General features: G+C 35.4%; 1 protein-coding gene across 4 annotated transcripts; it reads right to left on the bottom strand.

The window, feature by feature from the left end:
• Positions 1-2,109: 2,109 nt before the first annotated feature.
• LOC134531655 (organic cation transporter protein-like) lies at positions 2,110-114,080 on the bottom strand. Of its 4 annotated transcripts, none has more exons than XM_063367425.1 (11): positions 114,001-114,080; positions 78,800-78,945; positions 62,217-62,349; positions 58,440-58,543; positions 56,771-56,925; positions 52,415-52,583; positions 48,817-49,050; positions 25,906-26,120; positions 22,950-23,131; positions 7,025-7,161; positions 2,110-2,838 (listed from the first exon to the last, which is right to left on the bottom strand). In XM_063367425.1, the coding sequence occupies exons 1-11, from the start codon at positions 114,016-114,018 to the stop codon at positions 2,748-2,750; spliced, it is 1,584 nt and encodes a 527-aa protein (XP_063223495.1). In that variant the 5' UTR covers positions 114,019-114,080; the 3' UTR covers positions 2,110-2,747. The 4 variants fall into 4 exon arrangements, with proteins under 4 accessions (XP_063223495.1, XP_063223496.1, XP_063223492.1 ...); XM_063367426.1 differs by having other exon boundaries at positions 78,800-78,942; positions 114,001-114,045; XM_063367422.1 differs by lacking the exon at positions 114,001-114,080 and adding an exon at positions 108,296-113,971.
• Between the last annotated feature and the right edge of the window lie 7,816 nt (positions 114,081-121,896).

Raw genomic sequence — 121,896 nt, 5'->3', positions numbered from 1 at the left:
GAGCTAGGCTCAACAATGCTTCGCCCTTTACCTCGCGCCTGTCCACACACACACAGTCTCACGCCACTCAGTCGCACACTCTTGATCCCATTGCTCCGCGTCGCGCCACTCTCGAGGGGTCTCTCACCCTCTCAGCCGATGCCGCACTTCCCTTCACTCGCGGGACTCTCCGAACTCTCGGAACTCTCCAAACTCGCTTGAAGCTCCCGCAGAGGCCGGCGTCGTTGCTTAAATAACTGTGGTCCCCTTCTCGATCTGACGAGAGTGACTGTGACGAGTCGTGTTTTCCTGTGCCAACCTGACGACCGAAATATCGAGAATGGCGATGGTTATTCACGCCACTCCACGCGGCGGGCTTTGTAAGCCCGGAATTCCCACGGCGGTTATGATGATAATGTCCTAAGGCAGGAAGATGCGCGGAGAGCGGGTGTTAGAGTGATTACGAAAACAATTCAGTGTTTTTTTACAGTGTTCATTACAATGCCAAGGAGAGGACGATCTGACATAGGTCGTCGAAGTCATTTAAATGCGCAGACCCACAATTCCTCCCGGACATTGACATCTCGACCGGATTCATCACATTGCCCACTGATTTCTGTCAGTTGACCGAATCGAAGTAGGAGCTCATTTGGCATTTTTTTTTTTTTTTCGAACGTAGCGCAGAACTTGAAAAACCATAATTGGCTGAGCGAACGAGCCAAATTGGTGGCGAAAAACAAAGATGTCAATGATCTTAATGCTTCCATTCAAAATTTCATTCCGAGACAGTCGTTTTCTTTCAAATCGGTTGACACAGTGAGGTAGTCAACTATCCCACACAATTTTTGAATTCGCTGGAATTGCCTGGATTACCATGTCACAATTTGGAATTCAATGTTGGTTCAGTCATCATCAGGTTGCGTAACATCAGTCAACCTCGACTATGCAATGGAATGAGATGCGGTGAAAAGCTTATGAACAACGTCATCGAGGCGACGATTATCAAGCGAAAGTACAAAGGAGAGGATGTTTTGATTCCGCGCATCCCAATGATTCCAACGGACTTGACATTCGATCTTAAACGGCTGTAATTTTCCGTGCGTCTGGCCTTCGCGATGACCATCAACAAATCACAAAGGCCAGTCGTTGGAATTTCGTGGATTTAACTTGGAGTTTCCGTGTTTCGCGCATGGACAACTGTATGTCGCGTGTTCACGTGTCGGAAAGCCATCATTTTTGTTTACTTATGGGCCAAAAAACAAAAGAAAAAATGTAGTTTACCAGAAAGCTTTGCATTGAATGTTAACTGCATTTATCTTTCATGTAAATAAAAAACATCTAATTCATTTAAATTACAAATAGTTTCATTTAATAACCAAACAAAACCCAAACCGTACACGATGCGGCTAAAATTCTTGATCTCAAAAAATTAGAGTTGGAAGGTTTATAAGGATTGATATTCGCTTATTTAGAGTAATAATAAATTTTAATTTAAGGTGGTATGATGTTCACCGGCTCATCTAGTATGAATAAAATTATTTTTAAGAATTATTGTCAAGTAATCTTGCAATTTTGTATATAATAATTAATGTTAGAAATATTTTGATAAGTGTTTTGTTTAAAGTATAGCTTTGATATGTTATTTCAGAGGTCTAAATATAATATTGAGTATTTATAATATTATTTAATATTAAATTTCTACAATTCGTCTCAGGTTAGCAAGAATGGTAACAATTATTTTACTTATTATTAATAACTCTATTATTTTGCGTGTTGAAGGAATTCAGACGCTTATGATGTAAACTGTACCTTACCTAATGACTGTATTCATTGAATAAGGGGATCATTTGCTTTTGTTTATGTTTTGTGAAAAACCAATTTAAAAATAACTCAAAATTTACCCTTAGCACTGTTCTCGCTCGTGATTAAAAAACTACGTCTGGTGTTGCACCTCCCCCGGTACAGCAATGGGTAAGAAAATGTATCCCTGACAACATTTATGTGTCAATCGTAAGAACACATTCTACAGAATTTCCTTCTTTAAATACCCACTAATTATAAAAAAAAATTCTGCTCTACTTAAAAGGCCTATTATTTATATTGCCAGAAATAATATAATACAGCAGACACTTTCCAAGTTTAAAAGATTTTCTTTAATAGTTTTTTTAATAAAACACTGTTTTACTTTTACATGCACAAAATAACAAGTCAGGTTACAGAATATATATATATATATATATATATATATATATATTTATATTTAAAGCTCTCGAACTAAATGTTTATATTACGTGAATTTATTGAGACTTTTGGTTGAAGGACATTGAAATATTTATTCTTATAATTTAATCTTTTTATCTTTGTACTTACTTTCATATGCTACATTTGATCATTCAGCAATGGGTAATGTTAAAAAAACATTTAAAAGTCTTTTTATACATTAAAAATAAAATATAACCATTTTAAAGGTTGATAGTTAAATAAATAAGAGTTCACGATCGTTTTATGTTGTAGTAATATCCGTTCACTACACTTTTGGAAACAATAGAATACATTATAGAGCCGTAAGTGACATTAAGAGTGAAAAAAATACTCTTACAATATAACAAGAATGTACAATAAAATTCAATGGAACCGCACGCGACTGTTAGCAATGCGCTTGAAGCACGCTCCAACAAGCTAGCAGCGCTTCACTGGCTCAGTTCACAGAAAGCAGGAGGTCGTCGCTATGAAGGAAGGCGCTAGCACAGCGCCACAGCAGCGGCCGGCTATCGCTGCTTGGAGGGCGCGCACTCTTTGTCGGCGCCGCACAGCTCCCCGCTACTGCTGCAGGACGTCAACTGCTGCTGGGAGCAGCTCCTGCGACACACACACCAGCTGTGCCGTGGTCCGGGCTGACGCTGTGATCAGAGCCGCACAACACCTGCATGTCTGTGCTGGCTTCGTCACTCTGCGTCACGGTGAAACATTGAGAGGCCACTCCAGTGTTTCAGGGGCACTACGCAACCCGCGTTAACTCATAAGATTCAATGCTATTTTCATTATGCTTATAACTAATTAACTAATATAGATTTAGAAATGATGCTTGGTTGTTATGTAAGACAAAGATGCTCTTATCAAAGCCCCTTTCTTCAAAAACGTGCATAAATTATGGTTTTATACTAATCTTTACTAATATGCATAAGTGTATTGTCTAGGTTTGAACATAATTTATGCACGTTTTTGAAGAAAGGGGCTTTGATAAGAGCATCTTTGTCTTACATATCAAGCGAGCATCATTTCTAAATATATATTAGTTAATTAGTTATAAGCAAAATGAAAATAGCATTGAATCTTATAACGTTAACGCGGGTTGCGTAGTGCCCCTGAAACACTGGAGTGGCCTCTTTGCACATTGGAGAAACTGGTAGAAACCTTTCCGCACGCCTTTAAGAGCACAATAGCGACATGAAAAAGGGCGAACATCTAGACTTTCTGAACACGCCTGGGACACCGGTCACAAAATTATCTCGGACAATATTACTGCATTCGTAAAAAAAAAATAAAATTAAAGGAAACTATATGAATCAGCATTTGTTGTCAGCAATAACAACGTAAGCAGTCAACATGTATTAAATTTAAACATATATATATGGATACTTTCAATTAAAACTGAAACTTATTTAGTGCAAAACCAACAGCAACCCAGCGGCCCTCGTAGCAAGACACCAGCACTGCGTCCCTCGCAGACATGCTAGCCGCGCCTCTGAGTCCGCGCCGCCAGGCGGCCAGGCGGGTCCGTGGGTCCAGACCCTCACTTATAGGATTTCAAAGAAAAAAAAAATCACAAGCGAAGAATGAATAAGGAAATTAATGCAATTTAGCTACTCAGTTTGGAGACAGATCATTTTGGAAGGATTTTTGAAATCCTTAGTGAGCTACGTTAGTGTACTTCCTCCCAATTACATCCCAAATGACTCATACACAGAAGCGGTAGGAATTGTGTTTATTAGTAGTCTGTGTTAATGCCCGCTTGCACACTGGTTTTTGTAAGCTTGTCTCTCATAAAAAAATTTACATGTGAGTATTGAATGTATTTAATAATATTTATATGTGCGTTTATGATTTTTTTCCCAACGAAATCTAATTACTGACTTAATACTGAAACAAAAAAAAATATGACAAAAGTTAAGTTTTCTTTTCTCAAAAGTAAACGTTGGAGTTCTAAAATTCTATTAAATATGCCCAGAGATTTAAGTGTGACAATATATTTTATTTTATATTTCAATTATAATTAAATCTACTGATCAAAATAATGATATATTGTATGATATATGGTTATACTCGAGCCCCTCCTTTAAAAAATTCTGGCTACGGCCCTGGAGGAATGCCGCCCACAACCTCCAAGTCTGAAGCTCGATAGGTTAAGGTTTTGACGGGGATTGTTTTAAAAGGACACAAGGTAGCATTTTACTTGGTTTAAGTTCTTGTCTATGTTATGCCATAATTAAAAAGTTACTGCTAAAATTATTGACTAAAATTAGAATTTTATAATTTAAAATTGTGGGAACTTATTTTTAGTAAGTTGGTGTAACATCAGCTCTTGCATGCGCGAGTGCTCGCCTGGCATTAGCCACTCCGACAGACGGGGTCAATATGTGCTTTTTCCTCATAGCTGAGTTCGCTTGTGCATTACTGTGTGGTCTTTGTGTTGTCCAGATTATCGGTTAAGTGCTGTCGTTGAGCCTGTATGTCTCTGTGTTGCCCAAGTTTGTTGTAGGATTGTTTGTTGAAACTCTTCCGTTGTTTTTAGCCCACTGTGTTCGTCTGTGTTGTTAAATTTTTCTGACTGATAAATATTTGTTGTCCGATCTGAACGTTTCTCTATAACATACAATGTAAACCAGCAATAACCTGTATTTGGAAAAAAAAAAAAGTTTCAAATTAAAATTCTCCTTTGCAAGAATCATTTGAAGACCGCAATGAAGTGTATTTTAAACAGTTATGGACTGACATTCAAAAGAATAGCACCCGACGATCAGGCAACCACGGCGGTTGAACTGTTTGATAACTCGCCTCCCACGTAGGCGATACTGGATTAATTCCCAGAGGAGTCAATTTCTGACATTTCCGCAAGTGGGAACGTGGCGGTACGTACTAATCGTATTTGTGTTCCAATTTTAACTTTATTATAATTAAACTACCCCGGAATATATTTGGCAAACTAAAACAGTTACCTTAAAATGTAATCTCAAGTTTATAAATACATAAAAACTGACTTTAAATGTTATAAAACATATCTCCTTGAAATATACAAACGGACTCAGTAGCACTGCTTTAAAGCGCGCTTGTTAACCTCAAGGAAATGCGGTTCCAGTCTCGTCGGTGGAAATTTTTTGTTAACGTTTAATAACGTTATATTATAATAATATTATTTAATAATGTTTAAATCAGCTCAAAAAGTTTAAGGTTTGTTTGCGGAAAGTATTTAAAGACTTATTTCAGTCGTTTAAGCAAAAAAAAAAAAAATACAAATGTATACGTAGTGGTATAATATGTGTTTAAAAATATTTAAAGTTAATATTTGAATAATTAAATATAAACGTTACTTCTATCGTATGGGTAAACTTTAATGTATTCATTGTTTAGTAAATTTTAACAAGATGGACAGTATTTTAAAACAATTTCTGGTAAAAAATCAGGTCCAAAACCGGGGGTTCAAGATTTTTTCAAGTATTTTTCGTTTTTATTGGAGCCGTTTCTAATAGTTTAAAATTTCTGTTTGTTTCGTGCTGCGATCAATGGACGATGGTGGCACGCAACGTTTACGATTCAGGCAGCGAATTCTAACGGCGGGAGTAGTAAGTAAGTTTCTGTTTCGCATCTCGTAGTATTGGTATGAATTTTGAAAGTAAATATTTTAATGAAGTGTATATTTATCGAACTCGGCATTAATTAAAAGATTTATACTTTATACTTTTTGTCCAAATTTCGTATTATACGATCTCTTGCAACATGAAAAACATGAGAACACAATGAATTAGCTCATCACCGAGGTTAGATGTGTACATATAACTGGCGATTACTGAACGACTAGCTCACAGTTTTTGTTTCGTGTTTCGTCTCAAACAGAATGTGTTTGAACATGAAAATGGCTTGGAAAAGAAAATAATAGGTCTGGAGGACTAAGTTTGTTATACATAATTGTTTTAATTTAAGTGGACAGTAGAGGCACATGCATACATCTTGTATCGCTATTGCAGTTTATCAAACAATAGTCTTATTTCTTAAAGTCTCAAAATAGAACCGAGCCCTCAGCGGAAAGGCTTTAGGTAAGTACGTTGTGAGAAAGGACGGCAAGGCATCTGCTATAATGGTCATTTTAGCCCTAGAAGCTCTGGTGTTTGAAATTGATGTATATTAATATGATTTACTGTTGTTTTATTTATATACAAAAATACTTTACATTTTCTTTTATATTTTTGTAACCTGTTAAAAAAATTTTGGACACATACTCCAAATACGTTATTTTTCAGTATTGTACTATCAAACACATAGACTTTTAGCTTTCTATGATTGTAAGGCAGCCTTTATTGTAAATTTTGGTAAGGCTTTGTCAGTTGGATGTTTAGATATAAACAGTATTATATGTTTGTTGCATATATTCTAGAAAAAATTTAAAAATAATTTTTCCGGAAACTTCACTCTGCTTCACTACAGGAGTTGAAACACTACAGATGAACCACATTCAAATCCAGCTAAATCCTTACTTAGGGAACATAGGAATGAGTTGTGTAATAATTTAAATGAAGAAAAAATTATAATTTCATAAAAAGGAATTTCAATTAAAAAAAGGAACAAATAACTTTTAAGTGAGTTGCGTAATTGATTAAATGAAAAACATATGTGATTTTTAGTTAAAGATATTAGTTTATTGTTATATTTCAATATTTATTGTTTAAACAGTTTTAAATATGCACAAGATATTTTGTAATAAATGGTAATAATGTATTGCAACTTATGGAGATATAGGTATTGGAGAATGTAGTGTGGAAGTGGCACTCACTTGCCGAACTGCTCGCCCTCCTCGATGGTGTCTGGCAGCTTCCTGTTGAGTGTCTCCGGCAGCAGCAGAGTCAGCAGGCCAGAGGACACTGCTAGCGACCCGAATATCAGCAGCGGCAGAGGCTGCCAGTAGTCAGCCTGCAACAGCGCTCGTTCTGTCAGCCTGAAGCTGCCATTGTGCCAGTTATATTATATAAACATTACAAGAAAAAAATATATATTTTAAAATGTTTTTATTAATTCTCCGCCGCTGAAATAAATATAAAAAGTAAAAGGTGAGTGAGTGTGTGTGTGCTTATGTAAGTACGTTAGAGGTTACACTTCTTTTTGATGTGAGCCACTGAACCAGTTTGAATTTTATTGTAACAAAAAATAATTAAATACGTACCAAGTTATCATTGTTAACGTAAACTTGTGCATAAAATTAATTATTAAATTTAGTAAAATAATTGACATGTATTTTAATTTATAATGAAAATCAATAACTTAGCTAAATGTTTATTCAAATGTATTAATTTACATTATTATTTTAATGTAATGGAAAACTTTATAATTCAAATAAATTATACATACAGTAACATAACCTCACTAATATAAATAGACTTGAAAATACAATTAAAAAATTTCAAACATAATTTTTATCGCTATTATTCAACACTTAATAAAGGTTTTTAATTATATGAACCAGAATTCAATAACAATCAATAAATTTCTGAACGCGACTCACACGTATTTCCAAACCCGCCACTAGAATTCGCTACCGGAGCAACTACGTTGACTATGGAATAATTCGATTTGCAGAGCAAAATTTGAACTATGTAACGAAACGTCTCTGATAAAAGAGAAAAATACTTGAAAAAATACTAAACTCCGGATTGTACTCTATTTTTAGCAAGTAATTTAATAAAATACTGCCCACCGTATTAAAATTATTAAAAAATTAATAATTTACTGTTTTTGCAAACGTTAAATGAATATAAATTATTAATTTTTAAAGGATATTTGTACTACCGGTATAATAAAGTTTTATTTTCACTACCTATTCGAATTCATGGATATTCATTTTCTAAGAAACGTAATTAATGTAATATTAATTTAAGTTAATTTAAGTAAAAATAGAGGATTTAGGATTACATAGAATAAATAATCAATCGAATGAACTGAGGTATGTATTAAATATTAATATATCAATACGATGAACAATAAATATTTATTCATATATATTTTCTTGGAGCACATTTTGTATAACCTTTTATTCTGTAATTTAAAAAGGAAACGAAATCAACACAGCTGACTTATAGAACTTGTTCGTTTAGCTTATTTGTCGTGCAATATAACCACGGCTCTATGAAAACTGCAAGTTATGTATTATATTTTTTTATAATACCTTTACCATTACGTTCTTAAAAATTTGAAATTACATTTTATTGTGAATATTTTAATTTAATAAATATATTCCAGGGTAGTTTCACTATCATGAAGTTTCATTTGGCACACCAATACTTTTTTAATTTCCCCTATTTTTTATGAAAGTAACTATATCTGTGTTTATGTCCATAACCGTGGGTCCGCCATCTTCACGTGAAAATTTCGTTGCATGGTGCGCGCGAATCATTTAAATTCACTCTTATCATTATTACATAACGTGCCTGAAAAGGATAACTTTAAAAAGGTGTGTATACTAAAGTAGGCGCGTTTTAAGTTATATTTCATTTGATTTAAACAATGAACTATGTTAAAACTTATTGTAACAAGTATTAATTAAATACTCCGTTTTCAATATTATTTAAAAATTAGTACAACATTAGTAGTATACGAATGTATTTCCGGGCGCAGGCTTCAGGCTGTGGTGTCTGTGGTGTTTTCCGCCATCTTGGATTGTGACGTCACGGCGGCCATCTTGGATGGTTGTGACCTTGACCTTTGACCTTGACCTTGAATTTGATCCTCAAAAATCGCCAAAATCCGCCAAAATTGGGCAAAATTTGCCCAAAATTCCTCAAAATTTACATTTCTGTGGAAAAAAATTCCGCCAAAAATTCTCAAAAAATTCCACAATCCAAAAATCAGGATTTCGAAAATCCTCAAAAGTCATTTTGCCCTAGAAAGAACCCAAATTCCTAAAAGCGGCTTAAAACTCCTAAGAGCTAGCCGCTCTAAACCGCCGAGGTCATGACCTTGAAAACTAGGATGCCATGACAGCCATCTTGGATGATGACGTCACCGTTGCAATTTCCGTTACGGCCGCCATCTTTAACTTCTTTATTTATTATCCGATTTTAATAAATATTTTTTTAAAAATTATAAAAAAAATTAAATAATAAAATTTTAATAAAAGATTTATAAAAAAATATATTTTTACGACACGGAGTTCGGAGTCCTCGGTTCGAACCCGGTGAGGGCCAAAAAAAAATTAAAAATGGCGACAGGCTCCTTCCTTAATGGTGGCTGCAGGCAGACTGACTCCCACCACTTTTCTTAAAGCATATATATCCTCACCTAGTATGACGTCAGGTCCGCCATCTTGTCTTCGTTGCTGGAGACCACCATCTTGTTTTCGGCCGCTAGAGTGCGCTGACACCATGTTAGTTTAGTTCTTATCCGCTAGAGTGCAGTAATCATTTATTACTGTGACACCCGCCATCTTGAAATTTGTCCGCCATCTTGTCTTCGTTGCTGGAGACCACCATCTTGTTTTCGGCCGCTAGAGTGCGCTGACACCATGTTAGTTTAGTTCTTATCCGCTAGAGTGCAGTAATCATTTATTACTGTGACACCCGCCATCTTGAAATTTGTCCGCTATCTTGAAAATCCGTAATTATTTAGCTAGAAATTCGGGAAAAGTTCCAAAATTAATTAAATAAATCGCTCATTAATTTACATATTGATTCGATCCGCTCCTGTCCTCGGTTCGATACCCGATCGATGCAATAATGTTTAATTTCATGTAAAAAATAATAATTTCAATAAACCATGTTCAACCTTCGTAAAGAGACTTTAAATCCTCTACTACCATCATCCTATCAGACATCAAGACCACCATATTGTAAATTCGTAATTTTAATGCTAGAGATTCGGGAAAAAGTTCAAAATTCATAAAATAAATAAGTAATCCATATAATGATTGATTGGATCGACTAAGGTCCTTGGTTCGATCCCTGGCCGATACAAAACAACTTCAATTTAAAAAAATACTAAAAAAGTGTTAGGTTTGAGAAAATATAAACACCGCAAGTTCTTTTAAAAAAAATTTATTACATAAATTCAATACACTACTACAAGTACAAAAGAACACTGACAAATTACCAAAGCCTTTTGGATTCCTCGATTCAAACAGTCTTCTTATTGTACGGACTAAGCCTTTTACATGACTTTAAATGTCTATCCGATCCGTCCATCACCAGAGCCAGAGACGGACTGAAGTTCATAGCACTTATATATGGTCTCATTAGCCGGTACAACACATGAGTCAAATCAATAACCATGTTCATTATACGTCTCGGAGCATTTTTTATAATGATGATGTAAGCTATCGAGACGTGAAATTAGTTTATTGCACTTATTGCACTGAAATTGTATTCTTTGAACATTATTAGAACAACCGCTTCTTTCATGTCTGCGAGCATTTGAGGTGATAGTAAATGATGCACCACAGTATTTGCACTGATGCGAAGTACGCTCTTCATTAATTGAAGTATTCAATGCTGACGAAACTTCAGATGATGGTGGATCAGCACATATCGAAGTCTCCTCCAGTGTTGTCAGAGGCGTTGTCAACGGGATCTGCTCCAAAATCGTCGGCGCTGACGTCATGGTTCCCGTAGTCGATGGTGCATCCTCCATCGAGTTCGACGTTAAAGTCGGTAAAGATGCCATCGAAGTCTCAAGAACAGGCAATTACACGACTTATTCACCAGAAGAAACAAACTAGGTGATCCGTACACCGTCGACGGCAGTAACAAACTGAGCGTCCTGCTGTCTAGGACCCGCTTATATACATGCGCCGGCTGGAATAATACGCTAGTCAAATCAAGAACAATTTATTATAATACTAGAGTCAAAACAACATTAAAAAAATAGAAGCACCATCAACAAAAAAAAGGAAGCACATTTAAAAGCACCATCATCAAAAAGGAAGCACATTTGGAAGCACCATCATCAAAAAGGCAGCACATTTGGAAGCACCAACAACGAAAAGGCTGCACCATCATCAAAAAGGAAGCACATTTGGTAGCACCGACAACGAAAAGGCAGCACATTTGGAAGTACCGTCAACGAAAAGACAGCCCATTTGGAAGCACCGACAACGATAAGACAGCACATTTGGAAACACCGACAACGAAAAGGCAGCACCATCATCGAAAAGGCAGCACATTTGTCATTAGCACCAATATTCATTGGCTCCAATATTCATTGGCTCCATTATTCATTGGTTCCATCAGTCTATTGATTCCATCAGTCTAGTGACTCCATCAGTCATTGGCTCCTACAGTCATAGGCTCCAACTGTCTTTTGTATCATCAAATCCAAATATATTCGGCTAGAATTCTACGTGTCTAAGAGACTATGAGGCCACAAGGCTACGAGTCTTAAAAAATCTAGCTGGTTAAGAGTTATTCATGACCGCGAGACTGCATGACTAAACGAGCGCATGGCTACGAAACTACAGTTCTATGAAGCTACATGGATACAAGTCTACTCGGCTCCAACACGCAATGTACACACAGTACACACAGGAAACGGAACGTACACACAGTACACACAGGAAACGGAACGTACACACAGTACACACAGGAAACTGAACGTACACACAGTACACACACAGGAAACGGAACGTACACACAGTACACACAGGAAACGGAACGTACACACAGTACACACAGGAAACAAAACGTACACACAGTACACACAGGAAACAGAACGTACACACAGTACACACAGGAAACGGAATGTACACACAGTACACACAGGAAACTGAACGTACACACAGTACACACACAGGAAACTGAACGTACACACAGTACACACACAGGAAACGGAACGTACACACAGTACACACACAGGAAACTGAACGTACACACAGTACACACACAGGAAACTGAACGTACACACAGTACACACACAGGAAACGGAACGTACACACAGTACACACACAGGAAACGGAACGTACACACAGTACACACACAGGAAACGGAACGTTCACACAGTACACATAGGAAACGGAACGTACACACAGTACACACAGGAAACGGAACGTACACACAGTACACACAGGAAACAAAACGTACACACAGTACACACAGGAAACGAAACGTATACACACAGTACACACAGAAAACGGAACGTACACACAGTACACACAGGAAACAGAACGTACACACAGGAAACGAAACGTACACACAGTACACACAGGAAACGGAACGTACACACAGTACACACAGGAAACGGAATGATCACACATACATTAGCGGAAACACACAGGCTTAGTTGGAAATCAGAATACAAGAAATAAAAACATTAAATTTTTACTTTCAATATTTAATTACTTCTCAACATTACACAAATACAAGTAAAGGAAGCCATTATTGTATGTAGCCAGCTTTCCTCAGTTCCTTGAGTATGAAGGATATTTCTTTGATGAACGAATAGTTTCCTGCACAAAGCGAGCCATGTAGAAGTCTTAGCCGGTCAACCAAATATGTTTGGATCTTTCCATGATGTGTAATCAATCTCTTCTACCACCATCTTACTTGCTTGTTTATTATAAATACTGTTAATATCACAATCGTCCCAGTGATCATAATAAGCATTATCAGATTTATTTATTATAACACGACGTTTCCATCGTTTCGGTCTCAGGACATCGCCACATTCTTCGATCTTGTCAGCTCTAGGTGCTTCATCACAGTCTATGCCTGTGTCAACAGCCTCAGAGTCACTGTAACAATCACTGTAGAAGACATCCTCTTCACCCAGATTACGGTATGAATTCGCTATCGATGATGTCGAAGTGTCTTCATCGTCTTCATGCTTCCTTTTTAGGAGTCCATCATTTTTACAAAGAATGGAGGATCTACTGAATATAGGCTTGAATGTATTCTCACTTTTCACGGTGTTGATACTTCCATTAGTTTCAGTCTTCCCGAAGCCATTAGCATCCTTCAATTTATGTTCTTCCTCACGATCGGGTGAGCTAATACCATCACGCTCAGGACAAGGAAAATTATTGTCGTAATGCAGATCACTCTTCTTTAGTCTAGTGGATCCATCGGTGTCCTCTATGCCGTAAGTAGTCTTGACTTTACATGTTCTACCATGTCTTTTTAAGCTGTCAATTCGTGTTAACAACCTGCTACAACGATTACAGCTTAACATGTTGCGTAGTGGGTTTCTAGCACAATCATTCTTCTCATGACGTCTAGCATTCCTTCTCATGGCAAAATCCTTGCCACAGTATCTACAGCGGCTTCCTTCCGATTCAGCTGCAGATAACAAACCACGATCCATGGTAGCTTCTGTGACTAATGTTAGATACAAACTGTCAGTTTTCTCCAATTGGAACCATTTCTTAAATAGAGTTTTTGAAATATTTCATCAGCGAGAGTTAAGTTATCTAATGCAAAGCAAATTGATGCAAGTAGTTCTGGCTGTCGTCAACAGATGTCGCCACGTGTTGCTTGCAGGTAAATAATATCTATTTCATTAATGTGGGATGTGGAACGCTCACTATCGATCGCAAAGGGAGGTTGGCTTCGATAGTATCCAAGGAGAAAAAAGTTCGTCCTTCCTGCTAGTGCTTCTCAGATTTCTCACGGTCCGCCATCTTGGATTGCGACGTCATGGCGGCCATCTTGGATGGGTGTGACCTTGACCTTTGACCGAAACCGCAGGAGTGATCGCAAGAACACGGAGAAAACCATCATAATATTGGCAAGAATAATCAGGAGCACACGGAGAAAACCGCCACAAGTTTTCTTTAATATCATGAAATACAAAAAAAAAATAATAAAAAATTAAAAATAAAAACGAAAAAAAAAATTCAAACATTCTGCTAGCTTGTGAACTTCTCATTGTTGAGCAAAGATAGAGTTCTAGTACAAGAAGCTACCATGGATCGTGGTTTGTTATCTGCAGCTGAATCGGAAGGAAGCCGCTGTAGATACTGTGGCAAGGATTTTGCCATGAGAAGGAATGCTAGACGTCATGAGAAGAATGATTGTGCTAGAAACCCACTACGCAACATGTTAAGCTGTAATCGTTGTAGCAGGTTGTTAACACGAATTGACAGCTTAAAAAGACATGGTAGAACATGTAAAGTCAAGACTACTTACGGCATAGAGGACACCGATGGATCCACTAGACTAAAGAAGATTGATCTGCATTACGACAATAATTTTCCTTGTCCTGAGCGTGATGGTATTAGCTCACCCGATCGTGAGGAAGAACATAAATTGAAGGATGCTAATGGCTTCGGGAAGACTGAAACTAATGGAAGTATCAACACCGTGAAAAGTGAGAATACATTCAAGCCTATATTCAGTAGATCCTCCATTCTTTGTAAAAATGATGGACTCCTAAAAAGGAAGCATGAAGACGATGAAGACACTTCGACATCATCGATAGCGAATTCATACGGTAATCTGGGTGAAGAGGATGTCTTATACAGTGATTGTTACAGTGACTCTGAGGCTGTTGACAAAGGCATAGACTGTCATGAAGCACCCTGAGCTGACAAGATCGAAGAATGTGGCGATGTCCTGAGACCGAAACGATGGAAACGTCGTGTTATAATAAATAAATCTGATAATGCTTATTATGATCACTGGGACGATTGTGATATTAACAGTATTTATAATAAACAAGCAAGTAAGATGGTGGTAGAAGAGATTGATTACACATCATGGAAAGATCCAAACATATTTGGTTGACCGGCTAAGACTTCTACATGGCTCGCTTTGTGCAGGAAACTATTCGTGCATCAAAGAAATATCCTTCATACTCAAGGAACTGAGGAAAGCTGGCTACATACAATAATGGCTTCCTTTACTTGTATTTGTGTAATGTTGAGAAGTAATTAAATATTGAAAGTAAAAATTTAATGTTTTTATTTCTTGTATTCTGATTTCCAACTAAGCCTGTGTGTTTCCGCTAATGTATGTGTGATCATTCCGTTTCCTGTGTGTACTGTGTGTACGTTCCGTTTCCTGTGTGTGCTGTGTGTACGTTTCGTTTCCTGTGTGTACGTTCTGTTTCCTGTGTGTACTGTGTGTACGTTCCGTTTTATGTGTGTACTGTGTGTATACGTTTCGTTTCCTGTGTGTACTGTGTGTACGTTTTGTTTCCTGTGTGTACTGTGTGTACGTTCCGTTTCCTGTGTGTACTGTGTGTACGTTCCGTTTCCTGTGTGTACTGTGTGAACGTTCCGTTTCCTGTGTGTGTACTGTGTGTACGTTCCGTTTCCTGTGTGTGTACTGTGTGTACGTTCCGTTTCCTGTGTGTGTACTGTGTGTACGTTCAGTTTCCTGTGTGTGTACTGTGTGTACGTTCAGTTTCCTGTGTGTGTACTGTGTGTACGTTCCGTTTCCTGTGTGTGTACTGTGTGTACGTTCAGTTTCCTGTGTGTGTACTGTGTGTACGTTCAGTTTCCTGTGTGTACTGTGTGTACATTCCGTTTCCTGTGTGTACTGTGTGTACGTTCTGTTTCCTGTGTGTACTGTGTGTACGTTTTGTTTCCTGTGTGTACTGTGTGTACGTTCCGTTTCCTGTGTGTACTGTGTGTACGTTCCGTTTCCTGTGTGTGTACTGTGTGTACGTTCAGTTTCCTGTGTGTACTGTGTGTACGTTCCGTTTCCTGTGTGTACTGTGTGTACGTTCCGTTTCCTGTGTGTACTGTGTGTACATTGCGTGTTGGAGCCGAGTAGACTTGTATCCATGTAGCTTCATAGAACTGTAGTTTCGTAGCCATGCGCTCGTTTAGTCATGCAGTCTCGCGGTCATGAATAACTCCTAACCAGCTAGATTTTTTAAGACTCGTAGCCTTGTGGCCTCATAGTCTCTTAGACACGTAGAATTCTAGCCGAATATATTTGGATTTGATGATACAAAAGACAGTTGGAGCCTATGACTGTAGGAGCCAATGACTGATGGAGTCACTAGACTGATGGAATCAATAGACTGATGGAACCAATGAATAATGGAGCCAATGAATATTGGAGCCAATGAATATTGGTGCTAATGACAAATGTGCTGCCTTTTCGATGATGGTGCTGCCTTTTCGTTGTCGGTGTTTCCAAATGTGCTGTCTTATCGTTGTCGGTGCTTCCAAATGGGCTGTCTTTTCGTTGACGGTACTTCCAAATGTGCTGCCTTTTCGTTGTCGGTGCTACCAAATGTGCTTCCTTTTTGATGATGGTGCAGCCTTTTCGTTGTTGGTGCTTCCAAATGTGCTGCCTTTTTGATGATGGTGCTTCCAAATGTGCTTCCTTTTTGATGATGGTGCTTTTAAATGTGCTTCCTTTTTTTTGTTGATGGTGCTTCTATTTTTTTAATGTTGTTTTGACTCTAGTATTATAATAAATTGTTCTTGATTTGACTAGCGTATTATTCCAGCCGGCGCATGTATATAAGCGGGTCCTAGACAGCAGGACGCTCAGTTTGTTACTGCCGTCGACGGTGTACGGATCACCTAGTTTGTTTCTTCTGGTGAATAAGTCGTGTAATTGCCTGTTCTTGAGACTTCGATGGCATCTTTACCGACTTTAACGTCGAACTCGATGGAGGATGCACCATCGACTACGGGAACCATGACGTCAGCGCCGACGATTTTGGAGCAGATCCCGTTGAAACGCCTCTGACAACACTGGAGGAGACTTCGATATGTGCTGATCCACCATCATCTGAAGTTTCGTCAGCATTGAATACTTCAATTAATGAAGAGCGTACTTCGCATCAGTGCAAATACTGTGGTGCATCATTTACTATCACCTCAAATGCTCGCAGACATGAAAGAAGCGGTTGTTCTAATAATGTTCAAAGAATACAATTTCAGTGCAATAAGTGCAATAAACTAATTTCACGTCTCGATAGCTTACATCATCATTATAAAAAATGCTCCGAGACGTATAATGAACATGGTTATTGATTTGACTCATGTGTTGTACCGGCTAATGAGACCATATATAAGTGCTATGAACTTCAGTCCGTCTCTGGCTCTGGTGATGGACGGATCGGATAGACATTTAAAGTCATGTAAAAGGCTTAGTCCGTACAATAAGAAGACTGTTTGAATCGAGGAATCCAAAAGGCTTTGGTAATTTGTCAGTGTTCTTTTGTACTTGTAGTAGTGTATTGAATTTATGTAATAAATTTTTTTTAAAAGAACTTGCGGTGTTTATATTTTCTCAAACCTAACACTTTTTTAGTATTTTTTTAAATTGAAGTTGTTTTGTATCGGCCAGGGATCGAACCAAGGACCTTAGTCGATCCAATCAATCATTATATGGATTACTTATTTATTTTATGAATTTTGAACTTTTTCCCGAATCTCTAGCATTAAAATTACGAATTTACAATATGGTGGTCTTGATGTCTGATAGGATGATGGTAGTAGAGGATTTAAAGTCTCTTTACGAAGGTTGAACATGGTTTATTGAAATTATTATTTTTTACATGAAATTAAACATTATTGCATCGATCGGGTATCGAACCGAGGACAGGAGCGGATCGAATCAATATGTAAATTAATGAGCGATTTATTTAATTAATTTTGGAACTTTTCCCGAATTTCTAGCTAAATAATTACGGATTTTCAAGATAGCGGACAAATTTCAAGATGGCGGGTGTCACAGTAATAAATGATTACTGCACTCTAGCGGATAAGAACTAAACTAACATGGTGTCAGCGCACTCTAGCGGCCGAAAACAAGATGGTGGTCTCCAGCAACGAAGACAAGATGGCGGACAAATTTCAAGATGGCGGGTGTCACAGTAATAAATGATTACTGCACTCTAGCGGATAAGAACTAAACTAACATGGTGTCAGCGCACTCTAGCGGCCGAAAACAAGATGGTGGTCTCCAGCAACGAAGACAAGATGGCGGACCTGACGTCATACTAGGTGAGGATATATATGCTTTAAGAAAAGTGGTGGGAGTCAGTCTGCCTGCAGCCACCATTAAGGAAGGAGCCTGTCGCCATTTTTAATTTTTTTTGGCCCTCACCGGGTTCGAACCGAGGACTCCGAACTCCGTGTCGTAAAAATATATTTTTTTATAAATCTTTTATTAAAATTTTATTATTTAATTTTTTTTATAATTTTTAAAAAAATATTTATTAAAATCGGATAATAAATAAAGAAGTTAAAGATGGCGGCCGTAACGGAAATTGCAACGGTGACGTCATCATCCAAGATGGCTGTCATGGCATCCTAGTTTTCAAGGTCATGACCTCGGCGGTTTAGAGCGGCTAGCTCTTAGGAGTTTTAAGCCGCTTTTAGGAATTTGGGTTCTTTCTAGGGCAAAATGACTTTTGAGGATTTTCGAAATCCTGATTTTTGGATTGTGGAATTTTTTGAGAATTTTTGGCGGAATTTTTTTCCACAGAAATGTAAATTTTGAGGAATTTTGGGCAAATTTTGCCCAATTTTGGCGGATTTTGGCGATTTTTGAGGATCAAATTCAAGGTCAAGGTCAAAGGTCAAGGTCACAACCATCCAAGATGGCCGCCGTGACGTCACAATCCAAGATGGCGGAAAACACCACAGACACCACAGCCTGAAGCCTGCGCCCGGAAATACATTCGTATACTACTAACATTAATTATTTAATATATAAAATCATCGAAATATTTGTTAATAATAAAAACAATAAAGACGATCAATAAATATCAATATTTATTCTAATTAATTTAAATTATTTATTTAATTTTATATTAATGACAATAAATTTTACATCCGGGGACATAACCAAACTTACATAAATACACACGAAAAAGTTTTCAAACGCAATTAAATCACTAACATTAAAAATAATTATTTTTTTTAACTATATGAACCATTATTCAAATCAAATACAAAATTTTTTAAACGCGACTTACACGTTGTTCCGCACCTGCCTCTATAATTCGCTAACAGCGCAGCTACGTGGACGATCATAACCATTCGATTGGCAGAGCGAAAGGTTAATCTATATATTGAAACGTCTCCGATAAAAACGAAAAAAAAAAAGACTTCAATAAATACTAAAACTTGCCTTGGACATGATTTATGACTAGGAATTTAATACATTACTGCCAGCTTAATAAAAACTTAATACTATATAGTTCCCACTCACGTTAGATGACAATAAATTAATAAGTATTAAAGGATAGTTGGACTGTTACAAAGTTTTAGTTTGAATAGCAATACCAATTCATGGAAATTAATTTAATGTAATCCCAGAAATTTTTATTGGTAAAATAGACCTAAGCAATGAATTTTATTTAAAAAAATCTGTAATGAAATTAAAAAAGTTTTGTAATTTACATTAGGAAACATCAGCGCAGCATGTGGACATACGAAGTTCTCGTGTAAACAAAGACAGAAATTACTTAATTAAACTGCGGGAGTGTCTTTCACAACAGTAACACTATAATGTCATTAAGCAGTGGTATTATTGCAGTAACAGATTGTTACTTTTGTTTGGCTCAATATACTGGCATGGAGAGAGTTACGCAAATGGTCGCTCAAGGTAATTTTAATGATGTTACTTTCATGAGAAAGACAAGGTTTTACTCTAGCATCTGTTGTCAGTCATATTAAAGAATAGTCCTTCAAAGTAGATTCTGCTGATCTTATACCTTTCCAAAGATTGTCTCTTTCGTTCCGATTAAGTTTGAAAATGGTTTGCACATACGAACATGCACCTTATCCGATGTCACTTATTTTTTGAAGAAGGAACGCGAAAAGGTAATAAATATTCGTGTGCCCGGCCTTAACCCCGGCCGACTGCAAATAAATGACAGGGAAGTAACCGTTTGCTGTTACAAATGGAAGATACCAACCTACATACAATTATTTGGCCTTGCTTTTTTTTTTGCTACCATAGCTGAGTTATTTTTCTATTCTTAAGAAACTTTATGGATACCAGGCTGTGTTTGATGGATATCATTCATGTTCTGGCACCAAAATATCTGAGCGAATGCGGAGCATAAAGATGCATTGCTCCTCTGAAGTAATCTTTGAGGCGAATATGATCAAACCAAGTCGCCAAGGAAAGAGCCGTCTGATCGATTTTCTAAAAACTGATATTAAAGAGTGTGGCATTGAGGCTAAGTAGGCTGAAGAGGATGCTGACTTACTAATTGTTAACACTGACATTTTAAATGCCAAGGAACTTGAAAATGTGCTCACAGTTGGAAAGGATATCGATATGCTAGATCTGATGTCACGGTAAAGATAAGATTTCATTAACTAGTTCTTTCTTAAGCCTAAAGGAGAGAGCTGGTGTTTTTCTCAACTAGATTGTAACCAGGCAGTATAATGTTCATCCATGCATTTAGCTGATATGATACCACATCGGCAATATTTGCTCACGACAAGTTTAAATTGTGTAATATTGTTAAGATATCTCTGTATATTGTACGTTATTATATATTTTAATTGATTTCTGATCAATAACTGTCTAGAGTGTGTCAATAAAATATTTTTATTCATAGGAACAGCTCTAAAAATGGTTGCTGCAAGCCTAAAATTCATTAATCAAATGATTCTGTGTATCATGTAATTATAAATTGAATTTTGTTCTTGAACATTATTTAATCTACAAAATTATATTTTTCTGATGACAGAACATTGAGACTTACGTCAGCGTTTGGATGAAGGACTGACACAAGATGCGTGACGAGTAGACAATGCTTTAAAGCTTAACTCGTGGCACAAGGTATCACTTGAACTTCGACCCTTCCTGTGGTCCAAGGACAAAAAGTGGTTAATGCACAGTTTACAGTACTGATTAATAGCTGCAATCAACCTGATCTCGTAACATTTAAGCCATTGTACCCATCCACATTATTGTACGAGTTTTCTGAAACTGCCTTCATCCTGTCACACCATCACACGTAACGAACAATAGCTACGAGATGCGGTAACCATGCATGAATGTCCGCTTTCAAACCTTGACACTAAATCTATGGTGAGAAATTTTCTTAAAGTCAGTACCTAACCAAAGTTAATTTTCAAACAGCAAAAAATAAATATCGTTCAAAAAGTTTAGATGTAAAAAAGGTTTTCTACTTTTATGTATTGCATTTACGTTAAGTTTAAGTTGATACTTTTCCGAGCGTTAATCAACCAAGGCGCAAAATAATTTAGAACACACTAATACTATTTAACCTTTATTTTAAGTAGTGCATTCTAAAATGTTTTGTGAGTATACTATCCTGTTTCTCAAACTTTGTTAATTAAATTTAAATTATCTGTACTTTATAGTTAATTTATGAAATATAGTCTTTAAAAATAATAATTTCACCTCATTTTATATGATTTAAAATTGCAGTGATGGTGATATCCTGCTGTTTAAAGAACTTCATCGCGTTATTTGTGTTTTGCGTTTCGTCTGTAATCTTTGGGATCGTTTATAGTGCTGTATTTCAGCTAAGAATGACCATTATATTATATTTTTAGTAAAATAGAAGAACGACTTTATCCTTATCATGCAAGTTGTGTTTTAGATGGCACTGAAAAATTCAAACACAAGATCACATCCTCAATCAAAAAGCTGCATTTTCAGGTTTCTACGTCCGTGCGGCTTCTGTGTCAGCTCTCATTTGGTCTGCTTTTCACCGAGAAATATATATCTTATTAAAATTCTCTAGAAAATTGGGTTTTGAATATTGTGTTCCAAAAATAAAAGCTTAATAAATGAAAATAAAATTCTATGAAAACCTTTCTATTGGAGTGGGAAAAATACTGATAATAGCCCAAAAAATAAAAGTCAAATGAAAGATAGCGTAAACGCAAAACACAAGGAGAAAAACCACCTGTTAACGAAGAGGTCTCTCATTTTTTCGATCAGTGCATAATCTTATTCATATCACCTTAATTAGAGGCAAAGAACTGTGGCTACCCCACCAGCGTCGTCACGATGACGCTGTGAACTCGTGGGTCTCTGTGACGATAGAGCCTTCCTTCTATCTTTGCAACATGGTTTTAAGTTAGCCATTCTACCAACACATGGCATACGGTTGGAGGTTCCAGTATGCAATACGTATTCATATAAGGGGTTTCGTTTATAATAGCGGTTTTTGAGGGTGGCAATGATCACAGAGTCTATGGCTCCCATAGTAAGTTGCATATATTTTTATAGTATTAGCTGGCATGACTCAAATTGTGTGCACCGAGTTTGTAGTCTTCTGTAATATTGGAGATGACATAGTTATAAGTCCCAGTTCATGACCTTGTAATTTTAAAAAACTGCTTTTACTTAGCCTTATATTATTTCAAACGTAAATTTTGACTACATTTTAAGACTTCTACTGATTACCCATTATCCATTAATTTGAAAGGCGGGAAGAATTAAATCATAAGCCATAAAGTTTGCACCATTCATAAGAATATATAATTATTTTTGTAGATATAATTGTAATACTAAACATACATCTTCAAATAATTGTATAGCATAAGTATACTTTGGCTCTGAACAAATACTTTGGGTTCATGTTTATAGTTAATGCTTTCCCGAAAAAAGTGGATGTGTTAACTGAACTGAATTCTATATACGAAGGTACACTGCACGCCCCGTATCTTTGTTAATGTTGCGGGCACTCTGAAGGTGTCTACTTGTTCACGAGACTTCCTTCGGGCCAGCTCTGGGCAGACATAGCAGAGTACCTGGCTTAGACATGCTTCTACCCCAGACTGCTCGACGCTTGGAACTGGCCCCGGCCCTCACCAGGAGGTTGGCGCATGGTGCCAGGATCCCTCCAATCCGGGCGCTGGTGGAACTGGCGCCCAAGGCCACGTTCCTGACGACGGTGGGGAACTGCTCTATGGAGAAGATGTACACGGTGGTGTACGATGCCGTGATGCCCATCTTCCCCGCCATCGCAAGCGTCACTACCAACCAGTTCATGCCTGCAGCGAGCAACCACAACACGTCTTGTGAGCTAATCGTTTCCTTTTTCCGACGACCACAAGCTCCTTATGTGACCGAATGTATGAGCATGTGATTCAGTTCCAATACATACATACGAGTGAACAAGTTATTATCACACTCTAACCCTACCGTTTTCAGCCACGAAGCCCTTATGAAGCAAAGGTTTCTCGTGGACCCCATGAAATATTAAGTATTTAATTATATCTGTCTATTTTATACGAGGCATTATAAAGACAATACATTTACTGAAGTATAATAACGAGGTTTATAAACTTATAAATAAAACAGGAGTTAAAGTTCAGACAAATTATTTATATCTACAAAATAGTTTAAATAACTATGTAAGATATTTGAAAGAAAACAGTTATAATGTTACTTTTTCCTATACCCAAAGTTAATCTAATCATCGTGCCTCCTTCTTGCAGCAGAGTTGTCTATTGACTGGTGTCTCAGAAATCAGTCGAAGACTCGTATTGGAATCTGCGTCCATAGGTACTCGATATTTTATTTTTGTAGTCGTGTACATTGAAAAGGCTGTTTCACTGAGTTACTTTGTACTATAAGGCAGTAAGAATATGGTGTTTCAACTTAAAATAAAAAAAGACCTTCCCATAACTGAGAGCAAACTACGGGAAGTTGTTCACGTTTAAATGATGCCTTACACTGGCGGTCCAAAACCATGTCCTTGAAGATCTCTTTCCTGCCGCAGTGAGAACTGCTATTTTCACGTCACAGAAAATGGATCTAAAATCTACTCAGTATTCTTTCAAATCGATTCCCGGGTGTTTCATTAGAATAATTAATTTAAAAATATTAGCAAACATTTGAATTGTTTATTTAGGTTGGCTGGCAATTTAAATACTAAACAGCTCAGAGAAATCTGTGGAAGGTATTTAACCGGAAAATTATTACACCACAAACGTACACAGTGGGCTTGCAATGACAAGAAAGTTGCAACTATGCTTACAATGACATGGTAGTTGCAACTAAAACAGTTTATACAAACAACTACCTTAAACCATACAGCGACAAACAAACCAAACGATAACATAAACAGATAATCTGGATAACACAACGACAACAAAGCGAAGCATAGACGAAACCACTGATGAAATAAAACATGCATAACGGACAGTACAAAGAAGACAGCAAGACGATAACAGTATGCTTATACGTGATGAAACAGCTTTATCCACGTTCTCGCTAATTGGGTCCGGAGAGCGTTTAAGGTTGGTGCTACGAACAGCGTGTTAAAAGAAGGAAAAAGGAAGTTCCTTGGCGGATTATATTTGAATATAATAACGTTTTTGTCAGTATTATGTAATCTAAAGTTTCTAGCTTCGAAATTGTGATTAGCACAGCACAATTAATTGGAAAATAATATTCGTTGACCTTGGAGACCATTTAAACAATAGACATTTATACAATTTGTGCTGCAGAAATGTAACATCATTAATTGACAAACGTGTCAGGTTTTAAATATGATTTTATGTTAAAGAAGACATACAATTTAGTTCCAGTTGCCTTTAGCATTGCTGATGGTGAATACAGCTGTAAACAAAAGACATTTACAAATGCTCTCAATGAAACAGTATCATTGAATATACACATAATATTATCTCTGCTTTCGCTCTTTGATGGTATATATTTAAACACGATTATTTTAATTTAAATTACAACAATGTGCTGATGGTTTTGTATTTTTCACTAATGAAAACACAGAGTCCACAGCATTTCAATAGTTATTGTTTACTTAATATTCAAAATACTTTTATACAAAAAATATGATATACGCTATTTTTAAGCGATTACTGTTTCAGGCCATGCACCTTTATGTTTGAAGAAACATTATTCCAAATCGTGACGATTAAAAGCACTACATATGGATTCAAGAATAAACAGCAGTGTAAATGTCACCTCAAATTTCATAATGGTATTTATTAAATTAATTCTAATAATCATTCTTGAAACAAAAAAGTCTGCAGTGGTGATATTATTTCCATGGCATCTAATGCACGAACGTTTCTAATAAACTGTTTGATTATGCACCACAATAAAATAGAAACTTCCGTGGTTTCTCAAGTTGGAGATGTGAAGCCATTGACAAGACTAGGACAGAATGCGAATGACTAGCAGCAGCGCATTAACTCACCGGAAGGCACCAGTAGGGTCAGCATCAAGGCCACACTTCCAGCATACAGCATTACAGGATGGACTTGCGGCCGCAAATGTTCAGTGTAAGCAGCAGGAAGAAGAAGGCCAGAAAGCCAAGGAAACTAGCAGCAGCGCAGGGACTTACCGGAAGGCACCAGCAGGGTCAGCATCAGAACCACGCCACCCGTCAACATGCAGCCACACAGGATGGACGTGCGGCCCCATATGTTCAGTGTAAGCAGCAGCAAGAAGAAGGCCAGAAAGCCAAGGAAACTAGCAGCAGCGCAGGGACTTACCGGAAGGCACCAGCAGGGTCAGCATCAGAACCACGCCACCCGTCAACATGCAGCCACACAGGATGGACGTGCGGCCCCATATGTTCAGTGTAAGCAGCAGCAAGAAGAAGGCCAGAAAGCCAAAGAAACTAGCAGCAGCGCAGGGACTTACCGGAAGGCACCAGCAGGGTCAGCATCAGAACCACGCCACCCGTCAACATGCAGCCACACAGGATGGACGTGCGGCCCCATATGTTCAGTGTAAGCAGCAGCAAGAAGAAGGCCAGAAAGCCAAGGAAACTAGCAGCAGCGCAGGGACTTACCGGAAGGCACCAGCAGGGTCAGCATCAGAACCACGCCGCCCGTCAACATGCAGCCACACAGGATGGACTTGCGGCCCCATCTGTTCAGTGTAAGCAGCAGGAAGAAGAAGGCGGGGAATTCGACCGCCGCCGAGATTATGAAGTTGATGTACTCGTTACCGCCCAGGTTTGAAGTGTTCCATGACAGGCCGTAGTAGGTGCCGCTGTTTACAAACCTTGCACACGAATTGTTATCAGTGTCAGTTTCTCAGCGATCATTACATACAGACATCAAGTACAACAAATATGAAGTCTGTGTCAAGAATTGTATCAATGGTTGTTACTACAATTCTTATCTCTTCTTGTAAATGTATGTACATGAACGAGTAGGTGTAAAGTATTTATTTTAGCACTTACACCTACATTGAACAAAATAATAGCTAAGAAATTAAAGTTACACTTGTAGATTACTTATTGTTTTAATTTGTTTACCTGAAATAAAATGAAAACACTTTCGGCAAGTTTTCAAATTATATTAAAACGTTGTTATTTGATGGTAATTATAATACTACTATGAAGTAAATGATATTTATGTTTACAATTAAATGAAATTTCAAAATAGTCAATGTTTTTTAGTTAAATAAAGACTGTGTTTTGCTTGTAAAAATAATAATATATTTCTAAAGTTCCAATTTGGGCAAGGTACTTATTTTAAGACCATCTTATTCAATGTATGTTAATGTATGCTTATTATTTACAATAGGTTTTAAAATAGGTCATTAAATATCGCCTTACTACAGAATCGCTGCGCTTAAGATTGAAAGTTTTATTTTTATAGGTATTTAGGTCACATGACTGTGCTCACATCAAAGGCTTAAGAGTATTTGTTGAAGTCGAGGGAGGGCACACGGTCATACAGAAATGCCACTCATTCGGAGATTGGTATGGCCTGTGGAGGGCGTAGATAGATTGCCCTTTCCTCCCCCCTCTCTTCAAGAACCCTCGTTCCACGCGCGCTGTCTTTATCCGGGAAAAATTTATCACCATGCATTCAAACTATTCACACGCTTTCGAAACGTCAGGACGACACGAATGCCGGAGCTATCTTTTTGCGTTGGAGTTCAGTATATCTGATGCCAGTATGTGCATTTTAAGGAACTTGTTGCTTTTAAAGGCATTATAACCCTGTCCGTACATCACTCGTTTTAAGTTTTTAACCAAAATAATGAAAAGTTTAAAATTTTGTTAAATTTCAAGTAGATGGAAAATACCGGTTCTGGGACAGGCGCAGGATCAAGGATCCGGCGGCCAACTCAAAAATTCCCTAAAATTCTTTAAAAATGACTCAAAATGACTCAAAAATTCCCGTTTTGAGGAAAAATTTCCCGTTTTATTCCTTAAAGATCCCTAAATCCTAAAAGCGGCTTAATAAACCTTAGAGCTAGCCACTCAATTAATAAAATTTTAATAAAAATATGAGTCCTTGGTTCGAACCCGACGAGTGCAAAAATAAAAATGGCGTCCGATCCTTCCCTCCTGGTGGCTGCTGGCAGACTGACTCCCACCACTTTGTTCATAGTATATTTATCGTCAGGTAGTATGATGTCATGTCCACCATCTTGAAAATCAATAATTTTTATGTTAGAAAAACGGGAAAAAATTAAAAATCATTAAAAAAAATAACTAATCGAATTAAATAATAAAAATTAAATAAATTATTACTTAAAACCACTGTTGAACATATCGTTATGGTCGCCATCTTGGATTATATTTAATTGTTGCATGTTTCGTTATGCCCACCATCTCGGTTGAGTACGATGTTATCGTTACACTTTACATTATGACAGCCATATTGGATCCTATTAATGTTGCATGTTTCGTTATGGCAGCCATCTTGGAATCGTGTAATTATTTAGCTAGAAATTCGGGAAAAAATCCATAATACATTAAATAAATCACTCATTAATTTACATATTGATTCGATCAGTTCCTGTCCTTGGTTCGATACCCGATCGATGTAATAATGTTTAATTTTAGGTAAAAAAAAAATAATTTCAATAAACCATGTTCAAAATTCTAAAAGAGGCTTAAAATCCTCTACTACCATCATCTTATAAGCCATCATGTCCGCCATCTTGGAAATTCGTAATTTCAATGCTAGAAATTCAGGAAAAAGTTCAAAACTCATTAAATAAATTTTGCAACCAATAAAATGATTAATTAGATCGACTTAGGTCATTGGTACGATTCTGTATGCTGAAGAAAAAATAAATATAACAACAATTTAAAATAATAGTGACAGGTTCGTAAAAAAAACATCGCAAATTCTTTCACAAAATAAATTTTATTACAAAATCTATATTTTACTACAGGATCACTTGAGAAAGCCCTGCATAGGCGTGAAATGACTAATTCTTAGCTCCAATCGGTTTATACTAGACAGAGACCAACCAGAACCTTTACAGACATAGTCCTCCTCTTCTTGACAGAGTTTCTGGATACCGTTTTTAACAGTTTGCTTCACATCGTCAGAACTGTAAATTACTGCAGCCGATGTCTTGAATGCACACTTCCTCACTTCGTCTTCGAATGGATACGGCTTTCCATATATACAGTCCAACCACAAGTTATATTTTGATGGACCGTTTGTTGCTACATCATCAGTAAGCTGATTGATTATGTCCTCTCTGATATCATCAAGAAAATTACAAATATCTTTTGACTCACCTAACGTATTTAGATAATAGTAATCTTTCAATTTTCCACGAAATGCAGACTGCGCCAAGTAGAACCCATTATCATTCACTTGTAATGCACCGAATACAGTATTAGGTTTATTTTCATGTCCAGAGGTTATAGCAATCGGTTGCTGCACATTGGTTTTCTTGCTTGTACGCTTACGAGTCTCCAATCTAAAGCGAGGAGTCGAAATTTCTACAGGTAGTTCTTCAGTAGATACACGGACTTTACCGTTGCATTTTTTTGCATGCCGTCGCAAACTATCAATTTGTGTAAACCATTCATGACACTCATCACAGCGGAACTTCATGCGAGATGGATTCTTCTTGCATTTACTCCTCTCATGTCTTCGTGCTACATGAGAAAAAGTGAACGACATATCGCAGTAGCTGCAGGGATACCTTGCTGATGAAGACGAGCCTTTCAGACCCGATCCAGATACTGACGTTGCCGCAGTTGCGGCATCTCCAGGCATACTCTTATGAACATCAATGCATCGTTGTTGAATAGAAACCTTTACTTTCTGCCGAACAGCAGGACCTTTGCATGTCTTCATGTGCGTTTTCATATTATCTTTTCTGGCAAACTGCTTATGGCATTTCTCACAAACAATCATTTTACGATATAGGTTCTTGGCACATTCTCTCTTTTCGTGTCGTTGAGCATTGCTGTTGTTTGTGAAAATCTTGTCACAGTAACAGCACCGATGTTCGTTAGTTGTTGTCGATTCGGCATCCATTGAAGTCTCCATTGAGGCTGAAACGAAGTTCGTCGAGTTTTCCTGCACAGCCAACACTACCGGCATTAAAGTCTCTTCTGCTGGTGGTATCGAGCCTGATGAAGTCTCCTCCAGTGTTGTCGCCGTGGTTGCCAACGGAATCTGCTCCTTCTCCGTCGTAGCTGTCGTCAAGGTTCCCGTAGACGATGGTACATCCTCCATTAAGTTCGTCGTTAAAGTCGGTAAAGATGCCATCGAGTTCGCAAGAACAGGTAATTACGTGATGAATGCACCAGAAGAAACAAACTAGGCGATCCTTACACCGATAACGTCAGTAACAAACTGAGCGACCTGCTGTATAGGACTCGCTTATATACATGCACCGTATGGAATAATACGCTAGTCAAATCAAGAACCAATTACTATAATACTCGAGTCAAAACTACATTAAAAATAGAAGCCCACTCAACGAAAAAGGCAGCACATTTGGAAGCAAATTCGACATATGAAATGGACACGCAATGCACGCACTTGCAGATTTCATCACAAAGTTAACATTTAAATTTCATTCAAGCGAAGTAGCAAGCCAATGTCACATCATCATATTAACATCCTATTGGTCATACTATCCTCAAAATTTCTCAGTATTATAAATCACACCAGTTATAGACGGACTTATGGTTTCTAACACACACAACATTTCAGTCATATTTCTTTAATAAATTCATATTTCAAAATGCAAAATATTCATGGTAAACTAAGAACCAGGTACGTAAATATTTTATATACTTTATGTACACTGTAGACGTCAAGAGCTTGAAAGTACATATGTAAGAAAGATATTTAATAAAACTCATATTAAATTGTATATTTATTCCTATTAATACACATCAGATCAAAAAAGTAGGTTTTATTATATAAACCTCGAATTTCTTAGTTCATGTTTCTTTGAGGACGTATAAATTTTCAGCATTTCGCGAAACAAGTAGAAGTTTTAGTCTAATTTTCAATCATTTGGATTGTCTCTCGATGAACAATTGGTCTCATGTGCTACGGCTTCCATCTTCTTTACATAAATGTTATTATTAGTCTTAAAATCCACGCATCCGTGTCACTATCACAGATGCAAAGTTATCATCATCATCATCGTAGCTGTCATCAATATTATCATGAGCTGCATCAATATCACTCATTTTATGATATCGTTTCCGCATTTCAGTTGTCAGAGATTTACCACAATCTATGATCTTGTGAGCTTCACATTACTATCTATTGTTTTGTAGACATGGTTAGTTCCATTCTCGTTTTCTTTAAAAGCCTGTGTGTTCAGTTTTATTATTTAATCCTTCAACCCATCATCCCAAACACAATTAAATCATCGTAGTATACAGAAAAAAAATCAACAAAGTTTCTTTCATTTAATCTTAGGAACCGCATCATCCTTTCCACCTACAGTATAGTTTCTTGAGCCCAAGAGTCTTTCATTATATACCATGCAGTGTTCTTCAAGAGATGTGGTATACTTCTAGTTCTACATACAAATCCATCCTATCATTGATTTTGTTGACACATTAGAAAAAAAACCTTAAAGTTAATTTTTACGTGTTTTATTAAATTTTCACTTCGGCTAAAAATAATTACCACACATAGTGTGTTATTACATTTCCTTCTTCATCGGCAATGCTAAGTTCCTTGATAATAAATCCATACTGACTAGAGAAGCCTTGGAGGTTTACACATTTCGTCATGGTGGTCGAGACGAGACTAAGCCGGTAATGTAATGTCAGGTCTTAGATAATAGACGACACAATCTACCTTGTTGTAGGATGTCTTGATGATGTCCGGAGCCTCCTCGTCACAATCACTGGTGCAGTGATGACCGAAGTTGCAGACCTCTAGTTGTAAGTAACCATCCTCGGTGACGTAGGTGCACACGGCGGCATCCGAGCGTTACTTTCGCGTACTTTGCAGTTGGAACGAACAACATTTGCTTGAATTTGTAGCAGCAGCTCTATACCCACACGACTATGTGTTGACTGCTGTGTCTAGGGTGTTGACCTCAATTTATTCCGCTAGGACCACCCTCCAGTCCAGTCACATGTACCGTTGCTTCCGTTGTTGTCCCCCGCCTTGCTGGCGACCTCCAACATTCCAACACGGTGTTCAACCATCCAAGCCCTAAGCATGCTAGCATTGTGTCTTGAATTCGGACCTGGACATCCAAGTTACATAGAGTATAATATACTCTGAAATACATAATAAAGAGAAAATTGATATAAATAACATTATAATTTGTTTAATAGTTCCAGTAGTAATGAACGCACTGCTTGACCAGTGACAGGTGTAACTAAATATTAAATATATTTAATATTTTATTTTCCATTACCTTTCGTGGTATTTATTAATCATTCACTCTACGAAAAACAACTCAAGACAATAAACCTGACCAACGAATTAAATACAGTACCGCTATGCCTTACATGAAAGTATAATTTTTCGATAATCTGAATAACCTATAAATCGTTCATGTACAAAGCCACACATACAGGCCAATTGTCTATGGACCATGAGACCGAGTCATGACAATATCAGACATTTCAGGACCGCAGGACCTTCTTCGTCTTTAGATAATAACAGTCATTTAGACCATCATGAAATTTTTATACATACTAAAGGACCAAGTGACCTTGAAAAATATTTTATTAATACCAAGAGGTTTTGAACTAGTAAATATTCAGTCACTACATAGTTTACTACGCGCAATCAACAAAAAGGAAGCACCATCAACGAAAAGGCAGCACAATCAAAAAAGGCAGCACATTTGGAAACACCATCAACAAAATGGAAGCACATTTTGGAAGCACCATCAACGTAAAGGCAGCACATTTTGGAAGCACAATCAATAAAGGCAGCACATTTGGAAGCACCATCAACAAAAAGGAAGCACATTTGGAAACACCATCAACAAAAAGGAAGCACATTTTGGAAGCACCATCAATGTAAAGGCAGCACATTTTGGAAGCACAATCAATAAAGGCAGCACATTTGGAAGCACCAACAACAAAAAGGAAGCACATTTTGGAAGCACCATAAAACAGGAAGCACATTTGGAAACACAAGTTACGAGAACTAAGTCTTAGTTAGAAATCAGAATGCAAGAAATAAAAACATTAAATTTTTACTTTTAATATTTAATTTATTTCTTAACATTATACAAATATAAGTAAAATAAGTCATTATTGTATGTAGCCAGCTTTCCTCAGTTCTTCGAGTATGAAGAATATTTCTTTTATGCACGAATAGTTTCCTGCATAAAGCGAGCCATGTAGAAGTCTTAGCCAGTCAACCAATAAGTTTGGATCTTTCCACGATGTGTAATCAATCTCTTCTACCACCATCTCACTTGCTTTTTTATTATAATTACATTTAATATCACAATCGTCCCAGTGATCATAATAAGCGTTACCAGATTTATTTATTATAACACGTCGTTTCCATCGTTTCGGTCTCAGGACACCGTAACATTCTTCGATCTTGTCAGCTTTAGGTGCTTCATCACAGTCTATGCTTTTGTCAACAGCCTCAGAGCCACTGTAACAATTACTGTAGAAGACATCCTCTTCACCCAGATTACCATATGAATTCTATATCGATGATGTCGAAGTGACATTATCGTCTTCATGTTTCCTTTTTTAGGAGTCCATCATCATTTTTACAAAGTAAGAAAGATCTACTTGAATTCGGCTGGAATGTATTCTCACCTTTCACGTTAAGGATTCTTCCATTGTCTTCATTCTTTCATAAATTATCATCGTCCTTCAATTTAAGTTCTTCGTCGAGATCGGAAGAGCCACGAACATAATCTCTCTCAAGACAAGGAAAATTATTGTCGTAATGCAGATCACTATTCCTTAGTCTACTAGATCCATCGTTGTCCTCTGGCTTGTACGCAGGCTTAACGTTACAAGTTCTGGCATGTCTTTTTAAGCTCTTTCTCCGCGTAAACGACTTGCTACATCGAACGCAACTTATCATATTGCGTAGTGGAATTTTTACACTGTCATTCTTCTGGCGTTGTCTTCCATTCTTTCTCAAGATAAATTCTTTGCTGCAAAACTCACACCTGTGTCCTTTCGATACAGCGACAGACACCGAATCAGGATTCATATTAGTTACTGTGACTAATGTTAGATACAAACAGACAGTTTTCCAATTGGAACCATTACTTAAATATATATTTTTTAAATATTTCTTAAGCGAGAGTTAAGTTATCTCATGCAAAGGTACTTGTTGTTAGTAGTTCTGCTTTTCAACAACAGATGACACCACGTATTGCTTGCAGGTAAATATTATTTCTTTCTTTCATGCGGGATGCAGGATTCTCACTAACGATCGCAATAGAGGGATGGCATCGCTAGACTCCAAGGAGAAGGAAGTTTGTTCTTTCAGTTAGTGTTTCTCAGAAATCTCAGGGTATATTATTATTTGACTGAATAATGATTTTCTTTTAAATTACCCTAATAAAAATAAAATAGAAGCACTCAGAGAAAACCATCAGGGAGGATGTCGTTTATAAACATCATAAATACCAATTTTTTTTAAAAAAGTCCAAATTTAATCCTGCTTAAGCAAAGAGTTCACAAGCTAACTTGTGCTAGAACTCTCATGTTGCTTAAGCAAAGAGTTCACAAGCGGGCTTGTGCTAGAACTCTCATGTTGCTTAAGCAAAGAGTTCACAAGCTGGCTTGTGCTAGAACTCTCATGTTGCTTAAGCAAAGAGTTCACAAGCTGACTTGTGCTAGAACTCTCATGTTGCTTAAGCAAAGAGTTCACAAGCTGGCTTGTGCTAGAACTCTCATGTTGCTTAAGCAGGATTAAATTTGGACTTTTTTAAAAAAAATTGGTAATTTATGATGTTTATAAACGACATCCTCCCTGATGGTTTTCTCTGAGTGCTTCTATTTTATTTTTATTAGGTGGAATTTAAAAGAAAATCATTATTCAGTCAAATAATAATATACCCTGAGATTTCTGAGAAACACTAACTGGAAGAACAAACTTCCTTCTCCTTGGAGTCTAGCGATGCCATCCCTCTATTGCGATCGTTAGTGAGAATCCTGCATCCCGCATGAAAGAAAGAAATAATATTTACCTGCAAGCAATACGTGGTGTCATCTGTTGTTGAAAAGCAGAACTACTTACAACAAGTACCTTTGCATGAGATAACTTAACTCTCGCTTAAGAAATATTTAAAAAATATATATTTAAGTAATGGTTCCAATTGGAAAACTGTCTGTTTGTATCTAACATTAGTCACAGTAACTAATATGAATCCTGATTCGGTGTCTGTCGCTGTATCGAAAGGACACAGGTGTGAGTTTTGCAGCAAAGAATTTATCTTGAGAAAGAATGGAAGACAACGCCAGAAGAATGACAATGTAAAAATTCCACTACGCAATATGATAAGTTGCGTTCGATGTAGCAAGTCGTTTACGCGGAGAAAGAGCTTAAAAAGACATGCCAGAACTTGTAACGTTAAGCCTGCGTACAAGCCAGAGGACTACGATGGATCTACTAGACTAAGGAATAGTGATCTGCATTACGACAATAATTTTCCTTGTCTTGAGAGAGATTATGTTCGTGGCTCTTCCGATCTCGACGAAGAACTTACATTGAAGGACGATGATGATTTATGGTAGAATGAAGACAATGGAAGAATCCTTAACGTGAAAAGTGAGAATACATTCCAGTCGAATTCAAGTAGATCTTTCTTACTTTGTAAAAATGATGGACTCCTAAAAAGGAAGCATGAAGACGATATTGTCACTTCGACATCATCGATATTGAATTCATATGGTAATCTGGGTGAAGAGGATGTCTTCTACAGTAATTGTTACAGTGGCTCTGAGGCTGTTGACAAAAGCATAGACTGTGATGAAGCACCTAAAGCTGACAAGATCGAAGAATGTTACGGTGTCCTGAGACCGAAACGATGGAAACGACGTGTTATAATAAATGAATCTGGTAACGCTTATTATGATCACTGGGACGATTGTGATATTAAAAGAAATTATAATAAAAAAGCAAGTGAGATGGTGGTAGAAGAGATTGATTACACATCGTGGAAAGATCCAAACTTATTGGTTGACTGGCTAAGACTTCTACATGGCTCGCTTTATGCAGGAAACTATTCGTGCATAAAAGAAATATTCTTCATACTCGAAGAACTGAGGAAAGCTGGCTACATACAATAATGACTTATTTTACTTATATTTGTATAATGTTAAGAAATAAATTAAATATTAAAAGTAAAAATTTAATGTTTTTATTTCTTGCATTCTGATTTCTAACTAAGACTTAGTTCTCGTAACTTGTGTTTCCAAATGTGCTGCCTGTTTTATGGTGCTTCCAAAATGTGCTTCCTTTTTGTTGATGGTGCTTCCAAATGTGCTGCCTTTATTGATTGTGCTTCCAAAATGTGCTGCCTTTACGTTGATGGTGCTTCCAAAATGTGCTTCCTTTTTGTTGATGGTGTTTCCAAATGTGCTTCCTTTTTGTTGATGGTGCTTCCAAATGTGCTGCCTTTATTGATTGTGCTTCCAAAATGTGCTGCCTTTACGTTGATGGTGCTTCCAAAATGTGCTGCCTTTACGTTGATGGTGCTTCCAAAATGTGCTTCCATTTTGTTGATGGTGTTTCCAAATGTGCTGCCTTTTTTGATTGTGCTGCCTTTTCGTTGATGGTGCTTCCTTTTTGTTGATTGCGCGTAGTAAAATATGTAGTGACTGAATATTTACTAGTTCAAAACCTCTTGGTGTTAATAAAATATTTTTCAAGGTCACTTGGTTCTTTAGTATGTATAAAAATTTCATGATGGTCTAAATGACTGTTATTATCTAAAGACGAAGAAGGTCCTGCGGTCCTGAAATGTCTGATATTGTCATGACTCGGTCTCATGGTCCATAGACAATTGGCCTGTATGTGTGGCTTTGTACATGAACGATTTATAGGTTATTCAGATTATCGAAAAATTATACTTTCATGTAAGGCATAGCGGTACTGTATTTAATTCGTTGGTCAGGTTTATTGTCTTGAGTTGTTTTTCGTAGAGTGAATGATTAATAAATACCACGAAAGGTAATGGAAAATAAAATATTAAATATATTTAATATTTAGTTACACCTGTCACTGGTCAAGCAGTGCGTTCATTACTACTGGAACTATTAAGCAAAGTATAATGTTATTTATATAAATTTTCTCTTTATTATGTATTTCAGAGTATATTATACTTTATGTAACTTGGATGTCCAGGTCCGAATTCAAGACACAATGCTAGCATGCTTAGGGCTTGGATGGTTGAACACCGTGTTGGAATGTTGGAGGTCGCCAGCAAGGCGGGGGACAACAACGGAAGCAACGGTACATGTGACTGGACTGGAGGGTGGTCCTAGCGGAATAAATTGAGGTCAACACCCTAGACACAGCAGTCAACACATAGTCGTGTGGGTATAGAGCTGCTGCTACAAATTCAAGAAAATGTTGTTCGTTCCAACTGCAAAGTACGCGAAAGTAACGCTCGGATGCCGCCGTGTGCACTACGTCACCGAGGATGGTTACTTACAACTAGAGGTCTGCAACTTCGGTCATCTCTGCACCAGTGATTGTGACGAGGAGGCTCCGGACATCATCGAGACATCCTACAACAAGGTAGATTGTGTCGTCTATTATCTAAGACCTGACATCACATTACCAGCTTTGTCTCGTCTCGACCACCATGACGAAATGTGTAAACCTCCAAGGCTTCTCTAGTCAGTATGGATTTATTATCAAGGAACTTAGCATTGCAGATGAAGAAGGAAATGTAATAACACACTATGTGTGGTAATTATTTTTAGCCGAAGTGAAAATTTAATAAAACACGTAAAAATTAACTTTAAGGTTTTTTTTCTAATGTGTCAACAAAATCAATGATAGGATGGATTTGTATGTAGAACTAGAAGTATACCACATCTCTTGAAGAACACTGCATGGTATATAATGAAAGACTCTTGGGCTCAAGAAACTATACTGTAGGTGGAAAGGATGATGCGGTTCCTAAGATTAAATGAAAGAAACTTTGTTGATTTTTTTTTCTGTATACTACGATGATTTAATTGTGTTTGGGATGATGGGTTGAAGGATTAAATAATAAAACTGAACACACAGGCTTTTAAAGAAAACGAGAATGGAACTAACCATGTCTACAAAACAATAGAGAATAATCTGAAGCTCACAAGATCATAGATTGTGGTAAATCTCTGACAACTGAAATGCGGAAACGATATCATAAAATGAGTGATATTGATGCAGCTCATGATAATATTGATGACAGCTACGATGATGATGATGATGATAACTTTGCGTCTGTGATAGTGACACGGATGCGTGGATTTTAAGACATATAATAACAAATATGTAAAGAAGATGGAAGCCGTAGCACATGAGACCAATTGTTCATCGAGAGACAATCCAAATGATTGAAGAATAGACTAAAACTTCTACTTGGTTCGCGAAATGCTGAAAATTTATACGTCCTCAAAGAAACATGAACTAAGAAATTCGAGGTTTATATAATAAAACCTACTTTTTTGATCTGATGTGTATTAATGGGAATAAATATACAATTTAATATGAGTTTTATTAAATATCTTTCTTACATATGTACTTTCAAGCTCTTGACGTCTACAGTGTACATAAAGTATGTAAAATATTTACGTACCTGGTTCTTAGTTTACCATGTATATTTTGCATTTTGAAATATGAATTTATTAAAGAAATATGACTGAAATGTTGTGTGTGTTAAAAACCATAAGTCCGTCTATAACTGGTGTGATTTATAATACTGAGAAATTTTGAGGATAGTATGACCAATAGGATGTTAATATGATGATGTGACATTGGCTTGCTACTTCGCTTGAATGAAATTTAAATGTTAACTTTGTGATGAAATCTGCAAGTGCGTGCATTGCGTGTCCATTTCATATGTCGAATTTGCTTCCAAATGTGCTGCCTTTTTCGTTGAGTGGGCTTCTATTTATAATGTAGTTTTGACTTCGAGTATTATAGTTATTGGTTCTTGATTTGACTAGCGTATTATTCCATACGGTGCATGTATATAAGCGAGTCCTATACAGCAGGTCGCTCAGTTTGTTACTGACGTTATCGGTGTAAGGATCGCCTAGTTTGTTTCTTCTGGTGCATTCATCACGTAATTACCTGTTCTTGCGAACTCGATGGCATCTTTACCGACTTTAACGACGAACTTGATGGAGGATGTACCATCGTCTACGGGAACCTTGACGACAGCTACGACGGAGAAGGAGCAGATTCCGTTGGCAACCACGGCGACAACACTGGAGGAGACTTCATCAGGCTCGATACCACCAGCAGAAGAGACTTTAATGCCGGTAGTGTTGGCTGTGCAGGAAAACTCGACGAACTTCGTTTCAGCCTCAATGGAGACTTCAATGGATGCCGAATCGACAACAACTAACGAACATCGGTGCTGTTACTGTGACAAGATTTTCACAAACAACAGCAATGCTCAACGACACGAAAAGAGAGAATGTGCCAAGAACCTATATCGTAAAATGATTGTTTGTGAGAAATGCCATAAGCAGTTTGCCAGAAAAGATAATATGAAAACGCACATGAAGACATGCAAAGTTCCTGCTGTTCGGCAAAAAGTAAAGGTTTCTATTCAACAACGATGCATTGATGTTCATAAGAGTATGCCTGGAGATGCCGCAACTGCGGCAACGTCAGTATCTGGATCGGGTCTGAAAGGCTCGTCTTCATCAGCAAGGTATCCCTGCAGCTACTGCGATATGTCGTTCACTTTTTCTCATGTAGCACGAAGACATGAGAGGAGTAAATGCAAGAAGAATCCATCTCGCATGAAGTTCCGCTGTGATGAGTGTCATGAATGGTTTACACGTATTGATAGTTTGCGACGGCATGCGAAAAAATGCAACGGTAAAGTCCGTGTATCTACTGACGAACTACCTGTAGAAATTTGGACTCCTCGCTTTAGATTGGAGACTCGTAAGCGTACAAGCAAGAAAACCAATGTGCAGCAACCGATTGCTATAACGTCTGGACATGAAAATAAACCTAATACTGTGTTCGGTGCATTACAAGTGAATGATAATGGGTTCTACTTGGTGCAGTCTGCATTTCGTGGAAAATTGAAAGATTACTATTATCTAAATACGTTAGGTGAGTCAAAAGACATTTGTAATTTTCTTGATGATATCAGAGAGGATATAATCAATCAGCTTACTGATGATGTAGCAACAAACGGTCCATCAAAATATAACTTGTGGTTGGACTGTATATATGGAAAGCCGTATCCATTCGAAGACGAAGTGAGGAAGTGTGCATTCAAGACATCGGCTGCAGTAATTTACAGTTCTGACGATGTGAAGCAAACTGTTAAAAACGGTATCCAGAAACTCTGTCAAGAAGAGGAGGACTATGTCTGTAAAGGTTCTGGTTGGTCTCTGTCTAGTATAAACCGATTGGAGCTAAGAATTAGTCATTTCACGCCTATGCAGGGCTTTCGCAAGTGATCCTGTAGTAAAATATAGATTTTGTAATAAAATTTATTTTGTGAAAGAATTTGCGATGTTTTTTTTACGAACCTGTCATTATTATGTTAAATTGTTGTTATATTTATTTTTTCTTCAGCATCCAGAATCGTACCAAGGACCTTAGTCGATCTAATTAATCATTTTATTGGTTGCAAAATTTATTTAATGAGTTTTGAACTTTTTCCTGAATTTATAGCATTGAAATTACGAATTTCCAAGATGGCGGACATGATTGCTTATAAGATGATGGTAGTAGAGGATTTTAAGCCTCTTTAAGAATTTTGAACATGGTTTATTGAAATTATTATTTTTTTTACATAAAATTAAACATTATTGCATCGATCGAGTATCGAACCAAGGACAGGAACTGATCGAATCAATATGTAAATTAATGAGTGATTTATTTAATGAATTATGGATTTTTTCCCGAATTTCTAGCTAAATAATTACACGATTCCAAGATGGCTGCCATAACGAAACATGCAACATTAATAGGATCCAATATGGCTGTCATAATGTAAAGTGTAACGATAACATCGTACTCAACCGAGATGGTGGGCATAACGAAACATGCAACAATTAAATATAATCCAAGATGGCGACCATAACGATAGGTTCAACAGTGGTTTTAAGTAATAATTTATTTAATTTTTATTATTTAATTCGATTAGTTATTTTCTTTAATGATTTTTAATTTTTTCCCGTTTTTCTAACATAAAAATTATTGATTTTCAAGATGGCGGACATGACATCATACTACCAGACGATAAATATACTATGAACAAAGTGGTGGGAGTCAGTCTGCCAGCAGCCACCAGGAGGGAAGGATCGGACGCCATTTTTATTTTTGCACTCGTCGGGTTCGAACCAAGGACTCATATTTTTATTAAAATTTTATTAATTGAGTGGCTAGCTCTAAGGTTTATTAAGCCGCTTTTAGGATTTAGGGATCTTTAAGGAATAAAACGGGAAATTTTTCCTCAAAACGGGAATTTTTGAGTCATTTTGAGTCATTTTTAAGGAATTTTAGGGAATTTTTGAGTTGGCCGCCGGATCCTGGATCCTGCGCCTGTCCCAGAACCGGTATTTTCCATCTACTATTTCACTTTTTTTAAATAATACATTATTACTTTAATACACACTAACAAGGAATTAAGTTGTTCCCATGATCAATACTGCTCTCCACATTTCGTATATCATAAAGAATGTTTTCACTACGCTCTTTAAATATATTTTATTGCATTACGTATAGTTAATTTAAAACACTTTAATGGACGAATAGTTAGTTATTTAGACCAAAAATTTTATGATACACTGTTATTCGGTCAACTGTAAAACAAATATAACACTGATCAAGCCAACTATTTAACGTAATGAGAAATATTAGGCGTAGCTTTTTCTTGGTATTTTTTAGAGCCGTAGTTCACAAACATTATTGAAAAAATAATATTTCTGAACATTCGTAAACTTAACTGTTGTAATGGTCAAAAAAGCTATTAAGACGCTCATTTTTAGCACATTTATGATATATTTTTGTTGATTGCTTAATGTGAACAAAACTTGGTAGTCGAAATCAGTTTTCGCAGAAAGTTATTAATTCTTTTAGTAAATTGCATTATCAACTCACACAAATGCATCGCAGTGTAGCTGTAAAGCTTTAAATATGCATAAAATATATCAATATGGTACTACCTAAACACGATAGATATGTAATTTGTATGATCTTTCCACAAATACTTTTTTTTTTTTTTTTTCACGGAAGAGAGAATTCCGTTTATGCTAAATCATTTAGTATTGTTATATATTACTTTTGAAGCTTTAAGATTACTGCTTGCGAATGAGTTAACGAGGTTTTTCAATGATTTCACTAGTGTAAAATATAGACAGGTTATATATTTTAAGTATTGTTGTCCTCTTGTGATGAAATTATTGAGAGAGAAATCACGAACAGCTTAGTCGGTAACGTATGTATATTTTTATAGTGGAGCTGTGGCCTACTTAGAACGTACCAAAGCGTTCCTAATCGATTTAATTTATATTTATGGAACAAGTATTTATGTCACAAGCATTTATTTAAATATATAATTGAAGCTTCCCAGTGGTTATCACTACAGAGTAAAGTGGCGCAGTAGTAAAACAGTGGCCACTTATTCGGTGTGACTTGTGTTCTAATCCCATTCCAGTCATTCTAATGTCCATCTTACATTGCTACTTTAAATCTAGTCCGGTCAAATTAGACCAAAAAAGAACAGTAAAGGTACATAAATTAACAGAAAGCTGTAAATGCGTGTACTTGTTTAAAACATGATTAAAAATAACCTCTGAAAGTTCCGAATCATTCCGGTGCCTGCAAACAATTCATTCAAGGTCAAAGCTCAAAAATCTCGAAAAAATTTGGTTTTTCGCGATTTTCAGAAAAACGGTAAGTTTTATCATAAAATTATTTCAGACAAAAATTATAGATCATTAAATTCTCTACATAAAATGTATACTTTGTTTTCTTAGAGCCATCGTTTCTGAGATATAACGAGTCAAAGAACTGTAAAAGTTGTAATCGTCAATATATGCATATGTACGCCACGTATATACATCTCTGAAGCTGTAATATAATTAAAAATATTTTTGAATCGGTATATATAAGTATAACTATGAGAATATTAGGTGGAATGAAATCTAATCCCTTAATTTATACGCCAGTGTAACCTTGAGACAACATCTGTCCCCCCGTTCAATTGTGTACGTCCCTTGGGTCGTATACCTGCTTTGTGTCAGTATGCCCAATAAATGAATTACCGTTAGTCTTGAGCGCCACGCCGAAGCGAAAACACGTGTTTAATCTAACCTATTTCTTGCTGTTTTGAGTTTTATAATAAAAATCTCAGAATACTGTTTTATTTGTAATAAACTTTTAACGGAAGGTAAAATTTGTATTGTGGAACGTAGTTTAAAGACATTAATCAATGCAAGTATCGAAAGAGCAGATAACTTTTCAGAATATCTAAAAAAAAATCAGAAATCGATAAAAGTACATGAAGATTGTCGTAAAATACTCGAAACAAAAAACAGGTGCAATTAGCTTGTCTTCCTCCAACTTCAGTTGCTGCTCATCAACATCTTTTCCGGGTATATTACCAAGTTCAAGTATGGCTTGGTTATCAGCTAGACCCAAAAGACTGGGGTTGGAAGTTGGTTGACAATACTTTGGAACCGATTCAGACTTTACTCCCACCTGCACCGGAGAAACTACTTAACACAATTTTTTTGTAATTGTAAAAAGTGATGCAGTGCTAAATGTGGCTGTAAAAAAGTTGGACTGTGTTGTTCTCTGGCATGTACACATTGTCAAGGCCGGTCATGTTCTAATGTTGAATCATCAATAGAAGAGGATTCGTTTGATACCGACGAGGAGACATGTGATACATCGCTATTGATACAATTTAATTACAGCCAGGGTGAAGAAAGCGAACAAGACGAAGCTCAAGAAGAAGAAGCTCAAGAAGAACATCAAGAAGAAGAAGAACAACAACAACAACGACAAGAAATATTTGATTATGAATCAGATGAATAAATTTTGACTAAACAGAATCAGAAGAGACATGTGGAATAGGCCTACTGGGGAAACCAGGTTAAAAAAACGCGCTAAGTACACTGCCTCTTAGGTGGCGTGGAAACGTGTACATATATTGACGATTACAACTTTTACAGTTCTTTGACTTGCTATATTTCAGAAACGATGGCTCTAAGAAAAAAAGGTATTGGTACATTTTTGTAGAGAATTTAATGATCTACAATATTTGTCTGAATTAATTTTATGATAAAACTTACCGTTTTGCTGAAAATCGCGAAAAACCAATTGTTTTCGATATTTTTGATCTTTGACCTCGAATGAATTTTTTGCAGGCACCGGAATAATTCGGAACTTTCAGAGGTTATTTGTAATTATGTTTTTAAAAAGTTCACGTATTTACAGCTTGTTGTTAATTTATGTACCTTCGAATGTCTAAATTGACCGGACTAATCACTCTAGAAAATTCTGCTATGTTAACTTGCGTTGTGTGAGCTGAATATGTCCTTCTTTGACTTTTCTGTCAGTACAAACGTTCAGTTAAAACCAAATTACTTAATCCTAAACAATGATACTGCCAGTTTTGTTGCCAAACATGTATTGTCGTAGTTCAAATTACCCGCGCTATCTGGGTTGTAAAATTATAAACACGATTGAATACATTTGTTTAAAATATATAAACGCATCAAAAACCTGCAGGAATATGAACAAGATGGCGGATACCGTGAGAGATAATTGTCTGTTAATAAATAATAGTGTATTCTAGTGGCTAATAACAAAAATAACATGATGGTAATGCACTCTACCAAATGACATGTACTGCGTAACACTATCGCTCCTAGTAACAAGTATTTAAAACAAGATGGCTGCGATGTCCTCTAGCAGGCGATGTGTGTTAACTAGCGCTCCTGGTAGTTAGTACTGAAAACAAGATGGTGGATCCAAGATGTTCACAATGGTCAAATGTCAAAGTCAAGGTCAAGGTGAAATGCCAAGATTAAGGTCAATGGTCACTTTTATGGTCAAATTTCAAGGTCAAATGTAAAGTTACAAGGTCAGGGTCAAATTTCAAGATCAAGGAAAAAGGTCATGGTCAAAGTTCAAGTTCAAGATAAAGTTTCAAGGTCAAGATAAAATTCAAGGTCAAAGTCAAGGTCAAGACCAAACTCAAGGTCAAATACCAACATCAATGTTCAAGTTTAGGTTCAAAATTCAAGGTCAAAGTTCAAGGATAAGTTCAAAGGTCAATGCCAACAGTAAAGGTAAATGTTCAAAGATCTAGTGAACAAAATATAAATTTACATGGTGGTAGCACACTCTAGCAGACGAAAATAAGATGGCTACCTCCAGCAGACTAAAACAATATGGCAGACATGACGTCATACTGGCTAACATAAAATCTGCCTTGGCATTACTGGTGGAAGGTCAATCTGCCGGAAGCTTCCATTGAGGAAGAATCTGTTGTCTTTTTTTATTTTTACACTCGCCGGGTGCGACCTAAGGAAGTAAGTACGTCTTGAAATATTGTTTAGTTTAAAATTAATTTTTTTATAAATTCTAAATTATTTCCCATTAAAATCTGATAATATTGATCGATTTTCAAGATGGTGGACGTGGCAACATAATCCAAGGTGGCGGAGTGTTTTTATATTATTTTTATTATTTTTTTTAGTAAATTTTAATTTTTAATATTTTTTTCTGATAATAGTTACGGATTTTCAAGATGGGCAGAACGAAAAAAAGCAACGATCTAGAATCCAAGATGTCATCTGTAACAAAACACGCAATGATTATGCCATACAGAACCAAGATGGCAGGCGAAACGAAATCTGAAACATTTCTAGATTCGAAGATGGTGACCATAACTAAATGTGCAATGGTGTTCTTAAAATAATTATTTATTAACACATAATTAATTAATTTTTTTATAAATATTATTTTTTTACAAATTTATAGCATAAAAATTGTAGATTTTCAAAATGGCGGCCGTAAAGAAAATTGCAACGGTGACGTCACCATTTAAAATGGCGAAAAGTTCTAGAAAACAAAATAGCGTAATTCAAAATGGCAGAAAGTTCTAGAAAACCAAATGACGGATCCAAGATGGCGGATCCAATATCGCCGCAGAGGTCAAAAGGTCAAAGATCAAGGTCATTCAAGATGGCCGCCGTGACATCAGATGGCGGTCGGAGGAAAAAATTAAAACAATCAACAATACGCACCCAGAACCCAATCCCCGGATCCCCATTTGTACACTACTATAATGTGGTTTCGTTTTGATTTAATAATTCCATTGTGATTTAAACGCATGCACTTTGTTTAGATAAGATTCATTGAATAATTCGTTTCAAAACAAACAATTAAACAGGCTAATAAGAGAGTAAGATAAATATTTTTCGACGCAACTGTGTTTACTGGAAAGGTAGGTTTAGTTATTAAAATTAAAACAGTCAACGATTGGTGTACGACATATGGTCTATACAGGAAACATTTATAATGAAATCTTCGTGTGTTTTTTTATTTTACCCAAAAACCCTTTCCAGTTATTATTAATGGCTGAAACCTATAAATCCTGTACAAAAATTCAGATAAATATATGCCTTATCGTCTGTGCATCAGTGTGAAATTTTGGTTTGTTCATTACTTCACAAAATAGTTAACCTCTTTAGAAGAAATTGTTTACTTAGAACTTACGCATAAGTTTTGGCGCAGTGCACGTTACTACTCTAGTTCATCTGGCAGATAAGGCTTGATGTCTGGCTTTGCTTTCTTTTACCACTTGTAACATTTTCTCATTCTTTCTGTGATCATAGTTTTTTAGCATTGTCATCCTTATTAATGGTTCATGTAACGGTTATTATTTTTTAAAGGCTATGTAAATTAATAAACTACATATGATCAAACACAAGGTTAGTACGTTCGACCGCTTGATTAAGAAATTTAACCATTCAAATATGGATACTTTAATTAGTTAAGAGAAAATTATTATAGTTCTATAAAGATATATTTAATTGAGCAAACCATTTGATGTACAAGTCAGAGCACAAATAATATTAATGTTTCAATTTAATTACAGTGACAAGTACTGTACTTAAAATAGTAAAAATTATAAGTAAAAACAATCAATTTTGAGTAACACTTAGACAATTAACGAGTTGAGGGAACAATCTTTTTTAGGTAAAAATGAAAAAAATTATAGGAAATATTCCTAAGGAAAATATACTACGTTATATATGTTTTCAGTTAAATTAGCATGAGTTAAATAGATGTAATAAGGAATTGAGAAAATAATGTTTCGTACCAGCTCAGTACTGAGTACAAGTAAATAAACATATTGAACTATATTAGAAAATGTAAAAACGAGGAAATTTAGCTTTTCCTGAAATAATATGTAATTTCTTTTTAGTGTTACGTGAATAATTGTTATATTGCTTTATAAAATAATATTATTACTTTGTAAAGAATTTAAAAATATATTCACTCACCGGTAATATTTTGTGTATTGTAATGCATTTTACATTTTCGATCGTAGAATACATATGTACCAAAATGTACCAACATTTTAACATCAGATTAGAGTTAAAATTACATTTCCAACATGCTTGTGTTGTAGTAGATGGATGTCATATGTTAGAATAAATTTTGAAGTAGTAGCTCTGAATCACGATTTTGCTGTTTCGTGTTAAGTATTTCGTTTAGGTTCACCGCATATGCCTTTGAACTAACTGCACGGGTATACTTACGTGTAAATTGTGTTCTATTACTGTGTTGGTTTAAAGTATGACTGATGAAGCCAATTTTCATCAGAAGTTTAACTGTAGTAACATAAGAGCTTGATAAGAGAAGGGGAGGTTTGGACACTTTACTATGAAAATACATTAAAGTTTAATATTTAATTTAAAATTTAATATTTTAGTGGATTTAAAATGGAAATTATAACTGTTAAAAAAATATTTCTTTGCAAACCAAAAATCTTTCAAATGCTACCTTAACACTAGAAAAAATTTCAAAAGTATACCCCCATCGCTAAGTTAAATAACTGCAGCTTTATTTAGCTATACAGTGGCCTATACATAAATAGCTGAAATTTTATCCTAGTAATTATATTTTGCTTTAACGTTTGAGTGGTGTTTGGTCTCTCGCTGGTGCTTTGTTTTGGAACCAGTTCGACTTCACCGCAAGAAATAAGTTTTATGGTAAATATTACACTCGGCTGTAATCTGAACGTCAAACTTCCCTTAAAAACGATTATTGAAAACATTCCACATTTTAAGTGTACAGTTGTAACGGATTTTAATGCAAGATAGTCTTTTCTAAATATTTGATCTTCGCTAGCCTGGAATCGAGGTAAACAAGCATCAGCAGATAAGGTGAGCTATCTTGGGGGCAGGGGCAGAAAATCTATCGCTCGGTAGTTTTAGTTTTAACACTGCATCATAACGAGCACAATAACAATCCTCCAGCACCAAACACCAACACTCACTTCTTCCATTCACAACACACCACCGCATGCGGGGCAAGGCATGTATAAATTTATTACGAGGACTTAATTTAATATTTTCGGCAGTTACAAATAACATTGTTTTTGTATTATTATTTTGTACTTATTGAAGGCATAGTGATTCTAAGCACAAAAAATGAAAATAGTTAAAATATGTTTTAAAATTATTGTTTACATAATAAATTAAAAATTATTTTTTCAATATGTACAAAATGTGCATGTTTAAATAAATACACTCAACTTGTATGATTATTTTAGTAATTTCATATATTATCCTTGTTTTAAATCTAATTGCAAACTATTTTTTTTACAAAATAAATTATTTTTCTCGTGATGTTAAAACCAAGATCCATTGAATATGATATTCAAATATGTGTAGTTCTATGTTACGTAGACATCGAGGTTTATATAGTTAGACTATATAATTTTTAAAATATATACGTGTTCTTTAGCCTTGAGCTTATTTGAAATAATTTAGCATGAAAAATCGAAAAATTGTACTTAAAATCGATCCAGCAATTGAAATATTTATTTCTAAAGTTAAATTTTAATTTAGTAAAAACATTTGCATTTTTCACCGTCAACTCATACAGCAAATTAAATACCATCATAAAACTTTATAAATTTCTGATTGTAAAATAATAAATATCCCGGGCCTCGTATTTATATTCACTTTTTTTTTTATAAAATTTGTATTGAATAAGTTTGCACATGTGAAGTCTGTTTTTTTTTAATGTTGGGCGTCCTGCAATTGTTTGGGCGCTGCTGAGACACTCACCAGCAGAAGAAGATGTTGAGCGCCTTGCTACGCAGGTTGGCGTGCCTGACGAGGTCGAGCACCGAGGGCTTGTGGTCCTGAGCGGCGGCGGGCTTGAGGGCGGGCGCGGCCAGGCGGCGCAGGACGTCCTCGGGTATCGTGGCCTGGTTCTCGACAGCGGCCTTGAGCAGCAGCTGCCTCGCCTCCTCGTGGCGCCCCTGCGCCAGCAGCCAGCGGGCCGACTCCGGCACGAACCTCCACACACACAACCTCGAGCTTGCCACGTCTCCCAGGATACCACATCAGTTCTTACAAACACTACAACCTCGAGTTTGCCACGGCTCCCAGGATACCGCATCAGTTCTTACAAACACTACAACCTCGAGCTTGCCATGTCTCCCAGGATACCGCATCAGTTCTTACAAAAACTACAACCTCGAGTTTGCCACGGCTCCCAGGATACCGCATCAGTTCTTACAAACACTACAACCTCGAGCTTGCCATGTCTCCCAGGATACCGCATCAGTTCTTACAAACACTACAACCTCGAGTTTGCCACGTCTCCCAGGATACCGCATCAGTTGTTCCAAACCCTACAATCTCGAGTTTGCCACGTCTCCCAGGATACCGCATCAGTTGTTCCAAACCCTACAATCTCGAGTTTGCCACGTCTCCCAGGATACCGCATCAGTTCTTACAAACACTACAACCTCGAGTTTGCCACGTCTCCCAGGATACCGCATCAGTTGTTCCAAACCCTACAATCTCGAGTTTGCCACGTCTCCCAGGATACCGCATCAGTTCTTACAAACACTACAACCTCGAGCTTGCCATGTCTCCCAGGATACCGCATCAGTTCTTACAAACACTACAACCTCGAGTTTGCCACGGCTCCCAGGATACCGCATCAGTTCTTACAAACACTACAACCTCGAGTTTGCCACGGCTCCCAGGATACCGCATCAGTTCTTACAAACACTACAACCTCGAGCTTGCCATGTCTCCCAGGATACCGCATCAGTTCTTACAAACACTACAACCTCGAGTTTGCCACGTCTCCCAGGATACCGCATCAGTTGTTCCAAACCCTACAATCTCGAGTTTGCCACGTCTCCCAGGATACCGCATCAGTTCTTACAAACACTACAACCTCGAGCTTGCCATGTCTCCCAGGATACCGCATCAGTTCTTACAAACACTACAACCTCGAGCTTGCCATGTCTCCCAGGATACCGCATCAGTTCTTACAAACACTACAACCTCGAGATTGCCACGTCTCCCAGGATACCGCATCAGTTGTTCCAAACCCTACAATCTCGAGTTTGCCACGTCTCCCAGGATACCGCATCAGTTCTTACAAACACTACAACCTCGAGCTTGCCATGTCTCCCAGGATACCGCATCAGTTCTTACAAACACTACAACCTCGAGTTTGCCACGTCTCCCAGGATACCGCATCAGTTGTTCCAAACCCTACAATCTCGAGTTTGCCACGTCTCCCAGGATACCGCATCAGTTCTTACAAACACTACAACCTCGAGTTTGCCACGTCTCCCAGGATACCGCATCAGTTGTTCCAAACCCTACAATCTCGAGTTTGCCATTCCTCCTAGCATACCGCATTAGTTGTTACAAACACTACAACCACGAGTTTGCCATGTCTCCTAGGATACCGCATCAGTTATTACAAACACTACAATTTAAAAAAAAAAGTTTTGTGCTAATATCTAACCTCGGTAACGAGCAAATTAATGTATTATCTTGTTGCAAATAAACTTATAATAAGAATCTCTAAATTAAACACGAAACTAAATGTAGAATTTTCTAAAATAATGCAGTGTGTCAAGAATATGCTGAATAATAAAATATTTGCCTTTTAAGTAACAAAAAGCCTGGTCGCGTATCACACACTTTCTGCGCCCACCGCTAGAATAACATGTCATTATTGTAAACTTTGCGTGCCATCATCAGGCGCAAATAGCAGCACGAAAAAATCTGAACTTTTAAACTATTAGAAACGGCTCCAATATAAGGGAAAAGGAAAAATTTTTCTTCATAATTGTCATGTCAGTTTTATTAAGTATTTTAAAACTTGAGATTACTTTTTACTATAACGGTTTTAGTTACTAAATATATTCCTAGGAAGTTTCACTACCACAAAGTGGTTTTTGGCACTCATAACGTTTGGTGTGTACCCTAATATTTATGAAAGTGACTTTATACGGGTTCATGTTTATATAGGTGGGTCCGCCATCTTAGTTTCACATTTCCGTTCATCGGCTTTCGTTCCACTTTCAAGAAATTACGTCTACTAAATGCCGTGTACCGAGAAGTAATACGTTTACACATCAGAAATATTTTTTATTCACAAGATACATTCCGGTGTGTTAAGGCAATCAATTAAAAAGTTCTATTTGGAGCGAATTATGTCCGCGGACAAGGAGGCTTGTAGCTGCGTGAACCCCTCCCTATGGTATTAGAAGTTAGTCCTGCCTGGATGAAAGTTAAATTTTTAGAGGCGCTAGAGCGCTAAATGTGGTGCTTAATCAGTCATCACATGCCACTTCGCTTTCCTGCACAAGTCACAATATAATATTTTTTTTTTCTGAAAAAGGAAGAATAGCCAGAGACGAAATTAAACATCTTCGGATCATGTCAAAAATGTTCTTGAAGAGAGTGTAATTTATTGATAAGAAGCTAGAATCTATCATGTCCTTAGAAATGATTCATACAAATAATCAAAATAATTGTCAATAAATTAAGTGATATTATACTGGAAACACATCTCCAGGCAGAGCTTGAATGTGTAACTGAAACCCACAGAGACCGTTGCGTGGAGACATAACGACGTTTGCGACACTGATACACTGATACCCAGGCTGTTCCACCTTCACAATGGGTGACTAGATAAAATTGTGATATGTTGTGTTATATACTTAAAGATAAGAGAGTAACTAAATAGCTGTCACATATGTGGAATACCTGGTACTTAAAGTAAAAAAAAAAAAAAGAAATACTACAAAATGAGATTTTTGTTTGATCAGAAACTGAAAATCAGAAAGGAAAAACATAGAAAAGTTAAAGATTACCATTGTATGAAGAAGACAACCACCTAAGTGCATCATTTTAAGAACTCAATAACTAGACAAAATGAAGAGGAATAGCACCTCCAGTAGAGAGATACAGATTCTTAATACCAGAAGATATAAGTGTCACATCATCGGTAGGAGATAAAAAAAACACCCTTAGGAAAGAGAAACCGTTTTTCAACACCAGTAGGAGAGGATATGACCCTTGGGAGAGAGAAGCAGTGTCACACCACCAATAAGAGTGTAAGAATGCCATTAGAAAAGGGCAAAAGTGTCTCACCACCAGTAGGAGAGTAAGAATACAATTATGTAAGAGAAACATTGTCTCAAAAATGGTGAGAAAGGAATAACTTATTGGGAGAGAGAAACAATGTCTCAACACCAGCAGGAGATTAAAAATGATATTAGGAAAGAAAAACAAGTCTCTCGCCACCAGTAGAACGGTAATGTGTCTGTTGAGAGAGAGAAACAGTGTCTCGCCCCCAGTAGAAAGGGAACGTGTCTCTTGAGAGAGAGAAACAGTGTCTTACCACCAGTAGGAGAGGAACAGCACCCCCGGGAGAGAGAGCGCCACCTGCAGCATGCGCCAGTCTCTGATGAAGTAGGCGAAGAGGGCGGTGAGCATGTAGCCCCCCGTGAAGAAGAACTGGCAGATCACGCCGACATGCAGCCTCTTGCGGGGCCCCACCATCTCCATGGCTGTCGGACACAATCCGACAAAATTAGAGTACTGTTCACTCTGGAGACTGTTCGTACAGAATTAACTGCTTCTGCCTTATGCTGTACCAAAATGTTATTCTCATTCACTCTAATTTTCAACTTTGCTGTATTCTATAGTGGAATTTTTCTCCCTGTCACAGTGGAAAGTAATATGACAAAATATACAAGTACATATTATATGAAGAATATATAATAGGACATCTAGAAATAGGAGTATGATTGAAGTGCAATGTTCCAGTCCGCCATCTTGAAATCTTACATCACAGCAGTCATCTTTGATGATCATGATCTTTATCTTTGACCATAATCTTGACCTTATAAATTTGCCAATATTGCTCTAAAAATTTGCCAAAATTTGCATCTTTTTAGGAAAAAATCAGCCCAAAATTCGAAAAACAAATTTGAAAAATCAAACATTCCACTATCGAAGGTAGAAAACCAAAAAAAAAAAAAAAAAAAAAATCAAAAATTTGGAATTCGAAAAACCTCGAAAGACTTTTGTCTTAGAAAAAATGTAAATTTCGTAAAATGGCTTAAGACTCCTTAGGGCAGCTTGCTTTTGCAAACTGTCCTAAGCCACCGAGGTCATGCATGACCTTCACAATTAGGATGTAATGGTAGCTAGCTTGGATTTTAGAATCGTTGCAAATTACATTTTGGCCATCATTTTGAAAATCCGTAATCATCATGCTATAGGATTTACAAAAATTAAAAATTAATTAAAAAATTATTATTAATATTTTTAATAAAAACGTCCAAAATTTTAAAAATAGTCCGCCATCTAAAAAAAATCCATAAATATTAAACAAATTTATTATAAAATTACAAATATTTTAAAAATTATTTTAATATATTTAATGAAAAGAAATTCCGCCTTTTTTGAAAACCGTCCGACAAGTTGAAAATCTGTAATTTTCATCCAAAAAAATCGGAAAAAACTTTTAAAATTAATCAAATTTATTGTATTGAATTTTAATTTAAAATGTACCCATACCATGGATGCCACGATTCAAACCCGTTGATGGCAATCGTTTAAAAAATGGCGATTAACCTTGCCCCACGGAAGCCACCGGCAGACTGACATCCCACCACTAATGCCAAGATAGATATGTATATCGCCAGCTAGTATTATTTCACCTCCGTCATATGGTTTTCGTTTGCTGGTGGCTGCCATCTTAGAACCGACATGTATTTTTCGTCTGCTAGAGGGCGCTAACGCCTTTTTATTTTATTTTTTGCCAGGGTGCCATCTATCTTTGAAGTCTGTGTTTATCTTTATATATATATTTCTTGTGTGCGTGTGTATGTCACTGAACTCCTCCTAGACGGCTGGACCGATTTTGATGAAATTTTGTGTGTGAGTTCACGGGGATTCGAGGATGGTTTAGATTCACAATTGGATATTTTATCTCGATTCTGAGTTAAGAAAAACTAAAAAACACACGCTTTAAAAGCAAAATATGCAACGCATTATTAGAAGCCTTTAAGTTTTGCTATTGTAAGGAACTAAGTAGAGAGTAAGAAAAAAATTAAGATCCTGACAGTTTATAGCGTCGCCATATTTGTTTCAATTTTCAATACCCTTTTTGTATATATTACAATTTAAATTGCAGAAAAAAAATCATGTTTCATAGCCACACAAATAGTGAGGATGGTTTAGATTCACAATTGGATATTTTATCTCGATTCTGAGTTAATAAAAACTAAAAAACACGCTTTAAAAGCAAAAATTGCAACGCATTATTAGAAGCCATTAAGTTTTGCTATTGTAAGGAACTAAGTAGAGAGTAAGAAAAAAATAAAGATCCTGACAGTTTATAGTGTCGCCATATTTGTTTCAATTTTCAATACCCTTTTTGTATATTACAATTTAAATTGCAGAAAAAAATCATGTTTCATAGCCACACAAATAGTGAGTGTGTGTCATTTCTCTATGTCCACGAGGTCTCGCCGCGTCAATTTTCTCCTTGGAGCGAACCCGTCCGCTTAATTAAATAAACAGCTTTTATCGTTGAATGATTTCATGATTTATTTAATGAAAATATGCTCTCATAAATAAATTAGTTAGATAGACATTCAATAGGTGTCATTCTCTCACTCTCTCTCTCTCTGAAATGTATGTAGCTTGCTCGCGGGTCAGTAATGCAGACAATCTTTACATTCTAGCTCGAGACGGAAAAAACAGTAAATGTGGTTTACAAAGACATTTTATGAAGAGTCTTCCCGTCATTACATTTGAAAGTAGAAACATATTTACTCAAAATTTAGGTAGTAACATATTTTTATTGCAAAGACTGAAATAGAGGTGAGAAAAATTATCATTTGTGAACATAAGAAAACTACTACAACTGTATCAACTGTTATGTTATAATGTTTAAATTTCTAAATGGTGCAAGATAATACAAAATTCCATGCGGAAAAAGTCGTGGGCAAAAGATACGTATAGTTATAGGTGTGGGGCTATGCATGCTGATTTTTCATATACTGCATGGATGCGAACATGTAAGAATAATCTATCTATCTTACTATAATAAAACAGTACTTTTTCTGTCTGTCTGTTTGTACGCGATTTTGATGAAATTTTGTGTGTGAGTTCACGGGGATTCGAGGATGGTTTAGATTCACAATTGGATATTTTATCTCGATTCTGAGTTAAGAAAAACTAAAAATACACGCTTTAAAAGCAAAAAAACTAAGCATTGTTGATAATTAGCCTACATGGCAACGGGCTTTTGCATTGTTGTTGCCTTCTGCGTAACCATGGGAAAGGTTTTTGGTAACGGCAGTGGCGTGCCCAAGAGGAGTGGTATGTATAATGAGAAGATACAAAATGTCCAGCGTAGAAATACTTACCGCCATATCCATATCTCACAAAAAGTACATTTGGGCAGGACAATGTCTGTCGGGTCCGCTAGAAAGATATATAGAGAGATAGAGATATAAATAGAAAGATAGAGAGAGTTATAGAGATATACATAGAGAGATAGAGAATTAGAGAGATAAAGAGAGATGCTTAGTATACGTTTAAAAAATTACAAAAAAAATTAATTGAGGCATTGCATCGCATGCCGGGCATTATCTAGTTAAGCTATAAATTCGGTGAAAATTCCAAAATTAAAAAAAAAAAACATTATTATTAAAATAAGGATTTACTCGATCGATTTCTTTACTTGGTTTCATCACTGGACGATGCAAAAAAAGGAAAAGTTAGAAAAAATATCACTATTAAAAATCATGGTGAAAAATTAATTAGTGACTTAAATCTTAGTCTACCAGCCTCCAGAAAGCAAATTATGACATTTGAAACGCTATCTTGGAAATACGTAATATTTGTTCTAGAAATTCTGAAAATAATTCCAAAAATCTTCTTAAATTCATTCGTTAATGTATTATTCTTATTTATCTCAGAAAATAAAATGGTTTGAACAAATAAAATAATAGGCAAAAATCTAAAACTCTCCGAATAGGTTTGGCTCAGTCAGCTACCAAACGTTTATGTTTCACTTTAAATCTCACAGTTTTCGAATAAAAAGGAACCTCAGGGTATCTTTAAAAGTTTCAGGCTTGTTCAAAATCGGTATTAGACAAAACTGTACACTCTTGATTACAGGCTTTGGATGTTCAAGTTAGTCTTCATATGTATTTTATATTTTTATTTCCAAATGAAGAAAGTATGGTTAGTATTTGTCTTTTTTAATGTATACGAGAACACAACAAAGGTTTATTAATTTTTTGTTATTGGCAAGTGGATATAAATTTTAAATATTTTTAACGTAACAAGTTAGAAAAATATTTTTTTATGAAACTTTTGGCTAGGTAGATTCTGGAGGTATGCGATTGTATTTCGCAGTGTGAAGGTAAAAGGACTACACAACACTTAGCCCTGAAAACGACCAGGCTGCACACGGGAACTGCAACCAGGAGTCTCAACCTCGGGACCAAACAGCCGGTCGATCCACCTGCTCTGACAAGTCCCACCATAGAGGTGTCCCAACACTCGCGGGGGTAATATCAAACATACTGCAGTTCTCAAACCCTGAAAGAAAATTTTTTTTTGCCTAGCCTCTGTCGGTTGTGAGGTTGGTGTTAATATGCACGACTCACGAAGCTGACCTCTTTGCGGAAACGACCTTAAGGGCACTCGCGAAGCAACAGCTGCGACTAACCCAGGACGTAGGCGACCAGGAAGACACCGGATGTGGAGGCGCCTATGAGCATCCTGGCGATAATGTAGCAGGTGAAGTTGGGGGCCGCGGCGGCCAGCAGACCAGCTGCTACCTGCAGCACCAGCGAGGTGAAGAAAGTTGGCCGGCGACCATACCTGCAGTCATTATACCAAATATAATACTTTTTTATATAATTTTTTATTGCCTGACACACTTTCAACAGTTTGGATGTGGTTGGCAATATATTATGCATGTGTAAATATATAAACATATTTACATGTGTGTTTGTCTCAAATATAATTAAAATATACATAATACAACAAATATAGAACATACGTAAATGGTAAAAAATAAAAAAATGGTAAATAATAATATTACAACGTCATGAGTTTGTGCAATATTCACACAGATTGTTTTCACTCTACAATCACTGCGGCTTACACGAAAATTAATCTTAAATGATACATTAAAAAACAACAACAATATCATTACATATATTAAATGTTATTTTAAAATTTTAACTTTCTGTCAGAATAATTAAAATGACTTTAACAACAATATTTTTCGTGTCCAGGAGATATATTTTACGTGTATTTGTTTGTATTTTGTCTATGTCGGGTTTCGTTTCCTCCCGCAGATGCACATCTCAACCGTAGCACAATATCGTAGCAATTTCTTTATCTCTAGACGCCTGTTATTAGTCAATTGGGGAGCATTGTTTAAAACTTTCCTAAGGTTTAGCCATTCTTGATTTTGGCATCCACCTCCCATTGTGACAGAGTACATATCAGGGTATACTTAAGGTTGCGCTTTTCTTTGCACGCAGCTAATCCTAGATCTCAGGCCATGAAATCTGTTTATATAATTATATATATAATCTTAATTTGAGCTGATGCATTCATCCATGCTCTCGAAAACTTGCAAAATATAATTTCCCCAAAATCTTTGAGAATGTGGAAGATGTGGTTTGTAGGGTCTAATAGTTCATGACCATTGTTTCTCTGCCAAGTTTAAGAAGTGTTAGAACTTAGGATTTACTGCACAGATTAAAAATCAAATGGTTTGAAATAACCTGCCCATAGTATTTTCCAGCCTTTCTCTCTCTTTATCTCTCCTTTTCCAGTCACAATTTCTCCCGTGAGTTCTTTCTGATGCCGTTTAGGCGGGATTTCTTTTTCCATGAGAATGGTGGTGTTCTTAAGCTCTGTAATAATATAGATTATTTTCCTCTTCATGGTTCACAAGGTTCTCAGTCAATCTCCACAGTACGGTCTTCTGTTTAGCAGTAGTTAGTGTACTACTTGGTTTCGACCCACGTGATTAGGTACTAATAGTAGTTTCTTGGGGTCATTGCTGAAGAAACGTTTTTATAAATGTAATAATACTAATAAAAGTTTATCCTCTCCCATGATCTGTACCTTTGATGGGAACTTCATTGACCAATTTATCAATTAAAAAGTAGGTTAAAAATATTTGCTGTTACCATTGTAAATCTCACTCAAATTCTCTCTATGAATGAACATACCTCGAGAACCTGCTAGGTATCCAGAACCATTCGGCAACTAAATGGGAATATCTAATGTCAAATGTAGTAAAAAAAATGAAATTTACTAGAGTTAGTTGCATTTTTAAAACATCAACCAATAAAGCAGTAAAGGAAAGTAATTACCTGTCTGACAGTTCTCCAAATATAATGGAACCCAGTAGAACGCCCACCATGAAGAGAGAATCTGCCATAGCTCGAAACCATGCGTCTTTACATACAAGGTCAAACTGAAAAATATAAGTATATTTATAAATACTATTGCTAAAAATATAATTAATTTAATATATATGTTAAGGTTTATACTTTTCCGGAATCTATTGTTGTATAAAAAATTATTATTATTAAGTTACCATGCTTGCCTTAGTACCAATTAAACAAAAGTATTAATAAAAATAAACTATTAATCTAAGCTAAAACAAAGTAAACATCCAAACGAAATACCTCATAAATGTATAAAACGAAATTTAATTGAACAGTACTGTTAGCTACAATTTTAACATTCATTTGATTCAATACATAAATAAAAATACTTCAATAACAGGAGGATATAGAAATAGTTAAAAAATCTAATTTCTTATGTTCTCTCGAAAAAATATGGCATCAGTATTTTAATCAATAAATAAATATTTATATTTTATACTTAAAAATTAAATCAAATAAACTTATATTTATCAAATAATGTTAAAATATTTAAAATTATTCTACAAAGTTTTTCGTTTTATATTCCTTAATTTTAAGATCTCTACTTCTTAAATGGAAGTGACATGATATTCAACTCTTTACTTAATACCGATTGTCACAAAACTCAACTTCAAGCCTAGGACAGTTGATAGGCCAATTATGTACGGTTCTGAATCGATAAAACCAAAATTCTAAAAGAGTCCTTCTTTTCAAGTAATAGCCATATTTTCAAAAGTTTCATATTCCCTCCCTGCATCAAATTATTAGAAAACATGACTAAAATTGTTTCCAACGAAGTCATAAATATTCCTACTATTGATAACGATTTAAAATAAAAACAAACTTGTATATACTTTGAGGGTAAGCAAATAATTTAGAGGAATTATTCGGCCAAAACGTTTACTCGGGTAAATTTAAATAGTCCTACTGAAAAAAAAAAAAACTTTGCTTACTTAGCTATGTATTTTACAATAGGTATTGCTGATTAAAGCCAATAACTTGGTTAATTTGAAAACAAATATTTTCACATTGTGAATTATTATGTTTAGAATGTATAAGGAGTTTATATACATATTTTAATTTTTAATACTTTGAATTTGTTATCAAACTGTATAATACAAATTAAACCGTATAATGCTGTAACGATTATGAGCAGATAGGTAATTGTAAATCTGGCCCTGATCGAATTACAACAAAGAGTATTTTAAATTTTAATACCTTTTTGAAATTTAAAATAAAAAAATCATTCATGATTCTCCTTTGTTTCCAAAGTTTCCTAAATAATGTATTAAAGGAGCAAAATAATATTACCTGATATGAATTGTTTTCAGAATTTGTACATGGTTGTAAGTGAAGGTGTTTATTGTCACTAAACGTTCAGATAAGGCTTCGATAATTCAACACAAATATCAGGGCTAGTAATTAGAGATATGAAAATATTAAGGGATGGTTCCTCTGTAGGTCTCCTCAACAGGGTCTATTGAATATGGAAAGGAGGGGGGTATTTCCTGAATTAAGAAGGCTTTCAAGAGTCGAAATTGCCACAGAAAAACCAAATATTGCTAAAAATTGCCGAAGTCAAAAAAAAATTATAAATATTGAAAAGTTATATTTTTAAAAATATTGGGTCTACAGACACGGTGTGGCCAGCTTCGCTATGGCCTTAAGACTTAGATACTTTAACGGTACGTTGCCTGAGAAATGTTTTTAAATTAGTTATTTTGTTAATTTTGTTTATTTCTTGATTCATAAATTAAAATTTTTTTATTATTTATTTTGCACTTAAGTGCCTATAAGTAAAAAAAAAATAACCACGTAGTTAATTTTTGGTTAATTTGGCAGATTGTTTTAACATGTTAAGCTTTTGATGTATTTTTATTTTAATGTTTAAAATATATGTTTGTTATTTCAGTTGTAGCGTATCTATATTTTATGTGAGGCAAGAGGTGGAATTTTAAGAACTGCAAAATACGTTACCTAACTTGCGCGCCAACGAACTAATACTGTTTGCCTTCTCCGCCACCAGGAGCGGATGGAGGGAGGGGAGAAGTGTGACGTAGTGGCCGGTACTAAGTGCAGTCGCCGAGAGTCAGCTATGGCGGGCCGCGTGTGCGGTGGAAGCCGACCGGGAGAGGCAGTACGGCATCTTTTAAAATGTTGAATGCAAGAGTCGAGACTGCCGGGTTGTGAGCCGGTAAGACTGCGCGCGCGGGTGCTACCAGCGAGTTTACGATCCTGGCGAGCCTTCAAGTGACTGCCGGGTGGATCGCCAAAAATTCCGTTACGGCATTGTGTCAGGAGGCCTGTTGTTTGCAACTTCGTCATCGAGACACATGTCGTTCATCTGCTCCATCCCGAAAGCCCTTGCAATCCCGTGGGTGGGATCATCTGCTATTTTTTGTGTCCCAGTTTGACTGAACTAGTGGTGCGGCTTGTTTTCAACATGTCATATTTGGCAGCCGCTTAAAAATTTAATTTAAGGAAATTTCTCTGGACTTAACACATCGACCGTGACGTGCATGGTCTCTAGAACAGTTGAAATTATACTCTGACCCTGTTATTAAAACGTGCGGTGCTGCGGCACTCAAAGTAACGACCAGGGTCAAATAAACGGAAATTGAAAATTATTTTATACGACAGTTTACAATGTTTCATTGTAAATAGATTTTTGGGGTGTTTCTCGTGCATTGTGTTAAAGCTATTTAATAATGATAACTTGGCTAAATAGAGCAACGGAATTTACGGTTATTGCAAGTACAATATTTATGTCAATTTATGCACACTTTAAGTAATGTATTAATAGCCCATAGTGTATAATACAGGAACCTTGTTCAAACTCAGTTTCATTGCTGAAAAAGATTTGATCGTTTTCAAGTTGCGTAATTTCTTTTAATAAGGTTGTTGCTTGTGGTTCTTACCTTAAGTTTTTAGTATATGATTGCTCTGCTTTGCTTTTTGGAGCACCTGCTCAAAGGAACAGCTGTCAAAACCTGCGCTAAAATTATACGTAAAAATAAACAATTAAATTGCCATTTTTTTAACTTTTTGATGGTCGTTCTCAGGCTGTCTGATGTGTGATTACTTACTGTCAAGCGGGTAATCCATTTAAAAGGTTCTGGGCTCAAATTGTAGAAAATTTAGTCTTCTTTAAAAACATAATGGCTTATTTATTATCTAAAACTAGTATCTCACGTTTAAAATCGGGAAAAAAATCTGAAGAACCATAGAAAGTTTTGTGGGTTTTTGGAGATATTTTGTATATTTTTTGACAATGTTGCGTTCGGCGCTCAATGTCGAAAACTTGGATTATTTTTAGGGCCAACATCATAAACAAGTGAGCAAAAATTTTTAACTACCGGATCTGAAATAAGGTCTGATGTAGGTATATGGTTAACTAGACTATTATCTAATGATCTATCTAAATTGGTTTTTAAATCAGGCGCCAGAGTTCTATGAGGATGGGTTTCAAAAGGTTGTAACTTACTATACGAGTTTTCCTTTATAATGGAGGAATTTATGTAGAAAAGTAGATGAAGGTACTGGTTTTCATGTAAAAATAAAATTGATAAAAATTTTTTTTATTTTTCCAAAACAATATCTACTTAAATAAACACTGCTAGCATATATACACATCTTTGCTGTCTAGTTGTGAGGTTATTCTATGGAAACCAGTATAGACCAGTATAATGGCGCGTGTCCGTGAGACAGTGCAGGGCCTACCTCCGAGGTGACGGTGCTGCCGTGCGCGGCGGTGTCGTACACCCAGCTGGCGCAGGAGGAGTTGTCGGGCAGAGTGCAGTCGCCGGCCGCCGCCTCGAACGTCACGTTGCCCTCCTCGTGAGGCAGCCGGCACCTGCGCACAGATCCTGGCTCGGTGCGCGAGCTGTGGCCCATATCTCATCTCGGTAGCGAGCAGTGTCGTATGTCCCATTGTTTCAAATGCAGTTATAATACGAAACTCAAGCCTTCGACTAGAATTAAACGCAGAATTATTTTAATAATGTTGAGCGCGATAAGTATACGCAAGTTTTGTTTTCGACGGAATCACACGTAGTGTCTGCACCCACCGTTAGAATTCGCTGCCATAACAGCTAAGTCAAATATCGATCCATTCGATTTGCAGAGTGAAATTTTAAACTAGGTAGGCCTAAAAATGAAACGGCTCCGATAAAAGCGAAAAACATGAAAAATACCTAATAACGGTTTTGTACCTGATTTTCGATAGTGAATTTTATCAAAATGCTTTCCAATTTGTTAAAATTCGTCTTAACGTTTATACTATAAATTCTCCTTTTGTATTTAAAAATTTTAGTTCGCGCCTTCAACCACAGATATCACCACACTGTGGTTATTGACTTCCGTTGTATTCATGATATTACTCCCACCAAATGTCGTGTACAGAGAGCTAAAATGTTACAAATAAAAAAAACTCTACAAGTCAAGTTTTAAAAGGGCGGCATCAGCTGTTGGAAAGAAATGATGGGGGGGGGGGGGGGGGGGGGGGCATGTCTCCCCTCCTCCGGTCAGTAAACTTAATGGCAATGAAACTTTATTTTAGATATCATGCGTTGTACTCCTCCCCCTTCTCGGAAGTCAGAATAGTAGGCATATCCCTGAGTTAGGTATACGAATGTTACATATTCAAAAACATTTTATAAATTACTAATTTTAAAATAAAGTTTTAAAATATATGTTTTAATTGACTACTTCGTATACAAAAAAAATGCGTGTGTTACTTTAAATATTATTGTTCAATGGCATTATTAAATACATAACAATAATAGCTATAAATGCCTTATTTTTTAATTGTATTACATGAAAGATAATTGCCGGCGGCCTTATTCGTGCAATTTCAGGTTTTATCTAATAGCTTACCATTGAAATAAAAGAATGTGATTTAATACAAACATGTTTACTTGTGAACTGCATTAAAAATTTAATTCATAACAAAAGCTCTTCAGACATATCTTTTAAAGTGGTAATTCGTTTGCCATTATCATTTTTGGTATAAATAAATTAACTGATATTATAACTTCTGTTTTAGAGCGTTCGAGGATATATTTTACCTTTATGAAAACATTTCCTCCTTTTCATTTCACGAGGTAGAAAATTAAAAATATTTATTTAATAAACACCCTTTTTTAAATTAATTGTATGCTATAGTTTCAACTAACACTTTACTTTATTATTGTTAAAGCTGGGCTAAGAATAATTAATTAATTTCACCTTATTACGAATACCTCCATTATTGAGAGATATTTAATAAAATGGCATCTTTATTTTAAATGTAGAGTAGAGGTATCAAACTTCTTATACAACGAATTAGGTATTTTTTAGTTACGCTTTGTATATATTAAAAAGAAATTCCTGAAAATTCTACCCCACTCCTGTCTTCCCACAGGGATGCCTATTTTAACATATTAAACTAAGTAAATAAGTAAACCTAAACTCATCCCTTTTTTACCGCAGATGTAAACTCCATAATAAATATAAAAACTTACATTTATATAAATTTTTATTCATCCTGCCAGTACTCATTTAGTGGATTCCATAACTTCTTTTTTTTAAATAATAAACCCTATTAGAACTGAAGCTGTGATATTTCGGAGATCGTTAAGAGAACGTACCTTAATGTCCGATTATTAATAATGTCCAAAATCTTAAATAAAGTTCATTTTTTATGATAAAACCAAACTTGCAAATCTTTCACACCGTTAAAAGTCAAAATCTATAACATTAAATAAAACACAATTCGTAACTCTATATAATTGTTTATTTTTAATTTCTTGCGCTTATATCAAGCAGGTTGGGAAGTATGCATTTTTTAAAACCAAACTTTAACTTATCTAACAGTTAGGGTAGAATCTTGTGAAGATATCAAATTTTAATTTGTTGTTTAGTATTTATTTTTTTCAAAATTTAAGTCTAACTAATTTAAGTATACGAATTTTTGGATAAACAAATATCTTCTTTCCACTGCCTTAAAAGAGGAAGTTCAATGAAAAAATATGCAATAAGTAACTTAATATGCAAGTTGGTATTTGTTAGTTTCTTACTTCTTGTTTACATTTATTCGGAAGTTTTCATTTTTCGTCCTAAATACATACTATAGGGTTTGAATTAGGCAAAATAGTACAATTGTTGTGTTTAGTTTTGGTTTGCTTATAATTGAAGCCCAATTTTTGTTCAATTATTTGTTTAAATTAATTTAATGCGTAAATATATAATATTTAATATTAAAACGGAATTTAACCGTTTCCACCCCTTAGGGGTTTAATTTTGACAAATGGTAACATTTTGGTTGGTAGTATTGTACTTTTATTATTGGTAACCATTATGTTTTCTTATGCTTGATTTCATTCGTAGATAAAATTATTTATTTAATTTTTTTTACAATCTAAATTACCCCTTTTTCAGAGCTTAGAAGTTGAATTTTTCAAAATTATATAATTGTGATGGGTAGTATTTGTATGTTTCCTATATATTTTCTTATACATTATTGGATTAAAAGATATAAATATTTATTTCAAAACTTAGTTTGCCCCCTATCCACCTTCAACTTTTCAAAATGTAACTTTTTGTTTGGCAGTATTCGTATTATTAACCAATACAATTTTTTAAGCTTGAATATTTTCAGAAATATAATTAACTATCTTAAAACGGTTGGTACCCCTTCTTCACCCCCTTAAGGATGTAATTCTATAATTATTTTTAATCTTGTTTTTACGTTAGCCCGAGAAATTTCTAATAAAAAAATCATTAAATTCTTCTATCAGTTATCGGTTATTTCTGAAACAAACAAAGGGACAAAAATTAAAATAAAACTTTTTTGAGTTCTTAATAACGTAAAAAAGGCCAATCTCGATATTTTTTTAATTTTCGTCAAATGTACGGATATTTTACCTCGGACAGTTTTTTAAATTTTATATATTATTAAAAATACTAAATGCTAATTCCAGTAAATTAAAAAGAATAACTTTAACATTATTCTATTTTTCCTAGCTTTTTGTAATCCGTTAACCAGAAATTCTACAGCCATTTCACAGTTAGTAACTGTACTACATATTTACAGTATTTATTTTTTAAGTTTTTGTGGCCATTTTCCTCAAATATGCAAACTAATTGTTGAGAAGGGCATTGCAACTATCCAGCTCTGGCTATACATGTAAGACCATTCTACTTTAGTTTGGCCAATATTACTGGGACAGACTCCATTGAACTGAATTTGTGTGTGTGGGGAGGGGGAGGGGGTGCTGAACACCCTATCCCTCCTCACCAAGTTATCTCCTGACGAGTGTCAGTGCCCCTTCAATAGTTTACTGCATCAAACGATGCGATGATTCAGGATCTCACGCATCATTGCCAAGCTCCTGTTCATTAGCTTTGTATAACAGTGAAAATCCTGTTCTAAAGCAAGTTTTTTAATTGTTAATAATATTATGTGGTTAGGCATTCCGTGATAATAGTTCATACTTTCATGCCAGTCTATTTACGATTGTGTGCAGCGTGAAGCTTGAGGTAGCATTGTGCGTTTTAATTCATAAATATGGTGACTAGGAGAGCATTCTAGTGATAGGTTTTCGTATAATTTTAACGATTACCAAAAAAAACATGATTTATATAATATATAATTCTCATTAAAATATAAAGTTTGCGAAATCAGTAACTCAAGAATCATAGCTCATGCACCTACGGATGCGGCCAACAGCAGCTAATGTATCTTCTGGACACTGTTTAAGAAAAAGCACGGGTTCTGGGAGAACTACTTGGAGGTTAAAACACAGCCTTGTTCAAGAGCAGACCGGTACTGGCAATGCCACGTACCAGAGAGGCTGAAGAATACTCTGACAGTGGCACCTCACCAGTTCTTCACGCCAAAAATTTATAAACAAAATATATTTATGTATGTGACACGTTAAAATCAAGTGCTCGAGAGAGATAAGAATATAATGAATTAACTATTGTGTCCGTATATAAATCGTTAGTATCAACTGTAAACAAAGGCAATACGATTCCTGAGCAGACATGAAAGTAATTTTGGGACAACTTGAATACAGCCTAACAATACAATATTTTTACACCTGTCGTTTGGTGACATTGCAAAACAGATGATTGTAGCTATAACCTCAAAGTATTAAATAGAGATTTTTCTTGACAGATAGCACTGTAAACGCTTTAACACATCAACGAATCAATATATCAACCAGTGCATTTAACTCTTGTGCATTGTTCCCGTAACTATAACAACTACCTAAAGGTCATTTAGCGCGCTTCATCGCCTGAAGTCATACATGCTTTCCACTTTGAGGCAAAAGAGGCTTAACAACATTGCAATAATTAGTAATAATATGGCCGTGCTAAAGAATTTTAACATGACGCCTCTGTAAAACATTTTATTAAAAGCATAAAAGCAACACAGTGCGTCGAACAACTTTTGCCTTATTATGAAATCATTTTAGTAAATTTTTGTTTTGTACGTCGTCAAAATGTTTTCATACTATCAGAGTAAACGTTAACTTAGAGTCTTTAATTTTTAAATTATTTTATAGAAATTAAACTCTCTTTGTTTTCACTTAATTACACCCCAGATGCCTCGCTCTCGTTGAATAATTTTCACTAGTCGGCGCCGCTGTGCATATCGCCCGCCTGTTGCTTGAAGCAGGTGGAGTATTTTGGTACTTGGATTTTTATTAGTGTTAACACATTCATTGTTTGGTTTACTACAAACGGAATGGCGGTAAAAAATTCAGGACCAGTTAGATATAATGCGAAATGTGGTAAGTGCAATAGGAATGTCAGAAACGGGATAATATGTGAATTCTGTGACACGTGGTTTCATTTTAAAAGGTGTTGTAATATAAGTGAAATTAATATTCCTACCTCGGAATGGTATTGTGATAAGTGTATATTAATGGTTGCGCCTACAAAAGTAAATGAAAGTGTGGATAAACTGCAAGAAGCTGAAGATGATGAAGCTAACTATTCTGAAAATGAAAGTGTTACAGAATCGCTTAGAAAGATTATAGACCTACTTCAAAATGACATTGCAGACCTAAAAGAAGAAAACAAAAAACTCCTTACAGATGGTTTCTGTAGGAAATGCATGAACATTAAAGAACCTAATATTTCTCATATGGCAAAAGATACCATTGGAACTGTCGAGAATAATATACTTGGCTCACTTCAGATGATTATTGAGGTACTTCAAAAAGACTTGATCATTAATAGAGAAGAAAATAATAAATTACTTGCGAAACTGGAACATTTTGAAAAAAGTAGAACTGACGAAGCAGAGTTTTGTTTACCCAAGAGAACAGTAAGGATTAAAGATTTTGAGATGCAAAAAACATATCAAAATAAGACCATCAACAACAGGTATAGTTTATTAAATAATGTCGAAGCTTTTCCACCATTACAAAAGAAAATGTATGTAAATGTACCATCCTTAGACAACTGTATGAATACTAAGGTAAGAAGTAAAAAAGTGTTGTTGTTTGCTGACAGCCATTGACGTGATGTAGCAGGAAAAATTCTAAATAATGTTAGTGATTGTACTGTAAACGGTATTGTTAAACCAAATGCTCCTCTGCGTATTGTAACAGAAGGGCTCATACAAAACTGTGAGAAGCTCACTAATAAGGATACTGTCATAATATTAGGTGGTGCAAATGATGTTGCAAAAAATGAAGGTAATGAAGTAATTACCACGTTAAAAAGAAATTTATTTAAATTAGGACATGTCAATGTTATTGTTGTAAACCTACCACATAGATACGATCTTATTGATGACTCTTGTGTAAATGTGGAAACAAAAAAGGTGAACCAAAATATTAGCAAACTTTGTAGTTCTTTTAAGAATGTTACAGTAATTGACGTAAATAACCTGACTCGGGAAAATCATACTCATCATGGCCTCCATTTAAATGGTAGAGGCAAAGATCGCCTTGCTAATGAGATTATAAAAATTATAATGCATGAACAAAATAGTGCTCAATGCTTTGTAAATCTTAAACCACTTGCCTTGGGTTGGCATCAGTTCCCAAGTCAGGAAAACTTTTAGAGGGCCCCTTGCAATGTATGGATATGAAGGGGCCAACTATGTTAAAACCTATGTTAAAACCTATGTTAAAACCTATGTTAAAATCTATGTTAAAACCTATGAAATCGCACCTACAAGAATTATCAATATTTCATCAAAATGTATGTAGTATATTTAATAAAAAACATAATTTAGAACATTTGCTATGTCTTTATAAATTTGATATTGTTTGTTTTTCCGAGCACTGGCTTGAACATAATGAACTTGACTATTGTCTTTTTTATGGTTATAACTTAGCTTCTTTTTATTACAGAACTATTAGTAAAGGTGGGGGTGTTTGTATTTATACTCTGAAAAATATTGTGAACAAGATCATTGATATATCTGAATACTGCTTTGATAAAATAATTGAATGCTGTTGTATATCTATAAACTCAATACATAGCTGTATTGTTGCTATATACAGACCCCCTGGATTTTGTCATTTTGAAATGTTTTTAAATTATTTTGACTTAATTTTAAAAACAGTTCTAAGGATACAAAAATATGTGATAATATGTGGTGATTTCAATATAAATTTTAATGAGGAAAATAACACAAACAATAAATATTTTTGTCTACTTAGGCAACATGGTATACATAGAACGATACTTACCCCTACAAGAATTGGCAATACAATTAATACATGTATCGATAATATTCTTACTAATATTAGATGTAGCCCTAGTACTTTGTTTGCAGAAACTATTGATACTGCTATTTCTGATCATTTGGCTCAACATATAATATTAAAATTAAGTGACACTGAACTTAGATCTAATGATAATTCCACTACTCATTTACTGAAAAGATTGTTTAAACTTGATACAATAGATATTTTTTGTAATGAGATTGCACTTGTATTGTGGGAAGAAATCTATAACACTTGCAATCCCAATAAGGCATATAACTTGTTTATAAATACATTTTTACTTTATTTTAATCAATACTTTCCCTATTTATGGATAAGCATTAACAATAAGTCCTCTCCTTGGATTAATAGTGATCTTGCTTCTGGATTTGAAATTTTAAATCATTATAAGGAGAAGCTTCTCCGCAACAAAAATTCATACATTCGAGATGATTATAAAAAATTTAAAAAACAATTTAATAAATCTGTTATAGATGCTAAAAAATTTTATATTGAATATAAACTGTTATCTTCCACCAATAAAAGTAAAACAATGTGGCAAATAATTAATAATGATATGAAATGTTTCAATAATAAACATAACATTTCTTTAATTGATGATGATAATAATACAATCACTGACAGTTTCCAAATTGCTAATAAGTTTAATGCATATTTTACGGAAATTGCAGCCTCTTTAATAAAAAACAATTCAACCATTATAAATACAGGAATATCACCTAGAATACTTGATATTCATTTGCATTTGCATTCAATGTACCTAACACCAGTAGATGAAAATGAAATTACTCAAATAATAAGAGGTATGAAAAATAAAAATTCTGTTGGTCTTGATGATGTTCCTATTTCTGTAATAAAATCATGTGCAGAACACATTAAAAAGCCCCTTGTCTATATATTTAATAAATGCTTAGAAAATGGCATATTTCCTGATAGGCTCAAAATAGCGAAAATTATTCCACTACATAAAAAGGGTGATACTACCTGCATTAATAATTATAGACCAATTGCTTTATTACCAAATTTTTCAAAAATTCTTGAAAAGATTATATTAAAACGGTTGCTTTCATTCTTAAATTGTTATAATATAATTACCAGTAATCAGTATGGTTTTGTTAAAGGCAAGTCAACGGAACAAGCATTGTTCACTCTACTCAATAGTATTTATTCTCATTTAGATAATAAAGTCTTGACAGCTTGCATACTTGTAGATATAACCAAAGCATTTGATTGTGTAAGCCATGATATTTTATTAGAAAAATTAAGTAAATATGGTATAAGAGGTGTTGCAAACAATATTATAAAATCTTACTTATCAAATAGTTCACAAATTACTAGTATTAATGTGACTTATAATAATATTACCACTACTTCTAGGTCAAAAATTTTGAAAATTGGTATTGGTGTTCCCCAAGGTTCAATTCTCGGTCCACTTTTGTTTTTGCTTTTTATTAATGATTTACCTTTGTTTCTAGATTATGGCCAGACTATCATGTTTGCAGATGATACCTCCATTATAGTAACAGGCCAGACTTTACAGGAACTACAAAAAAGAATTTCCATAACCCTCAACCAAATGCAAACTTGGTTTACTGATAATAGACTGATTCTAAATATTCAAAAATCTTCTATTATATATTTTAACTCTCAAATAAATATATTAAATAATATTGAAGTGACTATTGAAAATAATATTCTTAATACTGTAAAAACAGCAAAATTACTGGGACTGAATCTTGATGAGAATCTAAATTGGAATAATCATATATCTTTTCTGTGTCGTAGACTTAGTTCTCTTTGTTTTGCCATAAAAACTATTAATACTGTAACTTCACATAAAGCAGTAATGGCTATGTATTATGCAAACATATATTCAATAATGAGATATGGTGTTATTTTTTGGGGAAATTCCTTAAATTGGCTAAAGATATTTAAGCTTCAAAAACGTGTTATTAGAATTATTTATAATCTTAGTAAGACCGATTCTTGTAGGCCTATTTTCCTGAATAACAAACTCTTAACATTTCCAGCCATTTATATATATTCGGTTGTCATTTATGTAATTCAAAATATTAAGTATGTAAAGAATAATGAAATACATAATCACTTTACCAGATCCATTTATAAGAATCATATTCCTTTTCATTCAACAAAAAAATACGAATTGAACCCTTTTTACATGGGCCTTAAACTAATAAATGTTCTACCGATATCCCTGTTAAATACAGCATCCCAATCACATACCATATTTAAACGACATCTCAAAGATTACCTACTACGAATAGCTCCATACTCTGTCAATGAATTCCTCAGTGCATCTACATAAATTGCTGCATTGTTTTATATTATCATTTTTTATTGTATCATATATTATTGTGTTATAATGTATTTTTTTTATATTGTTTTGTTAGTGTATTATGATGTTGTATTTTATTTATAATGTTGCTGACAAAACCTGGACATATGTACTGTCAAATATAGGACGCTAATAAATGAAATGAAATGAAATGAAATGACTTGTGTGCTAGTGCCACGATGATGTAATAGGCAGACACACTCTGGATTGTAAGTTAGCTAGACTAATATATCCAAATATCCTTTAATAAATTCATTTTATTTCAATCCTTACTATCCTTACTAATATTATAAATGCGAAAGTAACTCTGTCTGTCTGTCTGTCTGTCTGTCAGTCTGTTTGTCTGTTTGTTTGTTACCTTTTCCCGGCTGAACAGCTGAACGGATCGTAATGAAATTTGGCAAGGAGATAGATTATATCCTGGGGATGGACATAGGCTTTCTTTTGTCTAAAAAAATTGGTTGTCTGTAAAGTCGGTTTACGGACGATAGTTTAACGTGACGTCATAACAAAACATTGTTGAAATGATTGATTGATCCAGAAGAAAAGGAAATATCATATTCGGCCTGAGACTGAGCCGTAATAGGTTTTTGCAACCAAACCATTTAGGCATTAAAAATATGTTATTTTTGGGGAAGAATTTTTTTTTAACTATTCAATCTTTTGCATGATAAAATCTACCTCTGCATACTTTTATGAATAAAATTGAATCAGTTTTATTGAATTATCACTATTTTGTATGGATACAAAGGAGTAAAATGAAATGTGCAATTGAATTAATAAATTAACTTTTATTTACATTCATTAATTCAAATATATTTATTACTTTTGAAATGTTGCGTGCGCAATATTTATTTTTACAATTATAAAAAAACTTTCGCAAATGCCGGGTTTCGAACCGACAACCTTCAGATTAAGAATTAGGTACGCTAACCGCACACCCACGAGGCCACACAAAATAAATTAGATTCAAATGTTATATATATGTATATTTATAAAAACTTTGTTCACGGTAGGGGTATAATATTAACACGATTTTATAACAAATACGCATCCCAAATAAACCAAACTTATTTATAGTGTGTTACAATATTTTTTAAAACATTGTGCAAAAGATCCCGGGTGTAATTTGAATTATTATGTGTAACTGTAAAACACCATTGTTGGTTCAAAACGTATTTGAATTTTCAACATTACTTTTAAATAACCGTACCGATTGTGCTGAAAATCGGTGGACGATCGTTAAATAACATAATATTAATAATTCAAACGACGAAAATATGATTGAAAAGTCAAATCGATGTTTGTTCCAATCTAGTGGAAGAGAGATGCCACGCATTCGTACAATGAGCATGAAGAGAGAGCCACGCATACGTACAATGAGCAAACAGAACACATCCGTAGTGGGACATCCGTAGTGGGACACTTTTTCGTGCGTGCAGCCAGCGTTCATCGATTTATTAGACGTTGTCACGTCAAAAAAAATAAATTTTAAACGGGTTAAAAAAATATATTTTAATTTTATGTAATGAGTTTCATAGATATACAAACTGTTAGTGTCATTCCTCTATGCCTGCCGAGCAATAGCTTTCAAGCCATTACGTTACGTTTATCTATTGTAAGGAACTAAGTAGAGAGTAAGAAAAAAATAAAGATCTTGACAGTTTGTAGTGTCGCCATATTTGTTTCAATTTTCAAAACCGTTTTTGTATATTACAATTTAAATTGCAGAAAAAAATCATGTTTCATAGACACATAAATAGTGAGTGTGTGTCATTTCTCTATGTCCACGAGGTCTCGCCTTGTCAATTTTCTCCTTGGGGCGAACCCGTCCGCTTGATTAAATAAACAGCTTTTATCGTTGAATGATTTCATGATTTATTTCATCAAAATCTGCTCTCATAAAAAAGTTAGTTTTATAGACATTCAATAGGTGTCTCTCTCTCTCTCTGAAGACCAATCTATGAATCGTTACAAATTTATTTCCTTTATTTTTTTAGTTTGATTTGATACAATATGATTTCACTAAAAAACAATTTCTATCCCTTTCTATTTTTATTTCCACATTACGAAGTTTCACTTCTTCCACGCGGAGGGACTCCACACAATATTTTTGCATGCAATTAAAAACTATTTTTTAATGATGCCAAAGAAGTAAAACTTCTCATGCGCGTACCTAAGTACACGCACCCATTTTTTAAATTTATTTTCTTCTATATTTATTTTTTCTCCCTACCTAGGGCACTCATAATTCTTTTAAATTTCACGTGTATGTTTTCAATGTCATTCGAGTTGTACAATTGTTTTTTGTCAAATTGGTCATTATTTATACTTTGTTTCATTTTGGAAACACACATATTTTAGGTATTATGACAAAAAAAATTAGTTTCACTAGCATTCTTAGGTTTTTATTGTGTGGATAGTTTCAAGTTTAATATTATGTAGGTACCCTACATAAATTCTGAAACTTATAAATTTCTTCGAAATTTATTCATAGGCTGCTAGGGCCTACTAATATTTTCTATTTGTCAATATTGTTATTTTTTTTACAGTACCTACTTATTTGCAAGGAGTTTGGTTTAGTGTTTGTAATTTATCTGCTGAGCGTCAAGAGTCTTAGGGCTGCTGAGACCGAAGACCAGAAATATTTATCAATTATGTAATATATTGTTGAAAAATTTGAATTTTACTATTTCAGGAAAGTTGATTTTTTTATTAATTAGAATAGTTACGTGTAATTGCCATCTTCCTTTATTTCATATTAAACATTATGTTTGGTTGAGTGGGAGATAATATTATTTATGTATGTTTTAATTTCATTTAATTTCTTATATATATATTCTTTCCTACCTACTTCTATTAAATTTCAGGCGGATGTTAACATTGTCATTCCAGTTGTATTAATTTTTTTGTCAAATTAGTTGTTATTTATACTTTTTGTTTCATTTTGGACTATGTTTTTTTTTTTACTTAATTCAAATATTTGTGGTGTGTACAGGGAGTCATGTCTCTATTGATTTCTATACTCCTTTGGATAAGCGGAATATTGCCACCACAGTTTTACATATAAACAAATCCTACAAATGTTTTAAACATTATGACAAATAAAAAATAGTTTCACAAACATCCTTAGTTATTTTTTTGGTGTGTATACTTTGAAGTTTAATATTATGTATGTACGTAAATTCTTAAACATACAGTTATTTATTAATTTATTTAGATAATTATTCATAGGTAGGTAATAAGCTTTCTATTTGTCAATATTGTTATTATGGTAGATAGGAGTACAGTAAATGCCTACATTCTTATATTCCTTTATATCTCTTTCGATTTGGAGTGTTTCCGAGCCATTCAGGGTCCTCGAACCCCCCGCCCCCCTCTGGGAACAAAGCCCCAAAATTTCGACAATTTCAGGAACTTCAAATATCTATTCTATCGAGATGGAGTTTTCCAAACCATTCGAGGTCCTGAACATCCAACCCTTCCCCCCCCCCCCCCCCCCAACCCCAAAAGTGAAAGCCACAAAATTTCGAAATTTAATAATATATATAATTGGATGTTGGCATGTATGACGTCGATAAACTCTTACACCGTTTGACCGATCGCCATGAAAGTTGGCACATCGAAGTGTTTTTATCATGGAGAAGGTTTTTATGCTAACCATTTTTTTTGTAACTCGCCGCTAGATGGCCCGTAGCGCATCAACTTCTAAACCTTTCAACCAATAGCCATGGGTAAACAGAAAACCATAGGTCACAGATACACAAACAGTAATTATGTGTCATTTCTTAATGTCCACCACACTGGACATATCGCTATCCATTTTGCTGTAACTCGCGGACAATATATCACCCGGTGTTCAGCCCGGGCAAAGCCGGGTACTGCAGCTAGTTTAATATAAAATATACACAAGAAAAATTAAATGTTCATCATACGCCAGGTGATTCTGCTACATTAATGTTCTTATAGTAGTAACATTATTGACGCACAAAATATTATTTTAGTAATTCTATTTACACTTTTAACGGTAACGAAATAACAATTTTGAAGGAATGCTGCAGATAGAAGGGGGCCGAATGTAGCACATAAGCATAGGCAACGTTGCAGTGATAATTCTCATGCTTCCCTCGGCTTACCCATAGATCACAAATATAATTCTTACCTTAGTCTGTGTTTTATACAATACTTAGTTATTAATATTCTCTTAGTTCGTAGTAACATGTAACCGGCTGAATTAAGAAAAATTTCCAAAGATTATGTTAACAGCAATTTGAAGTTAATGATTCCATTGGTGTATCAGCGAGAGGGGTGGAGGGTGGCAGATACCGGGAATTTGCCTGGTGGTTTCCAACTTCAAGAATGTCTTTTATTTGTAACCCTTTTTTTTTATTCACTAAATGACTAAATCTGTTCTGAATTTGTTACCAAAGTAACATATACATTAAGCATTATAACAAAGTTAAAGATTTTTATATATTAAGTATTTACTGCTACTTGCATGTACAGAGAGATATTCAAAAACTTTTATCAAAATGTTATCTTCGCTTGACCATAAACCACGTAAAAATTGACCAAGGAAGCTCTATTGTGAATCTATAATGATATTCTTACCAAACCATCCAGTTATAATGTATGCAAAAAAAAATTAAGTCTTAAAATCAGATTTTGTATATATTTTATATTTACCAATGAAAGAAATATGTACAAAAACTTTATTTTGGAATATTTTACGTAAAGGTAGGTACATACTCACAGATTGTACGATGATTTAAAAAATAATAATACCAAGTTCCATACAATGTTTCGCGTTAAAACACGTTTTATTTTCCCGCGAAATATACCACAATGCGTGTGTTGTTGCCCGCGGAAGGGGACTCGGGAATATATCTGACTGGTTGCGCAATAGGCCTGCAGTGCACTCGCGCAGTCATCAAGGTCTCGCCGGCTGTCGCGACCTTCAGGTCCGCTAGCTAGCTGGTCTGGCTCGACACCGCGAGTCGCTCTCCGCGGGCCGTTTACCTTCGACTCGTCACGTGTCGGCAACTAGCGGGTATGTACACCCACCCAGCGTGCTCGCATTAGCTAATGTGTCACTGCATTTCTTACCAGATACTGAAATAATGCACTCAATTCCAATGATAAGCTTACGGTTCAAACCGTGCTCATTAAGCCTAAATTTGCTGTTGCCTTATCTAGCTAAGTCAAAAAGGTTTAATGAAAAGGATCCTGGATCTAATTAGCATATAAAATCCAACAATACTTTTTTTTAAAATATACTAGTTGCATCTAAAATTTTCCAAGAGACTAAAATGCTTCTACTAGTGAAGCTAGTTGCTACCAGGCCGAACGAAGTCACACAACATAGCCTACACATTTTACAAGGACCAAACGAGGTGATGCAGTATTGCATAGCTGGACTTGTAATTTGGAATACCCAAGTTGGGTTATCCAATTACAATGATAAATTTTTCCCATTATCCTATAAAAAAACCTTGAGTTGAATGGTGGGATTAATTCTTACTATAGGTATAATGTTTGATTCCTTTTCCATTTTTAAATAATGTGTCCATATTTCCATCTTTAATGGCCTTGCTGTTTTGAGACAATAAAAATAGTTATTTCTAAATATTATAAATAATTACAAAAGCAAGACACACAAAGGGTGTAAAAGTGGCTTAAGACGTGAGTGAATAGGAGAGTAGGCCAGTTAACATCAAAAATTTCACTATTTCAAAGCAATATCGATACTTTTTCCATTAATCCCCTGTAATATGATAATGCAGAAGAATCACATTCCTTGTCTAAGAAAGAGAGTTTAAAAACCTGATGTGTCGATCCCTGCTGGAATATACATAATTTATTAACTATCTTATTGTAATGAAACTTTTTTGCAGCCATAAGTGCAAGCTGAGCGATGATGTCACCACATGATACCGGAAATGAGTTCAGGTACCGAGTTAAAGGGTGCTGCTTGATTGTGCGGGGTTTGAAAGTAATGATGCAGGTGGAAGAGAAGAAGGGGTGAGAAAAATACAAATAAAATAGAGATTAAGACAGAGGTAAGACTCATAAATTTTTTCGTCTTTATGTATGTCACAATTTTGGACATTTATTATTTTTTTCGTTCTTGTGAATTACTGAATATTTAAAATGAAACTTTTTCCCACCTGGTAATACCCAAAGTTTACGGCGCCGTTTTCGTTACAATTATAACCTTCAATGAATACTTCGTTGTTAAGTTTTATCGTTCGTGGGTATTACTAAATATTTTGTAAAAATAATTTTTAACCGTCGGTATCATAGATGTAATTTATTTTTAAAAACATATATTCCATGCAGTTGTATTTAATCTATTGAGGTAACTGTTGGCAACGACCAACAGCAGAAAGAATAAAATGTATTGCTGAGTGAAAGTTATATATGATAAATACTTATTTTAAAATGTTATGTTATGGACCCAGTTAAATAGCGTGAACTTTTGCTCTTATATAATCAGCTGTCATGAGTACTTACTATCCAGTATTGAACTTTTTACTGTCCAGTATTGAACAGTCTTTATTAAAGCAGTGCAAAAAGTTTAATGCTTAGTCTCATACGCCATAATATTTTTCTTGTATTTTCATCATTGATATTATTTATAGGTTATTTGGAAAATTAAGCTCTTAATATCCATTGCGTTTTATTTTTTGCCATGAATATTTTTAACCGATATTTACTAAGTATGTCATTGGCGTAAAAATGGACGCAAAGATTTCTCAGTTATCATATCCTTTTACACTCACGATATTACACTAAGGGAACATATGTTGGAAATATTTGTTCTGAACAACAAATGCAATGGAGATATGTAGATAAACCTTCAAAAATAGGCCTGGAATAAAATAAAAACGAAAAATAAAAAAATATATAAAGGACGAGGGAGACAGTATTACGGCTCTGTCAAGACTGTCCGTAACTTCATCTATGTTTGACAATATATGAAAAGTACCAACAACCCGCTAAAAAAAGTATGTATAAAAAAACTATTTTTACTATTATTATTTAATTAGGGCTATTCCTATCGCCGATTATGACGTGATCAGGGCTGTCCTACACAGAGACTGACCACGACCATTGGTAGCATGTGCCTGGAATGCTTCCAGGTAACTGCGGGAACGTGAACCCAGGCTGGTCGGGGCGACCACGCGTGGACAGCCCCAGAGGGCGGCGGGCCTCACCTGTGCTGCGCCCTGGCCTGCAGGAAGACCCCGCCCAGCTTGTGCAGCGCGCACGAGACGGTGGGCAGGCAGAGCAGCACGAAGATGCGCTTCTGGTAGCGGCCGAACTGCCCCAGGTAGGGCAGCACGTCGTCGTACGTCACCTGCTGCACACGAGCACACTCCACTCCACCGTCCCACATATCTGCGCGGTGCCTCGGGCATTAGGGAGCTGCTGATGGCGCGGGACGAGCTGAATTATCCATGCCGTGCCATTTAAACAGAAAAAAATATTCGGTAAACACACCATTTAGCCACATTAGAAACTAAATTAAAATCTGAATGACCTTTTGCAAATGACTATGTTTTTATAAGCGTTTCTTAAACAAAAATCCCAGATACATCGAGCTGTTGTCAAGTCACGTGGGTTCCTCTTAAAGCTGTCCATGATGGGCTGCGACTCTAGTTGCGACTGCCACCACTGGAGCGAGTGGCGCGCTCCGACCTCGCGAGCCCCCGCCGTGCTGCTCTGAAAGTCCCGGACTTGGAGGCCCGGCATTACAGTGACGACAATGAGGTTTGTAGCAAACCTTGCATAGGCACCGTTACAGAATAAACTCAGTGCGAGCGACGGTACACTGTTTTAAATGAAAGTGCCTCGGACAAGCATGCGAAATATGTGACACGATGGTCTCTTGTTAGCATATTATTGAAACAAAGTTCGTACTCAAGCTGCGAAGTACAAACCTTCAGTCACGTCATTGAAATTTACATCCTCGCATAGAACTGTCTTAAAATATGTTCAAGCAAATTTGTTACATAACGAAGTCCTTATAAAGTTATTGTTGTGCCCGAGTCGTAAATAAACTATGGCAATAATATTAAGGTTCATGAATTAAAATATGTTTTAATTTATATTAGTTGTAATTATCTGCTAAGCTAAAATTAGAATTTTAATTTAATACATTCCATTTCTTCCATTTGTTTAGATTTTTTTTTCCTTTTCAAACTTGTAAGCTAAGCTTTTTACTTATGATAATTGTAATATTCTTGACTTAAGTAAATTTTTCTACTGTCGTAAGATAAGAACTACTTTTATTTAAATCCAAAATTGTGAGCTCTCTTTCTGTATAAACTCACATTCTAATGTTCTAAATGGTATTTTAATATATAACTTAAAACAGTTAATTTAAATCAAAATTATATTTGAGAATAAACTAAAATTATATATAAAATTTTAAAATATACATATTTAAATAAAAACAAGAATGATGAAAAAAGATACAAAATTGTAAGTTACCCAGTGCAAAGATACACAAATAATTTGATTAATTAAACACAATTATAATTTTTATTCTTTTCGCACAAGTGTAAAATTTTTTATTTAAGATATATTTTTATAAGTATGTACACTGTCATTATAAAAATTGAAGATTCAAAATAATTTTATACAATATTGGCTTCCAAATAGGGGCGCGTGGAAATGGTGTATTGAATAGACGTGACTATTTGCTCTGCATTGCAGCAGGCATCACAAGGGTTAAGAAACGATCATAGAGCTAGAAGGTGGTATTAACATCAAAAGCCAATAAAATTAATGAGACAATGGCCATCAAATCTCGCTATCTACATTTGGAAATAATTTTGTTCATTACAGTTATTTTTAATACTAGAATTGTTCTGTATTTTACACTTTGTGCAGACTCAGCCATAAGTTAAATATTAACATTTGTAAGCAAAATTTAATAAACACTAAGCTATATGTAAATGGTGTTTGAAAAGCCGGACAAGGCTATAGCAAGGATTTTATGAAGAAGTGGTCCGTTAAACCATTTATAATATTATTATATAGTAATCTTTCTTTAAAGTTGTTATTAAAAAGAAAATTGATTGTCACACCAAAATTTCAGGGAATAATAAACTTTTAGTTTACAATGTTTACACGTAGAAATTAAGGTAACGATTTTACTTGAGAAAATAAAACAAAATGTTTTATATTTTGCTTATTATGTCATTTGTTTGACGATTGCATTATAAGGGCCGGTTTTATGACCTCCGGCTAAAGTTTCGGCTAAAATTTAACCGCAGGCTAGCTCTTATTTCGGTTTTATGACTTCCTGTTAACGTCTACCCTCCAGTTAAAGTTCCGGCTAACCTAGCGGGTGGATGAACCGGCCGCTAGCTGCTTAACCGGAGGCTAAGCAACAGAAAATAAAATGGCGATGTATCAGGCGAGGTTAGTTGTTGTTAGTGATGATGACTATTTGAGGAATTCTATTGAATATTTGCAGGATGCGATGGAATAATTTATTACTAAATGTAAAATGCTTCGCTTTCGTCAAAGTTTTATTAAAAATTACATGGCATGAAAGTGTAGTCACGCTTTTCTATTCTCGTCGAGTCGTGTATTATTATTTGACTTTAAATGATCACGAAGTACATAAACGTATGCTATGAATATAAACTTAAATGTTCTTGCTTAAGAATATGTGTAAATAAGTGAATTTTAAAATTGCAAAACGAGGGTTATTATTACCGGTAGGTACCTATAAAATGCGTGTTTTCGTGGAAGTTGTATCTGTGAATTTTTATTCGTAATACAGTGGACATATGCCGGGAATGAAATGCACTTAATACGACTTCAGACGTGGTTATAATTCAATGAATACAATTGAATGTGAAAATAAATGTTACCCAATTATCCCTTCCCTATCTTACAAACCATTAGGTACTTATTATCTACCTGCCACGCAAGTGCAAAACGAAAACAGCACTGGAATTATTCTGTTTACCGTATCCAAGTTTATCCCTTCATCCTATCGACATGACCCTTTATATGTTGGTCTTGTTTTACATTATACTTGCTGTTTTAATTTAGAATGTTGAAAAATCATGTACACAACACAAAATACCTAACATATCACGATGCAAACAAATTATGTCAGGTCTTGTAAAAATATATTTCTTTCGTATACATTTTACAATCATAATTATTTCCCCAGTGAATATATCTAGGATCTTTCGACCTACTAAATTAAAACAGCAAGCATCCTATAACACAAACTAATTCCATCAGGATCGGATTAATTTGGATACGTGATACGAAACTATTAGTACAAAAATGAAACCTACACCAGTGAAATGAAGATCGACAAGTATTTTCCCGAAACGGGGTCTATATTATTTGATTATGAAATAAATTTATGAAAGAAATAAGTGTTCTCTAGCAAAAATGTCATCCCTATTTATTTCTTGGTATAGTATTACTTCGTTAGTTTTGGCTTAATATATAACCTAACAAAATCATGAGTTCCAATACAAGAGTAAAGTTGAAAACACACGGTTTTGAATCGTAAATTGTAATTTTATGGTTTAATACAAAGCAGGTTTGACGTCAAAGTAGTTTTTGGTTAATTTAATTATATCTGTTGCAAGATAAAGTTCGCGGCATATTTCTTTACTGCAGCTGTAAATATTCCGAATCACAATACAAACAAACAGCTGACTAACATTCTACCAGAAAAAATAACTGTCTTGCAACAAAAGTTACCAAATTCTGTTTTATTTCATTACCAACACACCCATTATTACACCACGCGCTTCGTCAGGTTCCGGTTAGCCAACCGCAGGCTAAGTATGGGTCATTATACACCCCTCGTTCGTTAACCGGTGGCTAGCCTTACCTGAAGGCTAGCTAACCTGAGGATTTAGCCGGAGGTCATAATATCGGCCCTAAGAAGTAATAAATACAAATATTTATGTTATTAAATATAAGTCAAGTTTGTATGGAAGGAATGCTTACATTAATGTTTGTGCAAACCGGAATTAAATTTAGAAATATAAAACTTGGAAACAATTACTGCCTCTTCTGTGTACAAGACATGTCTGGCTAAGGCACCCGTTGAAAAATGATGAATATAACAAACACTTTAATTTAAAATACACTGAATTTTTATTCAAAATTACATCTCTTTTAATATTCTGCAAATAAAAATTATTTCATATATATGAAATGATAAAAAAGGTGACAAAAATTATATATCAAGTACATGTTTGCTATTTTAAAATTATAGATTTCAAATATATAAGCATATTAAAAAGTTATAACCAGGATTTAGTAAGGACATAAGTAAAATATTCAAAATATTCTCAGTGACACAAACTTCGATAAACGAAAAAGGAAAATTATCACCGTTTTCGTTTAGGGATAAAATTTCTGACATATAAACCTTTTTAGCAATTGCTGTATAAGTATAGTTATTCGTAATGCACTTAATGGGCCAATTGAAATGTGATGAATGAAACAAACACTTTGATTTAATAACCAAGGCGTGTTCCACTTATGTAACTGCATTTAAAATGTTACTCCATTGCTATTATTCCATTTTCTATTTTATATATATCTCAATGGAGTAGGCTAATATTTGTGCTTCATGATACACTTGTCTCCAAGGTATACAAATATCTTTGATGCTACAGAGTCAGTGGTGAGTCAGTGATGAGCAAACATATATACATAAGATTTGTATAAATACTTCTATAAAATAAATTATTTAATTTAGTAAAATAATTGAGATAAATGTTGATTAATGATGAAATAAATTTATATTATTAATTGTTACTCTAATTTACTTTGTACGATAAGTCAGTGAATGACTTCTATGCTACTCAAGTACACCTCTGCTCCTCCTCGACGGTAAACCACTTCCCTTCCTCGTGGGTACGTCACTGTCCTTCCTTGTGGGTACGCCACTGTCCTTCCTTGTGGGTACGCCATTGTCCTTCCTTGTGGGTACGCCACTGTGCTTCCTTGTGGGTACGCCACTGTGCTTCCTTGTGGGTACGCCACTGTCCTTCCTTGTGGGTACGCCACTGTGCTTCCTTGTGGGTACGCCATTGTCCTTCCTTGTGGGTACGCCACTGTCCTTCCTTGTGGGTACGCCACTGTCCTTCCTTGTGGGTACGCCACTGTCCTTCCTTGTGGGTACGTCACAGTCCTTCCTTGTGGGTACTCCACTGTCCTTCCTTGTGCGTACGCCACTGTCCTTCCTTGTGGGTACGCCACTGTACTTCCTTGTGGGTACGCCACTGTCCTTTCTTGTGGGTACGCCACAGTCCTTCCTTGTGAGTACGCCACTGTCCTTCCTTGTGGGTACGCCACTGTCCTTCCTTGTGGGTACGCCACTGTCCTTCCTTGTGGGTATGCCACTGTCCTTCCTTGTGGGTACGCCACTGTCCTTCCTTGAGGGTACGTCACTGTCCTTCCTTGTGGGTAAGCCATTGTCCTTCCTTGTGGGTACGCCACTGTCCTTCCTTGTGGGTACGTCACAGTCCTTCCTTGTGGGTACGCCACTGTCCTTCCTTGTGGGTACGCCACTGTCCTTCCTTGCGGGTACGCCGCTGTCCTTCCTTGTGGGTATGCCACTGTCCTTCCTTGTGGGTACGCCATTCCATGCTTCATGGCTTTTACGCTCCGAATAAAAATAAAAAAAGACAAACTTTTCATACAAATAATTAATATAAATAAAAGAATAAAAAAGAATGGAGAGATTTTATAAATACGGTTGGTAAAAATTAAATTAAATCAAATTTAAAACTTTATTTAAAACACAGTAATTAATATTAATATAAATCCGTGTTTAAAAAAATTGTTTGATTTATTAAATAATCAAGATAAATTTTAATTATTAATGAAAAACATTAAATCCACAGACTTAAAAAAATAATGTATCAATTTATAATTTGTAATGTAAATAAATAATTCCTACGGGAACATAATGTCTTACATATATAATACACTTAAAAATACACTTATGAAAGTTTATAAACATAATTTCTATCACTTAAATTTAAAATTAATATTTTTTTAATTATATGTACAACATAATTCAACATAATTCCCTAAAATAGCTACATTATTTAATGCAGGTTTTCTATTTGTATGTAGCCTTTTTTATACTATCGATTATTCGTTGCATGCTGCGCGCGCATTTATAAATTAACTCTCATCATTTTCCCATAACGCGCCCAAAGTTGTTAAGTTCGAAAAAAACATTTCATTAAATCGGAATTTAATGTTTAATTCCTGACGTAATTTTAGTTAGCTCTAAGACGCCAAAGGCAACGTTGAAAAATGATGAATATAACCATCAATTTAATTTAATACACACGAAATATTTAGTAAAAATTATATTTATTTTAATATATTGCGAGTACTTTAATTGTCTCTATGATTAAAAATTCTTCCTTGCTGTTGATTGATTCAATATATACACTTTCACTTGATTTGCAACTCTTGATCGTGACAAAGCCACATACAGTTTCTTGTGAAGATATATAGAACAATAAAATATGTATTTCATATTTCATTTCATATATAGATGATACTAACAAAAAGGAAAGACCATTAATTTACCTTATGACGTTTGATCATTCAAACACAGAACGACATAAGGGATGATAATGTGCATACACATTGACAGATAATGGTCATGTATATGTGAAGATAATGATCGAACACATAATTATTCACACACAGAACTATAAAAGTCCACTAACGCACAGAATCATACATTTAAGATACTTATTCACCGATGATGTGCAGGAAAATGGCTTATCCAACACCAAGATGTAGTGAAAATATTATATTTACGCCACGGACTCGGCAGCAATGCTTAGTAGGAACAGAGCAATGAAAATGTTACACTGTAAACCCATCAAAACAGAATTGCGTCAAGGACTCGGAAGCAATGCTATAAGGAAAGGTTAGCAAAGAGCAATGAAAATGTTACACTGTAAGCGCATGAAAACAGAATTGCGCCACGAACTCGGTCGCTATGCTAGTAGTTACAGGTTAGCAAAGAGCAATAAAAATTATGTATCATACATCGATACGCAATCATAAAGTGAGTGATGAGCGTAACTATATGTATAATATGTGTAGCCCACTAAGGATTACAATAATCCTTCCAAAAGAATCGCTCTGTAATGTAAACGTCTTATTTTGTTTTCACTTGTTAGTTATGAAGTCCTGGAAGGGACGGGTCTGGACCTGCCCCTGGCTACGTCCATGAGGCGGATCTCTGCCAGCTGCCGCTGTGCGGCGGTCGCAGCCTGTGAGATGTTCCCGCTGTTGACTGGCCTGTGCGTGACCCGTGCTTCTCCCCGCCACTGCGGGTGGCGTCCTCCCAGGCGCTAGGTCTAGCGGTGCTGCGAGAGACACTGACTGCTCTTTACTGTCGATCTTCTTCCTCTTTATATTACAAGCTAAATTTACCTACTTCTATCGACTCAATATATAACTTTCATGTATTTTTTTCTAATAAGAGAAGTAAGTAGTATATAGTAGTTCATCCTGCCAAAGGGTCAGGATCCGGAGCCGTGTCACCTCCTGGCCACTTCAGTTCTGACATCACGGCGGCCATTTTGGTGTCAAACTTCCTCACAGTTCCTCAAAAATTACTCAAAATTTCTCACAACTGCTTGAAAATTCACTATTTCGAGGGGAAAAACTCTCTGTTGAGGGAAAATTTACCATTTTATTTCTAAAAAAAAAATTAATGGATTGAAATTTTCTAATAGCGGCTAAAGAATTCTAAAAGAAAGCCGCCCAATCCTCTGATATCTGGACCTTTACCTTGGACGCCATCGTTTCAATTTTATTTATTGCCGCCATCTTGAAAATATCCGATTTTGAAGGAAAAAACTTTAAAAATGTATAAAAAATTAAGCAAATATTAATAACATTTCATTCCAACACTTTTAAATTCATCCAACATATTGAATTTATGTAATTATTATCTTATTTAAGTAGGGAAAAATTCATCAAATAATTACTAAATTTATATTGGAAAATTTATAAAAAATAACTGATTTCAAACTAAGCGAGGTCATTCAATTAAAAAAGGTTATGGATCCTTCCTTCACAAAAGCCACCGACAGAATAAACTACCAGCAATAATTTCAAGGCAGATATTTCGTCAGCTAAAATGATAACATGGTGGCCATTTTGTTTTCATCTGCTGGAGGCCGTCATCTTGGATTTGACATATTGTTTTCGTCTGCTAGAGGGTGCTGCCACCATATTAGTATAATTTTTGCTAGCTATAGTGCAGGAATCATTTATTACCAAGACGCCCGCCACTTTGTCGGCCATCGTGGCAGCCACATTGGAAATTCGTAATAACTAACCCAGAAATACGGAAAAAATTCCAAAAACCATCAAAATATTCTCTCAATAATTCACTGATTCATTCAACCGATTCCTGTCCTTGTTTAGATTCCTGGGCGATACAAAAATATAATTTCATGTAAAAGAACTTTAATAAAAAATGGTAAAAAATCCTAAATAATTGACTAAAATTCCGAGTATACCAGTCTCCCGTAAGCCGATATGGCCACTACCTTGAAAATTCGTAATATTTGACCTAGAAATTCGAAAGGAAATTCAAAAAATATATAAAAATTTACTTATTTAAATAACGAATGATTCGACCACTTCAGTTCAATTCTTGATGGATTTAAAAACTTTAATTAGCATTAAAGTGACTACTTTAAGAAATAAACAATCAAAATTACAAATAAAAAAATTACTATGTAATTTCTACAAGTACAAAAACTAGCCTGCCAATAGCGTTTCTCGTTTTCTACGCTATTTTAAAGAAGGCGAAACGAGCCCTTTACGTGTGTTTTTTAGGACAATAAGAGTCAATAATAAGGCACATCCAGATTTTGGCTAGACAGATAGAGTCGGTGGCCATACACATCCAGTTGTTGGCTAGACACTTCCAAGATGGCGGGTGCCTTGCAATAAATAATTCGTGTATTCTTGCTAGCCAAAATTTAACTAATATGGTAACAGCGCCCTCTAGCAGACGAAAACCATATGTCGGATCCAAGATGGCGGCCTCCAACAGATGAAAACAAGAAGTCATACTGGCTGACAAAATATCTGCCTTGGAATAAGTGGTGCCGGTGGATTCTGTGCTGGAAGGATCAATCGTAATTTTTAATCGAAATAACTCGCCGTGTTTGAACTCAGTTCTTTTTTTTTATTTTAATATATACATTTATTTATTTTTTAAAAATTTTAAATTTGTTCCCATAAAATTGGTAAATAGTTTTGGAATTTCAATATGGTAGACGAATTTCAAAATGTCGGAATTATTTTTTATAAAAATTTGATTAATTCATTTTATTTTATTTATTTTAAATTTTTTTTTCGTTAAAATTGGATTTTATTTTGGTATTTTAAATATGGTGGCCGTAACGAAAATTTCAACGAGGACGCCAGAGGTCAAGGTCCTAATATCAGACGTATAGGGCTCCTTGCTTTTAGGTGTCTTAAGCCACTTATAGAAATTTTCAATCCATTGATATTTTTCAGAAATAATATGGGAAGTTTTTTTCACAAAATGGTAATTTTTCCTTGGAAATAGGGAAATTTCTATAAATTTTGAGGAATATTTTGTCATTTTTGAGGACTTTTATGGAAATTAGACACTAAAATGGTCATCGTAATGTCAGAATTGAAGATGGCATTATGACACTCGGCTCCGGTCCCTGGACCTTTGGCCAGGAAGAACTATTATATACTACTTTTGTAGTTATGTATTGGAAGATTCTATTGCTGTGTTCACATCACAACCAGATATTTGTGTATCTATTCTGCCGGTTTCGCCATGTGTTCCATCTTGACCGGAAGTCATTTTTTAATTCCATGGTCATCCAAAAGCTTCGTATTTAATTTTCATAATCCTTTCCTTCTTTATAAAACCTTATTAAATTCTTTATATTTAATGAAACCTATCAAGCATTTTCCTACTGTTTGTGGTGGTAAATATATAGTATGGTGTGTTGTTATGCAAGACAGTGGTGACGACTTTTCATCATAGTTTTTGAACTCAATTTTGCAGCGGTATTTTAACAGTTTGAAATCCTCCAACTTGAACTCGGTGATCTATAATGCAACTGAAGTCCCCTACGAGCACAAGGCGTCGTAAGTTCTTTGTCAGTGTTGTACAGCAAATCCCATTCCCCCTGCCTTGCTACCTTAAGGGAGCATTAACTTGTATAATTCTGACGTCCCGTTAATTTCAAGACATCATTCAGTTGTTAGGATGACGTTGTAGGTTTTCCAGTTCGAGCCCTGGTCTCGTGACGATAGCAATTTCCCCTGTATTTGAACTAAAATTTGCATATACATTATAGTTGTGGTGTTTATTTCCTATTTATAGTGTGATGTCATGAATTAGCAATATGTAGATCGCATTTTGGTTCATAATCCTTTCAAATTCAGATACTTTCGCGCTCGCTGACACTCGGAATTTGTTAAGAGATGCTATATATGAATTGCTATTATAATATCAGATTATTTTATTTTTCTAATTACATTTGTGGGCTTTCACAGTGTCAAAGGCCCGTTTCGCTATTTCCAGGGATTCCAGCCGACTCGCACGAGGGCTTCACAGAGGGCTAGCACTCACTTTTACTGTCAGACTTCAGTGAAGTTGGCCACTCAGCCTGTCACTGGTCTCCTCCTCGCCACTCTTGCCTGGAATATCCTTGTCCGGCTGTCATTGTTCGCATCCCGAGCTCACCCTGCGTACCTAGCTCGACCATAGTATGGCTACTTGCATCATGTGTTGGCACTTCCAGTGAGCCTGCTGACACGGCGCCACTGCGATCCTACTGGCGGCTGCGGCATTCGTCTCGTGCGCCAAGCCGTCATCCACTCTTGATTCCTGTTGGCGTGTGGTTTCCGTGCTGCTTGTTGCCGTGTCTTCCTCTGTGTCGTTGCTCCAGTCGAAGGTGTAGTTGTGTCTGAGCTAATCCTGTTATTTACAGCACCCGGCAGACGTGTCGATATGTGAACATTTTCTTCTTCTGTTGCAACTGCCCGCTGTGTGTTTTATCGTGTAGGTTCAGTGCCGACATTTTGGAAGCATAGAAAATTCATTTTCATTAAACGAGGTTTCTGGCACGTGATAGTAGGTGTTTACCACCTATTTTTCGTTGTATGTTTTGGGCCGGAAATTTGGTATTTCGACACGTTTTTTTTTTCTAATTTTATTATAATTTTAAATTATTTTTGGAAATTTTATTTGCTCTATAGTTTGGTTACTAAAGGATGATTTACACTTTGTTAGGCTGGTGTACTCCCCTAAGTTAAACTTTGTGCCAGTAGTCTGAAGCACCTTTCCCAAAGATGTATCTGATATTTTGCAGATTTAATACTTTGCTGGCAGCCAGTTTGAAATTACCCTCGCTTACAGGCACGTCCCAGGCCTGTAACGTTACTTCACTTCATGACTAAAACCGCCTACAGCAGCTCTGGACGAGCTGTTACCATTTCTCAGAGACGAGCTGACCATAGCATTTACTGTCACGAATACGTATTAGGTTCTCTCCTCGAAAAGCACGTCATGGACGCTCGTTCTCAGCGTCGTTGCACTTTTGTCCACCCCCCTCCCCTCTTTCAGTTCTAAGAATTCGCCTAAGTCCAATGACAGGTCAGAAACACCAGCAGACAGCGACCCCCTCCAAGGACGCCTTGCATAAAAAATTGTGTGTGCCAAGATGGACCGCACACGATACGTAGCGGCAAATTCGCGAACCTCCCAGCCAACTTATCTTGTAGGCCGCCAGAGCGCAGCACTAGACTGCGCCCTTTATTCCCTTGGTAAAGCAGACGCCTTGGGCGAGTCGATTCTTTTTATCTCAGACACCCCTCAACAGGTAGCGCTTAAGTCGGCCAGTGCTACCAACTTCGAGACATCAGTCAGAGTTTTTTTTATGGCCCTCACTCGGGGAACTTCGGAACCTTTCGGTCCGGACTCCCAGTCACCCCCTCCACTTTTGATAGAAGACTTACTTTTAATTACGAGACGCGGTTCTCCGCGAGACACTTCGCGCCGCGACTGCAGACGGACCGTTTGATTATCGGCGAGTCGACGAGACTCTGCAAGACTTCCATCCGGCCGCAACCGACTATGTAGTCACCTAAATGAGGGATGCTATCCCTATAATCTTTTTCAAGTAGTTTAGTCCGTCTGCGTAGTATAAAATGTAATAGTTATTTTTCTTTTTTTTTTTTTTTTGAAATGATGAAAACGACCGCGCCCAGCCGCGTAATCGCGGGATCCAGTTCCTGGCTGGCGACGCATCGGTAAACAGAAGCCAACTCCCCTGTCTGGTGAGTTACGATCCGCGACTTTCCCCAACCTCCCCTTAACTTTTCCGGGCATTTTCTGCCCCGTATACTGTATGTGTACAAGTTCTGATCAGTTTTGATTTGGACTGTTCGCAGACAGGGTCCAAAAGCCGGACGCCGAATTGGCATTTTAATCTCCCTTCCACAACAAGACACAAGCGCCCTGGCATCATGTACCCGCGTGATCTCCGGGAAACGAAGCCCCGACCTCCGGTGCTTCTGTATCTTTTGACCCTTTTCTGAACTTTCTTTAAATTACGTCGTCAGATGCAGTTAATTATATAAACATAATTTCTGGACTTTAAGTATATAACCTGGGATCGTTTAAACATATTTGTACTTTTTTATTGTTTTATATATATTTTTTTAGTAAATGAACTTTTTGATAATTCCATGTACGGCCGGCCAATATATATTTTTTTGAATATACCTAACAGCTGTTTAAGAATGTAATTAATATTGTACGTTAATATTTTCTTGTAACTGTTATAAGTTTCCTCAGTATGGAGTAATTATATTTCAGACGGAATCACAGCTTGTTTTTGTTCATTTCTAATAAACTGGTGAAACCTAAAGATCCACCCAGCAAGGCAAAGATGGTAATCAGACCGTGGTTTGCTGCTACAAAAATAATAGCAGTTAGCATGGTTTGAACCTTGCTACAGTTTGGTCCTTCTGCATTTTCCAGGCCTAAGAGGCTGCTGTTTTAGCCCCGTCAGCTGAGAGCAGTCAAACGATGACGCCAGCAGCTGTGACGTTCCTTCCATTCCTTGTAACACTTAGTCCGCATGCAAACTAGACGTAAACGTCACTAAGACACAGTTCAAAAAGCCGTCAAACTGTAGCACCTCAATTACATTTACGGTCACACGTAATCCATTTTCTAGCCATTCATGGTCGTGACGTAAAGGCTACGCGTGGCAGACCTTGCCTCGTCGCGCACCGCCCGCCACACTCGACCGCGCTCCTGCAACACGAGGTGAGCGCCGCGGCTGCTCGCGCCCGACTGAGATCACACAATTGTTTCATGTCAGTTTTCTTGCATGTTATTACAACGTGATTATTTCTAGCCATGAATATTTAAGTTTACAAAATGTTTTCCAGGATATTGCCACCATCAAGAATTTCATTTGGCAAACTAATATGTTTTATTCGTCCCCTGATATTAATGAATGATAACACAGGCCAACGATATTTTTGGTGGCGGGGCATTTGGGGCTGATTTCATACCAATTTGGTGCCATGAATTCAAATATGACATTAATTTTTGCCTAGTAGGTCAAATTTCTAAGATATAACGTTTTAGTAAAATGTACATTATGTGTTATTTTAGGTTAAATTCATTAATCAAAACTAAAACTTAAACATGAAATTCTTATTATTAAATTATACAAATATTATAATATTATACAAATATAATTTTCATACAAAAATATAATTATGTAATAAAATATTATTAGATTATATTAATATTATTATATATACAAATATAGTACCAAGACATCGATCGAAACAACTAGTCACTCGTCACTTCGGAAACTTCTTTTTCGTGAACTTATTGAGTATATCTTGGAACAGTCCATTATTAAGCTCCAGCAATAATCTGACATCGAGAGCATATCCCATCTTCATTGATAGCGGTCCTCCATAATTTTAATATTTTGATGAAATCTTTCACCCTGCTCCTCACTGCTGTCTCCTAGATTTCAGGAAAACTTTCCAGGTGGCTGTGTAAATAGTGCACCTTAATACTCGTGTTGCAAACAAGGGATTTGGAATTTTTAAGCATATAGTTTAGTAGTCCAACATGTTTTTCTGTTTTTCGTTGATCCAGAAATTTTCGACAACCGCAACAAATGAAGTCCAGCTTTTTCGTTCAGCCTCATTCATGGAATTTACGAAGTCTTGGTCCTTAATTAATTTTCTTATTTCTGGGCCGTTAAATATTCCTGCTTTAATTTTTCCTTACTCAAGTGAGACATTTCTTCCCTTATAAATGCAAAGCATGATACGTCCTAACCATGATCCTTCACAAACTGCTTCATAAGTCCCAGCTTGATATTCAGTGGAGGAAAGATAATTTTCTCTCGTTTAAATAAGGTTACGTTAATAACGGCTTTATCTCCAACGACCATGTCTTTTCTCTTAGGCCAGGAGAAAGTGTACCATTTTTAAGTCCACAAAAATCACCCATTGATGTTCACGATGCCTTATATTCTCCAAGACCAAAGCTATGCTGTTATATGTTTCTTTCATTGTCGTTGAGTGAGCAATTTTCTTCTTGAGAGAAGAATGGCAGCAAACACTTTTCGCTTGTACGGTAAAAAGTAATTTTGGTTCCTCATTCTAGTAATTTTTTCTTTCAACCTGGAAGCCAGTAATACAGAAGATTCTTTTTACAGGTTAAGATCACTGACGAGGTCATATAAATTATCCTGTTGAAACGTTGAGGAATTGTTGACATACCCTCATGATCACTGTCACCTTCATTAGTACCTATCAGAAGGGTGGTTATAGGGACATCACTTATCCTCAGAAAGCTCTGGAAGCTCATGAAATGCTGGGATCGGTACTTCCTCTGAGTAAGGGTCCGGTCGTCTTGCAGAGACTAAATCAGGATAAGTCCACTTGCTATGCTTGTTTCGATTGATTCCAGTAATATTTACTAGACAGAAATAACTGTCATCTTTGTGGTTTTTGGGTGCTTTACAAACAATCGATACACCGATTTCCAAACTTTTTTTCCGCTAGTACACTGGCATAAATGTTCTGTACAAGTTTTTAAACCTGATCCGTTGCCCATAATTTATCCTGATCACAGAGCTTAACACCAAAGTATCCATGATTAACTCTCTTTAAATGATCACTAACAGTCTTTCGGTTATCTTTTAATGTGTATTTTCCGCATATGTAGCAAAACACATAAGGATGATTTACACAACTTATTCTAATGGAACACATTTTTATCAACTTAGACCCATCCTGCATGGCTAAAACACACAAACTGACCTCAAATTTAGTTGAAGCGTTGAAATGAAGGATGGGGTATCCCAGTGATGAAGTGGGGATTCTCAGACTGGGGTATCCCTCTGACGCAGTGGTTTGAGTCAAGCAAGTGGTTTTAGTTCTTTTTTCACACTTATCTCAAAAAGTAGAGCTGATAGAAAAAAACTAACTTTATATTTAGTTTCAGCGCCCAAAATATAGCTAAAATAAGTTCCAAAATCCTCGGCACAAATTTTTTTTCTTTTTGGCCTGTGCAATCTATACGAGTGTATGACATCACCCACGGTGTGATGTTTCGGCTCGTGGTTATAGTAAAACAATAAAACACGTTCTAGTGCGGGTAAAGGTAAGACTTTATAAGAATGAAAAACTTTAAACCCAGAGTCAGACCATTTTGGAAGAATGATATATTGTGATCTACACGGGAGCAGAGATGCGTAAGCAGAAAATCAGCATGAAAACGGCCAAGGAAATGGGCATCATGTTGGGCTTTCGATACCTCATACCCTTTCATTACGAAACTATAGACAAATTTTATAGAAACATTAAACTTAGAATGAGTACCTTGGTATGGCTGCGAATGGCGTAAGCTTAAAGCGGTGTTATAAGACCCTTTTGATTTGTTGGAATGATTAAATTAATTGGTTTACCTAATCCAGAGAGGAAACAGCTGACGAAAGAAATTGGTACAATTTGATAGCTTAAGGGAATATGCCAGAAGATACGTGTAACCTTTTTGGGATGAACAGCTTTAGAGGGGGCAGAGGGGCTGCTAGAGACGAGGTAGGCATGAGAGCTTGGCGGATTCCTAGGTGAAAATCTGACCCCCCCCCCTTCCCCCTCCCTAGTTGAACTACAGTTGTAAAGCCCTCTCCTTATCCGAACCACTTCAAAGGCCCTCCATTAGTGGGCCACTTTATGACAAACACAACTCATCCCCCCCCCCTCCTGAGTCCGGCCGCCTGGCTGTCTGGAGGAGGTTCTGCAGGTTCCCATATCACTGTCGCATGAATTGGAGTAACTAGGATACCATTTTTCTTAGAGCTTTGGGTGTCAAGTCGACCCTGATGACGTGACACTCCGAAGGGCAACGATACCTTCCCAGAACAGTGTTGAGTGGTATACAAACTACGAGGTTGACCTGCGAGAACAGTGCAGTGAAGAGGTCGAGTGACTCCTTGGTGAGCGAAAATGGATGTCGAGCGACAGTTGCGAGGATCGGTTCATCGGGGACCGAAGCAACCGTGTGTTGTATTTGCAGCAAACGAGTGAGTAATATGAGTCAGTTAGTTGGGATAGAGATACGCAGTGAGAGACGCGCAGTAGGGAGAGCCACTGTCAAGCCGAACTCCATTGGGAAGAGTTAATTGTGGACTTAATGAAAGAGTATTTAGTTTGTGGGCAGAAAATTTAATGTTTTCAACTAGAATAATAATTTTAATTTTATTTTAAAAATGCATTTAATTAATTGGGCCATCCTTTCGAACCTGTTTTTTCGCTAGTAACAATACATTATGTTTTTCAGGTTCTTACCTTCCATTTCAATTGCTTCAAACATATTATTTATTGGTTTTCAAACCTTATTTCTTCTGTTTTTCACCAATTTAGAAGCGTAATTTTAGGAAATTGTGCAGATTAGTATACACTTTTATTATTTTTATCATACTGTTGCGATTTATTTAATGTAAGGGAAAGCTGGGTTCGTAAGGGATAGCCGTATTATGTTTTTTTTTTTTCAGTTTTATTGATTACCAATATTTACACCACTAATAATTAATCTTACTTAAAAATGCCTAATCACCAATTACTATCACTTAAAAATGTTTATTCCCAAGTCACTCAGTGTCTGCTAAGTTCCACAGTCCACACTCCTCGCTGGGCCACACTACTCGCGCAACTCTCGCAGCACTCCTCGCGGAACTCGTCGTGAAACTCACACGGCACACGCCATGGAACTCTGTCGCCAAAAACTTGTCGCCGAACTCACCGCGGAACTCCGTAGCGGGACTCTGAACCACACCTTACCTCTCTTCATAAAATTTTTAAGGTTATGAACAGAGGCAGGCGGATGCTGAAAGCTCGTGGACCAAGGCTCATGAAGTGTTTTGATGTGCGGAGGGGTTAGTTAGAGTATCAACAGGGCTGACTGGTCATGCACACTCACAATAAACTATAAGAGTATTATTCAATGATTAAATAAAAAGGACAATTTCAGATAAATAATTTATTTTTTATGTAAATTATTTTTTAAATCTCAACACCCTGACCATATTATATTACCATATTATATTATCACTAGTATTTTAAATTATTTCTTACATGATACTGATTTTACTATGTTTAAGTTTTATCTGATTTGGGGCCCCTTACAAAAACGAATAAAAATTTTTTTTGTTTACTATTAAAACAAATTAATAATTACATGATGAATTCCTTACAAAACAAAAATTTTTTGTTTATCAAAATATCTTTAGTCCATGTTACATTGTTTCGTTGCTTGTAAATTACATATTTTAAATAAGACGTTACATTGGTTCAAAAAAAAATTCTTTAAGATAGAAGAGAAGACAAAGTTTGACGAGAAGTCCGATGAGGTTAAGTCCACGAAATTTTCACATTATGTAGAGTTGATAAAAAAGGTTAGTAGTTCATGCCAAAATAATTAAATAGTCGTCGGCTTTCCTGAATTAGGTGCGGTCACATCATTTTGCTTCCGGGCTGCCGGGGACAGGCCCCCAACACCACAGCACAAGTTGGTTCAAGTGTACCGCATGGCCGGTATCGTGAAACCGCTAATTAACATAAAAATAACAAAGAATATTAACACGCCCGGTGTTACAAACATTTCCCTACGTTCTTGAGAAATAATACAACAAAACTTACCACTTAGTGCGGTTGTAGATGCTTAATGCATCTTGAAAACTTTAAATCACACAAGAACGAATTTTTGAGTTACTACATCATGGCGTCAAAGTGCTGGAAAAGACCGTTTGCGGTCTGTAAGTGCAAGACGAAGAAGGACATTGAACATGGCACTCGTAGAGAGTACCTTTTCGAAAATCAAAAGATCGATAATACATTAATTCTATTACACAAGATTGACTTATAATTCTTAAATATATCTTCACATATTTACCATAATAATAAAATTGTAAACACATTATTCATAATAGATTCAAAAAAATTACATTGACACAATAAAAAAAAACTTGATGTTCAAACATTTAAATTACACATAATTAAAATTATTACAACTTCGTTTAGAATTAACTTTGAAATATTTAAATAACATATTACCATTAACAAATACCAATATAGAACACTGAAAACGTGTGGAAACCAGTTCGCCCAAAAAAAAAGAAAAAAAATAATTATAAATAAATAAGTTGAGCAAGTGCCACCAACATTACAACGGCACATACTCCCCCCCTCAAAGCAGACGCTACTTTCTTAAATTATTAAGTATTATAATTATTATTATATTATTTATTTTATTTATTTATTTTTATTTATTATATTTATGTATTTAAAAATTTAAATATATATATATTTTTTTTTATTTAAAAAGTTGCCATTAAAACAAAAGAGACATAGTAATTAATGATGTCAAAACTACGAAGACTGTATTAGATATAGAAATCAAGAAATTAAATCATTATACTGCTGAAGAAACAAACACCACAGACACGAGCATAAAACCTATATATATATATATATATATATATATATATATATATATATACTGAGAAATAACAAAATATTATCCTTACAAACTCAATACTCAATGAGAAATATTCACATCTACATACAATTATTATTATTATATAAACTGGGGACCACTCATCCCTTCTTATTAAAAAAAACTATTTCAATGCTCGCTCAAGAAAATACCATAGAAAACTTGGTCTCGACATCAACATCAATTAGCTGAACGTAGGATGCTCACATACCTGCGAGAGAAAAATCTCAAAGCTAAAGTGTAAATTAATCGAAGATCAGACTACCAAAATACGGAAACTTTTTATGTGTGATTGTAGAACAAACAGGACAGAATGGTGGTACAAGTACCCAGGACAACCAGTTACATATATTATATATAAAAGAGGACCATACCTCATATAAAAAAAATGCCCGTCGGCTTATTCAGAATAGTGGGGACTCTTTACCTCCTACTTATTCAGCTTAATGGGGGGTTCTCCTACCTCCTCCATATTAACATAATTGGGGATTCTCTACCCCTTCTTATTATAAAAAAAAACTTGGGGATTCTTTACCCCTTCTTAAATCCTGGTCACAAAAATCCTGATCTTATGATACCGCTCTGAAGACTGCAGCTCAAACAACACATGAAGATAAACATGAGCCCAAACAAAAGGAAAACCAAAATCTTTAAAATGCTTATTCAGCAACAACACAAAATTGAAAATAAAAAAAAAAGAAAACGGTCGTCCAAAGGTGAATGACTAAGTCCCATACCTTAGACACTCAAGAGATAATTTAGCGCCTGCTAAAGCAAGCTTGACCACTAACACAAAATGTAACCTGAACAAATTTAAGATTCAGCAAAGGTGAAGTGAATAAAAAAAGAACTGCCTGCAATGTATTAAAAGGAAAAATTGTTGAGAAGAAATCAGTTGAAACCATACCTTAGAATGAGGAATGTGTCACTATACGACAATCCCACCAAGCAGAACTCCACTACACGAAATTCACCAGAGATGGCTGTAACGGTGAGTCGCAGCAACACCAAGCCGAAGCTGCAACCACCCTAGCAAACTCCATGCAGCAGACACCCCACCGGAGAGATGTCATACAGCAACAACCCTAGTACACAAAGCAAAACAAGAAGGAACATCTAAATTCAAAACCAAAAAACTTGCAAAACAAAAATTTGGAAAATGATTAAATTGATGACACTACACGGTGTAATGTGTGGAACACATGTGCAATGGCTGTATCGTGTGGAAAGCTGTGTAAACACACAACGCACCACATCCCCACATGAACTAACACACACATAACCTACAAAACAGAAATTTCAAAAAGGTATATGTTTTGGATGACAAGACAAAAAACAAAACCCAAATACTAAAATGTTATTTTAAAAGATGACACTAGCAAGACAAACAGAAGAATAATAATGAATCAAAGCTAGCACTCAAAAAAAAATTAATTATTATTTAAAAAACAAATAAAATCACAAAACATTATTAACCTAAAATGAAATTATTATTAAAGTGAGTGATTGGATCTTCCATGGCAGATATATGGTTTGATAAAAAAATGACTGAGGCCTGCAAAAATGAAAAGTGCTGGTGAAGCCTTAACACTTCTCAACAGGACTTGGCACTGGCTCACTGGCTCTGGCTCAGAGGACCTGCCTAAAATAAAAATTGACCAAAGTCGACAACACAATTAAAACACAACCCAAATATCGTCTGGAAGTCACTTACTCTTAGAATAGAAAATTACATACATACATTGTATCAAAACTATAAAACTTTATAATAGTGCTTAAAGAAAAGATTCAAAAGAGAAAACGACAAAATTCTAACAAGACAACCACTGACCTTTTACTGCATCTCACTGAAACAAAATAATTAAAACAAAACAAAACAAAATAATGAAAATAAAAATAAAATTTAATAGGCTCAAGAAGAAAAAAATTTAAAATGAAGATCAAACACAACCTGAAAAAAAATTACTCAAATACTTGATTCAAAGATAAGTTTACTGGAAAATGAATACTTATAAGACAACTTCATAACCTCAATTATTAACTTGTGCAATGAAAGCACTAGAACACACATTAAATGAACTTATTAGGAAAACGGCAAAATGTCTCTTGTAAGAAATTAGATAAAATACATACCCAAGATGACCTATAACAAAACCTGTGCAAAAAAAAATATTAAAATGATTAAAACCACCTGCAGAAAAAAGACTTATTAACGATGGCAACAAGACAAGAAAATATACCTATCATGGTTAGATTATGAAAAACGTGCCCCAAATGGTGATACACGAAAAGTAAACAAACATCACATCAATTAAATATTACTGAAGAAACCACAGACTTTTCAACATATGGCAATCTGGAAAATAAATCAGAAACATTGAAATATTATGAAAACGAGAAATAATATGCAAACAATTCTCTCACGAACAAAACCTGCAATCTTATAAAATTGAAATATCATTTAGAATTATATTAATAAAGAATATGCAAATTATGAAATTATAACAATAATTTATAGGTTAAAAGGAATAAAAATTTTAAAACTCTAAAACAACTTGCGACAAATTAAACGACAATTACCAAACATAACCTCAATCTTACATGGTTAACTAAAACAAAAAAAATATCAGTGTTGAAATTAATCTAGTTGTTACACCAAACCCTAAATTACATGTAATGAAGAACACGAGAACTCATGAAAACAAAACCATGAAGATGATAACAAAATAACTCGTACGAAAATACATACCCCAAATACCAACTAATAACCACATGAAAATTCAAACTAAGAAAACCCTACAACCAAACTTACTTCCCAAAACTAACATACAAACAATTAAGACTTGTCACGACAACTTCAAACTAGGTACCATGGTTTTTTATATTTTATTTTATGTGCACAAACCTGTTATTACATTACTTTTACTTTAGGTACACCTTAATTTATTTAGCAAGTTTCTTGGGACTCAAAGACTAGGATCAGTGGGTGATCAGGCCACGATCGACTGAGCCAAAGGCCAAATGAAACTAAAACACTTGAAGGAATAAACTAAATAACCTACCGAAGCTAACATGCAACGAACCTGGATAAAAACAACACAACTGGTGTAAACAACCGGACTACCAACCTCACTGATACAAATATAGCCAGAAACTGAAAATACCAATTTGTTTAAATTAAGAAAGACACATACTTTAACGAGCAAAACTTTAATTCTCCTACCAATTAAATGTTACTGAAGAAAAAAAAAACTTTGAAACTGAAAATACCACTTCACGATTGGAAATATGATGAGAGCAACATATGAAATCAAGAAATCTCTTTAAAAAAACTAACTTCATTAAATACCATATAAAGAAAACACTTGAAATAAAAATAGATTGCCATAAAAAAAGATTATCACCACTATGCTCACCATTAAATTAGATAGTTTAAATAATACTTGAAGATCATAGATAAGAAATTAATTTTAGGTTAAACCAACAGTAAATAGAGAAATCATACAGAAATTATTTAAAGGTTTAAAAATGTATGAGACTTGTCTAAAAAAAAGTGTTTACTCAAAAAAATATATATATATTTAATGCATAACAAAAAATATTATTTAAATATAAATTAAAACAACATCAAAACAAGCTTCAGAACCATGCTCTGCTACCATTACTGCACCACACCTTACCTCTCTTCATAAAATTTTTAAGGTTATGAACAGAGGCAGGTGGATGCTGAAAGCTCGTGGACCAAGGCTCATGAAGTGTTTTGATGTGCGGAGGGGTTAGTTAGAGTATCAACAGGGCTGACTGGTCATGCACACTCACAATAAACTATAAGAGTATTATTCAATGATTAAATAAAAAGGACAATTTCAGATAAATAATTTATTTTTTATGTAAATTATTTTTTAAATCTCAACACCCTGACCATATTATATTACCATATTATATTATCACTAGTATTTTAAATTATTTCTTACATGATACTGATTTTACTATGTTTAAGTTTTATCTGATTTGGGGCCCCTTACAAAAACGAATAAAATTTTTTTTTGTTTACTATTAAAACAAATTAATAATTACATGATGAATTCCTTACAAAACAAAAATTTTTTGTTTATCAAAATATCTTTAGTCCATGTTACATTGTTTCGTTGCTTGTAAATTACATATTTTAAATAAGACGTTACATTGGTTCAAAAAAAAATTCTTTAAGATAGAAGAGAAGACAAAGTTTGACGAGAAGTCCGATGAGGTTAAGTCCACGAAATTTTCACATTATGTAGAGTTGATAAAAAAGGTTAGTAGTTCATGCCAAAATAATTAAATAGTCGTCGGCTTTCCTGAATTAGGTGCGGTCACATCATTTTGCTTCCGGGCTGCCGGGGACAGGCCCCCAACACCACAGCACAAGTTGGTTCAAGTGTACCGCATGGCCGGTATCGTGGAACCGCTAATTAACATAAAAATAACAAAGAATATTAACACGCCCGGTGTTACAAACATTTCCCTACGTTCTTGAGAAATAATACAACAAAACTTACCACTTAGTGCGGTTGTAGATGCTTAATGCATCTTGAAAACTTTAAATCACACAAGAACGAATTTTTGAGTTACTACATCATGGCGTCAAAGTGCTGGAAAAGACCGTTTGCGGTCTGTAAGTGCAAGACGAAGAAGGACATTGAACATGGCACTCGTAGAGAGTACCTTTTCGAAAATCAAAAGATCGATAATACATTAATTCTATTACACAAGATTGACTTATAATTCTTAAATATATCTTCACATATTTACCATAATAATAAAATTGTAAACACATTATTCATAATAGATTCAAAAAAATTACATTGACACAATAAAAAAAAACTTGATGTTCAAACATTTAAATTACACATAATTAAAATTATTACAACTTCGTTTAGAATTAACTTTGAAATATTTAAATAACATATTACCATTAACAAATACCAATATAGAACACTGAAAACGTGTGGAAACCAGTTCGCCCAAAAAAAAGAAAAAAAATAATTATAAATAAATAAGTTGAGCAAGTGCCACCAACATTACAACGGCACAACTCTTGTCACCAAAACTCCGTCACCGAACTCTCGCAGCACGCGTGGCACTCACGCGTCACTCACCATCTCGGAACTCCATTCACCAAAAACTTCTCACAGATCTATCGCCACACTCCTCGCGGTACTCTGTCACCCAAGAAACTCGCGCGGAGGCTGGCGTCCCTGCTTAAGTAGTCTGTGGCACCCTTCTAGAACTGACCAGAGCAGCTGGGGCGAGTCGCGTCATCCCATGCCGACCCGACACCCGAAACGTCGAGAATAGTGTCGCTTGCTCGCCCACGCCACGGCCCGCGGGATTCCCAAGGCCGCTCAGCGATAGATAACGGCGCCGAGGCAGGACGAAGCGCGGGTAACAAAAAAAAAAGGGGGGGTGGAGAAGGGTAGCGACGACCCTTGTAATTTGGCCAGGCTCGCATGGAATGCCTTACGTCAACGGGTCACACGTGACCGCGCATGGGTGCCAGCCAGAAATATATGCTGGTTTTTATTTGGAGATATTGTTAGGTCATAATACAACCAAATTTAAACATTTTTACCTCATTAGGTTGAATATCGCTTATTGGAAGAATAAATTTATACATTAATTTTTTTTTATTTTCTTATTCAAAACAGTTTTTCTTTATAGGTCGTATGTATAAAAATGTTTACTTAAAAATATAACTCATTAAAAATAACTTAGTCAACATTTAAAAAAAAATTATAATATACAATTTTTTTGGATGTATATTCTTGATTCTTTCTACATTGGATTCCGAGTTTTGTTTTTTGTATTAAAAAACAAAACCCATTCCATTTAAAGGCTATAGCAGTCACATTAAAAAAAAATATATCATCTTTTATAATTATGATTTATTGTAGGTTATATAGTTTCTTTTATTCTTATCCAAGATGTTCGCAGACCTATTTGTTTAATAACATAAAAAAATTACGTCCGTAATGGTGTTATTTCTGAAAATGGTCAAATTGATGAATTTTTTATTTTTATACCTAGTGTTCTAAGTATCCTTTGTTTACCTTCGCTTGTATGTATTTTTATAAAATTACCCCTTTTCACCTTATAAGGGTTAGTTTAAGCTCTATCATAGTATTCAAGGTATAATAATATTATCATCGAAAACAATTTAGTATTACTTTGGCCTTATTCTGGAACAAACAGGGGAAAATAGGGTAAGTTTTGATTTTATTATAGCTCTGCATATCTACGTCACCAAGTTCAATGCAAATGAAATTACGAAAGTAGCCATAATTTACACGAGGAGAAGGTACCCGTTCTAATATGTATTAAAGTTTTTCCCTTAATTGAGTTGAAGAAAGTTTTAATTGGCTAAATGTTTAATATTTCTCTGACTGCAGTAAAACCAATGATTATAAATTGTAACAGGTAATTTGAATTAAAAATTCACATGCCTATATGTTCTACCAGTATCGAAATTTTAAAACAAAATGTTTTTATGAATAACACCATATATAAATGTATTATCGTATTTTTAAATTAACGTTAGATGAGAACGTTTAAATACTGTAAGAAAATATATTATAAATTTAGGGCTTCATAAGAAAACATAAGCTGTTAAAAAAGAGGGTTAGTAAAGCATTTAAAAAGTAAATATTTCTCTAAACACTGATATATGATAAACATTTAATGTAAGTAAGTGTTTTATTAGAGGTCCGACGAACTTTAATGAATAAGTTGCAATGACATATTAAAACAAATAATTGCATTTTACTACAATATACAAATCAAAATATTAGAAAAAAAATTCAATGATTCTTATTAATATTTTGAATTGTAAAATTGTTTAAAAAATCATATTTTAATTTTTTATAAGTTTTTAGCCGTATTTTAAAACCAGAACTGCAATAAAAGTTAGTTTTTTTTGTAGATCATTTGTGGGAATTTAATCACGTTTTCACAATGGATAAATTAGACAATCTGGTGATTTTAAAATAAATAACAAACAGAGAAGTATGCGATATTAAGGGGATTGGTGCAGGACAAAAAACAGTCATTCGTCAGAATTTGTTGGAAATGAGCTTAAGTGTTTCATAAATGCTTGTTTATTACTACTGTATGGCCAGCCAGCACGTATATAAGCTAGCGGGTGAGATTTGGCAAGTTAGTGGCGAGAGAGCTTCTGTGAAAGGAGGTTGTCGAATGTTGCAGCTCTGAGGCCTGCCATCTAGCGGGAATCTTTCGAAGGTCTTCCACAATATCGCCTTTCTCTCTCTCTCCAACACGGACACCGAACCAGCTCTTATCGCTTCCCATCTCGCCCTATCCTTCATTCTCGGATCAGGTAGCCGCCCTTCCCCGCGTAGACTTTCGTGTTACTACAGGAAACCAAGACAACCTGTGAACAATTTGTCCAAAGCTGAATTTTTGTACTGTGGTAGAGTTGACTATGCTTAATAACATACCGAAAGTTTACCGCTGTAGACCTTGTGCGTTATCACCGAAAATTTGCATTTAAGTCCTAGGTGACAGCAACTTGCATCAGTCCATTAAAATGCTACCCATTTATACAGTTTTTAATTTAGACTGTCCATAAACTTAACAAAATAATCTAGAAACTGTAATACACCCATTAATGTTAGAAAAAATTTAAATTTTTAATATATATGATATAAAGCGATTAATTCACGACATATTTTTTTTATCTTTGCCACCCAGATAAAAATACGATTTACACCGATTTGAAGAGCCCAATGCGAAAACATGTCTAAATAAATGTTTTTAATTATACTTTTAGCTTTAATATAGTATATTTATAAAGAGTCTAGCATAATTAGTTGTCTCATTAAAGCTGCCCGAGCGTTGCAGTGTACTGCGGCCGTACTGATCTTTCACGGCCGGCGGGCTTTGAAACACGCTGCGTACTGCGACACTCAATAAACTTAGTCTTATTTATGGATTACTTAAAATATATTTAATGCATATGATAGGGTGTATTCATGTTACATCTATTGAGATGTACATATTCTTTTTTTTAAATATGAATGATTTTTGATACAATAAAATTAACAATAAACAATTTCTGCTTGGAACTTGTAAATCAAAATTCTAGAGGACCTCTGGTTTTATATATGTGTGTTCGTATTTTGTTACAAAAATTTTATTATTAAAAATTATTTTAATACCAAAAAATATGATTTTTTTTCTAATACATTATATTATTTTAGATCAGAACTGTGCAAAATTTTAATGTAGCCTATATTATAAAATATATATATATATTTAATTGTATGAAATAAGTTTACTATATAACAATTGAAGAAAACGATACACCGTTAATGTGCTTATTGAGTTTTGTCACTTTTATAACATAATTCGTATGATAATATTTTTTTCCAGAAAATAAATAATACATAAGTTTGTTGTAAAATGTATTGATAGAATTACATATTTAGTTTTTTTTTTCTAAGTTAATTCATTGGAGTGCTGCGCCTAGCTTACTTCGTTGAATTGCTAGTGGCAAAGAGCGGTGGTGGATGTTTTTGCAAGAGTTTGACCGTATTTTATGACCCCAGCTGTGAGAGGGTGTTCGTCCCAGAAATCCTAACGGTCAAGGAAAATAGCCTTTCTCTGTAGTCACGTACGGGTCTGCTACTCGCGCAATATCGTCAGTTTATCACAACTTTCCGGGAAGTTCTATTGTTGTTATTTATTTATAATTTAGAAATTGAAGAGTCAATCATACTAACATTTTTACCTAAGCAAATTGCATCCTGGAAGATTTTTATCTACGTTTGCAGAAAAAATCACTTGCAGTTAGGAAACTTTTATTCTTTCAGAGTAAAATTCAGTCTGGAATTACCATACATTAAAAACCTTAGTTTTCTGGAGCAAAAAACGTCCCAGCACGAGCGACTTTAACACTGCTGCACCACACACTACGCAGCTTGAAATACATCAGTGGTCAGACTATTGTACCAGACACTCAAAATATACACATTTAAACCTTAAAAAAAACAAAAAACACACAGACAATATTTATGAAGTGATTTTGACGTTACGCTCAACATATTTATGTAACATGTAGTCAAATTTCTATAAAAAAATATATTTTTTTCTTACCTTTTATGATTAAAATTACCAATTTAATAATAGGACGTTTAAACTTTGATGTGTTTATCACAGTTACCATGTAGGACATTCTTTTATATTACTTTGGTGCCATAATGAGAACCGACTTAAAAAAGTATTAAAGTTATTAAATTTACGAAAAAATTTTGTGGATCATTGTAGAAATTATCATTAAGGACTCAACTGCTCATTTATTGGTGTGATCACAAGGTTTCATCGGTAAACTTTTGACGTGTTACTAAGAAATGTTCATTCTACTACTGTACAAAATTTTTCCTGTGTGATAATTTTCCATGTATTAAAATTTTTTGTTTCTTAACAGCGAAATTCGTCTCGACCCGAACCTACTTCGACAACCTCGCAGTAGTATACACTACGCGGCTCGGATCGCTTTAGTGGTCAGACTAATTGTATGAGACACTTAAAAAAATATACCAATTTAAAGATGAATAAATATGCAACAACGATTACTCTAAGCGATTTCCACGTTGGGCTCTTTAAGTTTATGTAAGATGTATTTATATTTCCTTAAAATTGAATGAAAGTGAATTCGTTAACTTTAATGATTTAAAAGGTCTATTTTATAGGAACATGTTTAAACTTTGTGCTTTTTATCACTATCCTCAGATAGGGCAATGTTTCTAGATTATTTTGGGTTCCATACTGACGGTCTACTCCATAAACTGCATTTGCAATATCCATTATTGTGGATCGTTGCAAAAAAATTTAATTTTGGACTTAACTGCTTGTTTTCGGTGTGACACACAAGGTTTGCGGCAGTACTTAAACTTTTGACGTGTTACTAAGAAATGTTCATTCTACTACTGTACAAATTTCGGCTTTGGGATAATTTTCTATGTATTAAAAACCTTTGTTTCTTCACAGCGAAATTCGTCCCGACCCGAGCCTACTTCGGCAACCTCGCAGTAGTATACACTACGCGGCTCGGATCGCTTTAGTGGTCAGATACATTGTACCAGGCTCTCAACAAATAAACTAATTTAAAATTTAAGAACTAAATCGTGATCGTAAAATGGCCGCCATGGTGATTTGCGAATTTATGGAGAAATAAAAGCAGTTAAAATCTTATGTAGTTTCCAAGAGACATTATTACATCACCAATCATCTTAAGTAACAGGTTTACAAAATTTCAACATATTCATTAACTAGTCAGTTTTTTTTTAATGTGTTAGTATTAACAATCTGGACCATATCTAGTCGGTGAGGTATGTATTGTTACAGACTATCTGTATTCCGGTATTTGGATTTTGAAACTACTTAATGATTCGCTTTCAATGTCTATTAAAATATACCTAATGCTAATTGCAGGAATATTTCTACTCGATTTCAAAATTATAATTCCTGAACATTTGTAGCGGACACATTTCAATGTAACACTCACTGATTTTCGAGTTGTGTTGAGGTTTCGCATACCACTTCGTGTACACGAGATGGCCCCTGCTCTGGTGACAATGAGTCATCACAACCGGTGCCATCTGTACGAGCTTCTTCACAAGTTATCCTGAAATATGTTCTTAAATATCAATTCAAGTGAATTCTTAAAATCCTACACACCTTATCTTAAGTGTCGTAAATAAATCGTTATATTTTGTAAATCCATATAATATAGGAGCCAACATGGTGCGAAGCGATGGACGCGATACGAATAATATTTTTTTTTACCAACCATTACATCAGTAAATATTTGTGGTTTCCATTCGCTATGAATTCAAGCATGTAACATTTGTACTGCTTCTTCAATACGGCCACAGTTAAATGGGAGGCTCTGAATCACTGAAAACTCCTCAACAAAATCAACGATGAATCACAGGCATTACAACAAACAGTTGTCACAAGTCAAGTAGCCAATGAGCAGGTGACATTTTTCGAGTCCGTAGAGGATTGTTGAGACTATCCTACAGGTCAATGGCAGCGCGCCCTTACGCGCATGGTTAATGCATGAGTAGAGTGTAAAGGCGTAAGCCTGAGACATATCTAGGTCCTCATCTAACCGCGCACACTTAGATTTAACTCAGGATAGGGTGAAAAATGTTTACTAATTTTGCAGTCCTAACAGTCACCAACGAAACGCCAGCAAAATAAATAAATAAGCTCACGAATATTGTTCGTGAATGAAGGCGAAGCTGATACTTTGGAAACGTTACCAGCAGATATTAAATAATGTTTAACTATTATTTACGTAGCTTACTTCTTAAAACTGCATTCATGTAAACTGATTTTGTGTGAGACTATGTTGAGTGTTTTCTGCTACACTTATTTTTCTGAAAAAAGTCTATTGTGGCTTAATAAACTTGTTAACATTGATGCCTGTCATAAAAAAAATTCAAACGTAATTATACGGATACATGTTGAGTATAGTTTATGAATGGTTCACGCATTGCTGAAAAAAAAAAAAACATGTTTACAATTTTACACATCTTTCTGCTGTCGCATCGCGTCCATCGCGTTGTACATACGCAACTCTGAAAAATAAATGTATGATAAAAAAAAGCTATAATAAAATAATCTCTTATCTTTCTTTATTCTTTTTTCTAAGTGCTATAAGGGCTTTCGATAGTTTTGTTCTTTTGTGTACTCTGCTTGGTGGAGGTTTCTTCGGCATTTTATTCCTGAATAAATCTCACGCTTACAACAAAAAACATCTAACTAAATCACTGTGCTAAATAATAACAGAGAATAACCATTCAATTATACGCCGAGCTAGACCAAACACGTTCTCTTATCTACTGAAAATGAGTACGTTGACCTTCATATCAGTTTCCCGCGAAATCCCATCTCCCCTTCGTAAACAGCAGACAGCTGTGGCAGGCTGCAAAAAGTTAGAGAAACTGTCGCAAGGTGTCACTACTGTCCAGCGCGCTCCATAATTCCTCGTATCCGAGCTTGCACGCTGCTCAAATTTCTACAGCTACGTTTTTACTTTAGGTCCGACTGCAATAAGCTAAAGACTAAAATAAAGTCAATCATTCAGCCGACATATATGTAGGCGTTTGAATTACAAATGAAAACGCGAATGTTATTAAATTCGCAAATGAATATCACGCAATTTCGTAGCAGCTCATTTATTAAAATTCAAATTGTAAATACGTTAAATTAATAATGATTACAGATAAAATAATGGCCACAGTCATATCTCCCGTGTCTGAAAATTTATCTGCGAAAGTTTTACCATTGAATTCTTTATAGTTTTTTAATAAAGCTTGAATTTAAAAAATTCCCGAAAATCAGCAATAACTTAATTAAAATAAAAAAATAAAATAAAAATTTTACACCAGAATGGTTCAAATCTTCTCTAGCAGCTGAATAATTACCAAATATATTGTTTTTTTTAATACGATGCTGGTGCACCAATCCCCTTAAGTTTAGTTCGTTGCACAAATGAAAGTTTAGCTTTAAAACGAATCTCTTTAGTACGGAGTGTTATTTTCGACAGAATGTAATTTCTGCCAAGGTCAGACTGGCAGCGTGAGTGGGAAAGAGTCAAATGCGAGTAACAGCTGCACTTGCGTGCTGATTGCAGATGGCGCTGCCAGAGAGAAGGGGGGGCTGTTTCACAACAAATTTTGCAGGTCTTTCTTAGAGAAAAAATGCTGTATGGGATTAAAAATCGGTACAAAAAAAGATAATTTAAGTTTTTAAATCGTCAAAAGGTTCGGTACACCTTTTATACGTTGTTTATTAAAATCGCAGCGAATTGGTGTTAATCATGGTTTTGGTTAAGAGAAACTTTGGTTTTAGTAAGTGTATTCCATTAACTATTATTAATTGTCATAAATATTTATGGCCAATATAATAAAATATAGAATCAAAATCCAATGTTTTTCTAATGTACAAAACTATTATCTTTATGTTTCATGGGTCCTTAAGGGGCCCGCCTCGTCAGGGGTGTATGTGTGTTAGTGAGGCGGGATGATAAGCGCGACGCTCGCTGGTGCTTCTAGCGCTGTATAGCCTCTAAGCGCAAGTCTCTGAACTGGCGCGCATTCGTCTCGTCGTCACATGATAACTGTGAAATTTGAGCGGTGACCGTAACATTATATGGCGGAGAAATGAAGATAAAGGTGTTATGCAAGCCCCTTAAGTACTTTCAAGAATCTGTACTGATTGTTTTATGCCTAAAAATTACTCTGAAAACACGCGTTTTAGGCATTTTAACGCTTCTAAAAATACAGTTTAAAAACTTAATCCGAAATTAAAAGTACTTTTCGGTCCTCAGCGAACTCTTAAATGCTATTCGTAAATAGGCCCCACTCGGATATCTTGAGTAGTTTTGAAATCGCGTTGTTTTTCCTGAAGCTATGCACACCGTATGTGTGCCCAGGTAGGCGGGCCCCTTAATGGAAATAAAAAGTTGGTCAATCTTAGTAATCGAGAATTTCATTCGGGAATTGCCTTTTTACTCATAAAAAAGTTTCTTAGTGCTCTTTTTCTGTAAGTTGATGTATAAAGACGAACACACTGATTGATGTGAGGAAGAAGCGTTTTACAGATGATCAGCTTTTGAGGTTGGTTAATAAACATTACAGCACTATTCTTTTGAATGATTTTGCAAAGGGATTTAAAGTAATTTTATAGAATAAAGATATGCTGGTTTACACTGTATGTCGTAGAAAAACCTCAGGAATGAACGGCAAAGATTAATACGTAAACAAGCATAGAAATAGCCAATGACAGCAACTGTTAAATTTTAATGTCTAGAGACAATAGACAGGAAAAAATAAATAGTCAGAAAAATTATTCGGCACGGACGAAAACAGTAAGCTGGAAACAATGAAACAATTGCAACAATAGCAGTAAATACATATAGTAAAACAACATTGTACAAAACAGTGACAATCAGATGAACCAACGATTATAATAAAAACAGATATTCGCTGGGTTTGTCTGCGCGACGCTTTCTTGTCGTGTTGCACAGATGATATGTTAATAATCAAAGATAGTTGCGTCTGTTTGTTGTTCTTTGTATGTAGCCTATTAACTGTTATTGTTGCTGTGTCGTCACTGTGAGTCTAGTATGCTAGTCTATGTAATATCATCATGACTTAATTATTCCACGGAATTCTCTGTGCTTTTTGGGCATTTCAATTTGACATGAACTGATTATGGCTAGTTTTCCGTTTGTTAATGTAGTCATCTATGTTGTTAATTCTTGAGGTTTCTCTATGACATACAGTGTTAACTAATGAGTCACCAATTAGCATTTTTGTAACAATTTTAAATTTAAATTTTGAACCATAATTTTACCAGTAATTTTATAACTAAAAATTAAACTTTATTCGCTCTCTGCACACTTCCACTTAATATTTGTCAGGATAGTCTCCCTCAACCATTCCCAACGCCAGAACTGATTTTTCCCCGAGTCTTTGTGAGCACGCATGTGGGCTCGTCTTATACCCGCTTTGATCCACGCCCGTCGCCTGTAATTCTCCCTGTAGCCGTGACAAGAACTGTTATGCCTTGCAAGCTATAAGAGCAGCTCGTTTCTAAGAGGCCGCCTGATGAGAACCTTCGATGAATTATCATGGAGTGATTATGGGTGTCCATGTAAAATGAAAACTAAATCGTTGGATTGGAATTCCAACCCGTGTCCTCTTGATTGTGAATCCCTTGTCACAAAACTGAACCACATTGGATGAGTTTACTAGCTATTCGACAGCTTGCGCTACACTCATACTCGCTCACAAGAGATTGGACAATATTTGATTCTTATTTTATTCACGTTTATTTGTAGAAATTATCTTTACTTTTATTAAAATCAAGTAATTTAAAATAATGCAGTATGGGTATTTTTTTGAAAAAAGAATTATTTTGTGCTTCTACTGTTTATTTAGACTTCAGAACACAGAACTAGCAAACAGGAGTGTATACAAAAAGGGAGGGGGTAATATAATAAAAAAATCTATCGTTCCCACCAACAACAGGAAATAGTTTGAAAGCAAACAGTGGGAAAGGAGGTTGTTCTATCCCCCTCCATGCCAAATGAAATACAGCGTACGCTCGTGTGGCAAGTGTAGCGATGGAAGCACATTGGTACGGGCGCTGAGGCGATCGAGGGGCGAGTAAGTGTTACAGATGGGTCGAAAAATCAACAACATGTGATTTAGTCGCAGACATCAAACATCACAGTCACAGTCTGTGATTCATCTCACGAAGTATCTGCGGTCAGAGTAGCAATATCATCGGTCGCAGTCTTGTGTGCGACGTAAATAGCGCTCCAGCCGATGTGGCAAACATGGGAGTTAGGAAATTGCGATTGCTCCCATACCACCAATGACAGAGCAGCTTTCAGTAAACTATGTATGAATGCTACCAAAACCACCAATAGCAACAGAGCTTCGGTTCCCGTGAAACAACCAATGACAACACATGTTCTTTTCTTTTATTGTCGAGGATATATTCATTACTACTTCGAAGCGGTTCATAGAATAACTGAACTCCAATAAGTTATTCACTGGCCGATAGACCACAGCTCCTGTTCCCACAGAAATAATACAAACGTTTAGTCTCTAATAAGAACTTTTTTTTTTAAATTGTAATTTACTTCTGAATCATATCTTCTAGAGAAATTCTTTAGTATTTTATAGTTATTATAACTAACGAAAAGAAGGAAAATGACACGATATTTCCCACATCTTATCTTAATGTTTTGTTAAAATAGTAATTTTTCTTTGCACAATTTTAATTTTTTTTTAGTGTTAACTTTACAAGTAACATGTATTATAGCTTAACGATAGTGATTTTCTATTACACATAAATAATATTTATTTCAATATTTAAGTAACATATTTTATATTATCATTTTTTTTAATTTTATTTTCGCAGCATATTTTAATTACAATGATTGCTATCAATTAATTAAATAATATCATTGTGTGTACGAGTTTCGAAACGACTAGCAATAGTAAATTTAAGTATGTCACCAGTACTCGCCGTCAGCTCAATCATTTCTTTCGCCGTTAGAGCAGATAATAATTGCTTGGACAGTGATCGCATCACAGCTAAAAACCACAGGTATTCGAAAGGAGCGATCGCAGTTTGGACTGTAGCGGTCTGTGTGGTCTCTAGCGAGCGTGCGAGAGGGAGTACCTGCGCGCGCGAGTCCATGGCTGCTGCCGCGTCGCTGTCCGCCGAGAGACTGGCCGCCGGCGCTGAGGTCACGTGCCGGCGCTGCGGGGGAGGGGCCTACTTACCCCCACCCCCACCGTCCAGCTGAGTAGTCACCGGCCGCGCATGCGCCTGTCGCGCTCAGGGTCGTGGCTGCTCTCCAGCAGCTGCTGCTGTCGCGAGTTGCTACGAACGGGCCTTTTACTTACATCATAGGCGTACCCAGGATTTTTTTTCTCGGGGGGGCGGCGGGGGGGGGGGGGGGGGGGTGTTTTTCTGATTTTTAAGAAAAACTGGATAAACACCAAAAGATAATTGTTTATAATAAACTTTTTCAAATTACAAACTTTTTACAGAAGATTTCTTCTATTTTTTTTTTTGGCAAATTCAGTAACCAGCACATTCTCCGGGTCGATGTGGATGTTGCAGTGAACATTCATGAACCAACCACTGCAATTCAAATTTGTTTACGTTAACTTACAAAATGGGCTGCTTGGTGACGTTCTCTCTCGTCGCTCGGTGTGAAACTTCCAGAAAATGAGTTTCGAATGACATGAGTGTTCATAATATTCTTGCCTTTATTTCGGGGGTGGGGGGTGGGGGGGGGGGTTGAAGCCCCAAAACACCCCCCTCCCCCTGGGTACTCCTATGACTAACATCTTCATAGATTTAAAAAAAAAATTGAACAATTTCACTCGTGTAGGGCAAGATTTGGCAACATATTTACGAAACAATAAACACCTTGGTTTTATTATTTTATACTGTAGCTTACAAACTACTACCCATGTTCGTTAAAATATTGAAACTTATACTTATAAATTAATGTGAAGAAATTATTTTACGTTAAAAAATTTAAAAAAATATATTAAGAGTAGAAATTACAATTCTATCTACATAAATATGTATTTCTTAGCATACAAATTGTAGCTTTTTAGAACGTAGGCTTACATAATCTTGTTTCCATTCGTGTTCCATAGGTTGATCTACATCTATGAAAACATTGACATATTTATGCTCTAAAGAATTTTGTAATGTTTAAACACATTAAATATAAAGTTTGGAGGCAAACTGAAGTAGCTAAAGAATATAAATTTCTCCCAAGTGTTGGTCTCCACTAAATGTTTTCCATGCCCTCGTTTCTCTGTGCTCCATGTTGAAACAAACCACCACATTAACATTATTTTTAATGTCTAGTGTAATGAGCTAATCCAGTGAAGAGTTAACACTATCTGTTAGGATTATTGATTTTGGAATTGGGTGCCAACCTATTTCCGAACTATAGAAGAGGTTACTTTACCTTGTAACTCAATTATCGTGTAGGCTACACTTTCTGGTATTTTAGCACACAATTTGTACATACGTAAGTTGGGACCACAAAATTTCGTACAGCTAATGAAGTCGTTTCAACTTATATTCCCAAAACTATCTTATTTTCTTTCCAAGTGCCAATTTTTTTTTCACATTTGTCCATAGACACTTTAAATAATTTGGCCAGATGTTAAAATTATAAAATGTAAGTTGGTTACTGTTGGAATAACTGTTTTGACACATTTTTATACTCTAAGTTTTGTTCACCTCATATGCCTGTAAACTTACATTGCTTTTCCCCACTGCTAATTCACTGTAAAGCTACGCTAACAGCAACGGAAGTACGCGAGATTAGCCATTGTCATGAAGATGTCTTCATACAATTTTAAAAGGAGTTATTTAAATTTTACAAATAAAATTATCAAACTGTTATTATACTTATACGCTGATTTAAAAGGAATATAGGCTATATTTTCCGCCTAAACATTATTCTTTAGGTATATTTCAATTGCACTAAAAAACTCTTTGTCGTCATCTAAGAGAGAAATAAACCATATATTCTTCCTAGGATTATATTATTATTAAACTTGTAAGCGTAACTAAACTCTTTTTAAGCTTGGTTTATAAAAACGTTTTGGCAATTGTCCATTAAACATGGGAAGTTACTAAAGTTATCAATAGCCCAGAATTTTTTTTTAGCATACCGTTTATAATTTGTAAACTTGTGAAAATCAGCTTATTATTACAAGTTTACGACCGTTATTCTCTGAAAAACTTGTGGATTTATATTTACTCGTTGCTTTTTTAATTTTATTTGTTACTTACAATCTTGTATTTTTGTTGTCGCGTGTGGTTACACTATTTCTCTTGAATAACATTTCCCAGCGATTTATCTAAAACTTTATTATTTTTTTGTAACAATTGAGTTACTTTTTTTCAGTAATTGCTCAATGTTTGTCTGTACGTCAAAACCAATAAACACAAAATAATATAATATGAGTCACAAGAATCTTCAACCACACTAGCTGAATAAAGCAATCTCCCAGAGATTCATTATGGTATTTGGCAACGACAAGTGAATTTACACACGAGTTACAAGTACACTTGGTCATCGTTATCGACTCTGAACCCTGTTAGGAAAACACTAGCTGCTCGCTTTTAGTTTGACTGTCACATAGGTCTCTTAAAGAACGCTGCATAGAAAGCTCAGTGCCTGCATTGCTCCAGTGGCTGATGTTGAAGACGGGCTGGTCATCTGGCTGCCGTTTGAAAGTTTGCCCTCTGGCCCTCTGGCCCTCTGGCAGTTGTTAGTCATCGCTGATAGCCATCCACTGCACGTCACTTGCCCAACTGCTGCGTGCTTGCTGACACCGAACACTCTGAATGTGAATAGCAGCGGTCCGTGCGGGAGCCAGCCTGACTGCTCTTCTGCAGACTCTGGCTGGGACGGGCCTGCTGTCACGCTCGTGTGGTGAGTCGAGAGCTCGACTAGCTTTACAAGCACCTGCTTAGTACGAAGTTTGTTCGGATTCCACCATCATCTTATGGCTTTGTGGATACTCCATGAACGCCTACCGATACGTATACCTCCATTATGTGAAAATCTTGACGTTAAGGGGAAGAGAATAAGACGATAATTGTACAAAAAATCTCTCTAGAGATGTTTGAAATCCCTATATAGATCACTTAAGTCCAAAATATCTCGGCTAATTGTTGCTCATTGTTAAACTTAATACAGTGAAATGCTATAGTAAAATCTTCATTACGATCGTTCAAACTAACTGATACTGTCTAAGTAGGTATAAGTTTAGGTGCGAGAATTAGGAAAGCGAGTTTGTTAAGTTTGCTCGCCTGTCCAGACGCTGGGCCCTGGTTGGTGCGCGGGAATCCTCAGGCGTTGAGACATCATCTCTCGCTTGAGGACCAGTTGTACAGCTGACACCTCCCTCCGCACTGCAGTGTTGGCAACATCACAGTCGTCGTGCCTTGGTCACCTTGACGCGGTCTGGTCTCACCTTGTTGCCTAGAAGCCTAGGGAGGTTCATGGAGTCCGATACCCTCCCTTCTAGGATTTAAATGGAAAAAAAACTATTGAATACCTAAGGCTACACAGAACTTTGATTGGAAAGATTGTTGTAATTCTTATAGTGACTACATAAATGCATTTACTCAACAGCTAGCCCAACATGCCTCATACACAGAAGCGGCAGGAATTATTTGCAAAAAGTCTATATTTAAGACCGGTTTGGCACACTTCTGTTAGTTGAAAGCATGCTTTTGATACAATCTTGACATATGTCTCCCATGTATTAAATAACATTAATATATATTTATTGATGATCAATTTTATCCAAACCATCAAACCATTGACTTAAGAAAAAGTTTGAAAGTATATTAAATAAAAACTAATTTACATATTAAGATTTATTTTCCCAAGAAAGATTATTATTTTCATTTCTATGTGTAAACGTTAGAAATCTAAAAGCCAACAGTTCCCTAATATTTAAGTGTGAAAATTTCCTTTTAAAATTTAATTTAAAAAAAAGAAAAATTGCTCATTAAAATATTGTAATGGTTATATTGGAACCCCCCTGCTAGCAGCCCGCTGCGGAAAAAGTTTCCTGTGATGGGGCGTAGCTGTTTCAGCCACAGAAGCCTTGCTCTCTCGTACTGGTCCATCCGTGCTGGAGTCCGAGGCATGTCCTGTCGGCAGGTGTAGGCCTAGTGAAGTTTCCTGCGATGTGCTCTAGTTCATCATGCACGCACACTTCAAACATTAACCTGACGCACACAACACTGGAACAGCTACCTCCAGTCATTCTATGGTCACCGCATGACAGAAAAAACTGCTCGTCACTTAAAAATCTCGCGCCTTCACTAATATCGTACTCGCCTTGGGCGGGCGTTTACACCTTGCTCCTACGCGAAAACTTTACAACTCACCCCAGTTTTGGAATGTAAGTGCTTCTACTTATTGAACCTGAAAACAAATAATGATGTCGTTACGGATTTAATATTTAAACCCTTATTTACTACATAGAGAGTTATTTTCAGTTATAAAACTAATTGTAAGTGAACTATTTTCCAAATAGTTTGAATTCGAAGCACTTAAAAAAAATCATATGATGCACACAATACGATATTTCATAAGAAAAAGCAGCCAAATAGTTAAAAACGATATTTTTAAATTGCTCAAATCTCAAAGATTTGCAGGTTGCAGCATTTTGGTAGGTGAGCTCTCATTATTAGATTGTTTACTTGAAATAGCAGGCGCATTCAGTAGTTTATTTGTAAGACTTACATTCACTTATCGCTTACCATGAATTTAATATAGGCGATGACATTCATCACTGATACTGAAGGAGTCGCAAAGAAATCTGACGTAGATCCGAGGGTTTCCAAAATTTGATTTTGTGATCAAAATGGTGCTGAAGGACAGTAGTATATAAATGAGCACTCAAACACAGGGTGTGGTGCCTGTTTGGGGGCCTGCCATCATTAATTGTGACATACTGACCACTGTCTTTGAATACTTTGACTTTTAACCTTGACCACAAAATTATACCGAGAATTTACCTAAAACTCTCCAATATTACCTTAATATTTCCCCATTTAGAGGGCAAAACTACCCTTTTGAGTGAAAAATCTTCCAACAAGGAATATAATACATATCTAAAAAAGCGGATTTTTTATCCTTTATCAAAAGATGTTCTCTATAGAAATACAAATAAGGTAAGAGTTATGATATTAAATCTAAATAAATTTGTGAATGCAATGAAACGGGAGATATAAACTTGGATCCATAAGCTATACTCAAAATAGACAGGTTTAGTCATTACTTATCAGGAAAGTTGAAACCAAAATGGTATTGTTATAAAATAATTAATATACACACCTGAAATTCTTTGGTGTTTATTGTTTAAGTTAAAAACATTTGGAATTGATGTCGTACTTTTCTTACAATGTAGTTAGCTATTACAGCTATACAAATGCATGACACATTTCCAGTAACAATTTAAATACAGCACTGTATGTATATATTTTATTTATTAAATGTGACCTTAGTTTATAAGCATCAATTTGTATTATGCAACATATTGAACCTTATTCGTCGAAAAAAAACCTCACATGAAAATGACATAGTTAAAGTAAAGTTTTTTTTTCTTATACTTTTTTTTTAATGTCCTAACACTAGAATATTTCGATTGTATCACTCTTCATACCGATGAATAATATTCTCCTCGCAACAAACATAATGTCTAATTTTTGGTTCAAAGTTAAAATATTTCACATCGGCTTAGCATTATTTCAGTTACTACCAAATTTTCCAGGTCAGTAAATTTTACGGTTAATTAACTAACATTAATTCAGTTTTTACAAAGTTAAATTTCAGTTGATCTTGTGACATTTTTTTTAAATTCACATGTTGCAGCTATAAAAATATATTATTTTAAATTTCCGTTATTCAGATTATTTCGATATCTGATACATAGGTTATTTTATGTATGGTTTTGATGACTCAAAGGATCTCAAAAATGTTATCACTCATAATTTTATTTTTGTTTAACTTCAAATGATACACATAAGATTAATGTTTAACCTTGTTAGTAAATTTCACAAAAAAAAAATATCAGAACAAATTTAGAGCTGCATGTGAAAGTGGGTGTAGAAGAGAAGTATTCACTTAGATACGCACTTACTACCTGACTTATGACGACAGTTACTGTTGAAAGTAACTGTTAAGCTAAGGCCACACAGGGCGCTATGTTCGCTATGTTTGCGATGTTCGCTACTCCAGCAAAAAATAGCCACTGCATCTCAGGTGTCACTGGCCACACAAATCTGTGTTCGCTATGTTGGCTATGTCGGCGATTATGGTGACGTCGCCGGGTGTTTGGTTCTCGGCTATTTTTCTAAACGTTGCTGACTACACGCATGCGCAGATAAGCAAAAACATCTGTTTTCTCGCGGAACTGTACCATACTTCTGAGTTTGTTTTTTTATGAAATATAATTTTTCTGAGTATTGTCCCTTAAATATTCATGTAGACGACAAATTTCATTGAAGAATTACGAAAATATCAATGTTCGTGGAATAAATCGATGGAAGAATATATATGTAAGGCAGGATATGCAAGACAATGCTTGGGATTTGATTTCAACGGAATGATATCAAACTGAGTTGTATTTATTCTGAAGTGATCAAAATATTTTGTTTTGGCCTCACATGCAACTGCTTCATGAAATGTTGAAATTATTCAAATTATCTGTTCCTAGATGAACATTATAAAAACATTTCTTATTACGTTTATATACTGTGCGAACCAGCAAAATATTATGTGTCACTGCACAACTGTTGTGTAGCATATTCTCAAGTTTGATTATATTTTTTACGTCCTTTTTTTTGGCAAACTGGTCTCCACATTTTAAATTTTGATTTAATGTATTTATTGTAATTTTTATTTGTTAAATTTCTATGTTTTAACCTAGTATGTTATAGCAGTGTGATGACACTAAACATTTATTGTAACCTCACTGCAACAATAGTGCAGCAGTTTTTTTATTTACATATTACCTATAGATATATACCTTTACAAAATGTGTTATTGTTAAAAAATATACAGATAATTAATTATTTTATGAGTTCGTTTAAGAATTGTTTATTTACTCTAAGTGCAGAAACGCCTTGCTATTTTCCTAAGCTATTATCTATGTCCTTGGTTTACTGCCAAGGTAAGAACGACCTTCTTCTTGTAACCTCACCATGATGTAGCTTCTCAGTTTGGTTCGCCGTCTTTAATTTCAGCATTATTATGCTGTAAAACAATGTTTACCGCGGCAAGTTGTAAGTTACCTATGTATTTTTACGAGGAACAACTGCATTTGTTTGTCATGCTAGGGATGTTATCCTTCTGTATATATTCTGTTTCTCAATGGTCCTTAATATCGGCCACGCGGTTCACTGTGTGAATACCTGTCAGCTGTCTGGAGTATGAGGAGTGTCCTCGCCTTCCCAGCAGACACGGAGTGACCGCACCGGGTCAGCAAAGCTTTATTCACAAACATTTTTGACATGTGAAATTATCTTCGGCAAAACACAGAAAAAGAAACTTTCATTATGCGACCTTAATTTTATTTTGTTTACCGTTTGACTGTAACCTCGAAATTACTTACATTAATTAATTACACATTGGGACCCCGATTTTCAAAAACAAGTATAAATTAAGTTTTAAGTATTTTCTTAACCATGCTGCTTTGTTCACATTTAACACACACCCATTGTGTTCGGGTCCAAATGTACCCTAGATAAATATTTATTTTAATTAACCAGACAATTTCTACTTACATTCTAAATCTGAATTAGTGAATTTTCACAGATTGTTTTGTGATTCATGAAGCAGTTTCAACTAATTTAATCAGTGAAAATGACCACTAGAAATCAATGAATAGGGCATAGGCCTATTCACAGATTTCAAAAGTGAATTACTTAATATTCACATATTTTTCCATGGTTTACACAAATTCACTAGTGAAAAGTAAAGGCCTCAACGATAAGGGAAACCCCATCGAA

Source organism: Bacillus rossius, chromosome 5, assembly GCF_032445375.1.
Source record: "Bacillus rossius redtenbacheri isolate Brsri chromosome 5, Brsri_v3, whole genome shotgun sequence".
Classification (NCBI taxonomy): domain Eukaryota; kingdom Metazoa; phylum Arthropoda; class Insecta; order Phasmatodea; family Bacillidae; genus Bacillus; species Bacillus rossius.
The sequence above is the reverse complement of the archived record's forward strand: the minus strand, read 5'-3'. Positions and strand labels throughout refer to the sequence as shown.

Coding starts and splice junctions, on each gene's coding strand:
- LOC134531655 (XM_063367422.1), bottom strand. CDS start 108,325: ATGCGAAACCTCAACACAACTCGAAAATCA. Junction 78,946..108,295: donor TCAACACAACTCGAAAATCA/GTGAGTGTTACA, acceptor GCTCGTGTGCAG/CAGGTGACGTACGACGACGT. Junction 7,162..22,949: donor CACCATGCGCCAACCTCCTG/GTGAGGGCCGGG, acceptor GCGCTGTTGCAG/GCTGACTACTGGCAGCCTCT.